The sequence below is a fragment of the Lathyrus oleraceus genome, chromosome 5 (genome assembly GCF_024323335.1).
Source record: "Lathyrus oleraceus cultivar Zhongwan6 chromosome 5, CAAS_Psat_ZW6_1.0, whole genome shotgun sequence".
Classification (NCBI taxonomy): Eukaryota; Viridiplantae; Streptophyta; class Magnoliopsida; order Fabales; family Fabaceae; genus Lathyrus; species Lathyrus oleraceus.
Genome location: NC_066583.1, coordinates 196,490,914 through 196,635,092, shown reverse-complemented (window position 1 = coordinate 196,635,092; position 144,179 = coordinate 196,490,914). Strand labels below are relative to the sequence as shown.

Here is a 144,179-nt window from a genome sequence, read left to right as displayed (position 1 = left end):
GCTGAGGGCGATCAGGCCAAGTTGGTGCGGGTGTCTGGGGCATGGCGTAACATCCAGAGGAAAGGAAAGGTTCCTTTTGGCAAGGTCAACAGCCGATCTTTTCCTCCATTTGATGATTGGCTTCGGAAGAGAATTGAGATCACACATCTACCGTTTCCGGGAGGTGATCCTTGGTGTCCTATGATTGAGGGTCCGACTTTTTCTGTCAGTATGGAAGAGTTCCTTGAGATGAAGAGAACCAGGGATCAGTTGCTTGTAGAGAAAGCGGAATTGGAGATGACTGTTGCTCGGTTTCAGACGGCCAACCAGGAGATCAAAGTGAAGATGGAAGACCAAGACAAGCGACATGCCATGGAAGCAAAGCGCTTTGAGATAGACACTGCCTACTATGGGAAAATTAACCAAGCCTTAGCATCATCTACCAGAGAGCACGACATCACCAAAGAGAGATTGGCTAGAGCTTCAAAGGTCATTGAAGATGAGAAGAGAAGGCAAATCTTGGTGAGAGATCAGAGAGATGCTAGAGCCAGAGTCCTTGCTGCAGAGTGGGAAGCAGAGAAAGCAAAGATCATCGTCGAGAGAGATCATTACATTGCTGAGAGAGATCACTACTTCAGGCAGATGAAGATTCACCAGAAGGAAGTGGGGAGACTACAGCAGGAGAACATCGAGCTCCGGTTCGCCGCAGAGTTTGCTAGGATGGTTGATGATGTAGGGCCGTCTGTGGGACCCTCATCAGGCTAGCTCTTCTCATTTGTGTGGATTACCGTCAGGCTTGTTGACGGAATTCATTTGCTTGTATTTCTTTCCCGATTCTGGAGATTTGTATCTGATGTGATGTATGACTATAGCACTGTTTGTGCACTTTTTGCTATGTGATGGTGATTTTCATTCAGTGATTGATCTTCAAGCTTTATTTGCTTTTCCGTATGCTCTCACACTGCACACACATGGTTGGGGTATTTTGCTAAATCATATATCTCTGATATGTATGATGAAATCAAATGCTGAATATCAGAATATTGCGGCCGAATTATTATTTGTCTCGATGAAGCCAGGATCAAGAGACAAAGTGTTCCTCATGTGGATAAACACTGCATTCATGCATAATCATAATAACTTGTGTTTTATTTTGCAGGTATTGGTTCCTGACATGCTTGATTGTTTCAGGAATCATTGCTCGTGAGCGTAGAGTTATTCCCCTGCACGCAACACGTCCTCCCAGATACTTCCCCAGGCTCAACGAACTCAGGCCAATGGAGCCACATCACGCCGACATCTTCGAACTGAAAGAGATGATGAGAGAGGTGTTCAAAGTCGTGCAGGGGATCGCCTTGGGGCAGAAGGCAATTGCTGAGAGGGTGGGGAAGATTGAGAAATGGCTGGTGACGGGGAAGATTCAGGAAGAGGCTCTGTTATCTGCAGTAAAGAAGACCCCTGACAATGGTCCTCTCAAGAAGGAAGTTGAAGCAGGTGGTGTGAAGGCCAAAAGAGAACGCGGTAAGGATCGTTATCACCCATATGCTGATACGGCAACGATCCCTACTAGTGGTCAATCTGTACCACAACAGCAACCACCACCTCTACAGAGGACACAAAGAATTGGGGGCCAAGTGAGAAGGAGGACGACAGACCGTCATTTTGATAAGCCGCCCGTGACTTATGCCTCTCTGTTTAAAAGGTTGAAGGATCTTGGATTGGTGCAGCCAAGGATGTTGACTCTGTTGAAACCTGATAAGAGGCCAGCCGGTTATGATGAGGATGCCAAATGTTAGTTTCACTCTGATGCACCCGGACATCACATTGAGGATTGCAAACTTTTTAAGCATGTGGTCCAGGACTTGGTGGATTCTAAAGCCATCAATTTGACGCTGATGTTGGATGTTAATGCTAACCCCATGCCGATGCATGGCCCTATGGGGATGAATGTGATGTCCAAAGACAAGAGGAAAATGGATGAGGCGAATGGGGACCAGTTGAAGATTCCAATGTCTGTGGTTCAGAAGCCTCCGATGAAGAGTGGGGCTTTCCCTGGTGTTGATAACTGTCGTGCGACTGTCGCCACAAAGGGGCGTGCAATGATGATGGAAACAACTCGAGTTGAAGTAGAAATGGACGATGTAAGATGTGGAGCACCCAGGCTGGCAGTTGAAACCGTCCGGGTGGAGAATGCCATTATTGCTGGGAAAGAGAAAAAGCCGTCCATTTCTTCTTATAAGCAGGCTGTGGAAGTGGTTAGAAATGGAGGGATCCCAGGCTGGGGACAGATCATAGGCATCGTGGTAAAGGCAGATATGTTTGGAATTGGCTATCAGCCAGATCAAGACTCGTCTGAGCAAAACAGAGGACGTCGTCCGATGTTTACATTCATCAGTGCGGGAATGCTAGATTCAGGTCACCCAGGTGCGGTGAGTAAAGAAACTGACAGGGACTGGGAGATTGATCAATGGATAAGATCGTGCGTACCAGGCAACTGGAAGGCCTAAAGATCATCACTGACACTCGTCCGGAAGAGTAATATTTCTTGTTCTCAGTCTTTATCTGCATGAAAGCCATATGTGTTGCCCGACACGTAATGGTCCATTGTAAGGGCCACCTCATGTTCATAATTTGCAACATTTTTGCATCATTAATAAATGGATGTTTTTCAGTCAAAAAACGGTGTTCCCTGTTTTTCATTTATTTTTTGCAGTTTAAAAACAAATAAAAATGGCAATGTTTATTTTCATTTCTCCTTTTTGATTTGTCTCGTTCTGATATCGAAGCAAAATAATTCTCCGAATCTCGTTGATAACAATTTGGTTACACCTCATATGACTTCGACAAACCGATCTATCATGCCGAAGAAAAGGGCGAAGAAGATTGTGATCTACTGGAATTAGCCAGGTTGTCGAAACAAGAGGAGAAGGTGATTCAGCCGCATGAGGAGCGGTGCAAGATCGTTATTCCAAGCACCGCCGAGGTCAGGAAAGAAGAAAATTGGGGCCGCTTCAGAGGCAAGTCAAGAGCAGAATGGTAGTCCTGTTGAAAGAACATGTGGATACCTTCACCTGGTCGTGTCAGGATATGCCAGGGTCGAATACCGATATCATTGTGCACAAACTGCCATGGAAAGAAGACTGTCCTCTGGAGAAGCAGAACGCCAGTGCCTGTATCAGAGAGCCATGGTGACTTTGTTTCATGATATGATGCATCATGAAATTGAATGCTATGCTATGACATGATAGCAAAGTCCCAGACAGAAGAGGGGCATCTGGTAGATCTGGCCAAGCTGAATGGACCAGTGGAGACAATTCAAACTGAGGTTGAATGCGAACGAGTGCACTTTCAGAGTGCGGGCCGGTAAGCTGCTGGGGTTCATTGTAAGAGAGGAATCGAGGTTGATCCTGCTAAAAAAAAAAAAAAAAAAAAAAAAAAACAAGAAATGCCTGAACCGAGAAGAACATAAGAGAGGTTCGTGGTTTCTTAGGTCGATTGAACTACCTGTCATGGTTCACATCTCACCTAACAGCCACGTGTGGACCTATATTCGAGATGTTCAAAAGAAAATTAAACGGTCAGGTGAAATAATGATTGCCGAGGGGCATTGAAAAAATAAAAGGAAAAGTTGCAGGAACCTCTGATTCTGATACTTCCTAGGGAAGGAACAATTGTTAGTCTGTACTTGACGACCTTCGAGGGGTCTACAAGGTGTATTGGGTCAGCATGACGCGTCTTGTCGAAAAGAGCATGCAATTTACCTAAGCAAAAAGTTTATCGACTGTGAAACAATACATTCACTGTTCGAGAAAACTTGATGTACTTTGGCATAGGCTGCTCGCCGACTGAGACAGTATATGCTGGTTCATACCACTTTGTGGATTTCCGAGATGGATTTGATCAAGTACATTTCTGAGAAGCCAGCAGTGACCGGACGGGTTGTGAGAGTGCCAAAGAATGTTGACTGATTTGTGATACTCGCTGAAAGCAATCAAGGGGTGTATTGTCTGATTACATCGCCCCACAACCCGTAGAGGATTATCAACCGATGAAGTTTGAGTTCCCTGATGAGGACATCTCGAGGTACTCTAATCGAAAGATTGAGAGTAACCGATCCCGGAGGAGGGGCCTGACCCTGAATCCGAACGGATTCTGATGTCTGATGGGGTTAATGTGAAGGAATTAGTACTGTTTTGGTCATACTGAAAGGATCCCACATTCCTTGTGCTGCCTGACTAGCATTTGAATGCGCCAACCATGGTGGTTGAGTACGAAGCTGGTATCCTGGGTATTGAAACCCGGTGCGTCCACTGGGGCAAAGCCTTTCTCATTGGTGTATGGGATGGAAGTCGTGTTACCGGTTGAGGTTCAGATTCCCTCTTTGAGAGTCCGGATGGACGTGAAGTGGCAAGAGGCTGAATAGGCGGAAACCCGGTACGAAGAGTTAAGCCTAATTGAAGAAAAGAGGCTGGCAGCCATCTGTCATGGGCAGTCATACCAGCAAAGGATGAAACGTGCTTTTGACAAGAAGGTACGACCTCGGGTGTATCACGTGGGTGGTATGGTGCTGAAAAGGATCCTTCCTCCTCAAAACGATCGAAGGGGCAAATGGACACCGAATTATGAAGGTCCGTTCGTGGTCAAGAAGGTTTTCTCTGGTGGAGCCTTGTTGCTAACGACCATGGATGGTGAGGATTTTCCATCCCCTGTGAATGCGGACGCAGTTAAAAAATACTTCGTATAAGAGACCCGCTGGACGAAAAGAATAAAATAGTCCAGGCAAAAAAGGGCATCCCGGCGAACCAAAAACAGAAAAAGGTTCGGGCAAAAATTAGGGATAAAATGAAAAAGTGTACACCCGGCAAGTCGAAAACCTGAAAAGGCGACTTGGGCAAAAATGGGTATCCCGGTGGACTGAAAACCCGAAAGGGCGGTCCAGGCAGAAGAGGGATCGAAACGAACAACTGCGTCTGGCATGATCGTTTGTGCTTTGGTTAAAGCACCATGGATAATACCCGGTGGGGATCAGTCGGAAATGTCTTGTTCAGAAGGCAGAAAGCGGAGAGTCTGAGGACATATGGGGTGTAACCGAGTTGGAACTCGATGAGATTACGGGTTTCACATTGCCATTAGGATAGATTTTTCCTTTTGTGCGCAGTTACCTCTTTTCAGGAATTGCTTCCTTTGTATTGCTCCTTTGAGCCACACTCTTTTCAATCAATAAAATGCATATTCAGTCAAATAATTTTGTTTTTGTTTTTCATTACCGCTTTGATTGCAAAAACATCCAGATATTTTTGATAAAGGATCTTTGCATTTTAAGACATCCAGGTCCCTTCCAATGCATGTTTATAAGATTGAAAGTTTGAAATCTTATTCGGAAGGTTGGGTGACCCAAGTGTTGAAATCTTGACACGCCTGGGGCACGGTTTTATCTGACGATCTGTTTTGCAGGTACTGTTAGATATGTTCGCTCACTTGCAGGTTGTGATGTGGAAGCTTTGACAAAACAATCCCCATGGAGTCCAGTCAGGGACGGGTGAATGTGAACGACGACGAAGACGTTGAGACGTACGACGATCCTTGATGGTAATCAAGAAGACTCTTCAAAATCGGAAAATTGGAAAGTCTGTAGAAATTCCCCGCAGAGTCCGATCAGGGACAAGCAAGACCAGAGATGAATGAAGGACAGAGACGACGTCGCGGCGTACGTCGATCTTTGGAATTAATCAAGAAGACTCTTCAAAGTCTGAAGATTGGAAAGTCTGTATAAGTCCCCGGAGTTCACGTTCCATTGAGCGCGACGCGACTTGGAATACAAGATGATGGAGCAGAAAAGTCCAGATAAGTCTGGGAGTTCTCAAAAGTGGAAAGATGATACGAGATTGGGAGGTGGATACCATGGTTCGACGAGTCGACGGGCGTTCTGTACCAACTTTTCTCATTTCCTCAGTGAGGTCCCCAAGCAGAGTTAGAGGACCAATTCCCCAGCAGATTCCAGATCTGAGACTTTCCCTAGCCGAGTCAGGAGGGTTATCCAGGCAGGTTCAAAACGGTGTTTCCTCAGCAACTAGACCCGAAGGTTGCTATTCCCCGAGTGGAGCGGGTTTCAATGAAATATATCTCCAGCAGTGTTCATCCTACCAGTGGATTGGACGAGTTTCCGTAGCAGACGGATATCTGTATCCCCAGCCGAGTGTATCCTACATGTGGATTGGATGGGTCTTCCCCAGCGGAGTAGCATTCGTTTCCCCTAGCAGGGTCAGGATGGTATTCCCCAGCAGGTGTCAGATCAATGCTTCCCCAGTCGCCGGTGGCAATTTCCCCAGCGGAAGTATCTGTGTGCGGTGGTTTCCCAAGCGGAGTCGGGATTTATATCCCCAGCAAGTCAAAGACTATTGTATCCCCACAGAGGGTTGGTGGTTCTTATCCCTAACAATTTCCCGAGCGGATTGGGTGCAAAGGAGTTTCTTCCCCAGCAAGGGTTACTTTTCCCCAGCAGCAGTGCAATTCCCCAGCAGGGTGAAATCGGAGTATTGACGAGTTCCTAAGCAGAGTGTCTCGAACTCCTCAGAAGAGTCCCTTGAGGGGGATGTTTTTTTTATGCATTCATCATGTAGAATAGCATAGCATATTGCATAGAAAAAATAAATAATCGCGTAGCATTTCCATAATTATGGAGCATTACGCAGAAAAAGTCATGCATCATATTGCAAGCATAGGCTAGTCTCAAGCTGTGGTTATCGTTTGAGAGGTGGTTTTGCCCGAAAGCGAAGGTGTTGCTCTGAGGAGTTTGGCGCCATATTTTTATCAACAGTACTCCAGCAGCAGTGCAATACTGGAGGAAGAGTTTCCGTCGGACAGAGATGGAGGTGAAGATCGCGATCAACGCGACTCAAGCAGTGGTTACCATCCAAGAATGGGTTTTGCCGGTCAGTGAAGATGTTACTCCGAGGAGTTCAGCATTGTGACGGTTGGTCAGTGGTATTTCCCCCAGTAGCGCGATATTGGAGGAAGATTTCTGTCGTGTGAGATGGAAGTTTGAAGGTGTTACTCTGAGGGGTTCAGCATCGGGATTTTGGAGCAACAGTTTTCTCCCAGTCATCAGTAAGTGTCTGGTCGAGCCTTCTTTGATGCCTGTCAACATCATTGTTTGATGTCCTGTCAACATCATTGTTCGATGTCCTGTCAACATCATTGTTCGATGTTCTGTCAACATCATTGTTCGATGTCCTGTCAACATCATTATTTGATGCCTGTAAACATCATTGTTGATGTCCTGTTAACATCATTGTACGATGTCCTGTCAACATCATTGTTCGATGTCCTGTCAACATCATTGTTGATGTCCTGTCAACATCATTGTTCGATGTCCTGTCAACATCATTGTTCGATGTCCTGTCAACATCATTGTTCGATGTCCTGTCAACATCGTTGTTCGATGTCCTGTCAACATCGTTGTTCGATGTCCTGTAAACGTCGCGTTTTCTCCCAGTCATTATTTAATGTTTGGTCGAGTTTTCTTTGGTGTCTGTTAAACATCATCGTTCGATGTCCAGTAAACGTCGAATTTCCTCCCAGTCATCAGTTAATGTCTGGTCGAGCTTTCTTTGGTGTCAGGTAAACATCATTGTTCGATGTCCAGTAAACGTCGAGTTTCTTCCCAGTCATCAGTCAGTGTCTGGTTGAAGGTGGTACTCTGAGGAGTTTAGCATCATGACGTCAGATCAGCAATGTTCCCCAGTAGTGCGATATTGGAGGAAATGTTTCCGTCGGACAGAGATGGAAATAAAATCAAAAGACGTTACGCGATCAGCGCGATTTTCTGGGGTTCAAATGAAGATTGGAGTTGAAGATTATATCCAGGATGAGGTCCGCATGATTATCTTCTGTTCATGTGTCACCTTAGACTCTGGCTGAGGCCGATGGAGGTCGTTAAGGGTGTCTTCTGAGGAAGAATTACACATGTTACATTCCTTAGTGAAGGTATACCCTCTGACATGTCGCTCTCAGAGTGGTGTTTGGTGTTATTTCCGACGTTGCCAGCGGAATTATCACAAGAAAGTGGAGAACGGGGTTCAAATGGAGAAAAGGAAATGTTGAGGCATTTTCTGGAGAACGGGGTTCACATTGGCGATCACAAGTTATCGTCAGGCGACTGGGGTTCAAATGCAATGATCCGAGGATCATTCGCGCAGAAGAAAATTGCGGGGTTCAAGAAAATGAAAAAGAGAAGTCATCAGAAAATTTCGGGGTTCAAGAAAAGAAAACAAAAAAAAGGATGATAATCCCGAGCGGATGTGTGGTGTTCAGGCCATAGTTATCCCTGTGTTACCATTTATTTTGGTATCCAGGTTGACTTTGTTTCGGTGATCAGGCCGACTTTCTCCGTTCCCAACGGATGTTGTTTCAGAAGATTGTTTCTTCGCCGATGCTGACAGGCGTTGTTAATTATTTCCCGGTCAGAGTGCAAATTGTTCGTCTGTTCTTGGTATTCAATCACTCTTCATCCTGATCATCTGAAAGCCGAGGCTGTTCATATCGACAGGTTCACAGTGGATTGAATAGGGGCAGCTGTAACACCTCAAAACTTGCCCTCCTCTCTTGGGACTAGCATAACATATTACATATCATTTTTAGGTCATTAGGCATTGCATATTGCATATCATGTGGTTACATTGTGCAAATCATCCTCACAAGTCTTGATCAGAAGATGAAGAGGTCATGGTGCAAGCCTAGGGTTTTATTGACTGATCATTAGCCATCTGAGGATTGGGCTATGAATTAGGGTTTCATAATTCTCAAGGAGATTGGTCTTCATCTTGATTAAAATGATACATCATCATCATCATGGTTGGTCATCATCAAGTGTTGGAGCATATTCCTTGAGATTAGGGTTTTGACCACTGGTCAACCCTAATCATCTGCATTGGGCCAATCAGGGCACGATAAGGAGGTGGGGTCTACAATGGATATGGGGATCATCATGAGGTTATATGAAGCTTATTGAGGTTAGGGTTTCACCCTTGGGCCATTTCATCAGAGAATTGGGGCTCAGCTTGATCAGTGCATTGCCAAATTCATCTATCAAGTTGAAAAAGTCAACTGTGGTCAACTGTGCTTGATTTTATGGATTTGGAGGTGGGAGAGATTTGGATACACTTCATTCATGTTGGAACAAGTGTTATTTGACATACCAAAGTTCAAGAATGAATAAAATAAAGTCAGACAAAAAGTTGCCAAAAATGGAAAGTGACTTGTAATGGAAGTTTCCAAAAATGGAAAGTTTTTCACCTCAAGACCACGTGTCCAAAAAAGCTTCAAATGAAAATTTGTTCAACATGAAAGTTGTAGATCTTGTTCTTACCTTTCCAAAAAGTCCAAGAACTTGAAATTCCCATGTATGGTTGGCAAGTTATGGTCCATTCAATTTCAAAAAAGACCCATAATCAAAGTGACATAACTTTCACATGGAGTGTCCAAATTGAGTGATCTTTTTATGTGAAAACTCCATTTGACATGTACTTTCATGGTGCATAATTGGAATTCATCAAAAATGGTCAATGCAAAAAGTCAATTTTCAAGTGTACAATTAAAAAGTCAAGGGCAAAATGGTCCAAGTTGAGAAATAATTGGAATTTTGGCATGGGAGTTTTTGCAACACACCACATATGCCAATTAGAGATGGTTTGAATTGTCATAACATTTCAAGGTCCAATACTTGACTAAGTCATTTTGGAACTTGCACTTAAAATGCAATTTTGGCATGGCATAGTGAAAATGAATTGTACAAGGCCAATTGACATGAGACCACTTCCAACACACTCCAAATGAAAAATAGAACTTGTGTGAACATTCATTTTACTGTTTCATTGGCTATTTGCAAAGGCATTTTTTGGACTTTCATGTAAAATGCACTTAACACTAATTCATGTCAATTTGCTAATTGTGATTAGCAAGATGGATTAAGAATGGGATTAAAGTGGAGTATAAATCATTAATCATAACAGAATTGGTTAACCATAATCACATTTCTCAAGAGTCTAACAAACTTTTTCTCCAAAACCACAAATTCTCTCCAAATTCATCAAAAACTTCATCACTACTTTTCAAGATTTCTCCACGAATTCTTCATCATTTCACGAAATTCTTGTTGCTTCACCTTCCTTGGATCAAGATCTCCATCTGTTTTGACTTCTCCATTGCCAAAAGCTTCCAAAATCGCAGCTGTCCAAAGTATGTGCATCAATGGCATTTGAAGATTTCTTTCACTTGGATCAACTTTGAGCTTAGCTACGAGTTCCAGTCATCTTCCTAAAGCTTCTTCTTCATCTGTTTTGCATCATTGGAGCCAAATACATCACGAATCACAACTGCCATTGCAAGGTGCATAAATCTCGAATTTCATCATTCTTTAAATTGTTACATGCTTATTGTAGTTCATCCGATGTAGATTAACATGATGTGCGTGTTTTGTGAAATGATTGATTGTGGAATGAGATATCTCGATTCAAAGCTTTGATGTCATTTCTTTAATTGTTCGATCCGGATTGTACAGTTAGAATTAGGATGAATTGGTTACATATTTGGAATCCTCTTGCTTAGACCTTTCCAATGGTTACCTGCTTGTAAATTTTCATGGAGGTTTGATGTTCATGTGTTCTTGAGATTTTCTGGAAAATGGATGAAGAACGAGGAAGATTTCTGGAAATTTGTGGCGTTTGATCCATTTTAATCGCGTGCCAATTTGAATTTTTGTTTCCCTCCGCTCCTAGCCAATCAGCGCGTGACATTGAATAAATGAGGGACGCGGTCGTTTTGGCCAAGGCGTGATATTTACAATTGTGCCACTGAAGCTTAATAAATCAATTTAATTCATATCCAAATTCAATAATTATTCAATAATTCATTTAACTTATAAAAATCATAAAAAATTCATTTCTAGTCCAAAAATAGTGAGATTTTTTTTTATAGATCCCAAATTCTCTCTAGTTTTTTATAGGCATAGTACCATAAGTTGTGCATGGAGAAATTTTGACCTGGCCTATTGATCTTTGACTTGTGTACAATTTTTGCATGTTTTGCCATTTTTAACATGAAATGCTCATACTTGTAAAGAAATGATTGAAAATTTTTGTGCTCATTCTGGACATGTTGATGGTGATTTCCATGTAGAGTTTGTGATTTTTGGATACTTGATGATGTAGATATGATTTTTTGAATCTAGGTGTGACAATTTGTGTCACACCTAGCTAGGTCAACTTCATGAATTTATTTGCATGACCTAGGATTGTTTGATTGGGTTGAAATTTTGCATGAGTGATCATTGATATGTCAAGATAACATGTGATTTTTGCTGGATTTATTGGTTGAATTTTCCATTTGATTGATAATTTTCTTCACTGTTGGTTTATTTTGCAACATTGTGTGACACATGTTTGTATATCTTTTGTGAAATTCTCATATGGTATTGGATGAGTGTGAAATTTAATATGTGGATTGTGGACACATTGTAGGACACTATGCTTTTGATCCCATTCATTTCTAATATGTTCTCCCTGTTTTATGAATTATTGAAGTGAATGCTTGTTTAAATGTCTTGAATTGGCTTGAATAATTGTGTCTGGACTTTTTGATTTTCATTGACCTAGTTCCTTTTGTCCAATTGAGCTGAAAATTGACATGCTATACATTGAATGAGTCCTGTTTAGGTGTGAATTATTTGAGGATTTTTGGAATTGTTTTGGTATGCCTTTGAGTGAGATACTTCTGTTTGGTCATTTGAAGTTGCAAATTGCATGATTGATGTTATATTGTGCATGAATTGATACTGGTGAATGATATGAGAGTGAGACCAATTGCATTTGCTTTCTATTTGTTTAAATGTGATTTTGGATTGGTTTTGCTTGCTGTTTAGATTTTTTTTATCCTTTTGGACCCTAGGCTTGGCCTAGTGGTCTAGTTTCTCACATTTGGTGTGGATTTTCAGGTTAAAAGGCAAAAAGGCTTAAAGGAAAAATGCAAGTTGCACATTGAACTTGTTTGATGTTGTCTACTAACATTACTTTGTTTTGTAGGGATTGATGCTTGAGTATTGAGCTCATGGCTTGCACTTATGTGCATTAACTTGTGTTGTCTGTATAGATTAACATTTGTTGTTTACTGTTGGTTTGTCTGGTATACTGACTGTGCTTGATTGATTCCAGGTACCTTAGCCGCTTCAGTTCATTTTGAACTTGTGCTTGCTGTGCTTGGTTTTTAAACCAATAGAGGTAGACTTCCTTAAACTTCATGTAGTCTGGAAGACCTGGCCTGTTACTTGGCCAGGCACCTGTCTGAAGTCCCCCTTTCGGGGCAATGTTTGTGATTGTTTAACTTTGTCCCAAGCAGGTGAAAGACCTTCATAAAGGCAATTGGTGGATCATAGAGATATGCAATCTATCTCCCACTCTTCTGTTGAGTCGTCCCTCTGCTCACACTGCTTGTGTTTGATGCATTGGGACACAAACCCAAGATCTTGTACCGTGTACAGTCGAGTCTATGTCTTGAGCGTAGAAGGGTCCCTCCATTCTGGACCCACGCTCCCTTGTCTGATGCTCTCTCTGACCAGAGATAGAAGCAATGAGGCACACCCCTCATATCCTTTCATCTGCTTCACCTTAGCCTCTCAATGGCAAGGTTAAGAGCAACTCTCACCCGATTACAGAGTCTGTTTGTTGAGGTTGATATGACCCCTCGACTAAGACTTCACCTTTGCTTGAGCCCCACTTGTTGTGTATATAGTGTGTGCTTTGTGAATATTGGTTTGCTCTGTTTTGATTGTATGCTTGTATGCTTGCTTCTTTCCTGGATAGGATTAGCTTGCTGTTGTGCAAGTAGGTAGAAACCTGAACGTAGGGTCAATGATGCATGATAACACTAGGCTCGAGTACATCTCCCTGGTAGTGCGTCTTCCCCTTGGTTTCTGGCTAGAATTTGTGTCCCTTTAAGGGGAACTACGTCGCCCTGATCCTCATGCCAGATGAGGTACGTAGGCAGGTGGTCGTGCGAGACCTCTCCGGGCAAACTTTTTGTTTTTGTGTGTGCATGCTGTGTGCTTTTGACTGATTGCTTGTGCTTTCTAGTCAGGTTGGTGTGGCTTGCTTCCTGTGCAAGTCATGCTTAGGTTTAGCTCACTTCCTGTGTGAGATAGGTAGCAACCTTAACTTAGGGATGATTTTGCATGATAACACTAGGCTCGAGTCGTAGTCTCCCTAGTTGTGTCTCCCTCTGTTATCCGGTTAGGCTAGCCTTGTGTCCCTTCGTAGGGGAACTACATCGCCCTGATCCTTGTTCCAGACGAGGTATGTAGGCAGGAGGTCGTGCGAGACCTCTCCGGGCAACCTTTTTGTTTTTTGCGTGTGTTGTTTGACGATGGTTAGGCTCGAGTCCCCGACTCCTTAGCCATTTGTTGTTTGTTTGTTCGGTTTTGTGTTTGTTGGTCCGGATGCCGACGTAAGTCCAGTAATTGGCTGTCGGGCTCCACGTTTGCCATTTTGTGTTTGTTGGTTCGGATGCCGACGTAAGTCCAGTAATTGGCTGTCGGGCTCCAAGTTTGCCATTTTGTGTTTGTTGGTTCGGATGCCGACGTAAGTCCAGTAATTGGCTGTCGGGCTCCAAGTTTGCCGTTTTGTGTGCGTTTTGGTTCGGATGCTGATGTAAGCCCAGTGATTGGCATTCAGGCTCCATGTTTGCCGGTGTGTGTCTTGTGTTGTTTGGCGTGCGTGAGCCGAACTACGGTAGCTCTGATTCTCGTTCCAAACGAGATACGTAGGCATAGGACGCGACGTCCTATCGAGCCCCCTTCTCTCTAACCCCACATGTGTTGTTTTAGCGTGTGTGTATGATGTTTGTTTTCTGTTTTAGCAACCTATTCTTTCTTCTAGAGCGTGGATCCCGTCGAGTACGACGGACGTGAGGGGTGCTAATACCTTCCCCTCGCGTAACCGACTCCCGAACCCATACTCTTTGGTCGCGAGACCATGTCTTTCCAGGTTTACTCTGAGCGTTTCCTTTCCCTCTTTGGGATAAATAACGCACGGTGGCGGCTCTGTGTTGTTTTTGTATCAACCCGCCGGTTGTTTTTTCACGGATGCGACAATATGGTCAACAAATAGTCAACAAAAAAAAACATATAACAATATATGGTAGGTACCTGTATCTCCGACCATATTTTATCTTTGCCAACCTTCAAGTCCGGACTTCTCCAATTATCACATGTAATCGGAATATGTTGTCGAACAAGGAAACCAATGTAACTTGCCAACATTGAACCGTTAGGCTCAATTAGTTGGTCTTCAGCACTCCAATGCACTTCAAATTTTACACCCTTGTCTCTTGCACGAATGATTGACTTCATAACAGTCAATCCTCGTTTGATTTCTTTTTCAACATTGTTACGTGATCCATTCGCGTCATGGGTATCGTCTTGGTTAGCCATTTTATCTGTAATATAGAAATGATTCAATAAGACCCAAGTAAGATAATGATTCAATACGTGAACACATTCATATACCTTCCATTTCTCTCATGTTACAACAATCTAAACTCTTTTTTTTATATCATTATTGAATACAAACTCACACACACCTACTGCATGCAAAAGACCAATGCAAACTTATGGTGTTTGGAACATGAACAAACTTGCATCCATAATCATCAAACTTCCAAGCACAAGCTCAAACAGACTTCAAATGATATCAGTTTTCAATCAGAAATAAAAAACTCAGTTTGCCCTAAACAACATTAATCAACATAATGCACAAAATGTAAAACTAAGTTTAGAAAATGCCCTAATCAAACACATGAAAAAAGTGAACGGTAACGATGGAGAAGAGAAATACCTTGAAGGTGACGGTAACGATGGAGAAGAAAGTGAACAGTGATGGTGGACAAAGATAACGCAGTGAACGTGAACGCAGCAGCAGAAAAAGGCGACGGCGACGACGACGGTGAGGGAGGGAGAACGAACGGAGGATGAGAGTAATCGCAGTAGACGGTGGACGCAGTAGAGAGAAAAAGACGTAAACGAAATAGCTTGTAGAGAGGGAAAATAAAGAGACATGCAGTATATGTTATAATTTTAATGTTTACTAAAGGGGACCTTAGAGGGCGCTTTTGTGAAAAAAGCGCCCTCTAAAGGGGGCCTAAGAGGGCGCTTCTGAAAGCGCTCTCTAAGGCTTTCCAAAAGCGCCTTCTAAACTGGAAATGTACATGGACTTAGAGAGCGCTTTTTTAAAAGCGCACTCTAAGGGTAACCTTAGAGGGCGCTTTCATTAAAGCGCCCTCTATTGGTGTCCCTCCATTTCCTCATTACTTTTTTTTTGCTTCACTTTAGAGGGCGCTTTTGTGAAAAAAGCGCCCTCTAAAGGGGGCCTAAGAGGGCGCTTCTAAAAGCGCTCTCTAAGGCTTTCCAAAAGCGCCTTATAAACTGGAAATGTACATGGACATAGAGAGCGCTTTTTAACAAGCGCCCTCTAAGGGTAACCTTAGAGGGCGCTTTCATTAAAGCGCCCTCTATTGGTGTCCCTCCATTTTCATTACTTTTTTTGGCTTCACTTTAGAGGGCGCTTTGTTACAAAAGCGCCCTCTAAAGGGGGCCTAAGAGGGCGCTTCTAAAAGCGCTCTCTAAGGCTTTCCAAAAGCGCCTTATAAACTGGAAATGTACATGGACATAGAGAGCGCTTTTTAACAAGCGCCCTCTAAGGTTACCCTTAGAGGGAGCTTTCAATAAAGCGTCCTCTATTGGTGTCCCTCCATTTCCTCATTATTTTTTCGCTTCATTTTAGAGTGCGCTTTGTTACAAAAGCGCCCTCTAAAGTGCGCTGTCTATTCCAATAGTATGCTCCTTATTTTTTCTCTTCACTTTAGAGTGCGCTTTTGTAATAAAGCGCCCTCTAAGGGGCGCTGTCTATTCCAGTTTTTGGCGTAGTGCTTGTGTGTCACGTTGTTGGTAACAAGGTGTTAGAGAGAAAGTAGGATTCTTTCTCTTTGTGATTGTAATATTACAAGGCAAGGGGTGCATGTATGATTGTGTTAGAAAGTTAAGAGAATCATGTGTATCAGATGTAACATTTCTAACATATTGAAATCTCTCACTAAGTGTAAGGGGACTATGGTGCTCTTGTTTGGAAGGGGGGACCAAGATATATCTTGTGTTCTTTACATTTCAACATTTATTTTTCGACACTTTACTTTCCAAATTCATAAAAAATTTAAGAAAAATAAGAACAAACGAATTATCGCATAAAATCGAGAAAATATTATTAAACTTAATTCATCCCCCCCCCCTCCTCTTAGGTTGCAATATAAACTTACATTTGGTATCATAGCAAGTTATATGCAACTTGATCCTTAGATCCAAAATATGGCTTCCGAAAATTCAGTTTTTAGAGACGGTGGTAGCAACAACAAGCCCCATTTGTTTTATGGTGAATATTATGATTCTTGAAAGATCAGTATGCAAGCACATCTTGAAGCACATGGAGAAGAAGTTTGTGATGTTGTTAGAAATGCTATGTTCGTTCTCACAAGTGTTGTCAATTGCGTTGGTACACCCAAGATCAAAATTTTGTGGGATGAAAATTATAAGATAAAAGTTCTCTACGACAAGAAAGCAAAAAAACTTGCTTCAAACAGCCTTAGGCATGGATGAAACCTTATGTGTCTCTCAATGCAAAACAGCAAAGGAAATATGGGATACATTAGAAGTCACTCATGAAGGAACCTTGGAAATAAAAATATCAAAATTAAACACATTATCTCAAGAGTATGAAATATTCAGGATGCAACCCCAAGAATCAATTTTTGACTTGCAAAAAAGATTCTCACACTTGACAAACCACTTAACGGCGCTTGGTAAGACTTTTTATAATGATAAACTTAATCTTAAAATTCGTAGATTTTTAACCAGGGCATGGCAACTGAAAGTGACGATTATATCTGAAAAGAAAAGCCTATCCAAAATGACGTTTGCAATATTGTACGAAAAACTTCAAAAGCATGAGATTGAACTTGGAAGACTAGAGAAGCATAAAACTCAAGAGAAGAAACACAAGAGTATTGCTTTAAAAGTCTATTCAAATAAAAAATGAAAGAAGACATTCCGGATGAAGATGGGAACATCATTCTTCTTGTAAAAAGGTTTAGAAAATTTCTTCAAAATGATAAAACTTTAAGTTTCGGTAAAAGGAGGAAAATTTTCAAGAAGAAGGAAACATTTACATCAAACCAGAATTTCACATGCTTTGAATGTGGAAAGCAACGACACATGAAGGCGGATTGCCCCAAGCTCTCTAAGAAAAGAATTCACCAAGGGAAAAAGGAATCAAACTCCAAGAAGGCCTACATAGCATGGGATGAAAACGAAGTAAGTTCATAATTTGATTGAGAGAGTGAAGAATGTGCAAACTTTGCACTAATGGCATCGCACCATTCTGATGATGAAGAAGTTGAGGTTAGTAACGAAAAACTCTCTTATGGTAATGATGCACATGAAGTAATAAAATAATTATTCAATGAATGTAAGATTCTATACAAAACAGTGTCAACACAAAAGAAGCAATTTTTCATCTGAATCTTTCGACAGTTGTAATCTGGGCTCAGCTGGAGTCGAAGTTGGGTTGCAATCTTGCATCTCAAATCTCTTGAGTATTTCGCTTGCATGCCTTTTTTGGTGCATCATCAAACCTCTACCACTCTTGTAGAATTCGATGTCAAGGAAATATGGAATGTCACCCAGATCTGACATTTCAAATTCCTTGTTGGGATCACCTTTGAAGTCTTCGATCTCCTTCTTGCAGCTACCTGTTATCAACAAGTCATCAACATAGAGACATAGTATAAGAAATTCTCTCTTGCTTCTATTTACATATACTCCATGTTCAGATTTGCACTTTACAAATTCCTTCTCCCTTAGAAAGCCATCTATCTTCTTGTTCCAAGCCTTTGGAGCTTGTTTAAGTTCGTATAAGCCATCTATCTTCTTCTACTAAGGGGCCATTTAGGAATGCATATTTCACATCCATCTGACACATATTCCAGTTGTTCATGTTTGCTAGACCAACAAGCAACCTGATTGTTTCGATCCTAGCAACAGGTGCAAAAACTTCATCGAAGTCGATTCCTTCTTTCTAAAGAAATCCTTTGGCCACAAGTCTCGCCTTGTGTCGAGTCACTTCTCCTTTGGGATTAAACTTCACCTTGCATACCCACTTCACATATATTTCCTTCTTGTCTTGGGGTAATTCGACAAGTGACCAAGTATTATTGACTTCGATTGACTTCAGTTCTTCGTCCATTGCTTTCATCCACTTCGAAGCTTTCAGTGCCTCAACTGCATTGACAGGTTTGACATCTACGTAGAAAGTATAATGTACCAGCTCACCTTCTTCATCGACCATATCATCTGATGTAATCACACATTCTTACAACCTTACAGACATGTGTTTTGCTCTTTGAGGTCTGCTTGGGCATGCTTCACCTCTGACTTCTTCCTATCGAACTTCTCTTTCGACTTCACTAGCTGGTTCATCACAAAACATTCGCACTGAATCTTTCTTAACATTCTAAGTCCAATCCAATTCTTTAAGCTCATCTATGATCACGTCCCTGCTGATCACCACTTGCTTATTCATCGGGTCGAACAACTTGTATCCTCCAGTCGAATAATATCCTATCAGGATCATCTTATTCGACTTGTCATCAAGTTTTATTCTCAACTGATCTGGCACATGTCTATGTGCTATAGATCCAAACACCTTCAGATGACTCAAGCTAGGCTTGACACCAGACCAATATTCTTCTGGCGTGATTCCTTCTAGCTTCTTCGTCGGATATCTGTTCAGGATATATGTCGTAGTCGACACAACTTCTCCCCATAATTATTTGGGTAGATGCTTGACTTTCAACATACTTCTAACCATATTCATAATGGTTCTATTCTTCCTTTCTACGACTCCATTCTGTTGTGGAGTGTAGGGTGGCACCACCTCATACACAATCCCTTCTTTCACACATAATGCATCGAAATCTTTCGACACATATTCTCCACCACCATCAATCCTCAAAATATTAATCTTTCGATCGCTTTGTCTTTCGACCATAAATTTAAACTTGGCAAATACCTCGATCACTTCATTTTTCTTCTTGATTAGGTAAGACCGCAGTTTTCAACTGAAATCATCTATGAATGTAACAAAGTATTTGTTACCTCCAATCGAATCCACCTGGAGAGGGCCACATACATCAGAGTATATAACTTCAAGAATTGCCTTCGACCTACTTCCTGTATACTTATTGAAGTTGTTCTTATGTTGCTTCGCCTACACGCATTCTTCATACACTTCGTTTGGAATGTTGATTTCTGGTAATCCTGAAACCATATTTTTTTCTCTTCAAATATCTGATGTCTTTGAAATTGAGATCGCCAAGTCTATAATGCCATGTACATTCATCTCTGTTGGCTGCTGTTGCAGGGCACTTATGCTCCATCACATTAAGCTCAATCTTGAAGGTTTTGTTCTAAGACATTGGAGCCTTCAAGATCAACCTTCAATTTGAGTCGAGAACTCTCATCATCTTGTCTTTGATCGACACCTTGTAGTTCTTTTCGACTAACTTCCATATGATGAGAAAATTTCTCTTCATGCCTAGTATGTATAACACATTTGAAATTAATGACCTCTTGCCATCTTCCCTCATAATCAGAACATCACTAACACCTTCAGCTGCTAGAGTGTTGTCATTTTCAAATTTCACCATGTTCTTCATTGAGGGTTTTATGTTGACAAACCAATCTTTCCTTCCAGACATGTGTGATGAAGATCTTAAGTCCAAGTACCACTGGTCCTTGAATCTCTCTTCACCTCTTGTTGTAACCATCAATAACGTATCTTCTTCTTCATGTTTCGCCATCTTTTCATAAGTTTCTTGATTCTTCTACTTTTCTGGAAAATCACTAGAATAGTGATCATACCTTTGACAATTGTAACACTGAATGTGACTCTTGTCTGGTTGTTGACCATCACCTCTTCCTCTACCTGCAACACCACCTATTTGGTTACCTTGGTTCTAGGGTTTTCTCTAATTCAACCAGTTTCCTTCTTGCTGATTTCGACCAGTCAAATTGTTGTAACCTCCTCTTCCTTTGTTGTCATTCCAGCTACCTTTGCATTTTCTTTCTTTTGTTGATTGAGCCTGCAAAGCCATATCACTCTTTGACTTTTCTGCAGCTCTTTTAGCCATTTTTTGTTCATGAGATTCAAGCATCCCTTGAAGTTTTTCCTTTGTCAGTTTTGACAAATATTTCGACTCTTCTATGACTACTACCATGTGGTCTAACTTTAGAGCCAACGACCTCAAGATCTTTCTAACAAGAGATCTTGATGTCAACACTTCTCAACATACCTTGATTTGATTCACCAGTTTCGTAACTTTGGTGAAGAAATCAATTATGCTTTCATTATCGTTCATCTGAAGCAATTCATACGTTCTTTTGTGAGTTTGTAACCTCACATCTTTCACCTTCTCCGCGCCTCCAAACTATTTCTCCAGAATTTCCCATGCTTCTTTCGCTGACTCTGCATTACTAACTTTTTCAAAGTTATCTGCATCAACATATTGATGGATTATAAAGAGAGCTTTATAATTTTTCTTCTTCAATTCTTTATGTGCAGCCTTTTCTTGATCTGTCGCGGCTTCTGCAAGCGTTGTTACTCCTTCCTTCACAAGATCCCAAAGATCTTGATAACAGAACACAACCTTTATCTTCTTGCATCAATTCTCATAATTGTTGTTCTTGAGAATCGAAAGATTTGCTGGAAAATATCTATTTGGATGATTCGTTGCCATGATGATTTTCTTTCCAAGAATCGTTTCAACCAGAGCTCTTGATACCAGATGTTGAAAATCCCCCAAAATTTATGGAGAATTTCAATCAATCTTGATGAACAAGATTGTTATTACCCACACAATAGCAATGAAAAGAGAAGAACAATAGTGAAAGAAAGTAAAGAACGATGAAGGAGAAGAGTAATAAAATCTTGCAGAGTTTCTCTCTGCCCACAAACTGTGCAAAACTTCTAATTCACTCTACAACTGCAAAATAATGTGAGTATAATGTTATGAATATTCTATTCACTTTATTACAAAAATAAGGGTTACTCCCTCTATTTATAGGTTTAGGTTAACTTGGACCTCAAGTCAAAGCCCAAAATAGCTAACACTACTAAAATAGCCCTAAGTCGAAATTATGTGTGAAGCAACATGCTTCGACACTTCGACATACTAACACAACTCAACACACTAGGTGGTTCGACACTTCCTTGTTCTGTCGAGCAACCTCATTCGACACAAAAAAAAATACAATTTAACACCAACTAATTAAATAATATAATTTCATGTCACATCACTTTTTTAAAATTTATTTTAAAATAAATTTAATTTTTAAAACAATTTGTATTAAATGTATTAATACTCAATTTAAATGTATTAATGATTTGCAGGTTTTCAAAATGCCCCTGTGTGGGTATTGGAAGATAAGGTTCTTTCCAGAAAGGCTTTTGTCTGTCAAGTTATTTTATGGGGTGGTAGCATGATTCCCCGACACTCATCTTGAATTCTGCATTTGCTGACTTGCGAAAAAGCTTTTGCTTGAACTGCTTGAAACATGGAGAGGACTCGCTCCTGTATGGCTCATCTTGCCCCAATGTGATGGGTCTATGCAAAATGTTTACCTCGAAAGGATTTTGAAAGCAATTGTACCATAATTTGGAGATGGATTGCCCCAAAATTTTGATCCATGAAAGGATTTATCCTTGGTTAACCGACTCTTGGAATGGTTGACTTTCTGTGCTCTTAAGGTAGCTTGCCCCTGTAAGAGCGTTGAAGCGACTTAACTCACCCTAACTGAATATTTAAGGGGTTTGCCCCTGGCCAACAGAACCTCTAGGTGATCTGCCCCTAGTTAATAGAGTCCTGAGATGATTTACTCTAGATCAACTGATTCTTGAAATGATTTGCACATTTATTAACACATGTTAGAGACTGTTTAAGACTGACCAATTCTTGGAGCAATTTTCCTATGATCAACTTGATGTTTTGGGTGGCATGCCCCACATTCATAGGTTCGGAGGTAGTCTTGATTCTGATAAATGGTCAAGCTTCTCTGATTGCTCTTTGTTGAAATTTCCCTGACGTCAAGTACTGACTTGCAGTTAAAATTGTTTATTCAGAAATGGTAATTTTAATGTGATACTCATGCAGGTTTGAAAAGAATTATTATTGAAATTATGTGATAATGTGTGGCGAATGAACCATTTTAATCCAAACGCAATGATGATTTAACAATGCGAAGGATACAATAAGAAGATTGTACCAAAGTAAAAGATTAGCAAAATTTTAGGAGTCAGTTTACGCAACCTTGTTGTAGTATGCTTTCAGAATAAACCCTGCTTCAATTAGGTCTTTTAAGGGTTGCAACATGGCCTGGTTCACGGTTATCGAAACAAAGGATATGAGGCTCAAAATTGTTTCTGTACCCACCATTCTTCTTGATAAACTCCAGTCCTATGCTCAGTTAATTCACCATACACATTCAACTTTTAAGAGAGTTTGCAGGTGTAAGATCTCTTGAAATGACGGACACTTTATTTTGCTCTTCATGGATATTGGTGACCCTTTGATTCTTGATTTGGTGGTCACTAAATCTTGTTTTTATTTTGTTGAGGGTTTTCGTGACCTCCTTTGATTTTTGTTTTGATCCCTAACTTTTGCATGGACCGCTTTTTGAAGCTTTAGTCCATCGGGATTGCCCCGGTTTTTGCCTAAGTCTCCTTTTGGGGTATCGGCTTAGCGGGCTTTTTTATTGATTCCTTTTTTTAGAATGTGACTGCCAAGTCATTGGTCATTGAAGAACAACCTTCATAACTTTTTGATTTTTCAAGGTTCCTTCGACACTTTAGGATGTGCGAAGAATGGCATGTAGTTGATCCACATACTGGATATTTCATCTTGTAACTTGAATGCATAGTCAGATTAACTGAACACTACCCTGCCCCGGGTTAAACATAAGGGTTTGTATATCCTAAAGAAACACCTACTTCTAGGCTCGAATTGTTTGACTAAGGATTAACTCCTTATCTCTCCAGTGTTTGGGAATTTGAAACAATGTTTGTACATCATCAGCAGGATTTTATCCGAAAGTATATAATCAGCAATTATGGGTATCTTGTTTTTGTCATCCTCCCTTAAAGCTTTGCCAAAACAAAAGTTATGGTAAAGAAAAGTGAATGGGAGAAACACTGATGTATTTTTGTTTTTGATATAAGAGAAGAAAAATGAGCGAATGCGAGATAATTAATTCAAAACATGCATCATTACTTCATCAATATTACCATTAAAAACAATAATGTTTAAACACAAGCAGCTTTTAACAATAAAGAAACTACAAATGCAAAAATAGAAACAAATCAGTCCAACGATTGCCAGTGTTGAGGATGTCTTCCTGTTTGAACTACTGGCATTAGGAGATACTCTGTGAAATCTTTGAACTCATTCTGACGAGAGGTTAACGTGCACCAACAGGCTTCCTTCTGAAAAGGATATGTACCTTTTGTCGATCAATTGTTGCACTTTAGCCTTGAAAGCATTGCAGTCTTCAGTTGAATGCCCTATTGTTCCGGCATGATATCCTCATTGCACATCAGGATCATATCCAGGTGGGTATGGTTCTGACAATGGCCTGAGAGACTTGGGCTCCACTGGCGAGCTTTGAATCAAACATGGCAAAAGTTGACTGTATGACATAGGGATTGGATCGAGAGGAGCATTCCTTCTTTCCAGATTGTTTCGAGGCCTATGCTGGTTTTGATGTTGATTTTGATATCCTTGACCACAAGATATTTGATTTGTATGAGGGACAGTCCATGGTTGCTTGAATGGTGCTCTAGACCTTGCGGGTTGCTTATAAGGATAACGTGGTGTTGGAAATGGTGATCGCTGAGAAGGTGAAGAACCATAAGGTATGGCTGGTGCATCGTGAGAATACCCCACATCTGCCATGACTGCATTTATTTCATTATCCTCTTCCTTTTGGGAATCGCTGAGGGATTCTGTCTCGCTAGCTTGGTTGCTCGAGGCACCTTGGATTCTTCCACTTTTTAGGGCACTCTCGATGCGTCCCCCAATTGTCACTAAGTGAGCGAAGTCTGATGCTGCGCTGCTAATCATCCTTTCGAAGTATGGACTTTGCAGGGTGTCCCTGAATAATTCCATCAATTCTTTGTCTAAGAGTGATGGCTCAACGCAAGCCGCTAAGTCTCTCCATCTTTGGGAATACCCTCTGAAGGATTCATTACTCACTTTAGATAAGGCTCTCAGTTGCATGCGATCAAGAGCTATGTCCAAATTATATTTGTAGTGCTTCAAGAAGCCGTTAGCTAGGTCCAACCATGATTGAATACGACTCCTTTCTAACTTCATGTACCAACTCAATAATGCCCCAGTCAAACTATCCTGAAAACAGTGAATCATTAGCTTATTATCATGCGCATGAGAGGTCACTTTCCGGCAAAACATCACCAAATGGTGCTTTGGACAGCTATCCCCTTTGTACTTCTCAAATTCTGGTACTTTGAATTTTGGGGGTATAACCAGGCTAGGTACCAAACACATGTATAAAGCATTCAGTTCAAGAGTATCTTGTCCTTTTATGGCCTTGAGTCTTTTCTCTAACACGCAACATCTTTTAGCAATCTCATCATCTTATGGTTGTTCAGCATTAACCACTAGGCTTGTTCCATGGGAATCTGGCACGGAGAATGCAAAGCTGTGATACTCAACAACATCATGACGTGAGGAATCTTGAATAACATGACATTCTTATACAGTAGAGTTATCAACTGGGGTTTGCACAAGCTGAGGTTGGGTAAGACCATTTACTATAGCTAGCATAACATTCTCAACAACTGCAGTCTGCTGAATGTTGTCTTCCTTCTTTGCTAAAACTATCATAGCTTCCATAAGTTGGTCTAGCTGATTTTTCATCGAGTCCACATCTCCTCTCAATGCAATATGACCTGGCTCCAACGGATCCATGATCTTTCAAGAGCTACTTCAAGTCTGATATGAGTATCGGGAAATCAACTGCAGGTTATGGACGAAGGATGGATGAGTTTTTTTGTATTTATTTTTTGGTGAAAAATGATATGAAATGTATGATGATGAATGCAAATGCAATGATATGTGTATGAATGTAGTGACATATTTAGGTCACAGGTTCAAGGTGTTCTCAGTCGGATCAGAATAACGGATAAATGACGGGTATCTCTGATTAATGTAACCCCATGGGTAGGCTCTATAGTTGGTAGGTTCCCAGAGTCATGGATCTTTCTTGAGGACGTCATTGCCGTGACGAAGACTCGTCGAACAATAATGTCATTAAGAAGATCTCGTCTAGGTGAGGTCTTCGTATTGTCCCAACAAGGAAGGCTCTATGGGGATTCTACTACATGACTCTCGAGTCCAAGGTTCTAACAAGGTTCTCAGAGTCATAGATCGAGGTTGGAGATATTACTGTAAGATAGTAATACGTCCAAGGGATCTCATCTGATTGGGGCTTTCGTATTAACCCAACAAGTCTGAAACTTCGTAGGTTAATACTACATAATTGCCGGATAGAGTGGGTTAAAAGGTCCCTAGAGTCATTGGTCCAACTTGAAAATACTATCGTCATGACGAAGACTCGTCGGATAATAATATCTCAAGAGAATCTCCTCTAGGCGGGGTCTTCGTATCTTCCCAACAAGGAAGACTCCTTGTGGGCGTCCACTAGGCAACCACCAACTTAAACTTAGGGTTTTTCTCAAACTCGGGTAGAGAGTCTATCTCATAAAGCACCATTAATAGAAAGCCCTAAATAAGACATAGTCAATAAATCATAATACAATAATTATGACAGAATAATAATAACAGAACAAAAATAACAATCAAATAAACAAAATTAACACACAATACATCAACTGGACTAAATTAGGCTTCACTCTCTTTTGCATGGAGCTAGTCCCCAGCAGAGTCGCCATCTGTTGCATCTCGAAAAATACGATTCCTCGCGATGGTCGCGAAAAAAATTACGTTCGAACAAAGTCGCCACCGAACTTTATTTATCCTAATGAAAGAATAGGAAAATATCGATAAAACCTTAAGGAAATAGAATAATGGTCGTCGCAACCATATTCAGGTTCGGGAGTCGATTACGTAAGGGGAAGGTATTAACACCCCTTACGTTCGTTGTACTCAACGGGAACCTTTTAGTTCTAATGTGCGTTTCGAGTGTTAATTTATGTTTGTTTGTTATCTTTGGGTTATAAAATTATTAAAAATAGAAATGGATGAGAACCTCAGAAAGGGAAAGGGGAGGTTTTTTATTAGTGTGCTCGCGAAGATACAGCAATCTCCTGCCTATGTATCCTTATGGTAATAAGAAAATCAGAGCATTCGTAGTTCGGAGACTACGGTTGGTTGGTGTCTCTTAGTGAACGACTGTTTTAGATCGAGTCCTAAAGGCTAAACGATGGCTTGTCTACTCTCGACGGAGGCTTAAGCACTGGTTTGTTATGCGCATCAGAAGGATTAACAGTGTTCTTTCTGAAAAGAGTTTTGGTCACACGGGGGTGACAAGTTATATTGATGTTTTGATTGGTTGAGATGTTTTTGGTTGGATGACGATTACTCAGATAGTCGAGTAAGACAACTCGTATCCTAACAGTCGGGAAAGGGCGTAGAAGACTCTAGACCACTTTCTTTTTCATCCCTAATTATAAAAAGGATTTGATAGTAGTTAAAGTGTTTCGAAAGGATGACGAATACTCGAATAATCGAGTGAGACAACTCGTATCCTAATAATCGAGAAAGGGAATAGAAGACTCTAGACCACTTTCTTTTTCATCTCTACATGTAAAAGGAGTTTGATAAAATTAAGGTGTTTTAAATGGATGACGAATACTCGGATAGTCGAGTAAGACAACTCGTATCCTAATAATCGGGAAAGGGAATAGAAGACTCTAGACCGCTTTCTGTTTCATTTGAGTAATCATGAAAATAAGGTTGTGTATGGTTGATGTACTTTAGAACGACAAGTACTTGAATGACTAAGTAAGACAACTCATATCCAAGCATTTAAAAAGAGGAATTGAAAACTCAAGACCATCTCCTTCTTTCATATAGTTTATTATGAAATGATTTGATTAATTTATTAATTTATGGAAAAATGACAATTGTTCGACTGACCGAGTAAGAAAACTCGTATTCAAACAATTGAGGAGAGAAGTTGAAAACTCAAAGCCATCTCCCTTTTTATTTTGTTATTATGAAAATAATTTGATTTAATCTTGGTTTGGAAGTTTGTAGAGAAACTACAATTATTTGACTAACCAAGTAAGAGAACTTGTATTCAAATAATCGAAGAGAAAAAATTGAAAACTCAAAGTCATCTCCCTTTTCATTTCTTATTATTGTAAGAATGTTTTGATTTGCTTAAGTGGATTTAAAAATGATTATGAAACAATAGTGGAAGATGATGATGAAATAAGCAGGTCAATTTTTAATTAACAAAATTAATTGGTTAAGGCTTGATTAAAATGATTAATCAAAGTTAATTAAGATTAATTACCAAAATTATTTAATTGAATCAAATAACCAAGTTAATTAAAATTAATTAGTCGTAATTAACTAATTAAACAAAATTTAATTAATTAATTAATTATAATTAAAAGAGAAAGAAGTAGGTGACGATGTCGATTTAAAAAGGTTGAATTGGATTGGTGGTATTGTGCTCAAACCGATTTGTGCGAAATGACAACATTATCAAATGTCATCCGCAAAGTCATAACGCGGTGAAATATCGTATTGATGTATTGAAGGTTTAGTGGCACAACGACATATAAATGTCGAATCCCCGAATTTTAAACGCCATGAAATTAACAAAAATATCACAACCTCACCATACAATAATATAAATATTTATAGCATTATTCATTGAGAGGTAAATCAAAAAAACCTTATAATATTAAACTGAAATCCATGTAACTGTCAAAATAAAGCTTAACAAGCATAACGACGACTTAAAAGAACCTGAACAAAAGTGTTTATCCAAACAATATTTGATAGAACACCAAGTCCCACTGAAAATTGATTTATGATAACATTGGTGTTTTTTTTATAAAAAGAAACCATTGAGCAACAAAATATTGTATATTAGCAGCAAAGTCCTTAAATGCATGTGGTTGCCATTGGTAAATCATATGCCTTTAATGAATTATTCAAGAAAGAGAACAACATCAAAGCATAAGCCCATTATTAAGAGTAGAAATTAATGACTGCAATATCCAATATTAGGAACACATGAGACCATAATATTAACAGGAAATTAATATGCTATTCTAAAGCTTGTGATTACAAGCGGAAGCTCGCTTCTTCAATCCTTTTCTAGGCAATCAAAATGGTTGTTCAAACATAACCCACACCAAGCTAGTAAGCAAGCAATGTTGCTTCAAAGTAACGAAAAGAATACAATAACCCAATCACAAAGATCAACTATATACCATTCGATAATTTTAATTCAAACACAACGTGATATAAAATAACCTAAACACAACTTGGTATAAAGTAATCTAAGCAGAACCTGGTATAAAATTGAAAGAGATAAAAAAAACTAAACCTTTTGCAACAAATCGAACCGAGAAAGCACATATAAACAAACTATGTATAGCAAAGTGCAGTAGAAAATTCAACTTTAAATTGTTACCGCGCCGTCGAACCACCACTGTTGTTGTCACTAGAGTGAATCAAACTCATTCCCGTGACTTGGTTCAACACTTCAACTTGCTCAACCAAGTCGCAAAGTGACCTTGAACTTCACCGCGGATGGAATATGTGGTGGAAGTGATTTTCGGAAGATTATAGATCCGGTAATGGATTTGCTTGAGGTGATTGAAAAGTCGAAATGGAGGCGTCAGAAATCATAAGTGGTGGAGGCCATATTGAGCAGTTTGGAAGGTGATGATCCGCTGCCAGTGTTGATGAAGGAAGAAGGGGTCGTCAGTGGTATGTTGGTGAGCGGTGGTTGATGGAAGGGTTTCGTGCGGCGGTAGGAAGAAGAAGAAGGGTTCGCCGACATTTGGTGGTATCGGCGTAGAGGAAGGTGAAATCGCCGGCGAGGTGAAGGGTTTGCCGACAGAGATTGAAGAAGGAGAATGGAGAATCAAGGTGTTTTCGACGAGATTGAGGGGTTCCGGCGTATGTCGGAGTTGTTTTGAGGGTTTTGAAGGTGGCGTTAGAGGTTAATGCGGACAGAGGGTCAGACTTGTGGTTCGAAGGAAAAAGAAAGGAGGTTTCGGCAGAGGGTGATGCGTTGTGGGTTGAGGTTGACGAATGTGTATGGTATGGAGAGTTATCATGGGGTTGTGACGGAGGAATACAGAGGAAATGTTTTGATGGTGGTGGACGAGTGGAGTTGCAGAGGAAGACGGAGAAACACTTCTCCTTTTCCTCTTTTCTTTTTTCGTGTTTTCTCCTTTTTTCTATTTATTGTTGGGAGAGTAGGGTTGTTAAAAGCAGAGAGACGTTGGTGATGACTCCTGTCACCGTCCCTTTTTTTATTTATTTTTTTTATATCCGTTGGAGGCAATGTACTAGAGAGAGAGAGTTTTTTTTAATTTTATTTATTTTCATATTTTCTTAAATAGTATTGATTAAATCCTAATTTTTGATTGGATAAATGAGATAAATGTGGATTGCTAATAATAGCCACTGATTAATTTGAATTGATGGCCTGGATCGAATCAAAGAAACACACCAAGAAGCACACACTGTTTAAATAAATTAAAATGCCTATAATGTTATTTTTTAGATAACTTAATCAATTTAAAACAATTTTAATCAATTAAATCAAATAAAGTTCACAACTTTTGAATAATCATGATAAAATTAAAATAATAACATGGAAAATTTTATTTATTCAATCCGACTATTTTGACAAAAAACCAAAATTAAAACGACTAAAAATGAATAAAAGTCGGGTAAAATTTTACTCGAAAAATTAAATCGGATGCATGAAAATGATCAGTTCAAAATATAATTATTGAAAAAATACAGTGTTTCTTCAAATTCTGAAATAAGTTTGCACCGGTTAAAAGGCTCAGACAGGTCAAAACGCAACTGAAACAGCCGCTAAAATAAACAACGAGCACACCAGGTTTAACTACGTGAACTGTAGATTAATAATACTGGTGTCTGTAATTTAAATTTTGAAAATCTTTTTACCTGCTGATTTGTGTACGTTCTTGAGAAATGATTCAACCGATTTGTCTGTATTTTCAATAAATTTATTCTGACTGATATTTTAGTTATTATTCATGATGGAATACATGTCATGCTGTGCATATGATGCAAATTAAAAATGAAATCGATTTTACAAAAATTTAAATATGCCCGGACAAAATTGGGGTATGACAATCGAAAGAAAGAGAAAATCAATTTCTATAATTGATTCCAGAGAAAGAACTTCTAATTACATTATTCAAATAGTTTTAAGTGATCATTATTTGACATAGAAAGTGATGTGCTTTATGTTCAAGTGCAAAAGAAAGTGGTATGTTTTCTTGTTTATGTTAGAAGAGTGTATGAGTGACTATGGTGTGAGGTTTGTACAGATTGTAACATAGTGAAATCTCCCTTGGGGTGTGAGATAATTAGATGTACCATTGGATGAAAATGGGAACTAGTATACATCTTTGTGTCATTTACTTTATGCATTTTAATTTTTTGTTATTTATGATTCAAAACAACCCTTACATCTTATTCTAAAGCAGAAAATTAAGAAAAAAGGTACTTGCTTAAATATCAAGTAAAATCCAGCAAGTCTAGTTCACCCCCTCCTCTTTGATTTAGCATTCTAAAACTTATATAATGAAGTATCTCAAAGGAAAAACCAATGCCGGGTTATGGTACCCCCAAAGGTAGTGTATGTAATCTTGTTGGTTTTTCTAATTCAGACTATGCAGGATGTAAGACGAATAGGAAAATCACCATTGGAACTTGCCATATTCTAGGAAATGCTCTAGTGTCTTGGTCATGCAAAATACAAGTATGCATAGAACTTAGTAGCGCATAAGCAAAATATATTGATGCTGGAAGTTATTGTGCACATATACATTGGCTAAAGCAACAACTTTGTGACTACGTTGTTAATCTAGGGAGCCTCTCATTGAAATGTGACAACACTAGTGAAATCTACATATAAAAAATTATGATCATGTATTCAAGAATCAAGCATATTGATAATATTAGCAGAATCGAGATCTTACATAAGACCGGGAGGGGACATTAAAATTGCAAAATATAAAATCACAATTAAGATCGGAAGATCTTACGCAATTAATTGTATAAGATAAAGAGGGAATAACTAGATCATAAAACATAAGACCCTAACCAAAATCGTAAGATTTTACTAAAAAAACAACCCTTCAAATATTTTATATTATATATATTAAATAGTGCATAAGTTTGCATTTTAAATATAAAACTATCAAGTCTAAAATCTTAACCATAAAATTAAAAATCTTAAATCTTAACTTAAAATAACAAAGTCCATAAAATAAAATACTCAAAATCATATAAGATAGTACAAATCACAAATGCACCAATAATTTGGATCATCCCCCATAATGTCAATTCCTTCATCTTCATTAATCTCATCATCTCTTTCACCATAATCATCATCATCTCCTCCATCATATTCATCTGCATTTCCTTCTTCATTGTCACTTTCTATAGTTTCAAGGACATCAAATTCATCTAGATGTCCAGTTGATCTATCACAAGTACTTTACATCAAATCTTCCTCTAAATCAGCCATATTTACATAATTAGCACCTGCATTTTCCTCCTCAGCAACATACCACCAATCGTCATCATCTTAGAAATCATCAATTGTTAGATCTTGCTTTTTCCTTTCAGCCTTATTCTTTTTCAATCTTATATTTACCCTCACATACACAAGATCCTTCATAGTCTTTTGTTTCAACATATTTATTTTCTTCGTATAAACCTAAAAAGGGGAAATATTAAATTAAAATGCATAACATATAGTAACTATAAAATATATATATGATAAATTTGAAAACATACAATTTCAAAAGCACTCCAATTTCTATCAAAACCAGAAGAACTGCAGATCAAACTCAACACACGAATACCAAAGTTTTGCAACTTTGGGTGTGCATCACCGTAAGATTCCCATCGTTGAGTTTGTGTCTTGTTTTCTAGTCCATGTTGAGCTATTTCACTCTCAAAGAACCCGTTTTTACTCTTAAAAACCTCAAGTTGACCATCAATTTTATTCACCATATACATGTCTCCTCCCGATATCCTTTCTAAACATACATACATTCCTTGTTTCACTTCACTACTAGCTTTGAAATTAGGTTTGTAATGCAACATTGAGATTAAGATAATAGCCTACGACATGCAAAGACCTATGTAATTGGTTGTCCCATTTGCTATCTAGAATTTTCCATAAAGGTTGGTAGATAAATAAATAAGAGACTAAATTAGTTCATAAATAAATATTAATATACTTTTTATATCAAATAAATAAATCTAAGACATTTTAAAATTATAATTTTTTTCTCTTATTTCTATAGATAATCTGTATTTCCTCGTTTACCTGATCCATTGCTTCATAGATATAGACCATGGTTGCTTCTCATCAGAATCCACCATAATCAAGACTTTAAGTAATGGAAAAGCATCCTTAAGCAAAATAATCAAATTATTCTAAAAGTCCTTGTTTGTGACTATTATTTTCAACCAATTTTCCATCTTTTGTCTTGGAAAATTGGCTATCATACCATTGCTTTGAAGTGAACATCCTATATAATCATCCCCTGTTATCATTCAAGCAACCCAAACAAAAATATGATGTTGCAAAGCGAATGATTCCATGTCTTATCAACCCACCTCCTTCAGTGTAATGATGCAACAAAGTTATAAGACCAGCCCTAGCATAAATGTAAGTTGTGATCTTTTTACCGAAACAAATAATCTCCTTATGCATATGTATCTTGATCTAAAAATCCTCTAACATTATATTAATGCAATGAGCTAAACAAGTGTCCAATAAGGCTTATTTCTTTTATCCATCAATGTTTTTCCAGCCAACTTATAGTTTGCAGCATTGTCTATTACAATTTGGACAACATTTTCCCCCGCTTCCTCAATAATATTATCCATCATTTTGAAAACTTTATCATATGACTTTGAAATACCAGATGCATAAATTGATTTTAAAGAGAAAGTACCCATATGACTATTGACTAAAAAGTTTATGATAGTTCTCCTCTTTTGGTCAGTCCATCCATCTGTCATTATTGTACATTCAAACTTTTTCCAAGCAGCTTTATTCTCCACCATATGTTATTTATAACCTCAATTTTTTTCTTTAAATGTTTACCTCGAATGTCATGGTAAGATGGTGGCTTATATCCTTTACCATATTGGGCAATCATTTCACATATCTTTATAAATTCTTCATCTTTTACAATGTTAAAAGAGATAACATTGTTGTAAAAATAAGTTGCAACTTGTAAGTCAGTGTCCTCCTTCTATTTTTTCTTAAAAACATCATGGATTGTTAATTGAGAAGTTATCCCCCTCTTGAAAATATTTTCAAGACCTGAAGATTCAACTTTTTTTCTTTTACCATCTTCCACATCAACCTCTACTACATTTTCACTTAGAGTTCTCTTCTCGATGAGTTTGGTTTGCAATTTATGAATAATGATCCATGTTTATTTACGAACTTCATCTAGAATAGATACACAGGGTTCAACATTACTATTTGTACCTGCTAAATGAAGCTTAAATCGAAAAGCATCACCGCTATACTCATGATGACAATAGTTGCACTTGATCTTTCTTGATCCATTATTTAAGCAATTAAAAATTAAACCAGTCTAAAAAATGCAGAAGATGAACTCCAAATGGAGAAGATGAAAAACTCGAAACGCTGAAGATGAACGATAAATCCTAATAAGGTTTCAGTTCAAATGTCTTAAAAACTCGGGGTTTTCTTTACTTTTATAATATTCGGGTTGCAAACCGGGTCAATATTACAACCAGGTAACAAATCTCAAAATGGTATGATTTTCACAATGATTTCGTGAAAAATAATGTTGGCCGAAATTTTCTCAATGAATTTCGGTTAGTTACGGTTATGCTTATGATCTAGATTGGTGGAGGGGATAGAGATCCCAAAATCCTGCGATTCCATGATATGGATCACGATTATAACAACATTGATATTGACATAAGACATCACTTCCTAAGGGATCATGTACTCAAAGGGGATGTGAAGTTATCGTTTATAGACACACAAAATCAATTGACTGATATCTTTACCAAGCCTTTACCAAAAGATTAATTCTTCAAAATATGGCTTGAACTTAGGATTCTAAACAAAAGTGATATCTAGAGGTATTCTTACTTAAGTAAATTCGCAATTCCATTTTGTGAATTAACCTAAGTATTTTCTTCATAATCATCTTAACTTGAGTTGGAATATTATGTTATAGATGTTTATGTATTATGATATATGTTTACTTATGCTTAAAATTGGAAAATTTCATGAATTTTCAAAATTTTATGCATGCAATCGATTGTTTCAAACTTTTAATCGATTGTCATTTAGAAATTGCAATTTTTTTCTCAAACAGAAGCAAATGACAATTGATTTTCATATGGTCTTAATCAATTGTCATGTGTATTTGTCCATTTTTTTTAAGAAGATTGGTGTGACAATCGATTGTAGGGGATGTGCAATCGATTTTCACTAAGCAATTTTTCAATATTTTTTAAAATTTTTATTCAAAATTCTAGTCCAATCAACTTGTTTCTCTCTCCACTATAAAAGCTAAAGTTTCCAAAGCTATTAAAGGAACCCTAACAACCTCAAAATTTTCAGAATTCTCTCTCCCTCAAGAACAAAAGTTGCACCCCTCTTTCTCCACTCTCTCTCCAACTTTATATTCTTAAAGTGTGAAAAACTCCATTGTTGAACCTTCATCTTCTCCAACCGAATTTCAAACTTCAACAAAGGTTAATGTTTTTCTCTTCTTCAACAACTATGTCTCAGTCAAAGAAGGGAAAAGAGAAAGATTCCTCCTCCAACTCAAGGTCAAAGTTATCTTGGGGACTTTCAAGACTTATTTCTACTCCTCAACAATAACAACAAATGTTTGGAGAGTTCTTTCAAGACAAGACCATTATTGCTTCAAGGTTCATCGATCTTGTCTCCTTTCCTTTTCTGTTTTTTAAGTTTCCTCTATAATTAAGATATCAAGAAATTATGGATTTGGTTGAAGGCTATGGAACTTATTATCCGAAATTAGTAAAGGTTTTTTACTGCAATATGACTAAGAAGAAAAATTGGATAAGTTTATTTGTGAAATGGGTTATGATCTCTTTCTCTATGGAAGAGTTGGGAGAATGGTAAGGTATTCCATATGAAGGTGCGACAAACGAGTTGAGTCGAGATACTCTATTACCTGGATATGTGAAAAAGGAGTTCTATTATGGGATTGCTAGAATATCTTGAAGCTGTATTTTTTTAAAAGAGGAAGAAGATTGTTGGCAAGAATACAAAGTGAAATTCATGTTCAACTAGAGTTTTGACAATATATGATATGATGTATATGACAATATATGGTTAACTGAAGTTCTAGCAATATACTATTGATCAGTATGTCACTTTTCTTAGGGGAGAGAGACTAGAGGACATGGGTCGGGATTAAGATTGGACTTAGTTTTTTTATTCTCTAAATTGTTTTTTATCTTCAAAGTCATATGGTTTTCTGTTTTTATGTTTAATTTTCATCATCTCAAGTACTTTGTTTTAATGGCGTTGTATCATCGTAACTATATCCTGTTTAGACTTCATTAAATTTTATGGTGCTTGAATGCTATACTTGATGTCATTATGCATGGATATCTTTATACTCTTGAAATTTCACTAATCTTTCCCCTCTTTTTGATAATGTCAAATGGGGTAGAATGATCCATATATTGTTCGTGTTCCACTATTTCCCTTACAGGTTCATAACATTAAAGATTCACTAACTCTTGGATTAAAGGAGAGTTAATAATCCTAGGGGGAGTTTTTCGGAAATTACACAAATATCATATGTGGATTTGTCATCATCAAAAAGGGGGAGATTATGAAGACAAGCTTCTACCTTGTTCTTTGTTTTGATAAAGACAAATGTGTGGAAAGAAGATCAAGATGTTTGTTCAAGTCAAGATTAAAAGATTTCAAGCTTTATTGGACAATTTAATCAAGATCAAGGATTGCTTGTATATCAAGGTACAAATATGTTATTCATTGTCTATAGGCTAAGTGCTCAAGCATACTTCATCTCAAATCATTCTTTAACCATATTGCACAAGTCTTCTTAAATTGAATTTGAACTTAATAAAATTTTAAAATACTTTTTGTGACAATCGATTGAATGAGATGTGCAATCGATTGTCATTCCAGCTTTCAAAGAAAATTTCAAATTCAAACTTGTGACAATTGATTGAATAGGATGTGCAATTGATTATCATAATGCAGTTTTTGAACATTATATTTGAAGCAATTGACGGTGAGGATAGTGAAATCGATTGTCACCGATAAAACTTTGAAAAAAAATTATTGTTCTCAATACCTTTTCATAACACTTGTACATTGTATCTTATCCAAAACAATGCAAGATTATTCTAGTTATTTTCTAAAATATTGCCATAATTTCCTTTTGGTAATATAAAATGCATAATTTTTCTTAGTTCAAATTACCTCTTTCAAATGTTTTCTAAATAATTCAATTCATTGTTACAACATTATTTTCAAAGAACTTTCTGCATAATTTTCCATATTAATTAGAGTTAAGTTCTTGAGCACTTAGAGTGAATATTTGAATTGTCATATTTGAAATGGAAGAACCACCTTTTTAAAATTTTGTCGTGTTATCAAAATTCTACTGTACTTATATTTTCAATTCAAAACTGTTGTAACATTGTATTAGTATTATCTAACTTATGTGCCAGGTTGTTAGTAACAAGAGTGTTAGAGAGAAAGTAGGGTTCTTTCTCTTTGTGTTTGTAATATCATAAGGTGTGGTGCATTTGCGATTGTGTTATAAAGTTAAGAAAGTCTTGTGGATCGACTGTAACATTTCTACCATAGTGAAATCTCTCACGGAGTGTGACGGGACTAGAGTGCCCTTGCTTGAAAAGGGAAACCATGATATATCTTGTGTTCTTTACATTTCAACATTTATTTTTCTACACTTTATTTTCCAAGTTCATAAAAACGTTTTAAAAAATAAGAACATGAGAATCATTGTCTAAAATCGAAAAAAAAATACTGTTAAACTTAACCTCGAGGTTCAATATCATTTTTGGTCCTATATTTTAACCTCGAGGTTCATTTTGGTCCCTTAATTTAAAAAATGTTCATATTAATGCCTCAACTCTTCAAAATATACCATATTAATCCTTTTTGTCTAATTAGCACGAAAAAACTAAAAAATCAGTTGTTAAATTCATCGCTAGTTAGACGAAAATGACTAAAATGGTATTTTTGAAGAATTAAGGAACCAATATGAAATTTTTAAAGTCAGGGTGTTGGTGTAAGCCCTATAGGATAATACTTTTGGTACTTGTATCGAATTATTTATTAATAATAAAAGGCTTTTTCTTCATTATGTTTGTCTAATAAAGTCCCTGTAATAGATAATCTGTTTAATGTATAAAGTGTAACTTAATCATGAGATCACATTAAACATAAGGACACTATTCTTAAAGTATTCATAGTCGAGCTTTATTGTGAAGTGGGATAACATTAAAGCATTAAGACTATTATGTATATAGACTGATGATCACATCGCATGGAACATGGATAAGGAGTTATCAAGTCTTAAACATAGGTATTAATATTAAGAGTAATATTTATACTGGATTGACCCGCTATGAGAATACTATATAGAATGTTATGCAAAGTGTCATAAGTTATTCTCATGGTGATAATGGTGTATACCACCCTTCGACCTGAAACCACTATATGGACCCTAGATGTAGAGTCGAATGCCTTATTGCTGATCAAACATTGTCCGTAACTGGATGACCATAAAGACAGTTGATGGGTACTCCATGAAGCATGCTAAGGGACACGAGTGACCTAGATGGAATTTGCCCATCCTGTGTAATAGGATAAATGTCTATGGGTCCAATATTGAACTGGACAATGATGACACGGTCTATGCCTTGTGTTCAATATAGACATAAGGGCAAAAGGATAATTGTACACATAAGTATTATCACAAAAGAATTTGTCAGATCACATGACATTTTCGTGTCTTGGATAGCAGTGATGTGTTGCTAGATACTACTCACTATTTATTATGTTAAATATGTTATTTAATATAATTGTCAATGTCGCGAAAACCTACAGGGTCACACACAAAAGGACAGATTGATGAGAGATAGAGTAACTAAGGAATACCGTAATGTATGGTGCACTTAAGTGAATTGTAGAACATCGTAAGGTACTGTGTACTTAAGTAGAATACGAAATATGGTAAGGTACCACACACTTAAGTGATTTTGGCATATTATAAGATATGGGCCACATACACTTGAGTGGGCTTTTTAGCTTGCAGTCCACATAAGTGGTTCTATAAATAGAACCCTTGTGTAGAAGCAATTGGGCAGTTGCAATTTCGTTTCTCTCTCTCTCTCTCTCTCTCTCACTCAAAGCCTTCATTCGTAGCAGCTAGCACTGAGATTGAAGGAATTTGTTCGTGTGGACTGAGTAGAGGCGTTGTCATCGTTCAACATTCGTGATCGCTCCGTAGATCTGCATCAAAGGTTACAATCACCATAAGAGGTAACGATTCTATCACTGATCATGCCCATTCGTAAGGATCACTAAAGGAGAAATTTTAAATTCCACTGCATTTTGGATCGCTATTCTCCTTCAGTGGTATCAAAGCCATTTACGAAACCATGCATCTGATAACTATTTATTTTCTGTATTTTTTGTATTAATACGATTGAAAGACAGAATGAATCAAAGAATAAACGAGTAATTAAATTTGGCATCATGTGTGTACGATTTGGATGATTGATATTGACTATGCTTCGAAATCCGACATTAGTATGGTGAAGCAGCGATACATCGGTCGTCCATAGGTTATGCAATTGAGATCGATCAAGTTATATATATGATATAAGTAATCCTGATGCAAAATACGGTATATATGATATATTGTTTCTGTTTCGTTCATTCAAACACTTAATGATTGTTTTCCTTTGAGCGATCAATGGTCGTTTGCTTCTTGATCCGACATTAGTATGGTGAAGTAATGACTTATTGATTAATCATACTGAATCAACAATCGAGGTGTGTTTGACGGTCTGAAATTGGTGCATTAGGGTTAATGACGGCACAAAGGTTGTGTTGTCAAAGAGTTATGCGATTAGGGTTGTGACTGCACAAGAGTTGTGCTTTAAAGTATCAAGTGTTGATGCGAAAAACAATGTCAATTTCAAATGAATTGTTCATTAAAAATTTCGGCGCGGAACCCCCGTCCGCTGACCGGGCAGTGGACCCCCGGCTAACTCTTCGTAGTGTGATCGGTCGTCGAAATTTAATTTTGTTTTAATTAATTAAAAGAATTAAAGTTAATAATAATGTGTTTATTATTATTGTCTTGTGGTGATCGGTTACGGCCTTAGTTTTCCTTTATTTTGTTTTGGGTTTTTAAAATACGACCTGCGTGTCGTGCCTCTCTTTTAATCTCTTAATATAACTTCTTTTCTCATCTCACTCCCTTGTATGTAAAACGAGTTTCTTTTATGTAATGTAATGTTATGAAGAAAGAGAAGAATTTAATATCAAAGGAGGATAACCCTGAAGATCTTGCTTGGAGAAGCTTAAATCGTTATTAGGTTAGCTTAGGTTCTCTCATTGGCTTGGGAGAACAATTGTGCTAGGGGCCATAACTGTTTCATTATGTATGTTGATGCATGTGAATGTATGTTGATGCATGTGAGAGACGATTTATATGATAAATAAGCCGGTGAGATCAGAATAATTGCAAATTCCCTCAAATTAAATATTAAGTTTATGCTTTCCAAGTTTTAGCACTCATCAAGACTAGTATCGGATAATGTAGGTTTCGCCTACGCGAGGTGCATGTTCTATATTAGTAAGGTGATTGTAATATCAAATTGCTAAAACAATGGGTCAAACTTAACTAAACAAATTATAATAAGATTATATATGTTTAGAAGCAAGAGTTGGAAATGATCCATGTGATGGATTGGAATAAGGAGTTATTCACACAACTAAAATATTCGAGAGTTGTATTAGATACAATTGGAAGGAGTTCCAACATAAATAACCTAGTTTTGTGTAATCCGCCTACGCGGACTTAAAATAAAGTGAAATGTAGATCTAGACCCACTAGAAAATCTTCCAACTGGATTTTCCGAATCAAATGGTGAGGGTCATTTGTTTTGAGTAAAATAGTGGGAGCATATTTAATTAAAGGCCTAATTAAATATGTTATTGATACTTATATTTTCATTATTTTCATGTAGATTACCATGACAACAAACACCTCTAACAACATTTTGCAATCAATCCTTGACAAGGAAAAATTGTCTGGGACAAATTTTCTGGATTGACACCGAAATCTGAGGATTGTCCTCAAACATGATAGAAAGCTGTATGTCTTGGAGAAACCTGTTCCTGAAGAGGAACCTCCTAGTTCTGCACCTAAGGCAGAAAGAGAAAGCAATGCATGAAAGGTTTGAAGTTTCAAAAGCCCTTTTTGAAGGCAAGTTAGCTGAGGGAGCCCTTGTAGGTCCCCATGTGCTCAAGATGATTGGGTATATGGAAAACCTTGAGAGGTTGGGTTTTCCCCTCAGAAAGGAACTTGCGACTAATTTGATCTTGCAATCGTTGCCAGATAGATTCAGTCAATTTTTCCTAAATTTCAATATGAATGATATGGACAAATCTCTTCTTGAACTGCTTGCCATGTTAAGAACTGCTGAGCAGAATCAGAAGTCAAAAGGGAAGTCCATTCTGATGATCAGAAATGGAAAGAGACAGAACAAAAGACCCACCAATCAGGGTGATAAAGGGAAAGCCAAGGAAGTTGCCAAACCCAAACCCATTGTTGCTGATTTGAAGCCTAGTGGAGGCATAGCAAAGGAAGGCACCTGCTTCCATTGCGGTAAGACCGAACACTGGAAGAGAAACTGCCCAAAGTACCTGGAAGATAAGAAGAATGGAGTAGAGACTTCAACTTCAGGTATTTTTGTTATTGAAATTAATTTATCTACTTTTGCATCATGGGTATTAGATACTGGATGCGGTTCTCACATTTGTACCAATGTGCAAGGGCTAAAAAGGAGTAGAGATTTGGCAAAAGGTGAAGTTGACCTACAAGTTGGCAATGGAGCAAAGGTTGCTGCTTTAGCCGTAGGAACTTATGTATTGACTTTACCTAGTGATTTAATAATTCAGTTAGAGAGCTGTTATTATGTACCTGCAATTAGCAGGAATATTATTTCCGTTTCTTGTTTGGACAAGTTTGGTTTTTCATTTATAATAAAGAACAATTGTTGCTCAATTTATTTGAATGATATATTCTATGCTACTGCACAAATGAACAATGGGTTATATGTCATTGATCTTGAAATTCCTATTTATAACATTAATACTAAAAGGATGAAACCTAATGAGTTAAATCCAACTTACCTTTGGCATTGTCGATTAGGCCACATAAATGAGAAACGCATTTCCGAACTCCATAAAGATGGACTCTTTGACTCTTTTGATTATGAATCATATGAGACATGCAAATCTTGTTTAATTGGAAAGATGACAAAGTCTCCATTCACAGGAAAAGGTGAAAGAGCTAATGATCTTTTGGCCCTCATACATACTGATGTATGTGGACCACTAAACATACCAGCCAGAGGAGGTTTTCAGTACTTCATCATATTTACTGATGATTTCAGTAGATATGGTTATGTGTATTTAGTGAAACATAAATCAGAGTCCTTTGAAAAGTACAAGGAATTCAAGAATGAAGTACAAAACCAACTAGGTAAGAATATTAAAACTCTTCGATCAGATCGAGGTGGTGATATTTAAGCCTAGAGTTTGATGACCATCTGAAAGAGTGTGGGATCCTATCCCAACTTACTCCTCCTGGAACACCCCAATGGAATGGTGTATCTGAGAGAAGAAATCGAACCATGTTAGACATGGTCCGATCCATAATGAGTCACGCCGATCTTCCAAACTCCTTTTGGGGACATGCATTATTGTCAGCAGCTTACACGCTTAACCGTGTTCCATCCAAAAAGGTAGGGAAGACACCATATGAGATATGGAGTGGTAAGAAACCACATATGTCTTACATGAAGAATTGGGGTTGCAAAGTTTATGTGAAACGACAAATTTCAACTAAGCTTGAGCCCAAATCTGACAAATGCTTATTTATGGGGTATCCTAAAGAAACAAGAGGGTATTACTTCTACAATCCTTCCGAGGGAAAAGTGTTTGTCACTCGAACTGGAGTTTTCCTATAAAAGGATTTTATTTCCAAAGGAATCAGTGGGAGGAAAGTAGAACTTGAAGAAATTAAAGAATCACAAAGCATTGATACACCTATGGAGGAATTAGAGCAGGAAACACAAGTAGTTGTGGAAGAGCAACCTGCTCAAGTAGAATAAGACCAGCGTAGGTCAAGCAGGATACGTCACCTACCTGAAAGATATGGATACCTCATAACTGATCAAGGTGATGTATTACTCATGGATCAAGATGAGCATGTGACATACCAAGAGGCCATAACTGGTCCCGAGTCTGAGAAGTGGCTAGAAGCCATGAAATCTGAAATAGATTCCATGTACACAAACCAAGTTTGGACCTTGGTCGAGCCTCATGTATGAGTTAACCCTATAGGATGCAAGTCGGTCTTCAAAAATAAGAATGACATGGATGTTAAGGTACATATCTATAAGGCAAGACTGGTTGCAAAAGGATATAAACAAATTCATGGGGTTGACTATGATGAAACCTTTTCACCAGTTGCAATGCTTAAATATGTTCGGATTTTACTTGCTATCACTGCATATCATGATTATGAAATATGGCAGATAGATGTTAAAACTACTTTCCTTAATGGGAATCTTCTTGAGGATGTGTACATGACACTGCCTGAAGGATTTGACATACCAGAAGAAGCCCAAAAGATATGTAAGTTACAAAGATCAATCTATGGATTGAAGCAAGCTTCCAGAAGCTGGAATCTTTGTTTTGATGAAATAGTAAAACAATATGGATTCATCAAGAACGAAGATGAGTCTTGTGCCTACAATAAGGTTAGTGGGAGCATGACCATTTTCTTGGTATTATATGTAGATGACATATTACTCATTGGAAACGATGTCCCTGCCCTGAAACAAGTAAAGTCTTGGTTGGGGAAATGCTTTTCTATGAAGGACCTAGGTGAAGCAGCCTATATATTAGGAATCAGAATCTATAGAGATAGATCACAAAAACTGATTCGCCTAAGTCAGAGTACGTACATAGACAAAGTGTTGAGACGCTTTAATATGCATGATTCCAAGAAAGGATTCATACCTATGCAACATGACATGTGTCTATCAAAAACACAATCCCCTTCAACTAAAGAAGAAAGGAATCGCATGAATAAGATTCCATATGCATCTGCAATAGGATCTATCATATATGCCATATTATGTACTCGACCAGATGTCTCATATGTTTTAAGTGCAACGAGTAGGTACCAATCTGATCCTGGTGATGCTCATTGGGTAATTGTCAAGAATATCCTTAAGTATTTGAGAAGGACTAAGGACTCATTCTTGATATATGGAGGTCAGGAAGAGATGGCTGTAATTGGATACACCGATGCTAGCTTCCAGACAGATAAGGATGACTTTAGATCGCAATCTGGTTATGTGTTTTGCTTAAAAGGTGGCGCTGTGAGTTAGAAAAGTTCAAAGCAAGATACAGTTGCTGATTCTACAACCGAGACCGAGTATATTGTTTTCTCAAGTGCAGCAAAGGAAGCTGTTTGGATCAAAAAGTTCATTAGTGAACTTGGCATAATTCCTAGGACTGTGGATCCCATTGGTCTCTATTGTGATAACAATGGTGCTATCGCACAAGCTAAGGAACCTATATCTCACCAACGATCCAAACACATACTTAGGCGTTATCACCTCATTCGAGAGATAATAGATAGAGGAGATGTGAAAATATGCAGAGTAACTACACTTGACAATATTGCTGACCCACTGACAAAGCCTCTTGCGCAGCAGAAGCATGATGGCCATACTAGATCTATGGACATTAGGGGTATGCTTGATTGGCTCTAGTGCTAGTGGGAGATTGTTGGTGTAAGCCCTAGAGGCCAATACTTTTGGTACTTGTATCGAATTATTTATTAATAATAAAAGGCCTTTTCTTTATTATGTTTGTCTAATAAAGTCCCTAAAATAGATAGTCCGTTTAATGTATCAAGTGTGAAACATAAGGATATTATTCTTAAAGTATCCATAGTCGAGCTTTATTGTGAAGTGGGATAACATTAAAGCATTAAGACTATTATGTATATAGATTGATGATCACATCTCATGGATCGTGGATAAGGAGTTATCAAGTCTTAAACATAGATATGAATATTAAGAGTAATACTTATACTGGATTGACCCGCTATGAGAATACTATATAGAATGTTATGCAAAGTGTCATAAGTTATTCTCATGGTGATAATGGTGTATACCACCCTTCGACCTGAAACCACTATGGACCCTAGATGTAGAGTCTAGTGCCTTATTGCTGATCAAACATTGTCCGTAACTGGATGACCATAAAGACAGTTGATGGGTACTTCACGAAGCATGCTAAGGGACATGAGTGACCTAGATGAAATTTTCCCATCATGCGTAACAGTATAAATGTCTATGGGCCCAATATTGAACTGGGCAAGGATGACACAGTTTATGCCTTGTGTTCAATATAGACATAAGGGCAAAAAGATAGTTGTACACATAAGTATTATCGTAAAAGGATTTGTCAGATCACATGACATTTTCGTGTCTTGGATAGCAGTGATATGTTGCTAGATGCCACTCACTGTTTATTATGTTAAATACGTGATTTAATATAATTGCCAATGCCGCAAAAACCTATAGGGTCACACACAAAAGGACGGATTGATGAGAGATAGAGTAACTAAGGAATACCGTAATGTACGATGCACATAAGTGAATTATAGAACATCGTAAGGTACAGTGTAATTAAGTAGAATACGAAATATGGTAAGGTACCACGCGCTTAAGTGATTTTGGCATATTATAAGATATGGGCCACATACACTTGAGTGGGCTTTTTAGCTTGCAGCCCATACAAGTGGTTCTATAAATAGAACCCTTGTGTAGAAGAAATTGTGTAGTTGCAATTTCGTTTCTCTATCTCTTTCTCTCACTCAAAGCCTTCATTCGTAGCAGCTAGCACTGAGATTGAAGGAATCTGTTCGTGTGGACTGAGTAGAGGTGTTGTCATCTTTCAACGTTCGTGATCGCTCCGTAGATCTGCATCAAAGGTTATAATCGCCACAAGAGGTAACGATTCTATCACTGATCATGCCCATTCGTAAGGATCACTAAAGGAGAAATTTTAAATTCTGCTGCGTTTTGGATCGCTATTCTCCTTCACATGGGACCATAATGAACCATGAGATTAAAATACAACATTAAAAATTATATTAAACCTTAAAAATAAAAGAAAGAAGCAATAATTCGAAAATACAAACCAACACAAAGAGCACCAGAAGTGCTAAAAGTGGTTGCCCTAGCTAGTAGCTAGAGTAAATAGAAATTGACAAGAAAAGAAAAAACCCAAAAGCTACCACCGAAGAAAACCCAAAAATCCACCACCCACTAACTCCCCACCAAATCATTAGGTCAGACGAACTAGAGACATTCGTCGCAGACGAATCTCTAAAGAGAGAAAGTTGAAAGAAAGTAGACTGAATAACATGCATAAAACAAAAGGAGGGAAGTTGGCCTCCCATGCCTTCCCTAAATGCCCATCCATTTGAGAGGGTATCGCTCATAGTCAACCAGAGAAATGGAAAGGCCTAACTTATGGGCTTAAACCCACTTTCAAGACAAGCTAATAATAATTGATATCTAATGATTCACCGTGATGTTTTCCCTGCAAAATATAACTTTGTTCCCCATTTTCTAAATAATCATTACCATAAGATGTCAGATCGAGATCAAGCATAAAGACGCACATTTTTTAAAATCGAAACCTTGAAACAACTCAAAAAACCCAATAATGGAGTGTGAAAAAGGCTCGGCCGCCCAATCTACCTAAAAACTCTATACCAAATAACATAAGCAACCTCACACAATGAAATAAGGTGGTATGTCGACTCCTCCTACCTATCACACTATGAACAACCCTAAAAAAAAACTAAATTCGACAGGACTTTGCAGCGTCAGAGGTTCCATCTAATAGGTAACATATCCTAAAGCAATTGGAAAGAGAGCATGATGACTTCAGAAGGATCCCAACTTTTCCAAAACCAAGAAAATCCCCCCCCCCCCCCCCTCAAGACCCTCTTAGGTCTGACTTACCTTGTCCCAATAAAAGCCATTAGACTTTCTTACGTATAAATGAGAAAAAATCTCTTAGTTGGAGTTTCCTTCCAAAACAACTCATCTTCTTGCCCAAGCCTAACCACTCCCAAAATCATGACAATCAAAGAATCAAAGAGCTCTTCCTCATAAACAAGGTAGTTACGCTGCCACCTAAAGCTCTAAACCCAAACATCCCAATCCCAAACCCCCATAGACCCCACTACTCGAGACTTCTACTTAGAGACCCGAAATAAACTCTTAAAATAAATGCACAAAGGTGTAGTCCCAACCCATACATAATACCTAAAATCTAGTTTTATGACCATCCCCAACCCTGTTCTTGCAAGAAAAGACGAACCAGTCAGACTTCTTATCTGAAAGGTCCCCGAGAAGAGATACTCCTCTCCACAAATGAGACACTCTCCTTATATCTCATATTATTCATCCTAAAGGGGAACCAAAACTCCCAGTATTATACCTCGCCTTACAAATGTCACTCCAAAGTGAAGGTGAGTTTGAAAGAATCCTCCATGTCCATTTACTCAACAAGGCAACATTCACAAGTCTAAGATCCTTAACCCCTAAATCGCCCACGCTTTTGGATGTACACACATCTTCCCACTTAACCCACATGACTTTGATACCACCTTTAGAAACTCCCCAAAGAAAACGCCTCATCATACCAACAAGCTTTTTCTAAACGTAAACATACATTTTCATTAAGGACAAAAAGAACACGGGAGTAAAGTTCAAGACCGGATTCGAAAGAACTACCCTGCCATATAAACTAGTAAAGTTATTCCTCCAAGAAGATAACCTTTGCGAGACAAGATTAACAAGAAGGCCATAAATCCCTTTCTTCTTAGGATTTTCACCCACCGAAATCCTGAGATACTTAAAGAGAAGTAAATCTACCTTACAGTGCAAAAAGTCTGCTGCCAAATCCAAAAAAGTCCTACCCATAGTCACCGTGAACAAAATACTCTTAGAAAAATTCACTTTGAGACCCGGGGCAAGCTCAAGACTTTTTAGCACCGCCTTGATAGTCAAAAGGTTGTCCACCGATAACACTGCCACCAACATAGTTTCATTAGCATACTAGAAATTGGACACCTCCAACCCAACCGAATCCACCTTAAATCCATGGAGCACACCCATCGAGTCCACCTAATTTAGAGAAGCATTAAGACAATCTCCCACAAGAAGAAAAAGAAAGGGGACCAAAGGGTCACCCTGTTTCAAACCCTTATGAATACAAATCTCATTAGTTGGGCACCCATCACCAACACAAAAAGGCTACCTGAAAAAACACAAGCAAGGATCCAGGCCCTTCACCTATCATCAAAACCAAATCTTTGTAGCATATGATCCAGTAAAGACTAGTTGACAGAATCATAAGCCTTCTCGAAATCCATTTTAAATATAAAAAGACTCTCGTTTAGACCTCTTAGCTAAGTCTAATACTTTATTGAGAGCTACCACAAAACCCACCAGATGTCTCCCTCTAATGAAGGCCAATTGTTCTAGGGAGATAAGATTCCCTGTGACCCTAGCAAGCTTGGCAACCAACACTTTATCCACCAACTTAAAAAGAGAAGCTAAAATGAAAATAGGTCTTAAATATCTCATCTCCAAAGGACATTCTATTTTAGAATGATAGCAATGGAAAAGGACGTCAACCTCTTAGGCAACACAACATTCAAATAGAACTGGCCAAACATCACAAAAACCTCCTCCTTAAGCATCCCACATAACCTCTTATAAAAGGAGAAATTAAACCATATGGGCATGGGCTATTTGATTCATCAATCTTCACAATCACGACGTCTATTTCTGAAGGCAAGAACTAAACAAAAAGAGGCGCAACCTCATTCGAGGAGATATAAGGAAGAGGGACCCAATTAATGTTAGGCCTATTAACATCTGAATCAGAAAATTGCTACTTGAAGTACCTTGAGATCTCCCTTCTAACCCAAAAACCTTCTCCGCCCAAATATCCCCCACACGATGAACCATCAAGTTATTCCTCCTGCTATTCTTCCTAACACAAGCATGAATAAAACCTGAATTAACATCCCTCTCCTTCAGCCACACCTGCCTAGACTTCTGTATAATTTGAGCATCCCAACTCTAGATAAATTCCACCAAGTCTTGACACACTTACAATCTATAATCCAACTCATAATGAGAAAGAGACTCGGATTCTGCTTTCAGCTCTAGAAGTTGAACCTTATTCGAGCAAACATTAATCTTAAAATCTAGATTTTCAAAAAGCTCTTTGTTTCGGACCTTAAGACTTTGTTTGAGAGTTTGGAGGGGATATGAAGGGAGGGTTTGGGAAAATGATTTTTTAAAAAATATAGAGAAATTTTAAACATTTTTTATTTATTTTTTATTTATTTAAAATGATAAAATAATGCTTATCATTAATATATTTTTACTTTTTGAAATATTATAACAAAAAAAAATTATATTTAAACAATTTATCAAAGTCTTCCAAAATCCTCCTCCAATACAAATTTTGAATTCCTTCAAATTAAGGGATTTTAGGTGTTATGAATAAAAATCAACCCTAAAAAACTCTTCTGACCAAAATTCTTATATTATTTTCACTCAATCTTTCTTAATTTTCAAAGTCCTCCCCCTCTATTCCCCTAAAAACTCATAAACAAAGCCTAAAAGTCCCTTTGAGAGTTTTTGACTTATCCTTCAACATGCATACCATCCATCCCGCCCAAACCTCCATCCTTAAAGACCCACAAACCACTATCTCAAAATCAACATCCCTTAATTAGAAATTGTTAAATCGTAAAGGCTTCGGTCTCCAAAACTAAGAATGATAGAGTTGATTATGTTTTTTATAATTGATTCTACTTAAAATGTAACTTTTGAGTCTAAACGTAATTATATATTTAAATATACTATTGAAATCATTTTTTAAGAATTTATCCAAACATAAATCAATCTACATTCAACTAAGTTTTAGACATAATTAATTAATTTAAAATCAAATTTTCTCCTCATAATCAAACATGTAGTGATTATTTTTTTTAAAAATAATTATAAACTACTCACATTTAAAGTGTGTTTGATTCTGCCGTGAATAAAATTTACTTTAATTAAAAGAGAATTAAAATTAAAGTAATTTATATTTAAATAAATTTTATAGTAAAAATAATATTTAGATTCAAAAATTACAAATTTTAAATTTAAGTAAAATAAATTCTAAATTCTAAAATAAAATAAAATATGGATGGAGAGTATAAAATATTTTAGATGTCGGAAGAAATATGTATTCAACCAAAACACACTTTTATTTATATGAGGTGGCAAATTAAAATATTTTGAATGGATGTGTGTAAAATTGCATCTCAATTTTTTTGTGTGCTTGTGAAACAATATAGATACTTGTATGAAAACTTATTTAAATTCATCTTCTTAAAAATATTCAATAAGAAGAGAGAAAATTTTAAATTTTTTTAAAATTTATTTTATTTTTTAAATGGATTTATGTGATGATCGTGATTATGAAGGACCGAGAAAAATTTATTTTTATTTTTTAATTAATAAAAAAATTATAATATGTAAACTATTTATTAGTGTTATTTACATGTAAGAATTTTCCGTGAAACCATACATAAAGTTGTGAAAGCAGACATTATATTCCATTTTACAAAATTAATTTTCATTCTAAACAACCTTGGCATCTGATCGCGATTCGCAAAGTTGTGTTGCAGTGTAAGCACTTTTGTTTTGACTTCTTCAGTCCATAACAGGTGCGTTAGGGTTTGCAAATTTTCAATTCCCTCATACTCACAACCTCCAAATGTCGCAACTTCCAATTCCAATCCTAATTTAACCATTTCCAAGCAATACTACATTGTCTCACAGTTCCACCGTAGCGCAATGATTAAGATTTCCAACCATAGAAATTTTCTACTACTCAAATGCGCATCGTTCGCCAAAATGTTAAGCACAAGCGAACCGATTCCGGATTTTGCAGAAGTAACAGAAACTGTGTGCAAGGTTATGATGTCCTCTCCTGCGGTCACACTTGACACTGCTCTTAACCAAACAGGGGTTAGGGTTTCTCCTGAATTAGTGGAAACTGTTCTCAAGAGGTTCGAGAATGCGGGGATGTCGGCGTTTCGGTTCTTCGAATGGGCTGAGAATCAGCGAAACTACTCGCATTCGGTGAGGGCTTATCACTTGATGATTGAGTCTTTGGCAAAGATTAGGCAGTATCAGATTGTGTGGGACCTTGTTAATTCAATGAGGAAAAAGGGTATGGTAAATGTTGAAACTTTTTGTATTATCATGAGAAAATATGCTAGGGCTCATAAGGTTGATGAAGCTGTTTATACTTTTAATGTAATGGATAAATATGATACGCCGCAGAATCTGGCTGCTTTTAATGGGTTGTTGAGTGCTTTGTGTAAGTCTAGGAATGTGAGGAAGGCTCAGGAGATTTTTGATAGTATGAAGGGACGGTTTGAACCGGATTCGAAGACTTATAGTATATTGCTTGAAGGGTGGGGAAAGGAACCGAATCTTCCGAAAGCAAGAGAGGTTTTTGGGGAGATGGTTTCTGCAGGGTGTAATCCTGATATTGTTACTTATGGTATAATGGTTGATGTTCTTTGCAAGGCAGGACGGGTTGATGAAGCGGTCGAGGTTGTCAAGGATATGGATGATAATAATTGCAGGCCGACGTCGTTTATTTATAGTGTGCTTGTTCATACTTATGGAGTGGAGAATCGGATTGAGGATGCTATTGATACATTCATGGAGATGGAAAGGAATGGAATCAAGGCAGATGTTGTGGTGTATAATGCACTGATTGGTGCTTTTTGCAAGGCAAACAAATTAAAAAATGTGCATAGGGTGTTACGAGAGATGGAAAGTAATGGTATTGCTCCAAATTCAAGGACCTGCAATGTTATCATGAGCAGTTTGATTAGCCAAGGAGAGACTGATAAAGCTTTTAGTGTTTTTCGCCGGATGATCAAGCTGTGTGAACCTGATGCGGATACGTATACAATGCTGATAAAGATGTTTTGTGAGAAGAATGAAGTGGATATGGCTTTGAAAATATGGAGGTATATGAAGTCGAAACAGTTTGTCCCAAGCTTGCACACTTTTTCAGCCCTTATCAATGGACTGTGTCAAAAGGGCAATGTTGTGAAAGCGTGTGTTTTGCTGGAAGAGATGATAGAGAAAGGAATTCGACCGTCACGAATTACGTTTGCGAAGTTAAGACAGTTACTTATAAAGGAAGGGAGAGAAGATGTGCTCAAATTTTTGCATGAGAAAATTAATCTTCTAGTTAAGGAACCTTTGTATGATTAAACCATGGAAGGCTGCTCGCAATTGGAGTGCAGAAAAATCTACGAGCACTAGCTGTGTCTCTTAAGTAAGAACTGCATCTCTGGAGGCATATCGGATGTTTAAAGCAGGTGCTGTTGGAGAGATACAAAGTCTATGCACTCAGAGAGCTGGTGTGATAGTGGTTGTTGGGGATAACAACTTACAAGATGTATGTGTAATTTTTCTCCAGGTAACAAGAGGAAAAAAGACCAAGTTTTTTTAATCATTTTTTTGTTGCATTGCAAGAATCATAAGGTCATTGTAAGATGATCATGTTCCTGAGTTTCGGTCGAATTTTTGTGATCGACAAACACAAGGAGGAACCCATGATAGAACTCCATTAAATGCATGCTCAGATTCTTTTTGTTGTTTGTAATCACATCAATTACCGGCTGTTTGATTTCCTATGGGGTGGATTCAGTGACTTGCAATACGATAGAAGGCAAAAATGCACATGTAGAGAGTGACATGGCCATTGGTATGTTTTTTTAGGGGATTGCTTGTTACACACCTTTTAGGGGATTTCCTATGAATTTTTAAAATTACCCCTTTTGCTTCATCTAGATATTACTATCTGGATATTAAAATCCAGACATACTTATCTGGTCATTTTCTGTTTGAGTTAATGTATTGGGTACATTCGGATTTTACTATCCGAACGAAGCGAAAGAGATAATTTTAGTAATTCACAAGGTTTGGAAGAAACATTAAAGGTGTAATGAGTTATCCCATTTTTGTTAACAAATTGATATGCCTAACTTACTTTTGCATAAGAGAAACTAGAAAAGGGAGGGATTAGGAAAGGAAACTATTGGACTTGAGGCTCAAAGCAGGAAAGGAAGAAGAGGGACAAGGGCAGGAAAGGAAGAAGAGCAAAGAAGATAGAGGAGCACACATAACTGAATGGACACAAAGTCCAAGGAGAGTGAAGCAAAGTACAAGGGTGTGGAGAATTTCCACGTGGTCAAAGGTTTAGGGCTGAATGAGGATGCTGTTCTCTACCAGTTTATTGTTGATTTTCATCTTTTCATTTGTTCATCTTGCAAGGAACCAAACTCCATCCATACCATTGTCATACTTTTTCTCCTTTTACTTGTATACATTTCTTTTTTGAGATACTTTACTTGTATGCATTACATATTGTAAGAAAGGGAATCATCCTCTGTTCTAAAATAAATTCAATACAATTTTATATCCATTGCTTTTTGAGTTTCAAGTTCATTGTCAAATTAGTATCAACATGATATAGTGTCAGCAACAATCGATAGACTTAACAAAGGAGGAAATGCAGAATTGAGTTTTTGCAGAGCGTTGAATTTTTTGAAATGAAAGGGGTTAAGGCTTAAAGCAAGATGGTTAAGGTGGATTAGGAGATGGGGGAGAAGATAAATTATAGAGGGAAAATGAAGGGTTTTATGTAAAAAGGATGGATATAGACGTTCAAACCGATATAAATAAAAATTTGTTCGAATAAATTGATATGTAAAAATTGCATACATAATTTTTATTAGTAAATGTTGGTGAAGAATGTTGGAATTTAAGTGTTAGTGGCTAAATTTTACATGATTTTTTTTTTCCAAAAGCCATAATTAGGCTTGGTGGGGAGTAGAAGTGGGTTACATGTGGGTGAGATTCATATTCCCGTCACCGTTGAGCCAAATCAAACAAACTCATAAATTATCTGAACCCATTCATATACGGATATATGCAACCCAATCCATTATAATCCGTATATTTTTGGTTCGGATATTGAGTTTGAATTTTACGACCCACAGATCCGTTGATCCAACTCATTAATATGATTTTAATAATTTTTTATTATTTTTATTATTATTTTAAATAAAAGTATAAAATTAATATCTCACTATTAATCCTAATTTTTCCAAAAAAAAATATTCTTCACATATAATTCTATTAGACTAATGAATTTATATAATTCTAAAATTAAATATTATTTCTTATTTTCTTTTGAATCATTTACAACTTCGTGAATTTTATATTATTTTCGAATTTATGTCATGTTGATGAATTTTATTAGATATTATATGACGTGTTTCATTGAATTTAAATGTTATAAATGAGTATGATTGTATTGAAATATAATATTTTTTTTTAAACAAAAAAAAATCATAAAAAATATATTTTTTTTATTTGAAACATAACCTACGAACCCAACTCACAAATGGACGGGTCAGTTTTGACAATGAAATTACAAATTGAACAATAAATCCAACTCATTAAAGCTTGAACGGGTTGGATAACGGATTAAGTGTAACCCAATCCAATCCAACCCGAATTCACTCCTAGACAATGGTTAGGCTTGGTGGGATATCAGAAATGGATCAGGGATCCATGTGAATGGCTCACAATGATGAGGGAGTTTGAGAAATAGGTGAGAAAGGAAGTCGAAGAAAGCCGGGATTTTGGAATTAAGCTATCAGATCATAAAGCAAGAGGAATATGCCTCGGAAAGCTAGGATTTTGGAATTGAGGGGTTAGAATTGCAATAATTGATGGTGGCAATTGGATACCTAAGCTAGGAACATTCCCATCATCAAATAACTCGCCATGGGCAATCTATGCTATGTAACTACTCATGCGAACCCATATGTCTGGTGTGGAAGGTACATGATATGCGTGTGACCTCATACTTATCACCACCTACTACATATATTTTTGCAAATTCAAAGAATATATCAACATGGATTCAAATGTTACAAATGCTATTTCAGACTTCAGAGTTGTAAGAGATAAAAAATAAGTGAGATTCATGAGTTGCAAGACCCATACGGACTATGAATCACTGAAAGCAAAGGGGCTCAAGTCCTAAGTGTCAAAGGTTTCCTTAGGCAGAACTAATCCTGAACATTCACTTTACATGAAAGTTTGATCATTAGTAGTTCAGATCCCTTGTAACCCAGTTTAGCATTCACTATTTGGCGGAAGTAAACAAGCTCACTTGTGATAAAAAATGACTGATTGAATTTTAGTTAAATGCACATCTTTCAAATCATACCATTATACCATTGTAATTGTAAAATGAAGTGTCAAGATAAATCATAAAATGCTCATCTTATAAGTTCTGATACTAGGGCTGTAAGACTATCGCGCGACTAGGGAAAATTCTCTATATATGCCCTGACAGTAATCATACAAAATGATTAAGCTCTCCCACTTTGCTTTTTTGTTCTGGAGTCGGTTGTTGAAACCGCTGATCCAGAGAGCTTGTTAACCTCATAGAGCAATACAGCCGAGAACAGAAAACTGCATTCATGCAACAAACATTAGAAGAACATCAACAATGGTTTCATAAAAAATAACAATTGATACAATTTTATAGTTTTTAAATAATAAAGTATCCACAGATAAGACCCTGTTACTCTGCTATAATAAGACCCTATCTTTAAATACTGGACTATGACAATGCCAAAATACTCTGCTAGTTAGTTGCTATACTTGACTATTTTGTTTTTTCACTTTACAAGGCCCTTTTGATTCCATTTTTAAAATGTGCTTTAGGAACAGAAACATCCTTCTGATTTTCAGCAATTTGCAAAATCAGAAATAGGCTGCAATCTGCAATTTACAAAATCAGAAATAGGCTGCAATCTGCAATTTACAAAAGCTTTAAGTCGTCTATTACTTTATTTACCTAAAAGGATATGATATCATGATATCATGATATCATGATATCATGATGTTGCCTGTTCTTCTTTTACAATGTATTGTACTATTGGTTACACCACAAAGAAAAGCTAGAATTCAATGTAGAGGGATAAAAATCTACAATAGTTTATTTAATTATATAATGAGGGGAGGTGAAACATGAATGCCAGAATCAATAAGAACATGTTCCAAAGGGTAACCAGCCCATTACATGTATTACTTAAGATGCCAAATATCAAACCTCACCATTTCTATTACAAGCTGATTGTCATATATTTTGTTATGTAATGAGTGGAGGTGAAACATGAAAGCCAGAATCAATAAGAACATGTTCCAAAGGTTAACCAACCCATTGCATGTAGTCATTAAGATGTCAAATATCAAACTTCACCACTTCTATTATAAGCTGATAGTCATACATTTGGTATCACAGTGAGTTTGTCAGAATTCTGATGAGCCACCGTGATTTTTCAAAAGAAGGTAAGATGTGTTATTTTTCAAAAGAAGTTGGTATCAATGCCCTTTTTCAATTAAAAGAAGGTATGATGTGTTCTTTAATATAAAAAAATGCATCATTTCATCATAAGTTGATGGTGATTTAAAAACAGTCATTGAGAAGGCTTGGCTAGAATATCCACTTAATTAATTGTCACTCTGCACAAATTACATCAGAGGGGAGATTGACATTTAATGTGTTCCTTACTTCTCCCTCACACATTTTATTTATTTATTTATTTTTAAAGAAATACTACTACACTTCCTAGTGAGTTTCTTCTTATTGTTCATTAGAATATGGGAGAGAGGGGTATTTCAGGGAGCATACCATGTAGTAGTGCATACTCGGTGGACAGTGCTTGCAGCAATCAAAGCAACTACTTCTGCTACTATGACTGCAAAATAAAAAGACATTCTTTTAAAAATTTTGAATATATAAAACACAACTGGAAGCTCAGCATGCATGACTTATGCATAGTGACACCAGAAGGAGCAAAAGAATTGAATGTCCCATGTCTCTCCCATATTTCATGCAATTCTCAAGTATAAAAATGCAGATGTTTTGCAAAGTACCACTTAATATTCATTCTGTTTCTTGAATTCTGAATTTGATTAATGTAAAATTTAACTATTTGTCATCAACATTCATTATCGCGAACTTACCAGCACCCCAGCCAGTTTTTGCACCTGCTGATTCCTGAAAATTTCCAATGAACTACAACCAAAATGTAACATAAGTGTGATTAACTTAAATCAACTTGAAATATTTCGCTTTAATAGATACCCTGGAAGTAATATATGTGACAGAAGATGATCTAAGGCAGACTATATGGATGAAAATAGCATTCACAAATATCTTGTTAGCATGGGCTACAACAGTCCACTTAGCACTAATATGTAAGTAAAAGATCCATTGTACACAGTAGGAATATGTCCATGATTGATAGAGACCCGGGTAGAGGCCATAAGTAAAAAACGTATAATATGTAATAAGATTGTGGTAAAAATATATGGTAAATAATGAGCGAGGTAGTAGGATGCTTAGTTGACAAGTTGTTATGTCTTAGTCGTATAAATAGTAAGGTGAGGGAATTATGTGGGTTATGCCAGACTATTGAGTGAGCCATTATGGTTAGGCAAAGAGAGTTTTCTTCACATCCGGGGTAAATTGTGATGTGACTCATTCCCTTATACATATTTTCTTTCCTCAACTACTGAATACACATACTATATTCTACTGTTTAATCTCTTTCTTTACTTAATTTTGGATAACTTAATTTGGGGGGTCCAATCAATGAGTGACCAAGGAACCAATGTATACAAAGATCAACCTATGGACTATGAAGTGATAAAAGTAGTAATTTTATCGGTCTTCTAACAATCTCCTAACTTCAATTAACAAAATGGTAAATGGAACTTCTCATAGGAACTGGAAAGAATTATGCAGTACATATTTTGATATTGTCCCTATAGATATAATAGAAATGTAGTAAATGATCTGATTACTCGAGAAAAAAAAGAATCATAAGCAAACTATAAGTAAAACTCAAAAGATAAGAAAATCCTCATGCAAGATTTGATTATGCCTCGTGCAAGAAATATGGCTTCAGAACTCACAGTTAGGAGCACAAGAAATAAGAGAGAGCTGGTGAACCCTCCAAGTATTGTGTATAGTTCAGACGATGCAAGTTTCCCACGGTACATTTCTTGAAGTGAGAGGATGACAATGAATAAAAGAAAGGAATACGTCATGGAACTCCCAGACCCTGCCATGGCCTTCTTATAGCTCAAACAAAGAAACAATTGTCAGAAAAGACATCCATAAATCAAAACACAAACACCAAATTTCGCTCTCAAGCATTCCGAAGCCAAAAAAAAAATCAACAACTAAAGCTAAATGGATCTAATAATGTTAGTAATACACATCGATCTAAAGTTCTCAAATGTAAATAACTGGAAAAAAAAACCTAATTACAGGATCGAAATTCCATCAAATCGAAAGAGAGATTCATTGTTCAAGTAAAAACAAAAGCAGCAACGAAAAGCTCCTTTCATTTCAGGATTCGCTTTGAATCTAGAATTTTCTCAGAAAAAAACTAAGGAAAAGTAGAATCCCTACCTCACTCACTCAGATCAAGAAGACGCAACTTTCAGTTCAGATCTCTCTATCACACGCGATAGTATTTTTTTAATAAAAACGCGCCCTGAGCTACACTCTACGGTGATTATACAAGGGTAATCTCGGTATTTAAAATAATCGAAGGACAAAACCGTCTAATCAGTGAAATTTCTTATGACAAAGAAACGACGCCGTTGTGGTCTGTATCGGCTGTGTTTGGATGGAGGAGTTGCCGGAGTGCCCGGTGTGTCTTCAAAACTACGACGGTGAAAACGCGATTCCACGAGTGCTACCATGCGGCCACACCGTTTGTGAAGCTTGTCTCGTGGAGCTTCAGGAGCGATTTCCGAACACTATTCGTTGCCCTGCGTGTACTCAACTCGTTAAATACTCTCCCAAACAAGGTCCTTCTTCTCTTCCCAAAAATATTGATCTTCTTAGAATCTGCCTCCAACAACACTCTTCATCTAAAAATCGGAATACGAATCATCAACGGTCCTTGATTAATTATGGCTATTCCTCTCGGTTCTGGTCTGATGAGTTTTACGTTGCTTGGAAGGAATGGATTCTTCCGAACGATGTCGTTTCGGTTGACGAGAATGGTTTTGGTAGGTTTAGTTCGGGTTCTAAGGGTAGGGTTTGCTTCGGAGTTAACCGTGCGGTGAGTCTTGCTCCTATTGTTACTTTGTTTCCGCTTAGTGATTCGAAGTTTAAGTTTAGTTATGTTGCTTGGGTTATAAAGTGCTTGGAACTGATGAATGAGGTTGTGAGGGAGGGGTTAGGTTTGATTCTAGAAGCTTCTGTGAGGCAGGGTAGGTTTTGTAGGGTTTATGGATTGTGGAGTGAGGTTGTTGGTGGTACTTTGTATCTGGTGTGTGAGAGGCACAGTGGTAGGCTTTTGGATGAGTTTGGTGGATTGAGGAATGGGTTTCTTGGTGTGAATGGGGATGGTTTGGAGTTGGATGAAGGTGGGGTTTGTCGTTTTGCAACGATTGCAAAGGGTATCGTTGAAGCTGTGATTGCTTTGAATTTGGAAGGTTTGGTTGCTGGATGTTTGGGACTTCCATGCTTCTCTTTTGATGAGCTTGGTGGTGTTTGTATTGATTTGAATGAGGTGTTGGTGATGGGAAAGAAGATTGTGGATCAGGTTTCTGGTGGCGCGGGTGATGATCATCAAGCCGTGTGTAGGGATTGTTTGAACAATGAGCTTTTTATTAGCCCAGAGGTTTTGTCTATGTTATTGCGCAAGGGGATCATCAACCCAGAGAGTGGGGATTCAAGGCATCCGGTCGGGTATGGCTCAGATGTATGGTCACTGGCTTGTGTGTTGTTGCAACTTCTTTTTAGAAATGCACTCCCTCAGATTACCTTGCAAATGAGTGAAGAAAACAGTCTTGATGTTTCGGCTAGTTACATTTCTTGGGTGGAGAAAGTTTGTTCTGTTTTGGAAGAAAAAATTGGTTCTGATAACCTATCACTTAAACAGACTCTTTGCAAATGTTTAGACATTAATCCTGGAAACCGTCCTGATGTAGTGGATGTAAGGAAATCCATTCAAGATGTGCTAGTCAAGCATCAATTTGGTTTTCTGGGAGAAACAGAGGTCATAGTAAATAGGAACAACACAGGTCACCCTGTGATTCTTGCTAAGTTGTGTCAGTTGCCTCAGGAAAGATCTAAAGAAACGAGAGATCATGAGTTGAAGGCGAAAGCAAATGGAGGTCAACCTGAGTTTCTTCAAAGTGCGGAAAATACATCTGACAAAGTCTTCCCTGCAAGCTTATCTCAGGGAATGACTGAGCTTAAAGATCTGCAAGGCCATCTTGGTTCTATCACTGGTTTAGCTGTAGGAGGTATGAATTCTGAGTTTATATTCAAACACTGCAATCACTATCAGTCATATTTCATGATATAATTTGTTGCATGTTTGGATGACAAGATACTTTAACACTATTTTTGAGGTATAAAATAAATTATATTTTCATTTTGTTATCAAAGAGGTGAAGTAGGCCGCATAAGGCCTTCAGTCAGGTGATTAATAGGTTATTGATAATTGACATTTGCCATGGATTTGGGTGGCAGATGAACCTGAGGCTTTTGAGTTGGTTCAGTCACGGTTTCTAATACCATCCACGCCTTTCCTTAAAATATTGTTACTAATGTGCAATTTGGTGTGGCACGTTTTAATGCAACCTATATGCTAGGCTCTTAATTAGCTTATGTGTTAATGTTGATTCGCCTATTTTAAGGAAAGTGTTACACTTGTGAAGTTATGATTTGTTAGTATATATGGCGATCATGCAATGGAGAATTATATTTCATTTTAACAATTGTTTGTTTAGTCTCACAGGGGGATATTTGTTTAGCTCCTCTTTTGATAAAACTGTCCGTGTATGGTCCTTGCAGGTAACACTTCTAAATTGCAATTACCTAATAACATTCTATTTGGTTTTCCAAATAGCATAATCTCATTATTCATTAATAATCTTTGCATGAGGATTTGATCATTAATCTTTCAGTAAATGTAATGAAATTAGAAATTTTCTTTTGGTGCTTACTAGTAAATAGTTATTCAGGTGTTTTTCTCCCTTGGTGACACCAGTTAGCAGATACCTTTCGATAAATGCTAATAACAACTCTTTTTAGGACACACTTTCCTATTGGTTGAAATTCACATGGATTCTACAAAGTTTTATGCAGTTCCGTGTCATTCGGTGGGACCCATTTCCAAAATAGTGGGATCCACTTTATTTCAATCAACAGGAGAGCATTTGTTGAAAAGAAAGTTTGTTGCTAGCACTTCTTATATACAAATAAATAAAAGGAAGCATAGAAAAATAGATGGACGGAATAATTCCAAATTTCCATTTGTGATACTCATGCTTCCCTTTTTCTTTCAAAAATTAAGATTTCCCTTTAAAATTAATTGTAAACAAGTGTGTTTGCTTTAGAGTTTTTTGGATTGTATATGACTTCCCAAAATTATAATTCTATGACAAATTGCGGTCAATATTTCCTTCAAATGCACATTTACTTTTCTCACCTTCAGCTATGTAGGATTGTTTACACTCTTTTCTTTACATGAATAACTGGAAAATAGAATCTTGAGTGCTAGTTAAATTGTTATGCAACCTCAAAGCATGATAGATAATAGTATGATTCTTGGAGCTACTGTCTTTTGCTACCGTGTAGTATGGATTATTCTGTTGACGAGTTTCATTGATGCAAATTTTATGCAGGACTTTTCTCATTTACATACATTTAGAGGTCATGAGAATAAAGTTATGGCTCTAGTTTATGTTGATGACGAAGAATCATTATGTATAAGTGGTGACGGTGGTGGGGGCATATTTGTGTGGGAGATTGCTGCATCTCTTAGGCAAGAACCCTTGAGGAAATGGTATGAGCAGAAGGATTGGCGCTTTAGTGGTATCCATTCGATGACTGCTTTCGGAAACCTTCTCTACACTGGAAGTGGAGATAGAACAATAAAAGCTTGGTCATTAAAGGTGAGTAACATTTTCATTGTATACACTACACATGCTACAGCCTTAGACAAAAGCTTCATTGCAAAGTGCATTCTTAGAGTTGTTATACTTGCTACATTTTTCCAGGATGGATCTTTGATCTGCACAATGGATGGCCACAAATCTGTAGTTTCCACACTTTCAGTATGTGATGATGTTCTTTACAGTGGTAGTTGGGATGGAACTATCCGATTGTGGAGTCTTAATGATTACAGCCCGTTGGCAGTACTAGGGGAAGACTTGCCTGGAGACATGAAGTCTATCCTGGCTATTACTGTCAATAGGAATTTGCTGGTTGCAGCATATGAGAATGGATGCATAAAGGTTTCTTACTTTTCTAGAACTGTGTTCCTTCCCATTAAAACATAAATATATTGTATGCCACTTGAAAATAAATATCTCTATATAATCATCTTCTTTCATTGTTGGGTAACATTAACATCTCTTTTTTATTTTATTTTATTTTTTTGCTTGTTTAGGTCTGGAGTAACGACGTGTTCATGACTTCCAAAACATTGCATAGTGGTGCAATTTTTGCTCTGAGTATGCAGGGAAAATGTCTCTATACTGGAGGTTGGGACACAAATGTTAATATACAGGTAGAAATGCAAAATCTTGTTCTATGGTTTTGGGGATTACATGGACATGAACTTAGTGAAGCCAGCGTGCTGTGTTAATCATTTAAATTTGTGAAAACTCAATTGTGGTTGTTGAATTTATAGGGTTTTTTACTTTAACTAGGAAGAGATAGTTACGGAATAAGTTATAGGGTCTTACTTTTACAATATTCTTAAGAGATAGTCAGTCTGAGATGCAATTGGGACAAAAAAATTGATGCCAAACTGCAACTAGGACAAAAATTGGTGCCAAATGTCAAATTGCAACTGGTATAAAACAACAGATGTGAAACCACAATCGAAACAAAACCAGTGCTATACAGCGACTGATGGATTCTAAACATGTCAAAAAGATGAGATGACTGAGGAGAGATTTTCAACATACTCCTAAAATGAGACAATGGAGATGAGATTCTGGACACATTGGAAAGATCACACAACAGATGAGAGCTTTGAAGCACAAACATAGAGTAGACTTGAGAGAGGGGAAAAAGTCGTGAATATGTGTATGCTGGCAAGAAGAATTGAGTTTCAATTTTAGTTGAGTTTCAGATTTTAGGGAACTTGGTGGCAAAATAGTGGCATGATCTATCATGGCGGATGGTACCGCCCCATGTTGGAGTTATCAGGTTTTACATAAATAGGAAAGAAAAAGAATAAAGATTTTAAATCAAGAATATGGTTTGATATGATTGATGATTTGATACAAAAAGACTAAACACTAACTCTAATTTACAGTAATCTTACATAGGGAAACAAATCATGATAATACCCAAGAAATGAAACTAATCTTAAGAGGTAGTATAAGATACTCTCAGATAAGAAACTAATCTTATGAGATAATCTAAGATACCTTGCGATAATAGATATTAGTAAACACATTGTTGTATCTTCGAACTGCGGTGTTTTATTTAAATATTTATTATTTGTTCAATTAGCATAGAAATTCATCAAAAAGAGTATTGAATTGTAGGAATTATCAGGAGACGAGTTAGAACTGAATGTCAACGCATTTGGATCCATTTCTTCGGGTTCTGTTGTGACAGCTATGTTATGCAGTCAAGGAAAACTTTACGTTGGATGTGGTAACAAGTCTATCAAGGTATCCTACTTTTAATATATTAGTTGTTAAACTGTGGCCTTAACAAGTACTTTCGTATCTCTACATTAGAGAGCATGCTTTGTGTCACACAAATCAAATATCGACACAGAGTAATTGAAATCGCATGCTCTGGTTACAAAAACTTTCCCATTACACCTGTTTACAACGTTATCACTCTTTTTCTGTCTCTTTTGTTTATGCTTATAAAATCCTCAAGACTCAACAGCTATTGCTAATTTGAATCCTGCAGGTTTATGGTGCTAAATAGTATGAGTTTCACCAGCTACAAGCTACAACTGTCATCAATAGTTAGATCGGTTGAATGTTTTAAATATTTCCCAGATCTTGCTTTGTATATATGATACTCGGCTTCCAGAGTACTTGGTAATACACAAATACCAAATTAATGTACATAGTATTTAACTATTGTTATTTTCTCTTTAGTTCTTGGGATTTGTATATAACATTGACAAGAAATGACTTTTTTGTAATTTTTATATTTAATATAATCAAATTGTATCCCTTTTTAGGGCTTGGTTTTCATACTCTCTTGGCTCTATATTCTCCCAAAATATGATAAAATCTCAAATGCTCCTCATTTATTTTCAAATTTTCACTTTCTTTCACATTTAAATAAATAAATAAAATAAAACCTCCTTCTGTCTCGTAATTCCGATAAGAAATAAACTGGAAATAGAAGTTATCAATCCCAATATATATTTCATTTGAATATTTAAACTGAAAATTTGAGCCCACAAAATACTCAAATTTTTGGATTGAATATTCAGATTCAGAGTTTCAAATTGAAAGCTTACCCATTTACAGTAGTTTTGGTTTTTTTTTAAACTTAAAAATCTTATTATTGTTTAAAATGCAAAAATATAGAAGAGACTCTTGCGTGAAAATTTGAATAAAGCGTTTACTATCGAATTAAAATTCTGAATTTTTTAATGTATCTTATATGTTTCTTAACCATCACGCAAAAATATTTAAATGTCCATAGATTTTGGAGATGTATTTTGAAATGTACCTAAGTATAAATGAACGTTAAAATATTTTGAAGATACGGTATAACGTTAAATCGCGCTAGAACTCTTTCTCTCATTCATTTCTCATATTTCTCAAAAAACACTCCAAAGTGTCTGAGATTCATTCTCATCAACAAATCAAATATCAAGCAACCAAGATAAAAAAAACTTCAATCAACATCATCCAACACTAAAGTAAAGTGAAAAATTGTAAGTTTTTTGATGTTTTGAAAAGTTTGAGTTTTTGTGTAAATAAGTCGAAATTGATGTACTCCCTCCGGCCTTATTATAAACAAAATTATTCTAATTTTTGTAGTCTTAAATATAAGCAAATGTCAACAAATCTACGTGCATTTAATGTCTTTATTCGAAAAGTATTTATGCATTAATTACTTAATTTTGTTAGTAGTGGTTATCTCTCTCACATGGAATCAAGAAAATTAAATGCACTTAAATATATTTTTTAATAAATGTGCAAATTTTCTTTTTTGCTTATAAATTAGGGCGAAGTAGTATACGTTAGGAAGTGAGTAGAATTTGATGATTGATAGCATAGTGTAAAATATGATAGTTGGCTGAAAATGACAATCAATTCAATATTATTTTCATTTTCAAACCTGCATTGCCTCCATTGACGCAATTTCTAAGTTGCAGAAAGTTTTCGGAGATACATCTTCAAAAAAATTCGTTTTATTTATCTAGCAACAAGAGATGCATCTCCGGAATTTACTGTGTTATTTTTTTGTTTGTTTTTGTTGTTTGTGGTGTTATATGCTTGCACTAATTGTCTGTTTTATTTTAAATTATGTACATAATGGTTGATAGACACGACCGACTGGGCATAGAAGGGTTGCACAATACACATCAGTGCGACGGAAGGAGTGTCAGCAGGTTTTGGATGCTCCTGATCCCTCTAACAATGTAGAGTCATATACTTTTAGGGCTTGTGCTTCTCCTCATGCTTCCCCATCTTCTTCTTTCTGTAGGAGACAGGTTTTATTTACCGACACATTTGTCTCTCCATCCTCGCGCAGACGCCAAGTTTCACCTATTCAGGCGCCTAAGACACCTGAGCCACAAGTGGTATCAGTGGTACTATATGCACCAATGTCACCTCTTATTGATGTTGTTAAACCAATGCCACCTCCAGAGTGTGAGGCTGTTGCGGCTACTTAGCCAGAGGCATTTGAAAGAGGCCCTGCAGATTTGTCACTACTGTCTTTGTACCCAAACCATATTGGCAGACATATATGGGATGAAGAGGTAGCATTAGTTAAATTCATTCTTTTCAATTTATGTTTATTTTAATTGAAAAAATTTGTGACATTGTTTTTTATTTTTTAGGACCGTGATTTGCTGAAGCCTATTAACCACGGGGCGCAAGATTACAAGCTTGCCTCAGTCGGATGAGGAATGGTTTCAAGTTATTTTGTCCTTATCTGGCATGAAGGACTTGTGCATGACCGGTTATACTATGGTCAACCATGGGATGCTTAATGCATTCCTGGAGAGATGCACTTTGAGACCTCGTCATTTCACCTCTCGTTTGGTGAGATATTTATCACGCTTGATGATGTTTCGTGTTTGCTACATCTTTCGATCAGGGGAGACTCCTATATCATATGAGGATTACCAAAGAAGAGACACTCGTGATGATGGTAAACTATCTAGGGGATGACACACCGGAGAGGAATGAGGAGTTGGATATGGTCAGGGGGCATGCTAGGTTTGAATACCTGAAGTAGATATATACAGATGAGATCCAGGCAACACGTTAGGCTACAAGTAATGCCGAAGAAGTGGGACTTAACAGAGCACATGTTATGAGAGCATACATGCTATATTTGGTTAACACTGCAATCTTTATGGATAAAAGTGTCACTTATACATATGTCATCTACCTACAGTACTTCGATCACCGTGAGACGCGACCATTTGACGAGATAATGTTATACTATGGATGGTTGGTATGTGGATTACGTCTCATTGCTCCCCATCTGCCTGAGCGTGTCATGCGGAAATTCAGCTACACTCAGACCATTCTTAGACACCTTGTTGCCTATGGTCCTCCTGTTTTGACACGTAGATAGATGAATTCCATGTTTGATGATTATGAGTGTTATCTGGTACTAGAGGAGACACAAAGTATAATAGCCTCGAGCGATTGCAGCTACGTGGATGAGTAAGGTGGTTCTTTACGGTGTCATATCAGTGTATGGTGCATGCTGCTCCAGGAGACCCATATAGGCCAACTCATCAGGTGATACTAGAGGAGGAGGAGCCACAATTAGATAATATTGGTGGTCTCGACTTTTTTGCAATTTATTGGTCTTTTATTTATATATGACATTTTTGGACCATCTGAATTTATGTACGTCATTATTTTTATATTGATTATATTGTTTATATCTCGTCACATAATATGGTACATAACGCCAATAAATTTTTATCTGAATACACATAAATAAAATATAACTTATGATTCATTATGTCCTGATACATTACGAGATGTATCTCCTATATTATTCCAATGCATCTCTAGAATATTATAATATTCAATCAGGATTGGGTGCGTTCGGAGATGAATCTCCGAAATCTGAGAACATTTTAGAATTTTTGCATGGTGGTTATGAAATATATGGGATACATTAAAATATTCCCTAAAACTTTGGCATGACAGAAACTCAATTGATATGAACTAGAGAGGTGGGCATGCAATACAAAGTAATGATGATTACTACAAGATTATATGTCAAGATGAAAAAAAATATGGAAAAAATAAAGAAATACAAATAGATTTTGGATGTGGGAGTGAAGAAAAATAAGAAATTAGATGAGTTAAAATATGCTATTCTATTTTATCATCGTATAGTTTATGTTTTCTTATATCATTCTTTAATTAAGAGTTAAATAATTGTGTTATTTATCTATTACTATCTATAAAGGGGATATGGGATTTTGGTATGACTTATTTTTCTTCCAAGTTTGCCCTTTATATAATTTATATTTACTAAAAAACCACAACAACAATAACTACCCACACTTTAGAATTAGGATAAGAAGAAACCGTTAGAGCAATAATGGAATCATATTATTATATCTCGGTATTAACAATTTCCTTATACTTTAAATAATTTATATTTACTAATCTATAATCTATAACTGTATATATAAAGGGATTCCAACTTTTTGATTCCTATTATATCCTCTATCTTTTAGGTAATTACAATAAGTAAATAATTATTTGATATACTTTTTAATAAATAAAAAATAATTCAATAACCGAAAAAAAACATTTTCAAGTTATGGATGGTTTTTTTCATCACATTTATAGCAAAAAAAATTCTCATGAATTCGTATAATTAAATAGCAATTTCTAATTTCTTTTGTGTACTACCATTATGGGCAAATTTCGACCGTAATTGGCATTGCTTATAACTACTGAGTTTTATACTCCAATAGCAATTGGTATCATGTCGTATAATTGCTTTCTGCATATATCACACAATCAAATTTCTAATTAATACCATACAATTTTTCTCACAAATCCACAATTTCAATCTCTTCTTTTTCAAAGTATTGATTTGTGATTGAGAATGGTATTCCGACAAGACGACGATATGCGTAGACAACACTACAACACAATTGTAAACAAAATAGCATAACGACCTAACAATGGTACGACGAGTAGTGACGGCGCCAATTAATCGGCCTGATAGCGGTTAAGAATGCAATCAATGGTGACAATCATGTGGCCGGAAGAAGAAGGAACTACAAGGCAATGAAAAGTGGTTTGAGTTTTTATTTTATTTTATTAATTTCATATATTTTATTTAATTACAACCATTAGAGTTTGATTTATCAACATGTTAAAAAATCATTATATAAATCATTTAATTTAATTTAATTACAATCATTAAATTAAATTTATTTTATGTAATTACAATCATTATAGTATAAACCTTTTTTGTATGCATGAATTGCAGAAAAATACTTAATAATTATTGATCGGATAATGATGATTATTTTTGATCATGTGGTGATTTTCGATCATGCGGGTTTATTTATATTTTATGATGGTTTATATATTTTTTGAACGTGTATTCTATGATGATTTATATATTTTTGTGTCTATTTTAGGATACTTTCTAAATTTGTATGGAAATGATGGTGATAATTTATATTTCAATGAACAAAAATGGTGACAATTAATTTTGTTCTTATATTTAAAATCACCATGATAATTATTGTTTATATCTAAATGGTGTATATATTTAAATCACTGTCATTATTGGTCAGCCAAAGAAAAACGTGTTAACATCATTTAGTATATTTGTTTTTCATATTTTTCAAGAAAAATACCCGGGAATTCTTTAATAGTGTAAAAATATATATTTTATTTTAAGAAAATATTCATGTTATACAAGATTAGTAAAAGTTGCTATCATAAAAGAAGAAAGATAAAGAAGATCTATATTAAATTAATATCTTTAAAGAAGAACATTATGTAAATTATTCTACTTATAATTTATATTTTTTAATTTTGTTTTCTAATTTCAACTCTCTTATGTTTTATTGTTTAATTTTTCAAAAGAATGTTAGATTAAAACCTATTGAAAAAGAAATGTCCTAAAAAAATGACATAGGCTACTCAAATCTTTTAAAATAATTGTTGTCAAAATGTTGTTATTATTTGAAATAGAATAAACCTTAAAAAAAACATTATTATTTAAAATAGAATAAACCTTAAAAAAACTGATGAAGAGCAACATTTTAGTTTTAGTTTGTGTTAAATGTTTTATCATTTATTATATTTGTTGTTGTTTTCTTAAATATTTATCTTTGATTTAAATTAACGTTTACATGATGATATGTTCCTAGATATTATAACATGTATTAAAATAAAATATTAGATCATATAATCAATGAAATATTACACTCCACTTTCCCGAGGTCCATTAAAAAAATACACACGTAATTAGATCATGAGCACATCTAAGATCAATAACAATAACATGAAAATGAGACAAAGACTTTGATGAAACACTTATTAAAATCTTTTATGAAGTAAATTAAAATAAAAAATACTCATTTATATTTTGACGCGTGTGCACACTAAAAAAAATGGACAAACGGGCACGTAGTGTTATATAAAAACAGTAGGCTATCTATACCTATAGATAAAGGGGATACATCCTTTTAGCATGACCTATTTATTTTCCATATTTACCCTTGAGGCAAATTGTTTTTATCTCACACATAAATATAGCAATTTTAACTCAGTTACAATATAATTGGTAGTCGTTGTTAACTAACTCCCAAGCATACCACGTTTCGATTCTTTGCATACACTTGAGATAATCAATTTCTGTTCATTTTCAATTGAGATTATTTGACGACTCACTGCCAGGATACCCAAGGATAACCACTAAACACACTTAAATATGGAAAATATAGCTATCATTTTTTTCATGAAGTAACTGCACATGTAATTAAAGCATCGGAAAATCATCTCCCTTTTTTAAGTTTTGTTTTCTAAACATGTAAATGACCATTTCTTTTTTATTGCATATCTTTTTTAAGGTTTTATCTTTGTTAGTTAATTTATATCATGTAAATGATCATTTCTTTTTTATTGCATGTCATGTAAATATCCAAAAACTAATGAAAGAAAGAAGCAAATTTTTATAATTATATATTTACATGAAGTTTCTATATAAGGAACATGTCTTGAAGAATTATCATCTTATCATTTATGGTGTTATTTAACATATTAGAAAATAACAATAATATTACTACAAGTGTATAGTTTTCTCATTTTTTGCTAACCTCAACTCTTAATTATAATGTCAAGAAAATAAGTGGCAGGTGAAATATATCTATTTGTGTAAAAAAGACTGTATATATCTATTTGTGTTTGTTTCAGAATGTGTTTTTGCAAAATTATAACTTAATTGTTCTATTCATGTTCAACTTTTTTAATAATGTTTATCATAGCCTAATTTATAGCATAACTTTTTTGGAGTAATTATCAATATGCTCGGATCATTCTTTGGGTAATTAGCATAATTCCATGCCTATAAGTTGGAGTAATTACTAATGTTTATGATGGCATGATTCTTTTGAATAATGTTTATGATAATTTTTAATAAAATAATTATGACTCCATAATTCTCAAAAAGTTGGAATCTAAATAATTATGTCATCATAAACATTAGCCAACATGTAAGATGAAACATTAGCATAATGTTCCAACCCAATATTATTGCTCGGTGATAGGACTACACATTCTCAATTTAAGATACCTATTGATATACAACCGAGTTTCATTTGTAGTATTCAAAAGTAAAAAGATCTTGCAAATCTCATTAGAGTTGTTGCCGCAATAATTTGGGATGAAGCACCAATGACAAACAAAAATTGTTTGGAAGCCTTAGATCTATCATTACAAGACATTTATAGCAACAATGCTCCATTTGGTGGAAAAGTTCTGATCATGGGGGGAATTTTTTGTCAAGTTCTTCCTGTTGTAAGAAAAGGTACTAAGGCACAAATGATTTCAGCGTGTATTGTTCAGTCTCATTTATGGGATCATACCAAGGTTTTGCGTTTGCATCAAAATATGCGATCATTGCATGATCAAGAGTTTGCAAAATTTCTTATTCGCATTGGTGATGGTGTTGAACCTACCAAAGCAGATGATATGGTGAGATTACATTCACAGATTGCAATCCCATGGGACAGTGAACATTTCATACAAGTGTTTATCCAACATCTTTTTCCTAATTTAGAATTGCATGGTTGGCATGCCCCATATATGGTACAAATAGCTATTTTGACACCAACAAATGATGATGTCCAAAAATTGAATGATATGATTATCGACCAGTTTCCAGGAGAAGAACATATTCTAAAGATGTGATAATCATAATTTATACCAGCAAGAATTCTTAAACTCAATTACACAAGGTAGTTTTCCACCACATATTCTAAAGATAAAAAAGGGTGCACCATTGATGTTGTTACGAAATCTAGATCCTAGATATGGATTATGTAATGAGACACGATTATTATATCGTGGTTTATTTATGAATATGTTGGATGTGGAAATCTTGGCAGGAAACAATGCAAGAAAATGAGCTTTTTTGCCCAGAATTAAAATAAAAACATCTACAAGTGATGAGTTGTCTTTTGTCCTTAGTAGAAAGCAGTTTCCCGTGGTACTAAGTTTTGCTATTACAATAAATAAATCACAAGGACGAACCATTCCAATTGTTGGAATATATCTTCCACGACATGTTTTTAGTCATGGACAGTTGTATGTGATTTTATCCAGGGGTGTTTCACAGACTACGACAAGAGTTTTAACTAGGGAAAAAAAATTGAACGAAGAAGATGGTGACTACACAAAAAATATAGTCTTCAAACAAATTCTTTTATCGCACTCGAAGTTATTTATTAAGTACATTAAAAATATTGCTCACACTTTGATTCTCATTTTAGTTACACGACATACCAAGATTATATTGTATTCTTTATATCATAACTAAATATAATTTTATTTTGCTTTAATTTACAGGCAAACTAGAACACAGTGAAATTTTTCAATTATGTAAGGAGTTGAGTAGAATGAATATTGAAACTTGCTTTGACATAAAAGTAAGTTATACTTAATCATTTATTTTATGTTTTTATGTTAGATATCAATTGGGTCATACTTATTATCACTATTGATTTGCTTGAAAAAAAAACGGTTAAATAAAGTCACGTCACACTGCAATTTTCTCAATTCAAACAAAATTTAATGCGTAAATATTATATATTATAAATAAAATTTAATATGCATCTGAATAAATATCATATAAGTAATTTATATTAAAATCAAACTTATAAAAAAAGACGTTGTTAATATTTTCACGCGTTAGCGTAATAAAAAAAACGGACAAACGTGCCCGTGTTCTAAAATCCAAGTAATTCATAAGTCATAGTTGTTGTTCTACCAAATCTAGATTAAAACAAAGTATCTTCATTCTCCAGGTATACATTTTTTTTGTCACAATAACCCATATTATATTCAAGCGAGTCAAATGTTTTAAATGTATTTCTTTGATGATATGACATTCCGTCATGTATTTGTAGTTTTTTAAATCTCAATAGCACATTGATAAAGGGATGTACGAAGAATTGATTCAAATCTTTATAAGGTAAAAAGAATTAGATTACACTACTTACTATTAGTTTTACTATCTTTTTCTCTAAAAAAAAATTCTAATTTGAGAATCTTACATTTTTTCTTTACTACGGAAAACAATTGTAGGGAAAAAGAAAATACTTCGAATAAAGATTTCATGTTCGGCATTTCTCTTAAAGAACGTCATTGATTACATAGTATCAATAGTATTTTGCATGCTTTAATATAATTTTGAATATCTTTGTTTACCATTTTCAAAATGTAATAATATTATTTTTAATGCGATATACAATAGAAACCTCATAAAAAGAAAAACTGACACTTATTTTTCTCTGCTGTGCGCATTAAAAGAAGCGGGCAGATGGGCACGGGAGTGCCCGTCTGAACGCTAGTACCTATATAAAGGGAAATCTTAAATTTGGGGTAGTTTTTTTTTTTCCTTTCAAATTTACCTTTTTCAGTTTTTATTTTAAATCATTAACTTCTTTTTTTTATTAACTATATTTCATTCCATTATTTTTTTCTATTTTACATATTATTTAAAATAAAATCAAAATTTAATAAAAATAATAATACAATTATATTTTCACACGCGTGAACATTAGAAAAAACACTATCACATTCTCCATATTAGTTAAACATATATCATTTGTATGCCATTCTCCACAAAAAATGCATCAAAAGATTTTGATTTGGTTAACATTGGCTTGGGTCGGTTGAGATGTCGCTAAATGCTTAGTAAGTTCCTTCAACCGGATTAGTAGAGTTGTGTGCGTATCAACTGCAATAAAACTTTTTGCTTTCATACCTCGGTTGCTCGAGTGGTACTCGTCCTGACACATGTTCTCAATAAGTGTTTTTACTTCCTCATTTGTCTTATCTCTCAATGTACATCCCACTGATGCATCAAGAAACATACAAGCGGGTGTTGTAAGCCTGCTCATGAAGTGAGTCATTTGTTCCATTGAACCCATGTTATGGTTTGGACACTCGGAATAACAATTTAAACCTTTCCCACACATCTGACACTGATTCATATTCTTCTTGATTGAAATTTGAGATTGCAATTCTTCTTTCTACAAAGTGTTCATTTGAGTAATACCTCTCCAGGAACTGGTCTTCTAATTCCTGCCAAGTTTGTATGGTACCACTTGATAAATATTGCAACCATTCTTTTGCTCTGCCTATCAGCGAGAAACCAAATAACTACAATTTCAGTTAATCTACTGTAACTTCATTCATGTTTCACATTGAACACGTCTCATTGAACATGGTCAAATGTTCCTACGAGTCTCTGTTAGTTTGCCCATGAAACCGTTTGTCCCTCCATCTTGGCAACATCGAATTCTTTATGTCAAATGTCACTAGATTCGTCGGTTGGTATCCTCGTGAGATCTAACTTGCATCGGTCCTTTTATACACTACTACAAAAAAACATTTAATTTCAGATACAAAAGAAATTAAACCTCGGTTGCAGAGACGAGGTAACGAAGGACGTCGTGAAAAATTGCCACTTTAACTCTCGGTTAATGCAAAATTGAGGGGTAAAGTGTTCTTTACATGGGTTCGATCCTCAACTTCTGCATTTTTATTATTTTTAGAATGGATGGCGTGCCCCATGTTTCCTCTCACTTATTTGAGAAATTAAGGTAATATAGAAGTATTATTACCTCATTTTACAATAATAACCGAGGGGAAAACATTGTTATTTGTTTTTTTCTTCTACATTTTGGTTTGAACGTGTATTATAGAACCATATTTTGGCCATTTCTAAAACAGATCTACATTATTACATAATCATATTTTGACCATTTCTAAAATATATACTTTGTACATTTTACTCATTTCTCAAACATAATCATTGTACCAAAAATATTTATTGTTTACACCATCTGCAAAGCCAAATGGCACATGTACACCTTATAATTTTACAAAAAATTAAAGATAAAACAAATGATTAACCAACAAAAACAATAACCAAAATGCAAAGTCCTGTAGGTCATTCAAAAGTTCTCTTATGTTATTTGTCACCGATCATTAAACACTTATAATTTGAACCACATTTGAAACCAATTAAGATTATCAACAACAACATCAATCTTTAGTAAAAAGAATATAAAAAGATAAATGAGTAAATATATTTTACTAAGTGTTTACTAGTTTTCCCATATCCCCTTTTGATGATCACGACAAATAGCATGTACATCATCATCGTACTCATTTTCTTTTGATGAGAGATGTACATGTGTTACGAAAGTGAGGGTATCAAAATTAAAATATTGATTTTCATCACTATTAGGAATATATTTTTCTTGAAGAACAATTGATCATATTGTGTTAGAAGGATCAATGACATCAAATACTTGTTTCGCTTGGGATGCTGATAAGTGATATTTGCACCGTTATTTCTAGTCGTTTTCCTTTAGTATTTTACTATATTTCATTCAATTTACTTTCAATTATCATAGTTTATGCTTTTGTTTCTACTTTCTTGTTAATTTATTATTTTATGCTTTTGTTTGTACTTTCTTGTTAATTTCAGGGTCTAATGAGCATCCAAGACAAAGAGGTATCAGAGACAAGTAAAATGAGGCAAAACGGCAAAAAGACAATTTGTCTCATACAAAAACCAAGGGGTTTCTACAACCACCCGTAACAGCTTCTATGGGATGTAATAGCCAAAAAACCTATGCACCTCCTTGAAGCCCTCATGGTACAAAATGTAGAGACCTGCAACAATCACCCGTAGCAGTTGCTACGGGCCGTAGGAGGGAGGCGAGAGAAAGTTGGCTTGTTCCCATTGTTTCCAATATTTAGATTGATCCTCTTCTACTGTGACTTTTAGGCAATATTTGACATGTTTCCAATCTGAATAATTTTCATTAAGCCAAGGATTTTATGCACTTTTACTTTTTAGTATAAAACTCATAGCCTGTTATGAATTTTGGGATCCCAACTTTTGTCACAATTTTATTCCAAATTTCTACATGTTATATGTTCTTTTTTCTCTGTAACTCAAGTCTCCAAGGGAGCAATCATGAAATAAAGGTTTAATCATAACTCAAGTCTTGTTATCCAATCTATTTCAATTATTCATTTATTGTGATTGTTAGATATGAATTTGATAATGAACATCGTTGCGATTATGTTTGGCATCACCATGAGTGAGTAGTTCTTTAGGGATTAGGGGTTATGAGAATTATTTCATGACCTATTTAATGATATGTTACTATCGATTGCGATAATTTTAATTAAACTTATTTTATAATTTGAGTTCATGCATTCCATCTTCTTTATGAAAGTAAGTGGTTCTCAGGTATCAACTGTAATCTGAAAGGATGTGTGTCGATACCGAAGTGCAAATTTTAAACAACCTAGTCCAAAACAGCTAAAGCGCTTAGACGAATTTGAGAAAACATAGAGCTAGGCAAAAGTGATGACTCGTCGAAGAATAATTATGTTGTGCGAAAGCAGATGGATTATTCGTCATTGATAAGCAAAATGCGCTGGCGAAAGCAGGTTGTGCCCAATTTTATCTATTTTCTATAATTTATGCAAAGTTCTCGTAATAGATATAATAAGGATCATGTGATTGTGTCAGAGTATGAACCGTGACCCCATGTCCTATTTGCCCCAATTGAGATTTAAGTGATTTTTCAATTAAGTTGCTTACCAAAATCCATATTTTAAATTTCTCTAGATATACACCGACAAGACAAGAATTTAATACTCCTTAGTGGTTATATATTTATTTTATTACTTTACACAATCGTGCACTTGCGGCTGCATCAAGTTTTTCGTGTTGTTGTCGGGGACCAATTGCGTTTAATATTGAATTTTTGTTTGATCATCGTATAAACTAAGCTTATTTTTCTGTTTATTTTAGTGTTCGTTTGTTATTGTTCTCGTTGCTCTTGTATGTGAAGAACTCGTTCTGTTGATAGCTTAGTTGAGCCCATAGACGAAGTCGAGGGTTTCATACTCGAGAGACACCGAAACCTTATATTACAAACTATGGCTGATTTGGTTGATACTAAGCCCCCTTAAGGATTATGGTATTCCCACCGAAGAGGAAACAAATTGTAGTGTTATGAACCCGCCAATTTTGGTTAATAATTTTGAACTAAAACTTTCCTTGATCGATATGGTGCAACAAAACCAATTTATCGGTTTACCTTTGGAAAATCTGAACCTTCACCTTTCTATTTTTGTTGATAATTGTATTATCGTTAAGGCCAGTGATGTTGACCAAAGTTCCATCCTCTTTTGTTTATTACCTTTTTCTTTAAGAAATTGTGTATGGTATTGGCTTCAATCCCTGTCCACTAATTTTATTACTTCCTATACCGAATTGAAATCAGACTTTCTTGCGCGGTACTTTTTGCCAAGCAAAACAGACTAAGTTAGGATTGACATAAACAACTTTAGGCAAGGAGATGGTTAATTCTTGTTTGACACCTGAGATATTTATAAATACTTGTTAAGACAATGCCATTTACATTGGCTTGAGAAGCAAATGATTATTCATACCTTTTACAATAGTCTTCTTTACTCCATAAGGATGACCTTAGATGCGACTTCTGGTGGAGCCCTTATGAATAGTCCTCAAGATGTAGCTTATAACTTGATAGAAAAGATGTCCAAAAACCGCCACTCATGGGGAAGTATGCGACAAGTTACCGCTAAGTCTACCCCTAAGACCAGTGGTCTTTATGAGTTTAATGTGTTTGATCATATGAATGCTAAGGTGGATGCTTTTTACCAAAAGATGAATAGTCTACGCATCACACCTTACACCCCTACTATTCCAACCCCTGTTACTTATGTTGTCCCCACTATTATCTACTATGAGATATGTGGAGTTAATGGTCATACCGATGGAGATTGTCAAATGATCCCCACGGGATCATCCACCCAAGAAAATGCAAACTTTGTGAACAATAGCCAAATGAATAAATCATACTCCAACACCTATAGTTCGGGGTGGCATGATCACCCCAACTTCTCTTATAGGAACAACAACCCCCAACAATCCATGAGACCTTCGGGGTTCCAAAAAGATACACCATTCAAGCCTAAGAAATCTAACCTTGAACTTTTGATGGAAATTTTCATTTTGACACAAACCCATCAAAACGATGAGTTTAGAAATCAAAACCTCATCACGAATGAGACACTTAGGAAATTGAACACCAAGGTTGATAATATTGTCATTCATACCAATATATTGGAGACTCAAATCTCCTAAGTAGCACAACAACAAGTTTCTTCTTCCGTCCCTCCCGAATCGTTCCCGGAGTAACCCGAACAAAATCCCAAGGCACATTCGAATTCCGTGATAACCTGTAGTGGTAAGTAAGTGGGTAGTTCTCTCTCTCTCTCTCTCTCTCTCTATATATATATATATATATATATATATATATATATATATATATATATATATATATATATATATATATATATATATATATATATATATATATATATATATATATAGAGATGGAGAGATATATATTATATATATGAGAGAGAGAGAGAGAGAGAGAGGAGAGAGAGAGAGAGACGAGAGAGAGAGAGACGAGAGAGAGAGAGAGAGAGAGAGAGAGAGAGACGAGAGAGAGAGAGAGAGACGAGAGAGAGAGAGGAGAGAGAGAGAGAGAGATGTCCCTCCAGGATACATGATAAATTATGAGACTAAGTTGGTGCGTAAGTTGCAACGTAGTTTGTACGACTTAAAGAAATCTCCTAAAGTGTGGTTTGGAAGGGTAAACTTGGCAATGGAAAAATATGGCTTCCAACAAAGCAACACATACCATACTATGTTCTTGAAATATTGACAAGGTAAGATGACAACTTTGATTGTGTATGCAAACAATATGATTATTACATGAGATGACTCTTAAGAAATAGAAAAACTTCAAAAACATCTGGTAATAAAATTTGAGATGAAAAATCTAGGTGGACTAAAATATTTTCTAGGTATTGAGGTTGCTTAGTCGAAGAAAGGCATATTTTTATCTTAATGGAAATATATCCTGAATCTTTTGTCAGAGGTTGGGCTAGTAAACTGTAAACTTGTAGATACTCAAATTATCTATAATCACCAATTTGGAGAATATCCAGACCAAGTGTCAACAGATAAAGGAAGGTGTCAGATATTAGTTGGCAAAGTTATTTACTTATCTCATATACAACCTGATATAGCGTATGCGGTAAGTGTAGTAAGCCAATTTACGTATAACCCTAATAAAGATCACATGGAAGCAGTGATTCGAATCACGCGGAACTTGAAGTCCTTGCTTGGAAAAAGCTTAACGTTGACAAATTATAATCATGTACAAGTTGAATGCTATATAGACGCCGACTGGGCAGGGGATATTAATAATAATAGATCTACCTGAGGCTATTTTACGTTTATTGGAGGAAATTTGGTTACATGAAAAAGTAAGAAACAAAAGGTTGTAGCATTACCAAGTGCTGAAGCAGAATTTTGAGGGATGGCTAATGGTATTTTTGATGTTCTTTATCTTTGAAGATTGTTAATTGAAATTGGCTTTGATCTGAATAGTGCGATGAACCTTTTTTGGTGACAACAAGTGTGCAATTGAAATTGCTCATAATCTGGTTCAACATGATTAAATAAGACACGTGGAAGTAGATCGACACTTTAACAAGCAAAATTTGGAGACAAGATGATTCAGTTTCTGTTTGTTACATCTGAAGATCAATTGTCAAATATACTGATAAAAACTGAATGTAGCAGAAACTTCTTCAACACACTTGACAAGTTAGGCATTCAAGATCTCTATACATCAACTTGAAGAGGAGTGTTGGCGTGAGTTGTCCATTAATATCATAGAAGCTATAATAGAGAATATTACTATTATTTATTAATTACCCTGGTTTGATTATAATAAGAAGTATGGTGTTGTAAAATATGTACATAAATAATATAAAACTATCGTATCCGTTTAACAACCATATGGGTCATAAAGTCAAATTGGAAGATGTTTGTAGGAGCACTTCAGAATAACTTGAAAGTAAAGCATTTCAACGAGTCATTGAGTTTAGAGTCAACCAAAAATATGTAGGAGATCATGAGGCAGACATAATTCTACATCAATGGAGAAGCGAAAAACAAATAAAAATTGAGTAAGTAAAAAAAGAAAGAAGAACACTAAAACAAAGTGAGAACTACCCTCCGATGAGCCACAAAGGAAACCAAAACCATCACCACTCATATTCAGAAAAATATACCTGCTAAGAAACTTATGCCCAAACCCTTACACTTTATTTGAAATGCCTTTATGAAGGTCTAATTATTAGTATGGAGTTGCGAAGGTGCAACCTTTAATAACCTAAGTATGTCACTTTTGAAATTATTAAAAGGAACTTTGTGATGGAGTTCATCAAAGATACATGCACAAATATAGACATCATTTGAAACACCAAAAAGGAGACATATGCTCATACACCCCCACCCTTAATAGGGCTCTAGAACCATATATCTCCCATTTCTGGTAGAAGAAATGAAAACAGTGACACGAAAAATCGAGACTTTTTCATCAAAAGAATATTCAAAAGGGCGCTCTATCACCTCGGGGTGCACCTAACCCAACTTGAAACCACTTAAATCCATAAACATATTGACATAACCCCACTTAAGATATGCGAAAGAGGAAATGACAATGTCGTTATAGCAGTCACTTGAAGAATCACTGAAGTCACTTGAGAAACAAGTATAATCCTTAGAAAACCAGTGGATCTATGTGCTCGTAGGTATGAAGTTGACGTTCCTGATACTGACAACCGTTATGATGTTTTGATGAAGACAATGATGCACCGTAATCCTAGTGATGTATTCCCAACTTCTTGTCTGTTTGAGTAAGCAGAGTCTTGTGAAAGCAGAAGAGAAACTCTTGACTACTTAACCACATACAAAGTTGTCATTAATATAACATGACATATGACACTACTTGGACTTGAAAAGACCAACAATAAACACTAAATGAATTATAAGAGATTCATTTAGAAAGGATAAAACAAATGTTAAACATAAAACATCTAAGGCACAAACACATTATTTCAATATAAGGGTCTATACGTATCGAGTTCACAAAGGCCATTTTTAATACGATTCAGACACTTCAACCATCTAAACCTCATGCTCGGGGGTGTATACCACCGTAATCTTTTAGAGCATCACATGTCATGCCCATTCAACCCCTTTCAACCTTTTAAGCTCATACTTGGGCTTGTGGACCGTTTTAAACTTTTTGGACCATCAAATGTCATAGTCATTCAAACACTTTAACCTTTCAGGTCTTGCTTGCCCAATTAATGAAGGGGTCTTATCAAATTGAACCAATAATGATCTCTCTATAATAATGTGCATCAATATCAATTACATTTTTTTTTTAAATTCCTGTCGACATTCTCTCTAATACCACATCAGTTGCAAACTCTTTGAGATACCATTCAGGAGGCAACACGATTGGTAAAAGAATCAACGTCTTATCGATAACCAACCAATTATAGCATGTTTAGTTTGATATTTGGAAGAGTAGAAAATAATTGTAAAAATGTAGAATTGATTCTGAAGTGATTTTGAGATATTTAAATCTTTTTAAAGTAGAATTCATTCAACCTTAAAAAATAATTATACTTAAAACTAGAACTTTAATCTTGAATTTAAATTTGATTTTTATACTAGTATATAACTCACTTTTACACATATCAATCCAAACACAAATTTATTCTATGAAACTCAATTATATCAAAATTAATTATATTCAACCCAAGTCCAAATAGAAACAAAATTAATTTCAGTGTTCGGAGACAACAAACCGCTTCTTTTTTATTCCGTCCAACAACTCTGACACCAGAATCAACTCCACTCCTTCCTCACGCAACATCATCCTTACCCAACTTCTACTGAATGTTCAACTTCTAATCACAACACAACCGCACCTTTTTCTAATGGCAACACTCTCACACCCATTCACACACTTCTTCACCGTTCAGAGAACCACTCCATCTCACCCCAATGCCTTCTTCATTCGACCCTCTCATTCCCTCCCACGCCTCCCACGACGTCGTTTCTCTCCCGTATTCGTTGCCGCCACATCTATTAAGGTCCGTTCGCTCTCCGTGCACATCAACTGTTCGACGAAATGCCATAACTGACTGCGTTTGACTTATATTATATCCTCTTCGTTTCAGGAAAATCTTGGTCGCATTCATAAGACTTTCACTGACTTCACTAGCTTAAACCACTGGGTAGTTAACGACTACTTCCGTCTGGTGGACTCCGTCAATGCTTTCGAGCCTCGGATTCAGGCTCTCTCCGATGAGCAGTTGGCCGCCAAAACGGAGGAGTTTCGCCTCAGGCTCGCACGAGGGGAAACACTGGCAGATATTCAAGCTGGTTCACTTTACTATTTCTTTTACTTTGTTTTTCATTGCTTAATTTGATTAACCTTAGAACCTCCTTTTGAATGTAATTTTGATGAATGAATGTTTCAGAGGCCTTCGCAGTTGTTCGTGAGGCTGCCATAAGAAAACTTGGAATGCGCCATTTTGATGTTCAGGTCTCACTCTCTTGCACCCGTTTTTCTGTTGTATTCAATAATAAAGTATGGAGTTAACAATGTGAAAATCGACTATCCAAAATTTGACAATCTTATAATGTTTTTTGTTATAGTTTTCCTTATATTTTTATTATAATTTCAATTGTTAGAGTTCACTTCTTCTTAGTTGTAGACGAGCTAAATCCACTATATTCCATGCATATTTAATTTATAGAAGACTAGAAGAAGGTAACTGAGTTGTTCTTCATGAAAATTTCATTTTGTTAGATTATCGGTGGAGCTGTGCTGCATGATGGGTCAATTGCTGAGATGAAAACAGGAGAGGGGAAAACCTTAGTCTCCACGCTAGCCGCATATCTTAACGCCTTGACCGCTGAGGGTGTCCATGGTTTGTGTTAATGCCAACAATTTAAAGCTTTGATAGATTGTTGGATGATTTCTTCAGATGCTGCAGGCACTTGGTTTTACAAAAATGACTTGCTCTGATCTTAATGTCTTTGCAGTTGTAACTGTCAATGATTATTTAGCTCAGCGTGATGCTGAATGGATGGGGCGTGTTCATCGTTTCTTAGGTCTTTCTGTTGGTCTTATTCAGGTAAGTTCTCCCTGCCAATGGTAAAGTTTGTTTTTTATCAATGAGGTGTTTGATGGTGGGATGTACGAGCACATGTTTTGATGACATAATGTACAAATGGCCGACTCTGGTTTTCAACAATTTTTGTAACAGTAACTGCATAATACGATTTAAGATTTTTATATGTTAATTAATAATAGCTCACAACAGCACTTTCTGTTAAACTTATTATTTAATGTTTGCATGCACAGAGGGGGATGAACTCTGCAGAGCGGAGATTCAACTATAGATGTGATATAACATACACGAATAATTCGGTAATTACAATTTTCAGCTTCGATTGTTATCTTCTTAGTTGTGCATTTATTTCTTGACAGTGCATGGTTTCTTGTGTACCTTTTCTTTCCCTTCTTATATTAGGAGCTTGGCTTTGATTACTTGAGAGATAATCTTGCTGGAAATAGCGAACAGCTTGTGATGAGATGGTAGTGTGTATTACTTAACTAAAACTTAGATGTTGTGTTTTTTTATGTGGTATGGAATACAATTGGATTACTGACGATTCTTCTCCATGACTACAGGCCAAAGCCATTTCATTTTGCTATTGTTGATGAGGTGGATTCAGTACTGATAGATGAGGGAAGAAATCCGCTGTTAATCAGTGGTGAGGTCAGCTCAAGAGTCATTTTATTGTTTGTTTTCCTCTTGTGGTCCAGTCTGTCATCACCTTATTCATTTTTTCTTCTTTTTACGCTTCTGTCTGTCATCATTTTAAAGTCTCATGCTGTTTTTTGCTTCTCCTTATGAATCACAGGCTAATCAAGATGCTGCACGGTACCCTGTTGCTGCAAAAGTGGCTGAATTGCTGATACAGGGCATTGTGAGTACATTTTTTTTTTCACTTATCGATTCATTTGCTCCTTTTCTCTCTCTTCATCCATTCTGTGAACTTTTTTTTATTGGATAATTTAAGAAAATAGTTTCATATATTTTATTTTGTTAACAGCATTACAAAGTGGAACTCAAAAATAATTCGGTGGAGTTGACCGAGGAAGGAATTACTCTTGCTGAAATGGCTCTTGAAACAAATGACCTTTGGGATGAAAATGATCCCTGGGCGAGGTGAATTTTCTTCTGCCTTAAATATTTATTGAACAAAAAAGTTTATCATTCACTTTGGTTGCTGTGTAGTTATTTTGAAATTCAATGGCAGCTTGAGAAAAAGTGGGTGGGAATTAACATAAGCATATCTTTTTATATTTTTTTCCATTATGTTATTTTTGGACAAATGAAATAACAGTAATACCGCAATGCAGGATTACATTTTTCTTTTTTTTACTCAGTAAAATAAGAAATAAGATACAATTAAACACTGCAAAGAGAAAAGATGAAAAAATAATACAATTTGACATGTGTAAAGGGCAATCCTTCGAAAGGCGATTCATTTTTCTCTACTTTTTTTTGAAATGGCCAATATTAGTATTTATTTGGTATTTTGTTAGAGGAGTGGATTTGAACCTACAACTTCCTTATCACTCTAATCCCTACTTTACTCCCCAAAACCACCTTATGTTTCCCTCATTTTCTCTATTTGACATCTCATTTGTTATCACGATTATTTTTGGTGCTTACTTTGATGGAGACTTACATTAGTTATTGTAATCATTGTTATCCTTATACTTATCAAATACCTGCTACTTTATGGGGAATTTGGGCTAACATGTTGGGATTGGAATATATGTTCAATCAGTTAAACATGAGTAGTAAGAGTTGAGTTACTGCAGATTTGTGATGAATGCTTTAAAAGCTAAAGAATTCTATCGCCGAGATGTGCAATACATTGTTAGAGATGGAAAGGCTATAATTATAAATGAGGTAATATTATCAAAGTTTCTTTATGATTTTAATATTACACAGTTTTTTATTTATCTGAGCATACCATTGACATGGTTACATGAACATGCTACACATATACTCCCTCCATTCCTTTTTAAGTGTCATTTTTTGACTTTTTACACATACCAAGAATGCTAATCATTATTGTTACTTTTCAAACAATAATTTTTCTTTTACCTATAATACCCTTAATTATTTATTACATTCATTTTACTCTCTCTCTCTCTCTCTCATAATTACTTAGAGGTAATTTTGACAAAAATGCAATTAATACTATCTTGAATTTTGCAAGTGACAATAAAAAAGAAACAATTTTTTTTCAAGAAAGTGACACTTATAAAGGAACGGAGGGAGTATAAGATTAAAAAAGGGTATACCAAAAGGGTTAGGTCCCTTGTGCATATATTGTAGACTGCCCTACCTAAATATATCACCAGAAAATTTAAGGGAAATAGCGCATAATTGATAGCATCACATTATATAAGTTTCAAGGATTACTCTATTGGGTCATGAGAGGAGCCTGGGAGTCGGGGGATCATCACGTTGGACTTTGACCAACCAGATAAGTGAACTAGACACCACATCTTCACCAAAAATCTCAAGGCATTAGGTATATGTGTCTTCTCTCTTATATGTTGCCCAACATTCACTTTTCTATCCAATGTGAGACTTCTAACTCACACTTTTGACACAAACAATCTCCCCTGAAGTGTGAGTCTATCCATTCGTCTGGGTATGATCCCCCCAAATAGAAGCTTTTTCATCCACAATCACCTGCGTTGCCGTTGGCTCAACATCAATTGGACTCGCCGCCTGACCACTACATTGCCAGGAAGATTTTCTATACAAGGAACCAGACCTTTGGTAAACCATCGGCTCTGCGTGTTCCTCCTAAGACAAGGTAAACCATCGGCTCTGCGCGTTCCTCCTAAGACCAGAGAGAACTAACCATTTACAAGTGCATGTACAACCAAAGAATATAACTAGATCAAGTATCTATTTATTATTGATAGTTTTCTCTCCACCATTTTTGTATCCATTGGTGAAGAGGACACTTTTACTCTGGTATAGGTGACGGGAAAATAAAATGACAAAGTTGGGGGCAAATGAAATTGATATGGGATGTAAGTACTCTGGTTTATTTAGCCGTTTGCTTATTTTTTTCTTCTCATGCTATCTGCCTTTTTCGGATCTATGCAGATTAACAATTAGAGTAAAGAGGTGATGAATAAATTTTAGATGAGTAAGCTGCTAACCTGGACATCACTTCGAGAGTTTCATTGCATTCATACTATGAAGGAAAAAAGCATTCTTTCTTACATATTCTTGTTGGTGTTGTCAAGCTTTTAAGTCATTATACTTTGATGGCTAGATACGGAACTTACGTTGTATTAATCAGAGCATGGGAACTAATTGTTTAGAACTCGAGATTCAAGCTTAATTACTAGTAAGTAGTAACTAGTAAGTGATAAAATAACCAGCCATATTGTGGGGCCTCTATACCTAGATTGGTAGGTGATACACTGAGTTGCTTTTCTATTACTAACACTCTCATGCTAGAGCACATTAGGCTTGAAATTTGAACAATCCACTCTACATTGTACTATATTTATTTTAACTATGAAAAATGGGGATGACAAGGACTGAATTATTGACAAATTAATTAAAGAGGCTTTGGTAGATTGTCAAGGACTAACTATGCAAGAAGCAATTAGGGTTGAGTTGCATAAGTGGTTTTTATATCTCTAAAATTACTGTTTTCCAGTAATTCCCTGCAGCATTATATGACTTCCATTTTCATTTAATAATTACACAAATACCTTTTGCTGATACTTTTCTAAGAATTTGATTATATGATAAACAACATTTCTCAGTTGACAGGAAGAGTTGAAGAGAAAAGGAGATGGTCTGAGGGGATTCACCAGGCTGTGGAGGCAAAGGAATGTTTGAAGATTCAGGTATATATGGAGGTTCCTTGATGCTATTATTTTGTTGATGACACTAATTTGTTCTTAATTATTTGATTCTAAGTTTCAATGTTTTGAATCTGCACAGGCAGATTCTGTTGTCGTGGCACAAATCACATACCAGTCATTATTCAAGCTTTATCCAAAATTGTCAGGAATGACTGGAACTGCAAAAACAGAAGTAAATATTTAATAGATCTGACAAATTTAAGTTGTCATTACTAGTACAAGTTGCGCATTTATGAGTTCTTGATAATCAATTATATCATTGTAGGAGAAGGAGTTCTTAAAAATGTTTCAGACGCCAGTCATTGAAGTGCCCACAAATCTTCCTAATATTCGTAAAGACTTGCCTATTCAAGCATTTGCTGTAGGACATCTAATAATTATTATTATGGATTCTTCTTAAGTATCATTAATTGTTACAACCTTGGTAGTTCATTGTTATTTTTTCCGTGTATATGATTTTCCATTAATACATTATTCAAGACTGCTCGTGGGAAATGGGAGCAAGTTCGCCGAGAAGTTGAAGATATGTTTAGACAAGGGCGTCCTGTCTTGGTTGGGACAACTAGGTAAAATTCTGGCTATTTTAATGAATTTTTTTTTATATTACTTCATTATGTTTAGCATTCTGTTTTCATAACAAGTTTGGCTACAAATACTTCTTTCTGTTGGACTTTCCACCTTAATTGCGGTCCGCCCCTAGTCGCTTTAATTGCGGCACTTTGGCTTGTCTTAATTGCAGTCCGCCCCTAGTCGTCTTAATTGTGGCACTTTGGCTTGCCTTCATTGCAGCCCCTAGCACCTTCATTGTGTTGGCTTTGAAGGGGTGAAATTAGTCCCACATTGCTTAAAGATATGACATGTGTTGTGTTTATAAGTGGGGGCAATCCTCACCTTACAAGCCGGTTTTGTAGGGATGAGTTAGGCCCAACCCAAATTCCAAGGCAAGGACCTATACATATTGCTCACCATTTCTTCACTGAAATATTGTGGTCAGATGTGCATAGGGATTGAAGGGTTTTATTGTGTTTTGGATTTGCTTCTTATGTATTTTATTTTATACCTTTTAAGAGGGATGCATTGTAGTTTGTACTTTTAAACTTTTATATATATATATATATATATATATATATATATAATATATATAATTATATATATATATATAATATATATATATAATATAAATGTTTATTAGTATAAAAAAGTAGTTAAATACTACCATCTATTACTGTTGGCCAGGTTATACACTATCTTCACCTGTTAGTTTCCATATTTTATAGGAGTAACCGTGAAGAAAAACCCTGCTCTAAGTCCCTTACTGGAAATTTGTTTTTCAATTGAGGCCTATAATGATCCCGTCAATTGGAAGAAAGCTTGGTTGTTGTTGCTGTTGTCGTCGTTGTGCGTCTGTGTATTGTTAACCAATATTTAGTAGGTTAACATTTATATTTCTGCGGTCTGAATTTCAAGTTACCAATAATCAATTGAAAGAGTATACTTTTGAAGTTATTAATGAGGGCACAGTCTTGAGAGAAATTATTATTTCCAGGACTATAAACCATTACTAGGTCTACAGTCCACTGCAGACACCTTAAACTTTTTAGGGATTTTAGTTGTTGAAACAGGACACATCAGTAAAAGGTTGAACTTTGTCCATGTTTCAACACAAAAGGACTTTAATTCTGAGGAAGTAAGTCCAAAAGGTCTTCATCGCATGTTTAGCATCTTTGAAGAATAATTATTTTCACTCTTATGCAGTGTAGAAAATTCTGAGCTTTTGGCTGGTCTGCTTAGGGAATGGGAGATTCCTCATAATGTTCTGAATGCTCGACCCAAGGTTCGTGAAAATTTAATGCGCTGTACTGTCTTTCTTACCTATAACTTAGATAGGCCCTCATTTTCTCCTCCATGTTTTGCCTTCCTCACCAATTTTCCTTACTACCCCTCATTTAACTCACAGTATGCTGGGAGAGAAGCTGAAATTGTTGCACAGGCAGGACGGAAACATGCCATTACAATATCTACAAATATGGCAGGCAGGGGCACAGATATAATCCTTGGAGGAAATCCAAAAGTATATGTTCCAATATGGATCCCAGTGTGTTTGTTTAATGATGTATTTTTAATGTCTGGAAAAATAATCATTTGAATTTTCTACCTCTTCTATAATTGTATGGTGTCCTTTTTTTATTTGACACGTCCCTTCAGAATGAGTTGGATCTTAGATACATTTTTTTCTGGGTATAGATGCTTGCCAGAGAAATTATAGAGGACACTGTAGTTCCTTTTTTGTCACGGGAGGATCCAAACAGTAAACTTGCTAGTGAGACCATTTCAGAAAAGGTAATTTTTTAGAACTGATAGATACTTTGGAACTTTTTTAATTTTTATTTTATTTGTTAAAAAAACACAGTTTCTGGATGAATCTTTTTGATATAGATGCTTCCGAAGATAAAGGTGGGATCATCATCATTAGCCTTACTGGCTAAAACAGCCTTAATGGGTATGTGATTTTAGCTGATTTTTTTAATATATATATATATATATATATATATATATATATTTTTTTTTTTTTTTTTTTTTTTAAATTTCAGATCAAATTTGTTTGTTTTACTTAGTTGCAATTACTATACGTGCTTTTAACCTGAAGGTATTATATTCTTTGCAACATGAAAATTTTCAGCAAAATATGTATCGAAAAGTGAGGGTAAAAGTTGGACATATCAGAAGGCTATATCTTTTATCTCAGAGTCTGTTGAAATGAGTCTTTCACATGGTTTGAAAGAGCTGGAGAAGCTTGCCAATGAAGAATCTGAGATATACCCACTTGGTCCAACAGTAGCACTTGCGTATCTGTCAGTTTTAAAGGATTGTGAAGAACACTGTTTGCAAGAAGGGTCTGAGGTAAAAAGGCTTGGGGGCCTTCATGTGATTGGTACATCTTTACACGAGTCCCGAAGAATAGACAACCAGGTGGGTAATTAAGCATTGCAACAGTTAAAGTGATAGTATGTTAGATCTTGCAATTATCTCGTTGTAGCATTTCCCTTGGATGATTAATAACTAGGGAAAGATGTTAACTAGCACTCGTTTAGTTAGGGAGAAAAATGTTGAATTGTGGATGAAAATAAGGAGGGAAAGATTTTAACAAACATTTCAATTATTTAGGGAACAAAACTAATTTTAATTTGTTAAAAGATAAGGGAAAAGCTGTTTCCCCTTGATCTCCCCCACTTAAATGTGCGAGAGAAAGAGGGTATGGTTCCACTCCTCTATGTCATTAAGTCAAAGATATTTAAATTTATACATGTCAATGGGATTGCAGCTGCTTTTTGTATACATGTTACTAATTTGAGATCCATCTTTTAGATTTGACTCCGACTGGTTTTGCTATCTATATACAAATAATATTTTCATTTTTGCATTCAACTCTGCGCGAACTTGAAATTATATGAATTTGATATCGAAATGTTTACTTTTTTATACAATACTTATGGGGTAGTCAAGTCTCAATTCCAACATTTAATAAATATTTGTCATGCTTCTAATAGGGTATTCTTTTGGCTTATTTTGACTTTTGGGCATAATAGCATAATAAATTGCAGTTCTACTTTGCCATTATAATTTTGCTACAATCATATAAAGCTTACACTCTTCTCCATCTAACATGCACTAGCCTGCCCAAACACGGGCTGAAATTTAATTTGTATTTAGAAGAATAGGGGAAACGGAATCATACTCTTGATCACTTAGTCATAAAGAGTCTACTGTGTTATGAACCAACTACCCTAAAAGCTCAAATTATGAGGCAAAAGCAAATTAATGGTTTTATATCTAACAATTACTATCAACATCTGAGACCATTGTTTTGCTCATATTTCGTTTTTCATATTCTTTTTGTCTAGCTTCGTGGCAGAGCAGGGAGGCAGGGGGATCCGGGGTCAACAAGATTTATGATCAGGTAGAAATAGTATATTGTTGCTGCTGTTAATATTACATGTTTTTTATATGCATAAACCAAAAAGGGTGATGCTCAGTCTTACTCATAGACAGAGTTTTGTTTTCATTATTGGGTGCCAACTTTCATCCTTGTATTGGGCTGATGTTTACTCAATATTAAAAATACTAGTATATTTACATAAACCTAAAAGGGTGATGCTCAGTCTTGCTCATTGACAAAGTATTGTTTTCATTATTGGGTACAAACTTTCATTCTTGTATTGGATTGTCTGATGTTTATTCAATATTAAAAATAGAAGACAGAATTCAATAATTTTCTTGTCTCGGTATTTGTGGATCCATGCTAGGTTTTAGTTTTCGTGTTTTACACGGGCATGCTAACGGACCTTCAACTCATGTATAACTTATAAGAGAACAGAAATAGAGTGGGCTGGATAGTGTTAGGCCAAGGAAAATCATGTTGAGGTAGAAGAAACAGGAATGGGAGTAAAGGGGTAACGCTAGTGGGAGAATGTAAATAACAGAATGTACAAGCAGCAAGGTATTGCAGAAGAGATTGTGCAGTGATGATGAACAAAGAAAGAGAATGTAAGCAAGGGATGGGAAATAGTGGAGAGGATAACATTCTATTATGATTTTACACTAGGTCTAACTCATTCTTAAAAAACCGACTTGTAAGATATGACTGTTCAAGCTTTATAAACACTACGCATATCATATCTTTAGACAATGTGAGATTAAATCCACTCTTTCACACCCAACACAATGAAGATGTTAGAGGCGGGATGGAAAACTTTTGGAGATGATAAGTAAAATGCTGTTATATTTTATTCCTCAGTCAAAAGCTGATTTATATAGTGAGAATAAAATCAATACACTTAATTCTATCCTTAATGGAGAATAAAAGAAAATAAATGAAAATAAACGGAAACAATCAAATAGAGAAGTAAATTATTTTCCAACACCCCCCTCAAGTTGGTGCATAGATATCTATCATGCCCAACTTGTCTATCAAATGCTCAAAGGTAGGCCTTTCCAAATTTTTGGTCAGGATATCTACAGTTTGTTGACTTGAAGTCACGAAAGGTAGTAATATGATTCCAGCATCTAATTTCTCCTTTATGAAGTGTCGATCAATCTCAATATGCTTGGTTCTGTCATATTGAACTGGATTATGAGCTATGCTAATAGTAGCTTTACTGTCAGAGTAGAATTTCAATGGAAGCTCAATTTTCATCTTAAGTTCTTCTAGGACTGTAAGGATCCATAATCCTTCATAAATACCTTGAGACATAGCTCTAAACTCGGCTTCTGCACTATTCCTTGCTTTAACTCCTTGTTTCTTGCTCCCCCATGTCACAAGATTATCCCAAACATAGGTATAGTATCCAGAGGTTGATCTTCTATATGTGACTGAATCTGCCCAATCAACATCGGTGAAAATAGACACATTTCTTTCATTAGTCTTCTTAAAAAATAATCCTTTTCTAGGTCTTTCTTTCAAATATCTCAGTATCCTATAGACCGCCTCAAGATATTTCTCAAAAGGAGAATGCATAAACTGACTCACTACATTAACTGAGAAAGCAATATCAGGCCGGATGTGTGACAAATAAATTAGTTTCCCAACCAATCTCTGATATCTTCCGGTATCAACAAGAACATTACCTTCTCCCAAAAGTTTAGCATTAGGATCTATAGGGATATCTGCAGAACGACATCCACTCATTCTTATTTCTTTCAATAAGTCTAGAATGTATTTCTGCTATGAAACCACAATACCATTCTGTTGAGATATTGTTTTATTATTATTCTGTATTTATTGTTTTTATTAGTAGTATCAATTAGGATATTATTGTATTAAATCTTTCCTCTGTTAGTAGGGTTGATTAGGAGGCTTAGACCTATATATATGTGTATTTTTCTCCACATAATAATACAAGAAATTTAGATTCAAGATGATATTAGTGTTTGATCCAAATTCCTATTTTTTCTTGGTTCACAACCCTATTTTTCTTGTGTTGTTTCTGAGATCTAGAGTTCTTTAGTTGGTGGTGTTGAAATCATGATTGATCCAAATTCCAAGTCCAAAGAATGGTGTTGTTGTGAAGAATCCTCTCTAAAAGAGTCTTATTTCGTTTGTGTTTCAAGGGACACCGACCCGTTATTACCACAACTAAATTAAATGGTGATAAGAACTATTTAAATTGGTATGCTTTGGTTGAGTTATGGTTTTTAGGACAATGTCTGTCAGACCATCTTACTAAAAATGTTTCTGAAATTGATAAAGAGATAAAAGACCATTGGGAAGCAGTTATTCAAATCCTTAAGTATATCAAAGGATCACCTGGAAAAGAGTTTGTCTTTTGTGATAAAGGCAACACTGATATCATTGGATATTCAGATGCTGATTGGGCAGGAGATGCAAGTGATAGATGGTCTACATCGAGTTATTGTGTTTTTATTGAGGAGAATTTGATCTCATGCAAAAGCAAAAAGCAAAGGGTCGTTGCTCGATCAAGTACAGAAGTTGAGTATCGAGCCATGGTCCATGCCACATGTGAGCTATTGTGGTTAAAGCATTTACTACAGGAACTTCACTTTTGTGAAGTCGACCCTATGGAACTTGTATGTGACAACCAGTCAGCTTTGCACCTCTCCACCAATCCAGTTTTTCATGAAAGATTGAAGCATATAGAAGTCAATTGTCACTTTCTTAGAAGACTGAGGATTGCCCTCACTTAGTAAGGTTGATTAGGATATATAATACAAGAAATTCAGATTCAAGACCGAGCAATCTCCATACCTAGAAAATATCTCATGAATCCCAAGTCCTTAATTTCAAAGTCTATTGCAAATTTCTCTTTTATCCTTGCCATTTCCACTGTATTGTATCGTCTCTAGTAAGAAAAATATCATCAACATAAACACTTAGGGCAACATCTTTCCCATCGTCGGAGAACTTTGTGAACAAGGTGTGGTCAGTCTGTCCTTGGATGTACCCTTGTTTCTTCATGGACTAAGTGGATTTTTCAAACCAAGCTCCGGGGGACTGCTTTGTACCCTTGTTTCTTCATGGACTAAGTGGATTTTTCAAACCAAGCTCTAGGGTATACAAAGACTTATTTAGTTTGCATACATTTGATCCAAATTTGTTTTCAAAATCAAGTCAGGAGGAATGTCCATATATACTTCTTCTAGATTGCCATTAAGAAAGACATTCTTAACATCTAACTGATGTAGGGGCCAATCCAGGTTTGCAGCAAGTGATAAAAAAATATTTACAGTGTTCAATTTTGCAACAGGAACAAATATCTCTGAGTAGTCTATACCATAGGTCTGAGTAAAACCTTTAGCCACCAAGCGAGTCTTGTACCTTTCAATTGACTTATCTGAATTATACTTCACAGTAAACACCCGTTTGCATCCAACTGTCTTCTTGCCATCTGATAGTGACGTAACACTCCAAGTTTTGTTCTTTTCAAGAGCTTTCATCTCCTTAAGTACAACTTCCCTCCACTTTGGAATATCTAGAGCAACCTGTACTCTTTTTGGAGTATCTACACTAAACAGTTTTGAGGTGAAGACAGACATAGATGAAGACAAATTTGAATATGATATCAAATTGGACATGGGGTGCTTAGTGCAAGATCTGACAGGTTTTCTAATGGCAATGGGATCATCTATATCATGATACAAGATGACCATTTAGTGGCTTATCTTGGGATTTAATGCATGAAGGAACCTTATAGTTTTGACGGATCCATGTAGCCGACCTACCCAATGGAAAAAAAGATTGGTCTTTGATTGTTGTTGTTACTTTTGTGATGAATCAAATTTTTCATTGAAGTATAAATTTGGATTTCTCTGTCTTGTATTTTTTCTTAAAAACTAAAGAATGAGTTTAACAGCTGAATGTTTTTAACACCATTTGATTGTTTGATATTTTGTTTTCTTCTGTGTTTTCTGAGGTTAGCAAGACGACTGGGTGTGTTGAGTACTTATAAGTTATAAGTGCTGTCAATCGGTTCTCACACTATTCCACGTTGTTATAGCTTGCAGGATGAGATGTTTCAAAAGTTCAATTTTGATACTGAATGGGCTGTTAGACTTATATCAAAGATTACCAATGATGAGGATCTTCCCATTGAAGGTGGTGCCATTGTGAAACAGGTTGTATTCTACTTATTTACATATGATTGGCTTGGTCTTGGCATTTGCTTTTCTTTTCTTCTCTTTCTCTTCTGAAACAGAATTTCTTATTTTATAACAGATACAGTAAACTATTTTGGTTTGTATCTTTAATTCTATCTATATTTATCTTGTCCATGTGACCTGTGTTTTCATAATTTTATTCATTTATAAATATTTTGGATGATTGCTCGATGAATGTCACCTTCCCACTACTAACTGGAATTATCACATATTTATAGCTATTGGTATTGCAAATCAATGCAGAAAAGTTCTTCTTCGGCATAAGAAAGAACCTCGTTGAGTTTGATGAAGTATTGGAGGTATGTTTTATGTTTCCAAAATATTGATAATAGTGCTATTTCCAAAATAAACTCCGGCATGATTATGTAGTTGGGTTAGATGTTTTCTACCAAAACCACACCTTTTGTAATGTTGGCTTGGAAAGCATATTAGAGTCTTTTTTGTAGTTGTATTAACAATCAAGCTATTTTCTTATTGTAGTCGTTCAATTTGATGTTTGGAGTCCTAGTCGTGTTCCTCCTGTCTTGGGGTATAATTATTATAATACCTTTTTGAGGATTTCTCAAGATGTACTTGGATGTTATTTACTGAAAATTCAGTTGAAGCTGTTCAATATATTCTAGAATTTCTGTTTAGAAATAAAAAATGATTGCAGAGAACAATTCAGTGATTCACCACAATTTGGATAGTGACAATGCTAAATAACTTTTTGATTGTTTTAACTCTTCCATGACTTAAGATGGCATTATTCCTTCATCTAGTTGTCTTTTAAAAATGGAACTTTTGGACTTTGTCTTCAATTATGCAAATAGTCTCTATCAACCATTTGCTCGTGTTTTTTGTTTAATCAGGTGCAGCGAAAACATGTCTATGATCTAAGGCAGTTAATCTTAACCGGAGACGATGAAAGTTGTTCTCAACACATATTACAGTGAGTGCCTTTGAATTCTAATGCTGTTGGAGTTAATCGTTAATTTTTTGCATGTGTATTTGAGTAATATTAGCTGACAGTTACTGCTTCTCAGGTGATTAGTACCAATTAAGTCTAAACTAGGAGATGTTTCCTCGCATAATTTGTTTTAAACAAAAGGTTAAAATGAAGCAAAGGATGAAGGCACAAACATCTTAACTAGGTTGGCACCTCGACACAGATCCAAATTTCTCAATTCTAACTAAATATTATTAAAATAAAAATAAAAAAGAAAAAGTTTGGGGGGACTAGACCAAAACTCAAGGTAACAACAATGCAGACCAAAGTGATTAGCCAACTGCCTCATTAAAAACCCAAGGAAAAATCCGATGGGATAAAACCTTGATGAAGGGAAAAAAGGTGCAGTTTGAATACATGAAATAATCATTGCTTAAATCTAAACTCCGGAAGACCAAGCCTATTACGATTGTAAATTTCAAAAACATTATTAGGAATATGGTCCCACCAAGTGAAACTAGAGCCATTCAGACCAAGGGAGACAATTTTGTCTGCACACTGGTTGTCTTCCCTATAAATATGAGAAACCAAGATTTACATATGCTTGAGAGCTCGAATCAGTCAAGCCATCTAGTAAGGAGATTCTATGGAACAATTGCCTCGTGCTTAAATGCCAAATTTACAAGTTGAAAATCAGATTCTAGCCAAAGGAATTTCCAGCCTTTCTTATGAGCCAACTCAATAGCTAGCATAGCACCAACCAAATCTGCATGAAGTGATGTTAAAATGCCAATAAAAGATGGAAAGCAACCTAAAGCCTCCACATTATTATTTCTGAAAGTTCCACCGCCACATGCATTTCCTCTCATAATTAATACTGTACGTTACTGGACGTTGTATAAATTTTAACATGTGTGGATTGATTGGACACTATAATATGCTTATGCTGTACCTTAGGTTGATTTATCTAGAACTGTGTGCTGAATATGCTAGGTTTACTGTCAAGAACTAGACCAGAAGTGGTTAGTGGTCGTGGTACCTCTCTTGGGAGTCTCTGTTCTGTTGACTGTGGCACTAGTGGTGTGATATCTAGCTTATTTCTCTGTTGAATTGGAGTTTTGATTTGAGATGTTTGGGTTTGTTTCGTTGTCTATTCAGCTTTTGGGTGTTTTTGTTGTATCATGTGTTATCTTCGTTTTAGTGAGCTCAATCTAGTACATCTTTGTGCTTTCTGATATCACTATTATTGTACAATACTGAGATCTTTATTCCCAAATTTTTTTAATATATTATTTTGCCATTAAAAAAAAAGAACTAGACCAAAAGGTGCACGGTTATACAATGAAGTTCATATGGATGGATTTTTTAAGATATGCAGCTAAATGATGTCTTTGTTGCCACATATTCTTTTCCCACAGAGGCTTAAGAATAAAATATGACGTGCTTAGCATGTAGAAGTGTAAATGCTTTATTTCACTCTCAGTCATTTTTCTTTACATGGGTCAGTCTTTAGTGGTTTAGCATAAAAGAATGCACACCAGCCTGTTGCAAATGCGTGCAAGACAAGGTTGCCTGCAACATATCTCCAATGGTCCAATTCTTTTTGGATCTTACCACGGCGGAAGCCTTATTAAGTTATTATGGCACTGGGTTGCCATTTGTTCTATATCTACATCTAGACAGTACACTATACCTAGATGCTTACATAGTAATACAGATGATACAGATTTCTAACATAAATTTGCCATTACCTATATGCAATTTTGGTGATAGTAAATGGTTTTTGTCCATTTTTAATAATCAAGGTGTATTATTTAGTTGTATATCCTCTAATACTTTTCTTTTGTTTGTTTATTTATCTCTTATATATTTACTTGTACTGCTCATAGGTACATGCAAGCCGTGGTGGATGAGATTGTCTTTAATAACATTTATCCATTGAAGGTGGCTCATTCCCACCTGCAATGCTTTTTTATTTATTTATTATTTATTTTTATTTTTATTTTTAAATTTAAAATATCTATGCACCAGTTCCTCCTATTTATTGTTTTGAATGGGTTTTTGTAGCATCCTCATAGTTGGGATTTGAGTAATCTCTTGAAAGAATTCAAGACAATTGGTGGAAAGCTGTTGCATGGTAGGCTTATATCAACTGTGGTCCTTAGGTTCTATCTGCACAAATGTTTTATTATTGTCTTCATTTTCTCCTTTTGGCTACTCATCTTATATTATCATTATTAATATGCTTAAATGGATTCTAGCAGAGTCATTTGGAGGGATTAATGATGACACTTTACTAAATTCACTTGGGCTATTGAATGAAGTGAATTCAGTTGATGTTGTCAATGTATGCCTTCCAAATTTGCCAGCACCTCCAAACGCTTTCAGGGGAATTCGCAGGAAGAGCTCCTCATTAAAACGATGGCTTGCTATTTGCTCCGATGATTTAATTGAGTTAGTTGACTGAGTCATTGTTTTACTGAAATATATTAGAAATTTGATGACCTTCTAAAACTCATTGACTGAACGTGCAATGTAGGAACGGGAAGTATCAGACAACTTCTAATCTCCTTCGCAAGTATCTTGGAGATTTTCTTATTGCTTCGTATTTAGATGTTGTTGAAGAGTCTGGTTATGATGAGGGACATGTAAAAGAGATTGAGGTCAGACATTCTCTTGAACTGCTTTTTTCTTAATGGCTGCCACATCTAGATTTACAGATGTGAAGGAAAGCTTCAAACCTACTAAACTAATGCTCTTGAACTGCTTTTTTCTTAATGGCTGCCACTTCTAGATTTACAGATGTGAAGGAAAGCTTCAAACCTACAAAACTAATGCTAGTATCAGATGTTAATACTTAATAACTTAATCTGACATTATAATTGCACCCAAGAATTTCAAATCGAGTACAAACAAAAAGGTATTGCCATGTCTAGAGCTAAGAGGACCATATTTTATCTGAAGATAAGAGGAAATATGTGTGCTTTAGGTTTTATACCATTTGAGGCTTCAATGTAGGCATGGCAACAAAATCTGAACCCGACCGAACCCGACTAAACCTGCCCCGAATTTAGCGGGGGAACACCAGTTTAACTGGCGGCAGGTGCGGGTGCGGGGTGGGTATCAACACCCTGGCTCCTCCCCAACCCCCATTTATGAAATTCGGGTTTTTCCTGCCCCGCCCCCACCCAGTTTACTCAAAACTGCCAAGTTACCATTGTATTTATTAATCTTATTACACATTTACTCATTAAAATAATATGTTGTTTTAATGATTAAAAATATTTAGAATTTTTATTTTTAAAAATATAAGTTGTATGATTAATTTATGTTAAATGCTGCTATTAATGCTATGAAAAATGAAATGCAAAGATTTGAAAACACAAACACGTTATGTACAGATCTTCCAGTTCCACAGAATTTCCACACTCGAACACAATGAGATCTCGTTAGTACTTGACAATCACTGGGTGATAGTAATCTCTAAAATTATGATCCAAATTTTTAACTGTGGCAAAATGATTCTATGATCTATTTCTACTGGGCTGCGCAATAATGAATATAACTAGATTAAGACCCGCGTGATGCGCGGTTTTAAATTATTTTATTCGTTTTATATTAAATTTTAAATATGTTAAGAATTTAATTTGACAAAGTATGAATACTAAATTTATATTATAATAATCTATTGTGAATTGCAATTGAGACAATGAAATGAATCAATCACATATAAAAAGATACATTTAATTTGAAAGGAAAATACATCCTTATAAATTAAGAGTGACATTTGTAATTTAATTTTGCAAACTTAAATAACTATAAAGTGGTTTTTTGTTTTATTTTGATATTAGTTGAAAAATAGGTGTTATTTTTTTAAACATTATTATTTTGTTTTTTATTGTACTCTCTATGATCACTATTATAAAAGAAAAGACAAAAAAAAGATATTTTATTGTGTAATTCCCACATCTCTTTTAATTTTGGAAATTTGAGAGTATATTCTTAGGTGAAGTAACTAGTAGGAAATATAGATAGTTTGAGTAATGATTAGCTTGTTAGACCATTTTATTTAAAATGAATTTTTTTTCAGTCTTTGCAAGAGTTCGAACCCGCGACCTCCAGTAGAGTAAAATTATTGTGTTTGGCATTCTGAAAAATGAAAATGAGTTTTTGGAGGTGACACATGATTATGAACATGGCGCTCTTTTCACTGTGGAGAACTTTTGATGTACATTGTACAAATGAGAAATTATGCATTGATACCATGCATATGTATTGATTTTTTGGCTTACTGTATTCTAATTGCATCGTATTTACTCATTTCTTCTTTACATTCAGCTTCGCTTTTTTATTTATTTATAAAATTGAGTATTTATTATTTTTAATATTTGTTAACAACAGAGAGCTGTTCTTTTGAAAACTCTGGACTGTTTCTGGAGAGATCATCTTGTAAACATGAATAGGCTCAGCTCTGCGGTAATATTTCCTTTTGCTCTGATGAATCCTTTTGGCTTTGTTAACCACTAAAGGCTTATATGACTTGTGGCAGGTGAATGTTCGGAGCTTTGGCCACAGGAATCCTCTGGAAGAATATAAAATTGATGGTTGTCGGTTTTTCATCTCAATGCTCAGTGCAACTCGAAGGTTGACTGTAGAAGCACTCTTACGCCATTGGACATCTCCATTGGAATCTCAAGAATTATTTTTATAATAAACATTTGAATGCTTTGTGCATTTAAGTCAGATAATTGAGTTTTCAACTTAGATCACGTTCTATTTCGCCCCCAAGGATTTATATGAAGAGGTAAATTTGGGGCCAATGTTTTGTACAATGTTGTTGATGTTTCACTTAGTCGGTTTGCATGGTCTAGATAGCGTAAAAGGCGGCCTGTAGAATAGTTACAAGACTCAGTAATGTTTATCATTTTTCCTGGTTTGTCAAGTTACGGAGAAGATACATATAGATGCTCAGAAAAATGATTTGTATATTTGCTTCCTTTTACAGGTATTGCACTACAATTTTCAGCGTTTCCTTTGATTGAGGCCTGGAGAATGGTTCTAACTTTTGATTTCTTCTTTATAACAGGTCAATCAAAGGAGCTGAACCTGTTTATTCTGGGGTTTTGCTTAGATTGCATGTTTTTTTGGCTCACATATTGATAGTGCTTAGTGCCTAGAAGAGGTTTAGTAAGAGCTACACCAAACACATTCAAGTAAATATCCTTTCCGCCCTCTTTGTTCTACTGAAAGAATAAGTAGCCAATTTAGATGACATTGATCTCTCGAAAGAGTTAAGAGAGTTAAGGCCAATTTAGATGTACATGTAACATATGAAACATGTTTCCATAATATATAATGAGATGTGATTGCTATCTTCCTATTTCCAAATTTATTGCTCTTTTATGCATAATAGAGTACATTTGATCTCCTTTGTATGATTGTAATTTGTATCCCTATGTGAATCATTCTTTGGACTGTTTGATCAAAGGAAAAGTAAAAAGGTTGATACCTTTCTTGTTCACTCTGCATTAGATTAGACAATAGCGATGCACTTTTTCAGTCAGAGAGATCTAGCAATAGTGCATAATTCTTCTACAATATTATGCGCTTGTTTTATCCTCCAAAGTTACCAAAAACTTGTCTAATGACTGTAACCCTGGAACTTGTATAAAATTTCTCAAACATTTGCCTTCCCCTTTGTTTGTTCTGTGTCTGCTGGTGGTGTGTTTTTGCAGTAATCTGCATTGAAGTTGTTTAAAAAGTTTCCATGGTCTGGTTGGTGTTTGTTGACATGTGTAAATCGCCATGTGGGTCTAGTTTATTTTGTGGGAGGGTCATGAGAAGAGAATGGAGTTATGTAAGTTTGATTTGGTGCTCTTTGTCATAGTTTATTTGACGAGGAGAGGAATAATAAATTTGACCAGTTACAACTTTTTGTATCTGACCACTTTTATAGTTAATGTCGTGGTGTTGCAATAAGGTTGTTATGACCTCATTAAGAATTTCATTCCTGAAAGGATTAGGTCCTATACTTAGGGATTTTAACAAGTTACAGATGGATTCAAATTCAAAGTGAAACACTTTGTTCATAGAGGCACCAAACAAAATGAAGTTCAAATCATCAGTAGCAAAGATTTTCATCAAGCTGACACCAGCCAATAGAATTGTGTTGCCACACCGTTTCAGCAAACGCTACTGTTTCGGTACATCCACAAATTGATCAAATTCTTGCTCTTAATGCTGTCATCATTGAGGATCCGAAGGATTCACGTCATTCAATGGGATTTGAGATTAAAAGTGCTAATTTGATCAATTGAAGACCCTATCGACACTCTTCTATTTGGAAGGATATCATTAATGGTTTAGTGGATGACAAGTTGGAAAAAGGATGGATTTAACATAACAATAATCCATTTTTTTCACGTTTTATATTAGTGAGAAAAAAGGGGAGATAAATGGAAGAGAATTTTTTAATATACTTATATATTACTTAGGTATCACGTGAAAATACTAAAATGCTCACATATTTTAGATATGTATCCCTAGACACAATTTCAAATCTTTTCATCTTTTATCGTTAAAATATTTTGGGGATTCATTTTCAAATTTATTTCGAAGATGCATCTTCAGAAGGTATCGGAGCTTAAATCGTGTCAGAACCATTCTCGTTCCTTATTTCTTGCTCAAACTCTCTCAAAAGTGTTTTCCATCAACTAACTCCTAAATCAAATAACCAAGCTTAGAGATTCTTCAATCAAAATTAAGTACATTAGAGACATCATCAAAGTGTGAGGTAAATGATAACACTGAAATTTACCGTATTTTCGACTCCGATTTCACATGCATTCTAGTTGTTTTATTGTTATTTTGTTATGTTATTACTATGTTTTTCTTTGTTTTCAGGTTTTTCCTTTAATCGGAGCCCCGATCGAGAAAAGTAGCGAAAAATAGCTAAAACCCCTAAAATTCAACATTTTGTACTTGTGGCTTCCCCCATGACTGGCGCCATAGACCCTGCCATGACGTGTCCAAGCTCAACTTCCCTCAACTGCCACGTTCCCCACTACTTCCACTAAGGCGCCTCAGATTGGCCTTGTGGCGGGCGCCATGGCCTTGTGGCGGGCGCCACAAGAGGAAAAGTTTTCCCTCCCATTTTCAAGTTGAAGGGCATCCTTGTCATTTCCATCTTTTTACTTGCTTATAAATAGAAACTCGAAATCACTTTTACAATCATCCAAACTTAGAACAGAGGCAAAGTCAGAGCAACTTTGTTTCACTTAGGCATATATTCAGTATTTTAAAGTGGTAATCGCTTCGCATTGAGGTGTTACCACAATTGTGTAATCAAGTATGTGATCGAGTCTGTAATCGAGTTTGAAGCACTTTGGAAGGAAGTTAATCCTGCCGCCATTTTCATTTCCGCATTCCAATTTATTCAACCCTCCGATTGGAGCAGGTTTTTATTACTTGTCTTTATCTTATTTATTTTTCCGCACTCACTTTACTTTATTTATTTTCCCGCACTCGCTTTACTTTTATTTATTTCTTGCACCCGTTTTAAATTATTTATTTTCCGCACTCGCACTATTTTTATTTATTTCTTGCACTTGCTTTAAATTATTTATTTTCCGCACTCACACTAATTTTATTTACTTTCTGCACTTACACTACTTTTATTTACTTTCCGCACTCGCACTACTTTTATTTAAATTAATGCACTTTTACTTTACCATGTCTAACTAAATCTATAAGGTTAGAATGTAAGGATCGTAATTGAACCGATAATCCGTACAATTGTTCGTAGAAGCACTTAAGGGCTATTTTAACTTTCAACTTAAGTTTTCCCGCACTTCAATTCCGTTGGGTAAGATCGAAAGCCGTCCAACGTCTATCTAAACTTAATTGTTTTTAACTATCTCAAAAACAGCGAAAGCACTTTGTTTAGTTCATTAAGAGTTTTTAACTTAAGAAGAAAAGAGATTTTAAAACTATTTTCGGACGCGTTTATAAGTTTAGAGTCTGGTTCGTGAGAACCTCTTTCGGTTAAGAAATCCAGTTTATAATACTTTTCAACTTAGTCAAGATACTATATTTCTTAAAAATAAGTTTACTTCTCTAACGCAATGCGTGCCTTTTTATAAGTGACAATAAGAGGGTTTAATTAGGGAGTACAACTCGGTTCTGAATACGCGAAAGCGACAGTTCTTGTTAAATTAGTTCTTTTCAAAGTAGGAAACATTGCCAATAAGTAGTTCTATTAGCAAGTACTTGGATTATTGATTGATTATGTGAATTACATTCGACCCTGTCTTTATTAATTGAACTTTATTTAATACTTTACTTTTCATTGCACACTCTAAAAACACCTATTTTGACTGCCTTTGATAAACACCATAACAATAGATAACGATAGATTGACATTTGGTCTCTGTGTATTCGACAATCTTTTATATTACTCTGACGCGTTCGTATACTTGCGAAAAGCACCGCATCAAGTTTTTGGCGCCGTTGCCGGGGACCAATTTTGTCAAATTTCATTTGCCTGTTGTTATATCGTTTAGACTTAGGCTATTTCCTGTCGGTCAATGCAAAGAACTCGCAGCACCGGAAGTTTAAGCTTAGTATACCCTCTGGCGGAACCTGAACGTTACGCTCGCGCACGTTTATTCTTTCATAGAATTAAGAGAGCTATGGCCGAAGATCAAAACCAAAGACCTCTTAAAGATTTCGCTCAACCATCAAATGAAGAACCTAGTTCTAGTATAGTAAACCCAACCATTCCAGCTAATAATTTTGAACTTAAACCATCCCTGTTGCAACTAGTGCAACAAAGACAATTCGCAGGTCTCGCTACTGAGAACCCAAACCAACATTTAAAAATATTTCTCCAATTAGCAGACACTTTTAAAACCAATAGAGCTTCTTCTGAGGCAATACGTTTAAGATTATTCCCTTTTCCCCTAAGAGATAAAGCCCTATCATGGTTAGATTTCCTTCCACCCAATTCCATTACGACTTGGGATAACCTTAGAAGAGTATTTCTTGCTAGATATTTCCCCCCGAGTAAGACCGCCGTTCTTCGAAACCATATAACTAGATTTACCCAAAACCAAGGAGAATCGCTGTTCGAAGCTTGGGAGAGATATAAAGAGTTGTTACGAGCATGCCCACATCATGGTTTAGAAAATTGTTTAATCATTCAAACCTTCTATAATGGACTTCACTATAACACGAAGATGACCATCGACGTTGCCGTAGGCGGTGCTCTGATGAACAAACCTTATCCTGAAGCTAGTGCCCTCATCGAAGATATGGCTCAAAACCATCAATCATGGGGAGTCGAACGAGCGACAGTTGAGAAGAAGGAACCCCAAGGAGGAGTGCATGAACTAAGCTATATAGACATGATGCAAGCGAAAATGGACGGATTAGCCCTTAAAGTCGAGCATATGTGCATAAACCCGAATACTATAGCCGCAGTTTCGTCGGATTGTGAGATATGTTGAACCAAAGAACACCAACCTGCAGAATGCAGTCTATTAAACGAAACCCATTATGAGCAAGTGAACTACACCCAAGGGAACCCATACTCGAATACCTATAACCCTGGATGGAGGAATCACCCGAACTTCTCCTATAAAAACAATAACCCTATCCAAAATAACGCACCTCCGAGACCTAATTATCAAGCCCCTAGATCAAATCAACCTATGCAACCTGTGCCACCAAAGCCGAGCCTTGAGAAAATTATGGAAAATTTTATCACCGCTCAAACCCAACAAAACAAGGAGTTCATGAACCAGAACATTCATGTTAACGAATTGATTACTCAGTTAGGAACCAAGGTTGACCAAATAGTTACTCATACTAAGATGCTTGAAACCCAGATCTCTCAGGTAGCTTTAAACCAAGCCCCTCAGACTACACCTAGAGGACAATTCCCTAGACAACCTCAACAAAATCCGAGAGGACAAGCCAATGCCATTACCCTACGAAATGGGAACGCTTATGATGAGCCACCAAACCCTAGATTGAGTGAACCCGAAACTTCTAAGGAATATACCAAGCCCCCGGACGAAGTAAAGGAACCAGAGGAACCTGAAAACCAGGAAGGTCGAGAAAAAGGAGAAGAACCTAAAGACAAAACTTACGTACCACCCCCGCCATATAAACCACCTATACCATATCCGCAAAGACTCAAACAAACCCAGATCAATAAACAGTATCAAAAATTTATTAAAGTTATAGAAAAACTTCATGTAGAAATCCCTTTCACAGAAGCCATCACCCAAATACCTTCTTATGCAAAGTTTCTCAAAAACATCCTTACCAACAAACGTAGACTTGACGATCCGAAGTCTTTGGAATGTAATGCTATTTCCGAGGACAAATTAGCAAAGAAAGATAAAGATCCTGGAAATTTCTCCATTCCTTGCCTTTTGGGTAATCATGTCATCGAAAAAGCTTTTCTAGACTTAGGAGCTAGTGTGAGCCTAATGCCTTTAGCAGTTTGTGAGAGGTTAAACTTAGGAGAATTACAGCCCACTAAGATGTCACTTCAGTTAGCCGATAGATCTGTTAAATATCCGATAGGCATTTTAGAAGATGTCCCTGTTGTATCACCTTAAAATTTCACCTCCCATTTCGTATATACATTTTCATTTTAGGTCATTAACATTGCATTGTCATTGCATAGTACATCACATGTCATCAGTCAAGACTGGTCAGGAGATTCAACTGTGCAAGGCAACAAGTGCATTCTTCCATGAGATCAAAGCCTTAGGATTGGTACAATGAGTTTACATGATTCAAGGATCATTTTGAAGTGGTTTGGCCAAGTGTTGAAGGCTCAGAATTCATCAGTCCATGTACAAATCATCTGAGACCTTGAAAAGTCAACAAAAGTCAACTGTCAATTCAACTATGGATTTGGAGGTGGGAAGTGGTTAGAGATGCTTCATTCATGTTCAAACAAGTCTCATTTGACATTTCAAACATCAACATTGAAGAATTTGAAGTCAGATCAAGACTTTCCGAAAATAGCAAGTGACCTATAATGTGAAGTTTCCAAAAATGGAAAGGTTTTGGACCAACTTCAACTCAAGATTACATCATCAAGAAAGCTTCAAATGAAATTTTGTTCAACATGAAAGTTGTATATCTTTCTCTCCCCTTTCCAAAAAGTCCAAGATCATGGATTTCTCATGTGTGGTTGAAGAGATATGGTCCAATCATGGCAAAGTGTGGTTCAAACTTCAAATGAGCATAACTTTCAAACCAAAACTCCAATTTGAGTGGTTCTTTTGGCATGTTGATCCTTGTAACATTAATTTTCCAAGCATACCATCACTTGACATAAAATCTCATTTGCATGGCATTGGTTCACTCATGAAGATTTTGGGAAGAAAGTGCATAAACTCATTTTTGTGGAACATATGCATACCAAATCAATTTCAAACCATGCATGGAATGTTTTTAAGGCATTTTGGACCAAGAACATGCACTGTTCACGTGCATGAAGGTGCATGAAGTAGAAAATTCATTTTTTGCATTTACACCACAAACTCACTAATCATATTTGCATTTGCCCTAAACACTTCTTAAACATGATTAGCATGGGGTATATATGCTTAATCATAACTGTTTTCATCACAATTAACATTTCAGATCTAGATTCAACCAAATTCTCAAAAATTTTCTCTCACTTTTTTTTTCCAAAAATTCTTCAAACCTAAACACTTTCTCTTGCTCAATTCATCATCATGAAGCATATTTGAGCACTTTTGGACGTGGAAACAGAGGAAATTGTGGCTGTTTGAGCTAGGTGCAAAGAGTGAAGCATCCATGGTAGTTGAAGCTTGAGCTGATTTCATGCATTGTTAAGCTTCCATTTCATCATCATTCACTTCCCTAAGCATATTGGAGAAGATTTGAAGCGTGGCAAGGCTTGAAGCAGGCTAAATCCAATTCTGTTCATCAAGAGGTTGGTTTTTCGACCTCTTTAATTTTGCAATTCATTATGCCTATCGTGTAGATCATTGAATAGTGGTAAATCTGAGCTTTGAATGGAGTGATTTGGTGCTGATTTGAGTTAGTTACATGCATTTGAAGTTTTGATGATGATTCTTAATTCCTTCGATCCAAGCACATTGTGATGTTTTTGCATGAATGATTTGTGGATTCTTGATGTATGATGCATAATGATTCCAATGCTGTGCTCATTTTTCATTTCTGGATGTTTTGATTTTTTCTGGAAAATTCTGGATGAAGATCTTCATGATCTTCATCGTGTTCATACCGTTTCCAGATTTCCTGCGAATTTTGTTAGGAAACGCATGAGCTTTCCTACGGATTTAGCCACGAGTTCATGTGGTTTTGCTGCGGATTTTGAATGCCATGCATAGCGCGCCATGTTAGGGTTAGGTCAAAACTACGTCGTTTTGTGTGGCGCGCGCGTTTGGATTTGAAAATCTACCTGGTTCGAGACCGGGCGAGGGAACTTTTACCAATTGCCTTGTATTTTCTCACTATTTCCATCATCATTTCATGCCTTGGCTTCATGCTTCACTTTCAAATTTTCTCAACTTCAAAAATTCACTATAAATTGAAAATTCATCCAAATGACTTCCAATTTTTTGCGTTATGTTCCTCATTCTATCTAGTTTTTTATTATTATCAAAATGCAAGTTGTGCCTGGCCTGGAAAATATTTTGTCTAAGGAGTTTGAACATGTGTCCATACTTGACCTTGCCTTGGTTATCATGTTGTGAAATGCTGGTCTTTGATCCAATGAATGTGAAATTTTGCATGCTATAACTAGACATATTGCTTGACATTTTGGTGTTGATTTGGTATTTTTATCACTTGCCATTTCAGGTTTATGATCATGCTAAGTTGGTGTGACAATTTGTGTCACACTTTGTGATGTTCAACTTACATGATGTGTTTGCCATTCCAAATGATCTCCAATTGCCCTGATTTTTTATGTGATGCATGTTATAGATATTGTGATTGATCATGATTTTTGTTGGAATTATTTGAGTCATTTCTGATTTAATTGAGATTTTTCATTCTGGTTGATCATATTTGAGCTTTAAAATTGCCTTGAACTTCATTTGATCATAAAATGCTTGTTTCTTATCCAATGCTTCTGAAATTTTGCATGCTATTTCTAGACATGTTGCGTGATGTTTTGGACTTGGTTTGAGTTTTTTACCATGATCTATCTCTGTTTTATGCCTATGCTAACTTGGTGTGACATTTGTGTCACACATGTGCTTGTCTTGACTTATGGTATGTGATTGCCATGCCTAATGATGTCCAATGCCTCTAATTTTTTGTGTGATGATCATGTTGTATGTCCTATTTACTCATGATTTTTGCCAAGATTTTTTGAATCATTTTTGATTTAATGTGCATTTGTTTCTTCTGATGTCTCAATGGGATCACCATTTGCATACCTTGCCATGTTTGGTTCATGAAATGCTTTTGGTTAATGATATTGATGTGAGACATTTTGGAATGTGTCAAGATGTGATTGAAGTTGATTCAAGTTAAATTTCATGTTCTGTTTTGAATGTTTGACCCTCTTTTGACCTTAGGCTTTGACCTAGTGGTTTGGACTCACTGTTTGGATTGTGGATTTCAGGTTAAGAAGCACATTACTAGGGTTGAAGTGGTTCACTCATTTGAGTTGATTAATTGATTGATGTTGGCTAATATTGAGTTGTTTTGTAGGCTTTGAGAACAAGTTGCCTAATGGCTTGTGCCTTGCACATGGTTGCCTGATGCTTTGACTATCTGTCTGATTGTATGATTGACTGTTGTCTGCTGTTTGATTGAACTGTAAACTTTTTGGTTTAGATTTTTTCAGGTACTTAAGTTGCTTTGAGTTCTTTTGAACTTGCTTTGCTAGCTTGTGGGTTGCTTAACCTTGGTATAACACTCTGACTTCATGTAGTCTGGAAGACCTGTCTTGTTATGTGGGCAGGCACCTGTCTAAAGCCCTCCTTAAGAGGCAATGCTTGTGTTTGTTTATCTTTGTGCCCTGTATGTATCAAAGACCTCCTAAGTGAAGAGGCATTGGCAGATACAAGGGATGTGCAATCCATCCCCTACTATTCAGTTGAGTCATTCATCTTGCTCACACCACTGTGTTGATGCACTTTGAATCAAAACCCAAGATCTTTGTTGTGTCAGTCATGTGGAGTAGAGTCCCACATTCTGGACTCCCACACTTTCATTTGTCTGAAGCTCTCCCAGGCCAAGGATAAGAGCTGTGAGGTCTTACCCTCACTTCCTATTTCATCTGCTTCACCCTAACTCTCAATGTTAGGGTTAAGAGCTAACACCGCCTTGTTATAGTGGCTTATTTGTTGAGGTTGACATGACCCTTTGACTAAAGCCTAGCCTTGTGTGAACCCATTTGTTTGTATATAGTGTGTGTGCTTGCTTTGTACTTGTGAATGTCTGTGCTGTTTAGGATAGCTTGCTCCCTGTGCAAATTAGATAGAAACCTTAACATAGGGATCGTATGCATGACAACTTCTAGGCTCGAGTCGTAGTCTCCCTAGTAGTTTGTGTCTCCCTTTGTATCTGGGTAGGCTAGTCCTTTTTCCCTGTGTAGGGGAACTACGTCACCCTGATCCTCATACCAGATGAGGTACGTAGGCAGGAGATGAGCTGATCTCTCCGGGCAACCTTTTTCTTTTGTTCTTTATTGTCGGTGTTTGGAGCCCGATGTAAGTCCAGCGATTGGCAGTCGGTTTCCTGTGTGTGTCTGTTTGTTGTGTGCTTGGAGTCCGATGTAAGTCCAGCGATTGGCAGTCGGTTTCCTGTGTGTGTGTTTGTTGGTTCGGAGTCTGATGTAAGTCCAGCGATTGACATTCGGTTTCCATGTTTGCCTGTTTGTGTGGAGTCTGACATAAGTCCAGCGATTGGCAGTCGGTTTCCTGTGTGGTTTTGTTTGGCGTGCGTTAGCCGAGCTACGAGTGCTCTGATTCTTCTCCGGTCAGAGAAGATACGTATGCATAGAATGCGACATCCTAGCGAGCACGTTTCCCCTGTCCCGAACTACGTCGACTCGGATGTCTGTGCCTGACAGACTACGTAGGCCCAGGATGCGATATCCTGCCGAGTTAGTTTCTTTTGTCTGTCTGTGTTTCCTTCCAGCCTTGTGTGGTTTGTGAGCAGTTGTTAGCAACCTTATCCTTTCTTTTGTGCGTGGATCCCGTCGAGTACGACGGATGCGTAGGGGTGCTAATACCTTCCCTTTGCATAACCGACTCCCGATCCCATCTCTCTTTGGTCGCGAGACCATGTCTTTTCCAGGTTTACTTCGAGCGTTTCCTTTCCCTCTTTTGGGATAAATAACGCACGGTGGCGGCTCTGTTGTTTCGTTTTCCCGCCGGTTTTTCGCGTAATGCGACACCTGGCGACTCTGCTGGGGACAACCAGCTGTAACACCTCAAAATTTGCCCTCCTCTCTTGGGACTAGCATTAAAATATTATATATCATTTTAGGTCATTAGGCATTGCATATTGCATATCATGTGGTTACATTGTGCAAGTCATCTTCCCAAGTCTTGATCAGAAGATAGGAGGTCATGGTGCAAGCTAGGGTTTCATTGGACTGGTCATTGATCATCTGAGGATGTGGAGGTCCAAATTAGGGTTTTGTGATTTTCAAAGGATATTGGTCTTCATCTTGTTTGAAGTGATACATCATCATCATCATGGTTTGATTTCATCAAGTGTTTGATCAGGATTCCTTGAGATTAGGGTTTTGACCACTGGTCAACCCTAATCAGTTGCATTGGGCCAATCAGGGCATGACATGGAGATGGGGTCTATGATGTATATGGGGATCATTCTATGATTTTATTGAGCTAATTGAGGCTAGGGTTTCATCCTTGAGCCATTTCATCAGAAGATTGGAGCTCAACTGGATCGGTGCATGGCCAAATTCATCTATCAGTTGAAAAAGTCAACTGTGGTCAACTGTGCATGATTTGATGGATTTGGAGGTGGAAATGAGTTGGATACACTTCATTCATGTTGAAACAAGTGTTATTTGACATTTCAAGGCTTAAGAATGAAGAAAATAAAGTCAGACAAGAAATTGCCAAAAATAGAAAGTGACTTGTAATAGAAGTTTCCAAAAATGGAAAGTTTTTGACCTCAAAATTACATGTCCAAGGAAGCTTCAAATGAAAATTTGTTCAACATGAAAGTTGTAGATCTTGTTCTCACCTTTCCAAAAAGTCCAAGAACTTGAAATTCCCATGTATGGTTGGCAAGTTATGGTCCATTCAATTTCAAAAATGACCCATAATCAAAGTGGCATAACTTCCACATGGAGTGTCCAAATTGAGTGATCTTTTTATGTGCAAACTCCATTTGACATGTACTTTCATGGTGCATAATTGGAATTCATCAAAAATGGTCAATGCAAAAAGTCAAATTTCAAGTGTACAGTTAAAAGATCCAAGGGCAAAATGGTCCAACTTGAGAAATAATGAGAATTTTTGAGTGGGGATTTTTGCAACACCTCACAAATGCAATTTGAAAATGGTTTGAATGGTCATAACATGTTGAGGTCCATTATTTGGTTAAGTCACTTGTGAATTGCATTTGGAAATTATACAATGTGCCATGACATGGTGAAAATGAGAATTACACAACCAATGACCATGGGACAAGTTGCAACACATCACACATGGCATTTTGAGAGTGTGTGAGCTGTCATACAGCTGTCACAGGGCTTATGTGAAAAGACCATTTTGCCCTTGCTTAAGAAAATTACACTTTGCTAATCACATTACATTTTGCTAATTCATGATTAAGGATGTGATTAAATGGAAATATAAATACCTAATCATAACAAACTCTTGATCAAAAACACATTTCACAAGAAATTGCAACCAATTTTCCCTCCAATTCTCCAAAAGCTCAAGAACACACAAGAACAAAATTGAGCATAACTCCTTCAATTCTCCATCAAATCACGAATTTCTTTTTGCTGCCTTTTCCTTGGATCTCCTTCTTCAACTGTTTTGGTATAGCAGCATCAAAATCCTCACCAAACTCGACTGTCCAAGTAATGCTCAACCATGGCAAATTGGAATTCTGTCCATTAGAAGCAACTTTGAGCTGAAGCAATTGTTCTAATCACCTTCCTAAGGCTTCATCTTCAACTGTTTTTGGCAATTGGATCGAAAAGCTTCAAGAATCGTTGCTGCCTTCATCAATTGGTAAGTTTTCGAATCTTACCATTCCTTTAATTATTAGGTGCGTTTTGAAGTGCGTTTAATGTAGAATACAATGCAAGTCGTGGTTTGTGGAATGGATGATTGTGGATCGAGTTATTTCGATTTGAAGTTATGATGTTAAAACCTAATTTGCTCGATCCAAGAGATTTAGGAAGAATTAGACAAAATCATGCACATATTCGTGATCCTCTCACTCAGACCTTTCCAACGGTTATACGCATGATGATTTTCGTTGAAATTTGTTCTTCGCGTGTTCTTGAGGTTGCTGGGAATTTTCTGGGCGAAAATGATGATGAACACGTTGTTTGATCCGTTGGAATGCATTGCCACATTTGAAATCTGTTTCCCGCTAGCTTCTCACCAATCACACGCTGACAGCGAAAAAATGAAGCGCTGTCGTTTTGCCTTGGCCATGGTTAATTACAGAATTGCCATTAATTTAATTTAATTAAATAAAACACTTAATAAATATTTAACAATTCATTTAAACCTTAGAAAATTCATAAAAAAATAATGGTTAATCCAAAAATTATGGGGATTTTTTTGATAGCTCCCAAATTCCCTCTTTTTTTTATAGGCATGGTTTCAAAAGTTGTGCTTGGTAAAATGTTGACCTTGCCTAGGGATCTTTGACTTGTGTGTATTTTTTACATGTTTTACCATTTTCATTGTGAAATGCTCATACATTAAAAGAAATTCATGAAATTGTTTGAGCTCATTCTAGACATGTTGATGGTGATTTACATATAAAGTTTGTGATTTTTGGATACCTGAGGAGTTAGATATGATTTTTTGAATCTAGGTGTGATAATTTGTGTCACACCTAGCTAGGTCAACTTCATGAATATTTTTGCATGACCTATGATTGTTGGAATGGATTGAAATTTTGCATGGATGATTATTGACATGTTAAGATGTTATGTGAATGTTTCTGGATTTTTCTATGGCATTTTCGATTTGATTGATATTTTTCTTCTCTGTTGGCTCATTGTGCAAGCTTATAGGACACATGTTTGTATATCTTGTGTGAAATTCGCATATGGTTTTGGATGGAGATGAAATTTGGTATGTTGATTATAGACACATTGTAGGACATCACTGTTTTGGTCTCATTCATTTCTTAATTGATTTCATTGATTTATGAATTTTTGAAGTGAATGCATGTGTTGATGCCTTGAATTGGCTTGAATAATTGTGTCTGGATTTCTGGATTTCTTGACTTAGTTCCTTTTGTCCAATTGAGATGAAAATTGACATGCTATACCTTGAATATGTCCTGTTTAGGTGTGAATTATTTGAGGATTTTTGGAATTGTTTTGATATGCTTTTGATTGAAGTTATTCTGTTTGGACATTTGAGGTTCCATTTGACCTAGTTTGACTTGTTTTGTGCATGAAATGATATTGGTAAATGATATGAGCATGGGACCAATTGAATTTGCTTTTGAATTGCTTGAATTTGATGTTGGTTGAGAATTGCTTGCTGTTTAGAATTTTTTCTCCCTTTTGGACCCTAGGCTTGGCCTAGTGGTCTTGTTTCTCACATTTGGATTGACTTTTCAGGATGAAATGCAAAAAGCTTAAGGAGAATGATTCAAGTCAATTAAATTGATATTGTTGGATGCTTTGAACTAACATGAATTTGTTTTGTAGGTTGTGAAGCTTGAGCTTGAGCTTATAGCTTGCCTTTGTGTGCATTAATCTGTATAGTCTGACTGATTAACATTTGCTGTTTATTGACTGTCTGTCTGAGCACTGATGATACTTGATTGATTTCAGGTACATTTAGTTGCTTACAGTTCTTTAAGAACTTGCTTGCTGCTGCTTGGTTGTATAAACCAATTGAGGTAGGTTCTCTTGACTTCATGTAGTCTGGGAGACCGGGCCTGTTACCTGGCCGGGCAAATGTCTGAAGTCCTCCTTAAGAGGCGATGTTTGTGGTTGTTTACTTTTTGTGCCCAAGCAGGTAAAGACCTCTATGAGGCAATTGGTGGAAGCCAAGGGATATGCAATCTATCCCCCACTATTCTGTTGAGTCGTCCCTCTGCTCACACTGTTGTGTGTTGATGCATTGGGGCACAAACCCAAGATCTTGTACTTTGTACAGTTGTGTCAGAGTCTTTGAGCGTAGAAGGGTTCCATCTTTCTGAACCCACGCTCCTTTGTCTGAAGCTCTCCCTGGCCAGGGATAAGAGCTGTGAAGTCTAATCTTCACTTCACATTTCATCTGCTTCACCTTAGCCCCTCAATGGCAAGGTTAAGAGCGAATAATACCCATGTACAGATGAATTGCTTCGGCAGTTAAACCCATTGTGTGAGCCCACTTGATTGGTTATAGTGTGTGCTTTGTGAATATTTGTTTGACATGTTTGCTTGAAATGCTTGAATTGATTGTATGCTTGTATGCTTGCTTCTTTCCTGGATAGGATTAGCTTGCAGTTGTGCAAGTAGGTAGAAACCTGAACATAGGGCAATGATGCATGATAACACTAGGCTCGAGTACAGCTCCCTGGTAGTGTGTCTCCCTTTGTTTCTGGCTAGAATTTCTTTCCCTTTCAGGGGAACTACATCGCCCTGATCCTTGTTCCAGACGAGGTATGTAGGCAGGAGGTCGTGCGAGACCTCTCCGGGCGCTTTTTTTTTCTTTTTGTGTGTGTTGTTTGGCAAATGCTAGGCTCGAGTCCCCGACTCCTTAGCAAGTTGTTGTTTGTTTGTTTGTGCTTGTAGTGTGCTTGGAAGCTGGTGTAAGTCCATCAAGTGGCATCTGGGTTCCAGTGTTGTGTTTTGGGTTCGGATGCTGACGTAAGCCCAGTGATTGGCTGTCGGGCTCCACGTTTGCCCTTTTGAGTGTGTTTTGGTTCGGATGCTGACGTAATTCCATCAAGTGGTTGTCGGGCTCCATGTTTGCCACCCTTGTTTGTTTGTATGTTTTGTGTTGTTTGGCGTGCGTAAGCCGAACTACAGTAGCTCTGATTCTCATTCCAGACGAGATATGTAGGCATAAGATGCGATGTCCTATCGAGCTCCCTTCCTCTTAACCCCACCTGCGTTCCCTGTGTGTGTGTGTGTGATGTTTTAGCAACCTTTTCTTTATTTTAGAACGTGGATCCCGTCGAGTACGACGGACGTGAGGGGTGCTAATACCTTCCCCTTGCGTAACCGACTCCCTTACCCTTTCTCTTTGGTCGCGAGACCATGCTTTTTCCAGGTTTCTCTGAGCGTTTCCTTTCCCTATCTTGGGATAAATAACGCGCAGTGGCGGCTCTGTGTTGTTTTTGTTTTAGCTCGCCGGTTGTTTTTTTCGCAGGATGCGACAGCTGGCGACTCTGCTGGGGAATTGTGATGTTGACCTGTGCTGGTCCATTGTCCCTAAGCGAGTCCTTCCTAGCGTTCTAGGATAGTTTAGGTTGCTTGTTATGCTTTATTTATTGCATTTATTATTCTAACCAGTGTATATATTTGCATAAATTTTTGCATGCATCATACTGTCATGTTGTTGCCGTCCTCTGTGCAGGTGGATCCTCTGTTTGGGGTGAGTGTTCTGAGTGGGGCTAAAACCCAGGCCCGAGTATACACCTAGGATTAGTGTGGTCTCACGTTCCTCATTTGTTGTATCAGCATATTGTTGTAACGTGACATACCACAAGCCGGACGAGGTTCATTTGATAGTGCTTTCCTCTGTGGGGTACCCCACTTTGGCATAGTTACTTCATCTGAACTATTGACTCTGGTGACCGATCATTTCCCGGATCTCTGGTTTAGACGATCTTAAGAGAGTTACAATGGCACACCCGAAAGGGCAAACCCATTGAGTATCTCCGCCCGATTGTCGAGACTATTGTCCGCCTTAGGATGACCTGTTTAGAATTTACCTGTGAGGGGAGGGTGATTCTTTCAGATGCATGATCAGATGGTGACTCAGGTGGTGAATTTTTGTTCTGTGGATCAGAGTCCTATTTATAAGTCGGATTTATGGTCATTTATTGCCGTGACGCCGGAGTGCTGTCCGTGATTTATCAGTGGGGATCCGTTTATTTCAGGATTCCCCGGGCCGAGATATTTATCAGTGGGGATCCGTTTATTTCAGGATTCCCCGGGCCGATTTATATGGTTGTGAGTGTCTGCTCAGAGACTGATGATGATGATGATGTATCTGTCTTCCGTTTATTTCGGAACCCGTGGGTCAGATTTGTGGTTACATATTTCTCAGATGGTTATGATCAGTTCAGAAACCAGGCTTCAGTACAGATGATCAGATGGCTTGGAGGATGGCAACGCATTGCATTCATTCATCAGCATCATTACATTTTGCATTAATTACATCTAACACATGTTTACCCATATGCAGGGACATTTTTGATCGAGATCCTGGTTGAGAGACTTTCTGCTCAGATATGAGACCCGGTTTGAAGCGTGATGTTGCTTACAGTTTCTTCAACCCTGAGATTGACGAGTTAAGGGGTATGATAGCATTGATTACACCCGACCATGTGGGGATGTTCAGAGAGGCATACGGTAGTATTCTGAAGATGGTTTTCAGACTCAGTGACAGTGACAGAAGCACCATTCATACCCTTCTCCAGTTCTATGACCCGGGGCTGAGATGCTTTGTGCTTCCAGATTATCTGTTGGGACCTCTGATGGAGGACTATGCTAGCATCCTGGGTATCCCGATTCGAGATCAGATTCCTTTCTGCGTTATTAGGGGAGAGCCTGACGTCCTTGGGATTTCCCGTGCTCTTTATTTGAGTCCGGAAGTGACCAAGGAGGGTTTAAAGGAGAAAGGAAAATTACCGGGTTTTCACTTGGGTTTCTTGGAATCTAAAGCCAAGGAACATGTTGCTGTGGGTGATTGGAAGACGGTTTGTGCTTTGATTGCTGTGAGCATTTATGGAGTTATCTTGTTCCCTAATCAGAAGAATTTTGTAGACCATAATGCTATCAGATTATTCATGCAGAGAAATCCTATTCCTACTCTGACTGGAGATGTTTACTACTCGGTCCATAATCGGAATGAGAAGCTGCGTGGGGGTTTGATCAGGTGCTGTGCTCAGTTGCTCTTCAGGTGGTTTATGGGGTATTTGCCTTCTCGGGGTGCTTTCGCTCATCTTGATCCTTCTGTCAAGTGGTCATTCAGGTTGATGGGTTTGCGGGCTGACGATATAGCATGGACTCATAATGGTTTGGCTGGACGGGATTTTATATACAGTTGTGGGAGTCTACCCAATGTGCCTCTTATAGGAGTTCAGGGTTGCATTAATTACAACCCGACGCTTCTTAGGAGACAGATGGGGTTCGCTATGGAGGTTCCTCCCCTTGAGCGTGAGACTCAGGAGTCCTTTTATTTTCCTGTGGAGGGCAATCAGGCCAAGTTGCTGCAGGTGTCTGGGGCATGGCGCAACATTCAGAGGAAGGGTAAGGTTCCGTTTGGCAAAGTCAACTGCCGGTATTTTCCTCTATTTGACGACTGGTTGCGGAAGAGGGTTGAAGTTACATTCCTACCATTTCCTGGAGGTGATCCTGTGTGTCCTATGATTGAGGGTCCAAGTTCTTCTGTCAGTATGGAAGAATTCCTCGAGATGAAGAGGGCCAGAGATCAGTTACTTGCAGAGAAAGCTGAATTAGAGAGAAGTGTTGCTCGATTTCAGACAGCTAATCAGGAGATCAAAGTGAAGATGGAAGATCAAGACAAACGACATGCCTTGGAAGCAAAGCGCTTTGAGATGGATACTGCCTATTATAGGAAGATTAGTCAAGCCTTAGCATCGTCCAACAGGGAGCATGACATTACCAAAGAGAGATTGGCTAGAGCTTCAAAGGTCATTGAAGATGAGAAGAGAAGGCAAATCTTGGTGAGGGATCAGAGGGATGACAGAGTCCGAGTTCTTATTGCTGAGTGGGAGACCAAGCTGAAGGTCAAGGAAGCAGAGAATTTGAAGATCATCGCCGAGAGAGATCACTATATGGCAGAGAGAGACCACTACTTCAGGCAGATGAAGATTCATCAGAAGGGAGTGGGGAGATTACAGCAGGAGAACACCGAGCTCAGGTTCGCCGCAGAGTTCGCGAAGATGGTTGATGATATAGGGCCATCTGTGGGACCCTCATCGAGCTAGATCTTTCATTTGTGTGGATTACCGTCAGGCTTGTTGACGGAATTCACTTGCTTGTATTTCTTTCCCTATTCTGGAGGATTGTATTTGAATTTTATCTGGTTTGATGTATGACTATGGCACTGTTTGTGCACTTTTGGTTATGAGATGGTTATTTGTCATTCAGTGATTGATCTTCAAGCTTTATTTGCTTTACCGTATGCACTCACACAAGCACACACATGGTTGGGGGTATCATGCTAAATCACATGTCTCCGATCTGCACGATGAAATCAAATGCTAAATATCAGAATATTGATGCCGGATTATTATATGTCTCAATGAAGCCAGGATCAAGAGACAAAATGTCCTTCATATGGATAGACGTTGCATTCATGCATATTAACTGTGTTTTGTTTTGCAGGTATCTGTTGCTAACACGCTTGATTGTTTCAGGAATCATTGCTCGTGCTCGTAGAGTCATACCTTTGCACTCAACCCGACCTCACAGATACTTCACCAGGCGCAATAATCCGAACTGATGAATCTTCCCAACGCCGACATCCTTGAGCTGAAAGAGATGGTGAGGGATTTGTTCAGTGTTGTGCAAGGGCTTGCCCAGGGGCAGAAAGCCATGGCCGAGAGATTGGAAAGGATTGAGGGTTGGACGATCAAGGAGAAAGTTCAGGGGAAAGCTCCGTCATTCGTAGTGAAGAAATCCCTTGACGATAGTCAGTCTAAGAAGAAGGTTGAATCAGGTGGTGCGCAGACTAAAAGAGAATGCGGTAAGGATCGTTACCACCCTTATGCTGCCACTGTAACCATCCCTGTTGGTGATTCACCTGCACCACAGCGACAACAGTCACCTCGACAGAGGACACAAAAAGCTGGGGGCCAAGTGAGAAGAAGGTCGGCAAACCGTCATTTCAATCAGCCGCCCATGACTTACGCCTCTTTGTTTAAAAGGTTGAAGGATATTGGGTTGGTGCAGCCGAGGACATTGATTCCAGGGAAGCCGGATCAGAGGATTGCCAGTTATGATGAGAATGTCAGGTGTGAGTTCCATGCTGGGGCACCCGGACATCATGTTGAGGATTGTAAAGCTTTTAAGCATGTGATCCAAGACTTGGTGGATTCTAAGACAATCACCTTTGCACTGACGACAGATGATAGTGCTAACCCCGTGACAAGGCATGATCCTGTAAAAGTAAAAGTGATGTCGAAGGACAAGAAAGGGATAGAGGTGACTGAGAATGGTCAGTTAGAAGTACCAATGTCTGGGGTCCCAAAAAGTCTGATGAAAAATGGAGCTTTCCTTCGTGTTGACGATTGTTGTGCAGCCATCACCACAAAGGAGGGTGTAATGAATGGGAAAACGATCCAGAGAAAGATGAAAGTAGAAATGGACGATGTAAGGTGTAAAGCACCCAATCTGGCAGTTAAAACCATCAAGGTGGGAAATGCCGTTGGTGTTGAGAAAGAGGAAAAGCCTTCCATTTCTTCTTACAAGCAGGCCGTAGAAGTAGTGAGAAATGGAGGGATCCCAGGCTGGGGACAAATCATAGGCATTGTGGTAAAGGCGGATATGTTTGGGGTTGGATATCAGCCAGATCAAGACCCGTCTGAGCAGAGTAGGGGACGACGTCCGTCGTTCACCTTCGTTAGTGCCGGAATGCTGGATCCAGGTCACGCCTATGCAGGGGATAAAGAGATCAACAGTGACTGTGAATTTGAGTCATGGATAAAATCGTGCGTACCAGGAAGCTGGAAGGCCTAAACAAGATCATCACTGACACTTGTCCGGAAGAGTAATATTTCTTGTTTTCAGTTTGTTTGCATGAAAGCCATATGTGTTGCCCGACACGTAATGGTCCATTGTAAGGGCCACCTCATGTTTACATTTGCAATGTTTCTGCATCATTAATAAATGGATGTTTTTCAGTCAAAAAGCGGTGTTCCCTGTTTTTCATTTATTTTTGCAGTTTAAAAAAAACAAATAAAAATGGCAATGTTTATTTTCATTTTTTCATTCTTGCGTTTTGTCTCGTTCCGACTTCAAGAATAATCCTCCGGATCTCATTGATAACAATCCTATTACACCCTCATATGACTTCGACAATCTGATCGATCTTGCTGAAGAAGAAGACGAAGAAGATTGGGATCTGCTGGAATTAGCCAGGTTGAGAAACGAGAGGAGAAGGTGATTCAGCCGCATGAGGAGCGGATTGAGATTGTTATTCCAAGCACCGCCGAGGTCAGAAAGGAAATGAAAATCCGAGCCGCTTCAGAGTCAAGTCAAGAGCAGGATGGTAGGCTTGTTGGAAGAGCATGGGGATGTTTCTACCTGTTCATGTCAGGATATGCCAGGGCGGATACCGATGTCATTATGCACAAGCTATCATGGAGAGAAGACAGTTCTTTGGAGAGGTAGAACGTCGGTGCCATGCATCAGAGAGTCATGGTGACTTTGTTTCGTGATATGATTCATCATGAAAGTGAATGCTATGTTGATGGCATGATAGCGAAGTCCCAAACAGGAGTGGGGCATCTGGCAGATCGGGGCAAGTCGTTTGACCAGTGGAGATAATTCAGACTGAGGTTGAATTCGGGTAAGTGCGCTATCAGGGTGCGGTCCGGTAAATTGTTGGGGTTCATATTAAGTAAGAAAGAGGAATCGAGGTTGATCCTGCAAAAAAAAAAAAGGAGAAAAGAACAATAAGAGAAGTGCCTGAACCGAGAAAGAGAAAAAGGGAGGTTCGTGGTTTCTTAGAAAGATTGAACTACCTGTCCTGGTTCACATCTCATCTAATAGCCACGGGTGAACCTATATTCAAGATGTTGAAAAAAAAAGGGAGATCGAACGGTCAGGCGAATTAATGATTGCCAAAGAGCATTGGAGAAATAAAAGAATGAGCTGCAGGAGCCTCTGATTCTGATACCTCCTAAGGAAGGAACAATTGTTCGTCTGTACTTGACAGCCTTTGAGGGGTCTACGAGGTGTATTGGGTCAGCATGACGAGCCTTGTCGAAAAGAGCATGCAATTTACCTTAGCAAAAAGTTTATTGACTGTGAAGCAGTACATTCACTGTTCGAGAAAACTTGCTGTACTTTGGCATAGGCTGCTCGCCGACTGAGACAGTGTATGCTGGTTCATGCCACTTTGTGAATTTCCAAGACGGATCCGATCAAGTATGTGCCTGAGAATCCAACATTGACCGGACGGGTTGCGAGAGTGCAGAAGAATGTTGACTGATTTGTGATACTCCCGGAAGGCGATCAAGGGGTGTATTGTCTGATTACATCGCTCCGCAACCCATTGAGGGTTATCAACCAATGAAGTTTGAGTTCCCTGATGAGGACATCTCGAGGTGCTCTAATCGAAAGATTGAGAGTGACCGATCCCGGAGGAGGGGCCTGACCCTGAATCCGAACGGATTCTGATGTCTGATGGGGAGAATAAGGTGAATGAGTTAGTGCTTCCCGAATCACAGTTGAATGCACCAATGATGGTGGCCAAGTACGAAGCTGGTATCCTGAGTACTGAACTTCGGTGCGTACGTCTACTGGGGCAAACGCCTTTCTCATTCGGAGAGCCTAATTGAAGATAAGAGGCTGGCGGCCATCTGTCATGGGCAATTATACCAGCAACGTATGAAGTGTGCTCTTGACAAAAAGGTGCGACCTCGGGTATATCACGTGGGTGATATGGTGCTGAAAAGGATCCTTCCTCCTCAAAACGATCGGAGGGGCAAATGGACATAAAATTATGAAGGTCCGTTCGTGGTCAAGAAGGTTTTCTCTGGCGGAGCCTTGTTGTTAACGACCATGGATGGCGAGGGTTTTCCATCCCCTGTGAATGCGGACGCAGTTAAAAAATACTTCGTGTAAAGAGACCCGCTGGACAAAAAGAAAAATAGTCCAGGCAAAAATGGGCATCCCGGCGAACCAAAAACAAAGAAAGGTTCGGGCAAAAATTAGGGATCAAAAGAAAGAATGCACACCCGGCAAGTCGAAAACCTGAAAAGGCGACTTGGGCAAAAAAGGGTATCCCGGTGGACTGAAAACCCGAAAGGGCGGTCCAGGCAAAAGAGGGATTGAAACGAACAACTGCGTCTAGCATGATCGTTTGCGCTTTGGTTAAAACATCATGGATAATACCCGGTAGGGATCAATCAGAAGCGTCTTATTCAGAAGGCAGAAAGCACGGAGAGTCTGAGGACATATGGGGTGTAACCGAGTTGGAACTCGATGAGATCGCGGTTTCACATTGCCATTAGGATAGATTTTTCCTTTTGAGTGCAATTACCTCTTTTCAGGAATTGCTTCCTTTTGTATTGCTCATTTGAGCCACACTTTTTCAATCAATAAAATGCATATTCAGTCAAATAATTTTGTTTTTTGTCTTTCATTACCGCTCTGATTGCAAAAACATCCAAATATTTTTGATAAAGAATCTTTGCATTTTAATACATACAGGTCCCTTCCAATGCATGTTTATAAGATTGAAAGCTTGAAATCTTATTTGGAAGGGTTGAGTGACCCAAGTGTTGAAATCTTGACACGCCTGGGGCACGGTTTTATCTGACGATCTGTTTTGCAGGTACTGTTAGGTATTTTCACTCACCTGCAGGTTGTGATGTGGAGGATGTTGACAAAACAAATCCCCGTGGAGTTCACTCAGGAACGAATGAAGATGAAGGGATGAAGAGACGTTGAGACATCCGACGACCTTTGAAATTAATCAAGAAGACTCTTCAAAGTCTGAAAATTGAAAAGTCTGTATTGTCCCCAGGAGTTTGCCCTCCGTCGAGTACGGAGCGATTGGGAATGCAAGATGATGGAGCAGAAAAGGTCCAGACGAGTCTGGGAAGTCTCAAAAGTGGAAAGTCGATGCGAGAGGGGAGGTGGATACCATGGTTCGACAAGTCGACGGGTGTTCTGTGCCAGCTTTTCTCATTTCCCCGGCGAGGTTCCCGAGCAGAATTAGAGGACCAACTCCCCAGCGGATCCAAGGTCTATGGATCCCTTAGCCGAGTCGAGATGGTTATCCCCGGCGGGTTTAAAACGGTGTTTCCTTGGCAGCCAGGCCTGAAGGTTGCTATTTCCCCGAGTGGAGCGGGTTTCAATGAAATATATCTCCAACAGTGTTCATCCTACCAGGAGATTGGACAAGTTCCCGGAGCGGACAGATATTTGTATCCCCAGCTGAGTTGATTCTACCTATGGATTGCATGGGTTGTCCACAGCGGAGTAGCATTCGTTTCCCTAGCAGGGTCAGGATGGTTATCCCCAGTAGGTGGTAGATTGATGCTTCCCCAGTCAATGGGCATGGAGATTGCTACTTCCCCAGCGGAGCTCTCTGTGAGCATTTCCCCAATGGAGTCGACAGGTATCTGTGAGGGTTTCCCGAAGCAGAGTCGGGATTGATATCCCCAGTAAGTCAAAGGTTGGTGTATCCCTACAGAGCGTTGGTGGTGTTTATTCCCAGCATTTTCTCGAGTAAAGTGGGTGCAAGGGAGGTTTTTTCCCAGCAAGGGTTGCAGTTTTCCTAACAGCAGTGTTATTCCCCAGCAGGGTGGAGTTGGAGCATTGACGAGTTCCTCGGCAGAGTGTATCGTGTTCCTCAGAAGAGCCCCTTGAGGGGGATATTTTTTGTGCATTCATCATGTAGAAATAAGCATAGCATATTGCATAGAAAATAATAATAAATCGCGTAGCATTTCCATAATTATGGAGCATTACGCAGAAAAATCGATCATGCATCATTGCAAGCATAGGCTAGTCTCAGGATGTGGTTACCGATTGGGATATGGTTCTGCCAGTGGGTGAAGACGCTAATCGAGCCGTGGATACCGCTTGATATTTGGTTTCACCGGATGGTGAAGATGTTACTTGGATAAGTTCAACATCATTATGCGATCAGCGCGATTCAAGCCGTGGATACCGCTTGATATTTGGTTTCACCGGATGGTGAAGATGTTACTTGGATAAGTTCAACATCATGACGCGATCAGCGCGATTCAAGCCGTGGATACCGCTTGATATTTGGTTTCACCGGATGGTGAAGATGTTACTTGGATAAGTTCAACATCATGACGCGACCAGCGCGATTCAAGCCGTGGATACCGCTTGATATTTGGTTTCACCGGATGGTGAAGATGTTACTTGGATAAGTTCAACATCATGACGCGATCAGCACGATTCAAGCCGTGGATACCGCTTGATATTTGGTTTCACCGGATGGTGAAGATGTTACTTGGATAAGTTCAACATCATGACGCGATCAGCGCGATTCAAGCCGTGGATACCGCTTGAAGGTTTGGTTTCACCGGATGGTGAAGATGTTACTCTGAGGAGTTCGGCATCAGGACGTCAGATCAGCAATGTTCCCCAGTAGTGCGATATTGGAGGAATTTTTTCTATCGAGCAGAGATGGAAATAAAATCAGAAGACGTTACGCGATCAGCGCGATTTTCTGGGGGTTCAAATGGAGAAGAGGATATGCTGAGGCATTTTCTGGGGTTCAAATGGAGATTGGAGTTGAAGATTATATCCGGGATGAGGTCCTTAGGATTATCTTCTGTTCATGTGTCACCTTAGACTCGGGCTGAGGCCAATGGAGGTCGTTATAGGTGTCTTCTGAGGAAGAGATACACATGTTACCTTCCTTAGTGAAGGTATACCCTCTGACATGTCGCCCTCAGAGTGGTTTGGTGTTATTTCCGGCGTTGCCAGCGGAATTATCACGGAGAAAAGAAGATGTTGAGGCATTTTCTGGAGACGGGGTTCAAATGGAGAAAGGGAGATGTTGCGACATTTTCTGGAGAACGGGGTTCACATTGGCGATCGTGAGTTATCGTCAAGCGACTGGGGTTCAAACCGGAGAATGGGGTTCATTATTTGGCAAACAGGAGAGTGGGGTTCAAATGCAGTGATCTGAGGATCATTTGCGCAAAAGAAAATTTCGAGGTTCAAGAAAATGAAAAAAAGAAAAGAAAATTTCGGGGTTCAAGAAAAAAAAAGAAAAAGAATGAAAATCCCCAGCGGATATGTGGTGTTCAGGCCGTGGTTATCCCTGTGTTACCATTTATTTTGGTATCCAGGTCGACGTTGCTTTTTCGGTGATCAGGCCTATTTTCTCCGTTCCAGACGGATTTTGGTTTCAAGATTGTGTTCTTCGCCAATTCTGACAGGCGTTGTTAATTATATCCCATCAGAGTGCAAATTGTTCGTCTGTTCTTGGTATTCAATCACTCTTCATCCTGATCATCTGAAAGCCGAGGCTGTTCATATCGACAGGTTCACAGTGGATTGAATAGGGGCAGCTGTAACACCTCAAAATTTGCCCTCCTCTCTTGGGACTAGCATTAACATATTATATATCATTTTAGGTCATTAGGCATTGCATATTGCATATCATGTGGTTACATTGTGCAAGTCATCTTCCCAAGTCTTGATCAGAAGATAGGAGGTCATGGTGCAAGCTAGGGTTTCATTGGACTGGTCATTGATCATCTGAGGATGTGGAGGTCCAAATTAGGGTTTTGTGATTTTCAAAGGATATTGTTCTTCATCTTGTTTGAAGTGATACATCATCATCATCATGGTTTGATTTCATCAAGTGTTTGATCAGGATTCCTTGAGATTAGGGTTTTGACCACTGGTCAATCCTAATCAGTTGCATTGGGCCAATCAGGGCATGACATGGAGATGGGGTCTATGATGTATATGGGGATCATTCTATGATTTTATTGAGCTAATTGAGGCTAGGGTTTCATCCTTGAGCCATTTCATCAGAAGATTGGAGCTCAATTGGATCAGTGCATGGCCAAATTCATCTATCAGTTGAAAAAGTCAACTGTGGTCAACTGTGCATGATTTGATGGATTTGGAGGTGGAAATGAGTTGGATACACTTCATTCATGTTGAAACAAGTGTTATTTGACATTTCAAGGCTTAAGAATGAAGAAAATAAAGTCAGACAAGAAATTGCCAAAAATAGAAAGTGACTTGTAATAGAAGTTTCCAAAAATGGAAAGTTTTTGACCTCAAAATTACATGTCCAAGGAAGCTTCAAATGAAACTTTGTTCAACATGAAAGTTGTAGATCTTGTTCTCACCTTTCCAAAAAGTCCAAGAACTTGAAATTCCCATGTATGGTTGGAAAGTTATGGTCCATTCAATTTAAAAAATGACCCATAATCAAAGTGGCATAACTTCCACATGGAGTGTCCAAATTGAGTGATCTTTTTATGTGCAAACTCCATTTGACATGTACTTTCATGGTGCATAATTGGAATTCATCAAAAATGGTCAATGCAAAAAGTCAAATTTCAAGTGTACAATTAAAAGATCCAAGGGCAAAATGGTCCAACTTGAGAAATAATGAGAATTTTTGAGTGGGGATTTTTGCAACACCTCACAAATGCAATTTGAAAATGGTTTGAATGGTCATAACATGTTGAGGTCCATTATTTGGTTAAGTCACTTGTGAATTGCATTTGGAAATTATACAATGTGCCATGACATGGTGAAAATGAGAATTACACAACCAATGACCATGGGACAAGTTGCAACATATCACACATGGCATTTTGAGAGTGTGTGAGCTGTCATACAGCTGTCACAGGGCTTATGTGAAAAGACCATTTTGCCCTTGCTTAAGAAAATTACACTTTGCTAATCACATTACATTTTGCTAATTCATGATTAAGGATGTGATTAAATGGAAATATAAATACCTAATCATAACAAACTCTTGATCAGAAACACATTTCACAAGAAATTGCAACCAATTTTCCCTCCAATTCTCCAAAAGCTCAAGAACACACAAGAACAAAATTGAGCATAACTCCTTCAATTCTCCAAAAGCTCAAGAACACACAAGAACAAAATTGAGCATAACTCCTTCAATTCTCCATCAAATCACGAATTTCTTTTTGCTGCCTTTTCCTTGGATCTCCTTCTTCAACTGTTTTGGTATAGCAGCATCAAAATCCTCACCAAACTCGACTGTCCAAGTAATGCTCAACCATGGCAAATTGGAATTCTGTCCATTAGAAGCAACTTTGAGCTGAAGCAATTGTTCTAATCACCTTCCTAAGGCTTCATCTTCAACTGTTTTTGGCAATTGGATCGAAAAGCTTCAAGAATCGTTGCTGCCTTCATCAATTGGTAAGTTTTCGAATCTTACCATTCCTTTAATTATTAGGTGCGTTTTGAAGTGCGTTTAATGTAGAATACAATGCAAGTCGTGGTTTGTGGAATGGATGATTGTTGATCGAGTTATTTCGATTTGAAGTTATGATGTTAAAACCTAATTTGCTCGATCCAAGAGATTTAGGAAGAATTAGACAAAATCATGCACATATTCGTGATCCTCTCACTCAGACCTTTCCAACGGTTATACGCATGATGATTTTTGTTGAAATTTGTTCTTCGCGTGTTCTTGAGGTTGCTGGGAATTTTCTGGGCGAAAATGATGATGAACACGTTGTTTGATCCGTTGGAATGCATTGCCACATTTGAAATCTGTTTCCCGCTAGCTTCTCACCAATCACACGCTGACAGCGAAAAAATGAAGCGCTGTCGTTTTGCCTTGGCCATGGTTAATTACAGAATTGCCATTAATTTAATTTAATTAAATAAAACACTTAATAAATATTTAACAATTCATTTAAACCTTAGAAAATTCATAAAAAAATATTGGTTAATCCAAAAATTATGGGGATTTTTTTGATAGCTCCCAAATTCCCTCTTTTTTTTTATAGGCATGGTTTCAAAAGTTGTGCTTGGTAAAATGTTGACCTTGCCTAGGGATCTTTGACTTGTGTGTATTTTTTACATGTTTTACCATTTTCATTGTGAAATGCTCATACATTAAAAGAAATTCATGAAATTTTTTGAGCTAATTCTAGACATGTTGATGGTGATTTACATATAAAGTTTGTGATTTTTGGATACCTGAGGAGTGAGATATGATTTTTTGAATCTAGGTGTGACAATTTGTGTCACACCTAGCTAGGTCAACTTCATGAATATTTTTGCATGACCTATGATTGTTGGAATGGATTGAAATTTTGCATGGATGATTATTGACATGTTGAGATGTTATGTGAATGTTTCTGGATTTTTCTATGGCATTTTCAATTTGATTGATATTTTTATTCTCTGTTGGCTCATTGTGCAAGCTTATAGGACACATGTTTGTATATCTTGTGTGAAATTCGCATATGGTTTTGGATGGAGATGAAATTTGGTATGTTGATTATAGACACATTGTAGGACATCACTGTTTTGGTCTCATTCATTTCTTAATTGATTTCATTGATTTATGAATTTTTGAAGTGAATGCATGTGTTGATGCCTTGAATTGGCTTGAATAGTTGTGTCTGGATTTCTTGATTTTCATTGACTTAGTTCCTTTTGTCCAATTGAGATGAAAATTGACATGCTATACCTTGAATATGTCCTGTTTAGGTGTGAATTATTTGAGGATTTTTGGAATTGTTTTGATATGCTTTTGATTGAAGTTATTCTGTTTGGACATTTGAGGTTCCATTTGACCTAGTTTGACTTGTTTTGTGCATGAAATGATATTGGTAAATGATATGAGCATGGGACCAATTGCATTTGCTTTTGAATTGCTTGAATTTGATGTTGGTTGAGAATTGCTTGTTGTTTAGAATTTTTTCTCCCTTTTGGACCCTAGGCTTGGCCTAGTGGTCTTGTTTCTCACATTTGGATTGACTTTTCAGGATGAAATGCAAAAAGCTTAAGGAGAATGATTCAAGTCAATTAAATTGATATTGTTGGATGCTTTGAACTAACATGAATTTGTTTTGTAGGTTGTGAAGCTTGAGCTTGAGCTTATAGCTTGCCTTTGTGTGCATTAATCTGTATAGTCTGACTGATTAACATTTGCTGTTTATTGACTGTCTGTCTGAGCACTGATGATACTTGATTGATTTCAGGTACATTTAGTTGCTTACAGTTCTTTAAGAACTTGCTTGCTGCTGCTTGGTTGTATAAACCAATTGAGGTAGGTTCTCTTGACTTCATGTAGTCTGGGAGACCGGGCCTGTTACCTGGCTGGGCAAATGTCTGAAGTCCTCCTTAAGAGGCGATGTTTGTGGTTGTTTACTTTTTGTGCCCAAGCAGGTAAAGACCTCTATGAGGCAATTGGTGGAAGCCAAGGGATATGCAATCTATCCCCCACTATTCTGTTGAGTCGTCCCTCTGCTCACACTGTTGTGTGTTGATGCATTGGGGCACAAACCCAAGATCTTGTACTTTGTACAGTTGTGTCAGAGTCTTTGAGCGTAGAAGGGTTCCATCTTTCTGAACCCACGCTCCTTTGTCTGAAGCTCTCCCTGGCCAGGGATAAGAGCTATGAAGTCTAATCTTCACTTCACCTTTCATCTGCTTCACCTTAGCCCCTCAATGGCAAGGTTAAGAGCGAATAATACCCATGTACAGATGAATTGCTTCGGCAGTTAAACCCATTGTGTGAGCCCACTTGATTGGTTATAATGTGTGCTTTGTGAATATTTGTTTGACATGTTTGCTTGAAATGCTTGAATTGATTGTATGCTTGTATGCTTGCTTCTTTCTTGGATAGGATTAGCTTGCAGTTGTGCAAGTAGGTAGAAACCTGAACATAGGGCAATGATGCATGATAACACTAGGCTCGAGTACAGCTCCCTGGTAGTGTGTCTCCCTTTGTTTCTGGCTAGAATTTCTTTCCCTTTCAGGGGAACTACATCGCCCTGATCCTTGTTCCAGACGAGGTATGTAGGCAGGAGGTCGTGCGAGACCTCTCCGGGCGCTTTTTTTTCTTTTTGTGTGTGTTGTTTGGCAAATGCTAGGCTCGAGTCCCCGACTCCTTAGCAAGTTGTTGTTTGTTTGTTTGTGCTTGTAGTGTGCTTGGAAGCTGGTGTAAGTCCATCAAGTGGCATCTGGGTTCCAGTGTTGTGTTTTGGGTTCGGATGCTGACGTAAGCCCAGTGATTGGCTGTCGGGCTCCACGTTTGCCCTTTTGAGTGTGTTTTGGTTCGGATGCTGACGTAATTCCATCAAGTGGTTGTCGGGCTCCATGTTTGCCACCCTTGTTTGTTTGTATGTTTTGTGTTGTTTGGCGTGCGTAAGCCGAACTACAGTAGCTCTGATTCTCATTCCAGACGAGATATGTAGGCATAAGATGCGATGTCCTATCGAGCTCCCTTCCTCTTAACCCCACCTGCGTTCCCTGTGTGTGTGTGTGATGTTTTAGCAACCTTTTCTTTATTTTAGAACGTGGATCCCGTCGAGTACGACGGACGTGAGGGGTGCTAATACCTTCCCCTTGCGTAACCGACTCCCTTACCCTTTCTCTTTGGTCGCGAGACCATGCTTTTTCCAGGTTTCTCTGAGCGTTTCCTTTCCCTATCTTGGGATAAGTAACGCGCAGTGGCGGCTCTGTGTTTTTTTTTAGCTCGCCGGTTGTTTTTTTCGCAGGATGCGACACCAACGAAGTTGACCTCTTGCTGGTCCATCTTCCCTAAGCGAGTCTCTCCTAGCGCTCTCTAGTATAGGGTTTGGTTGCTTTTGCTGTTTCATTTATTGCATTTATTTGTTTATATTTGCATTTATGTTTGCATTTATGTTTGCATTCATCATTTATTCATCTGTGCTGGTTGTGTTGTCTCTTTGTTGGAGTGGGAGTTACATGAGATAAAAGGCCCAATAACCAGGCTATGAGTGAGACCTAGGGCACCTAGGAATAGAGTGATTCATGGGAAGCGGGTGGTATTGCGCCACTTAGCGGAACTTGATATCACGAGCAGTTCAGACTCTGATGGGGTATTATCGTTACATACTTCGGGTGTGTATATGGTGATATTCTATGAAAGGGTTATTTATGCTGCGTTTCTTTCGACCTTACCCTGGCCTAGATGACACCCGTGAGTGGGGAGGGAATGATCATTATTACAGGTACAGTTGGTGACTTGTTGGTGACTTGTGGTCCTGTTGGTGATTTGGTTCTTTAGATTGGGTCTCAGATGACTTTGTGGTTCTGAGTTCAAGCCGAAGCTTCGATCCTGTGCTCCGAGATACACAACCAGCCAGTCTTGTCTGCATCATTTGCATCATAGCATGTTTATTTTCAAAAAAAAATAATGCAAATAAAAAAAAATGAAAAAAAAGAAAAGAAAGAAAGAAAAGAAAAAAGCTAATCTCTGCATGCATATCATTTCTCAGGTTCATTCAAGAGTCTATTCATTGTGAGAGATGGCAACTGGTCCAGAGTTGAAGAGGAAGACTTGCTCCTACAGCTTTCACCGTGAGCCTTTGACGTCTTTGATAGAGTTGGGCAACCTTGTGACCGGCGGTAGTCAGAAGGTGTTTGTTGATCAGTATGGGGATTTGTTGACACTATTGAAGATGGTGGTAGATCTAGTTCCGTTGCAGACTCTTCTACAGTTTTATGATCTAGAGCTCCGTTGCTTCACTTTCCAGGACTATCAGTTGGCGCCCACTCTTGAAGAGTATTCCATTCTGATGAATGTTCCGATCAGATATCAGGTGCCTTTCTTGGATGTGTCTAAGGAGGTTGATTTCAGAGTTGTCTCCAGAGCCCTTCATCTGAGTATCAAAGAAGTGAGTGATAATTGGAAGTCCAGTGGGGATGTTGTAGGGTTGCCTTTGAAGTTCCTGTTGAGGATGGCTAAAGAAGAAGCAGAGAAGGGAAATTGGGAAGCTTTTCATGCTCAGTTGGCTATCTTGATCTATGGGATTGTCTTGTTCCCAAGTATGCCCAACTTCGTGGACTATGCTGCAGTCACTGTCTTCATTGGAGGAAACCCGGTTCCTACTTTGTTAGCTAACACTTACTATGCTATTCACAGTAGGCATGGTAAGGGTGAAGCTATCAGATGCTGTCTCCCACTTTTGCTCAGATGGTTCTTGTCTCTCCTGCCAGTCAGTGGACCTTTTGTGGATGCTCAGAGCACTCATAAGTGGACTCAGAGGGTTATGTCTCTTACATCTTATGATATCAGGTGGCAGTCTTACCGGATGAATGTACGTAATGTCATCATGAGTTGTGTAGAGTTTCGTAATGTGCCACTTATAGGAACTAAGGGTTGCATCAATTATAACTCGGTTCTTTCTCTTCGTCAGTTGGGGTTTGTGATGAATGGAAGACCACTTGATGCTGAGATAACTAAGAGTGTGTATTTTGAGAAGCGAAGTGACCCTGTTAGTTTGGAGCGAGTGGGAAGAGCTTGGAAGACCTTTGGTGTCAAGGATGGAGCTGTTCTAGGGAAGAAGTTTGCCATTGCTATGCCTGCTTACACTGAGTGGATCAAGAAGAGAGTGGAAACTTTGTTGTTGCCCTATGATAGGATGGAGCCATTTCAAGAGCAACCGCCTTTGATCCTTGTTGAGAGTGTACCTACTGAGCAGTACAAGCAAGCCCTGATGGAGAATCGCCGGTTGAAAGAGAAGGAGCAAGATGCCCAGGTGGAGCTCTACAAAGCCAAAGCTGATAAGTTGAACTTGGATCATCAACTCAAAGACATACAGGGCGAAGATGTTGCTAGATTGAAGAGCAAGAAGAGATCCTATGAAGAGATGGAGACCGTGTTGAATGCAGAACACCGGGAGTGCTTGAGGTTGTAGAGAGTTGAAGCCAGTTATCAGAAGAAGATAAGAGACTTGGAGAAGCAACTTAGAGACAGAGATATCCAGTTGAAGAAGGAAGTAGACTTGAGACATGCGTCAGAGATCCAACTTGGAGGAGAAGTTGTAGAGCTCAGAAGACAACTAAAGGAGAAGCTCACTCCCTTTCCAGAATGTTCAGAGTGCGTCCTGTTGATAGACCAGTGTCAGTACCTGAAGACTCTCATTCCGGGAGAACATTTGTCTTAGCTTGTATCTCTGTTGTGTATGTTGAGAATCACCTCCAGGCTTGTTGGATGGGATTCATTGTTGTACTCCGATCGTTTGGATCTTTGTCTGAATATTGTTGTATGATCCTTGTTGCTCATGTCTATAGATGAGGTTGTTGGTGTTTCACCTTGTGCTCAGTATTCTTGTGTTGCTTCCTTGTTGTGTATTGCAGGTTGCCATCTTTTGAAGATGAATTGGGCTCTTGAATGCCTGAGAAATGAATATATCACGTGCATCATACGCATCACTAGCATCATACCCATATCATTTTGCATAACAGGTGCTCTTGTTCGAGACTTCTCACTCTGGTTCCTGTGTCAGGCAGGATAGCTGATCAACGACCGCACCGTTACGTAACCAGACTAAATCATCAGAGGAATATGGACCAGGTTCAAGCAGAGTTGGCTGAGATGAGGGCTAACATGGACCAATTCATGACAATAATGCAAGGGGTCGTTCAGGGGCAAGAGGAGCTGCGTGCCTTAGCCCAGAGACAAGAAGCTGTACTCCCACCTCCCCGCCGTGCTTCACCAGTGGGTGTCCCGGTTCATGATAATGTTGCTGCTGCTGCTCCCTTCAATGACTACGCTGTAGGGGATGAATTGAGGGGTATCAGAATCAACGGACAACCTCTTGCTGCAGAGACTGTGAATGCTAGAGCTACCTGGGCTCCGATTCGCCATCCTGCTCCGTTGGTTGACAGGCAGGAGGATATGTTTACACTCCTCAGTGAAGACGATGATGTTGGGAGAGTCGAAGAGAGGGATCGGAAAGTTGATGCCCTTGCTGAGAAGATCAGAGCTATGGAATGTCAAAACTCCATGGGTTTTGATGTTACAAATATGGGGTTGGTAGAAGGATTGAGAATCCCCTACAAGTTCAAGGCGCCATCTTTTGATAAATATAACGGTACTTCTTGTCCTTGCATCCATGTGCAGGCGTATTACCGGAAGATCTTTGCTTACACAGACGACGAGAAGATGTGGATGTATTTTTTCCAGGATAGCTTGTCTGGGGCTTCCTTGGATTGGTACATGGAGTTAAAGAGAGAGTCTACCCGAAATTGGAGGGATCTAGGTGAAGCCTTCTTGAGGAAATACAAACATAATATGGACATGGCGCCGAGCCGGACTCAGTTGCAGAGTCTTTGTCAGAAATCAGGTGAGAGTTTTAAGGAGTACGCCCAGAGGTGGCGTGAGTTGGCCGCAAGAGTACAACCCCCTATGCTGGAGAGGGAACTGACTGATATGTTCATCGGTACTTTACAGGGTGTGTTCATGGACCGGATGGGAAGCTGCCCATTCGGTAGTTTCTCAGATGTGGTGATCTGTGGAGAGAGGACTGAGAGCCTGATCAAAGCTGGAAAAATTCAAGATGTTGGTTCCTCATCTTCCAAAAAACCATTTGCTGGGGCACCTCGCAGAAGAGAGGGTGAAACCAATGCTGTGCAACACAGGAGAAGTGCAAATAGAGGGCAATATCGTCAGGTTGCTGCTGTAACCATCCCAGCGCCTCAACCATGACAACAACAACAACAGAGAGTTCAACAACCGCCGCCACAACAACAACAACAACAGCAACGTCCGTATCAGCCCAGACAGAGGATGCCTGATCGACGTTTTGACCCGTTGCCAATGACATATGCTGAACTGCTGCCCAAATTGCTCAGACTGGGGTTCGTTGAGTTGCGTACCATGGCTCCGTTGACAAAGATACCACCTGGGTATGATGCCAACGTACGTTGTGATTTCCATTCTGGTGCACCAGGGCACCATATTGAGAACTGCCGGGCTTTTCATCATAAGGTCCAGGACTTAATTGACGCCAAAACTATCAATTTTGCTCCTGTGCCGAATGTTGTGAACAACCCTATGCCTCAGCATGGTGCACATAGGGTAAACAATTTGGAAGACGGTAAAGCTGAAGATTTGGTGGTTGGTGTTGATGAGATTCAGACTCCGTTGGTTGTTGTGAAGGATCATTTGTTGAATGGGGGAGTATACCCGGGCTGTGATCAGGGCTGTGCAGAGTCAGAAAATGGTCGCATACAGTTGAGGGCTGGTATCCAGAGACTGATGGACGAGGGCTGTTTGCAGTTTAGTCGGGCCGTGCAAGATCGTGGGGTGGTGTCAACCATCACCATTTATTTCAAACCGTCCGAGGGACGTGGCCAGAGGACTGTTAGTGCGCCTACAACTGTTGGCACACCTGTTACCATTTCTGCTCCCGTAACCGTCAATACTCCCACTACCATTGCTGTGTCTGGTAGGGCTGTTGATAGTAGGGTCGTGCCGTGGAAATATGACAATGCTTACTGCAGCAACCGAAGGGATGAAAGTTAGATTAGGCCGGTGAATCAGTCTCCTGTGACTATTGGGTTGCCTAGTAGAACTCTGGTGATTGCAAGTCCAGTTGTGGACAATGTTGGAGGACCAGGAGGGTTTACCAGAAGCGGTTGTCTGTTTGCTCCGCAACCTTTGAGGGACAACAATGCCGAGGCTCTCGCCAAAGCTAAGGGTAAACAAGCTGCTGTTGAGGAAGAACCTGCTCAGAAGGAGTCGCCTGAGGGTACATTCGAGAAAGATGTGGAGAAGTTCATGAATATAATCAAGAAGAGTGACTACAAGATTGTAGATCAGTTGAACCAGACTCCGTCCAAGATTTCCATACTCTCATTGCTCCTGTGCTCTGAGGCACACCGTAATGCCTTGTTGAAGATGCTGAATCTGGCTTACGTGCCTCAGGAGATCTCCGTCAACCAATTGGAGGGTGTGATTGCTAATGTGAGCACCAAGCATGGTTTGGGCTTCACAGATTTAGATCTGACACCTGAGGGTCGTAACGATAACAAGGCCCTGCATATCACTATGGAGTGTAAGGGTGCAGTGTTGTCGCACGTGTTGGTGGGCACTGGGTCGTCTTTGAATGTGATGCCTAAGAAGATTCTGAGCAAGATAAATGTGAAAGGGGTTGTCCTCACTCCAAGTGATCTGATTGTTCGTGCCTTTGATGGATCCAAACGGTATGTTTTTGGTGAAGTCACGTTGCCGGTGAAGATTGGTCCGGAGGTGTTCGATATTATCTTCTATGTGATGGACATTCAGCCAGCATATAGTTGTTTATTGGGGCGTCCTTGGATTCACGCAACTGGGGCAGTTTCGTCAACTCTCCACCAGAAGCTGAAGTATGTCTGGAACGATCAGATTGTGACTGTATGCGGCGAATAGGACATTCTGGTGAGTCATTTATCCTCTTTCAAGTATGTGGAGGTGGATGGCGAGATCCATGAAACTTTATGCCAGGCATTCAAGACTGTTGCTCTTGAGAGGGTGGCTTTTGCTGAGCAGAAGAAGCCAAGTGCCTCAATTGCATCGTATAAGCAGGCAGTAGAGGTTGTCAATTCTGGTAAGGCAGAAGGCTGGGGAAAGATGGTGGATTTGCCAGTTAAAGAAGACAAGTTCGGAATTGGTTATCAACCTCTGCAGGCGGAGCAGGGTGTGCAGACAGGTCCGAGTACCTTTACCAGCGCTGGGCTGTTGAATCACGGTGACGCCTTTGATGGATCCAAACGGTATGTTTTTGGTGAAGTCACGTTGCCGGTGAAGATTGGTCCGGAGGTGTTCGATATTATCTTCTATGTGATGGACATTCAGCCAGCATATAGTTGTTTATTGGGGCATCCTTGGATTCACGCAACTGGGGCAGTTTCGTCAACTCTCCACCAGAAGCTGAAGTATGTCTGGAACGATCAGATTGTGACTGTATGCGGCGAATAGGACATTCTGGTGAGTCATTTATCCTCTTTCAAGTATGTGGAGGTGGATGGCGAGATCCATGAAACTTTATGCCAGGCATTCAAGACTGTTGCTCTTGAGAGGGTGGCTTTTGCTGAGCAGAAGAAGCTAAGTGCCTCAATTGCATCGTATAAGCAGGCAGTAGAGGTTGTCAATTCTGGTAAGGCAGAAGGCTGGGGAAAGATGGTGGATTTGCCAGTTAAAGAAGACAAGTTCGGAATTGGTTATCAACCTCTGCAGGCGGAGCAGGGTGTGCAGACAGGTCCGAGTACCTTTACCAGCGCTGGGCTGTTGAATCACGGTGACGCCTTTGCAATCGGTAGTGAAGATGGAGACAGTGATTGTGATCTGAACAACTGGGTTCGCCCGTGTGCACCAGGGGAGACAATCAACAATTGGAGGGCAGAAGATGTGGTCCAAGTTACTCTTCAAACAAAGTAATTTTCTTTTGTTTTTTTCATTCTGCACAAAACCCTACGTTTTGCCCAAGGCGTAGTGGTTCATTGTAGGGCCTCATCATGTTTTTCAATGATATCATTAATAAAGGACGTTTTGCAAACAATTTTGTGATCCCTGTCTTTCTATTTTTGTTTTTCATTTTTCAAAAAATAAAAATGGCAATATTTTTGTTTTTGTGACTTTCTTGAACTCTTTTTTCTAAAATAAAGCATTAAACATGCAGAATCGATCTTACGGATCCCACTATGGACAGTTCTGTTATGACTCAGTATGATTTCGATAATCCCATCTACCAAGCTGAAGAGGAGAGTGAGGAAGACTGTGAACTCCCTAAAGAATTGGTCAGATTGTTGAAGCAAGAGGAAAGGGTCATCCAACCTCATCAGGAGGAGTTGGAGATTATTAATCTTGGTACTGAGGATGCCAGAAAGGAGATCAAGATCGGGGTTGCTTTGAAGGCAGATGTCAAGAGAAGGTTGATTGAGATGCTGAGAGAGTATGTGGAGATATTCGCCTGGTCGTATCAAGATATGCCTGGGTTGGATACTGATATTGTGGTGCATAGGCTACCTCTCAGAGAAGATTGTCCTTCAGTCAAGCAGAAGCTTCGGAGAACTAGTCCTGATATGGCTGTTAAGATTAAGGAAGAGGTTCAGAAGCAGTTTGATGCGGGTTTTCTGTCAGTGATTACTTATCCCCCGTGGGTGGCCAACATTGTTCCCGTGCCGAAGAAGGACGGTAAAGTCAGAATGTGTGTCGATTACCGGGATTTGAACAGAGCGAGTCCAAAAGATGATTTCCCATTACCTCACATTGATGTATTGGTTGATAATACGGCTCAATCCTCGGTCTTCTCTTTCATGGACGGTTTTTCTGGTTATAATCAGATCAAGATGGCGCCAGAGGACATGGAAAAGACGACATTCATTACACCTTGGGGCACGTTCTGTTATAAGGTGATGCTGTTTGGGCTAAAGAATGCCGGTGCTACCTATCAGAGGGCTATGACGACTCTCTTTCATGACATGATGCACAAAGAGATTGAAGTGTATGTGGATGATATGATTACGAAGTCGCAGACAGAAGAGGAGCACCTGGTAAACTTGCAGAAGTTGTTTGACAGACTGAGAAAGTTCAAATTGAGGCTGAATCCGAACAAGTGTACGTTTGGTGTGAGATCCGGGAAGCTGTTGGGCTTCATTGTCAGTGAGAAAGGGATTGAGGTTGATCCAGCAAAAGTAAAAGCTATTCAAGAAATGCCTGAACCGAAAACTGAAAAGGTTCGTGGGTTTTTAGGGAGATTGAACTACATTGCAAGGTTTGTATCTCACCTAACTGCCACGTGTGAACCGATATTCAAATTGCTAAGAAAGAATCAAGCAATTAGGTGGAATGATGATTGTCAGAAAGCTTTTGACAAGATAAAAGAGTATTTGCAGAAACCTCCAATCCTTATACCTCCAGTTCCTGGGAGACCTCTGATAATGTACCTGTCAGTGACTGAGAACTCGATGGGGTGTGTATTGGGACAGCATGACGGGTCTGGTCGAAAAGAGCATGCCATATACTACCTTAGCAAAAAGTTTACCGACTGTGAAATCAAATATTCACAGCTTGAGAAAACTTGTTGTGCTTTGGCCTGGGCAGCTCGCCGACTGAGGCAGTATATGTTGAACCATACTACCTTGTTGATTTCTAAGATGGATCCAGTGAAGTACATCTTTGAGAAGCCGGCTCTCACCAGACGTGTTTCCCGTTGGCATATGATTTTAACAGAATATGATATCCAGTACACGTCGCAGAAGGCCATCAAAGGTAGTATTCTGTCAGACTAACTTGCCGAGAAACCGATTGACGATTATCAGCCTATGGTGTTTGAATTCCCTGATGAAGAAATCATGTATCTTAAGATGAAAGATTGTGAAGAGCCTCTTGTCGAGGAAGGACCGGATCCTGATGACAAGTGGACATTGATGTTTGATGGGGCTGTGAATGTAAATGGTAACGGTGTTGGGGCTGTGCTTATCAACCCTAAAGGTGCTCATATACCTTTTTCTGCCAGACTGACTTTTGACGTCACCAACAACGAGGCTGAGTATGAGGCTTGTATCATGGGGATAGAAGAAGCCATCGATCTGAGGATCAAAACTCTTGACATATATGGAGACTCCGCTCTAGTGATTAACCAGGTTAATGGAGATTGGAATACCAATCATCCGCATTTGATTCCTTACAGAGATTACACCAGAAGAATACTGACGTTCTTCAAGAAGGTGAAGCTGTATCATGTCCCCCGAGACGAGAATCAGATGGCTGTGGTCGTGAACGCTTTTCCCCGGCAGGGTCGTGGATGTCTATCCCCAGCGCGGTCTGGTCTATTATTTCCCCACCAGGGTTATGAAGGCTTTATCCTAGCAGATCTCCTCAGCAGAGGTTTTGTGTTGATTGGTTTTCCCCAGCAAGTTCCCCGAGTGGATCATGTTTGGTGGGAATTATCTCCAGCATGGTTTATCCTACCCGTGGATGGGTCGTCCCCAGTAAGTCGCCATTGGTTGTTTCCCTAGCAGAGTCCCCGAGTGGATTGGGTACGGTGAAGTTTGTCCCCGGTGGGATCCTTTCTCCAGCAGCAAGGCTATTCTCCAGCATGAGTGAGAAGTCGGTGCTACTCCCCGCAGAGCATTCCTCAGGCAGAGTATCTCCGCAGAGTTGGAGAATCTAATCAGTTTGCTTCCCAGCAAGGGTTTCTATCATTTGCATCTTGCATGTAGTGACCATTGCATCCTCAAAACGCGTAGCATTTCCATTTCATATGGAGCATTACGCCATAGAAAAATTCAAACATATGCATTCATGTGTTGAAACCTAATCAGACCATATCCCCGGCAGAGGCGGATCATTGTTCGACATCTGTACGACACATTTGCTACAGTTGTTCCTGATAGCATGCAGGATTGATTCCCCAGAGAGGTTTATTTCCTCACTCGTCCGTGAAAGGAAAGCTTGATTCTCCCCAGTGAGATCCCCATCAAGTGTTAGCCTTGCCCTGACGTATGCAGATGTCATCCCTGTGATACCGGTAAGTGTCGTGTCAGCACCCGCGTGTGTTCTTCCTTGGTGTCGGTAAACACCATTATTTTGGTGTCGGTAAACATCGAGTCCTATTCCCCAGTCATCGGTAAATGTCTGGTCCTCTTTGTTGATGTCGGTAAACATCATCTTCCGATGTTCGTAACATCTTCTCCTTCCCTCGTGGAGTGTTCACCTCTCCGTTGGTGTCGATAAACGTTGAGTTTTTCCTATTCGTCCGTTGACGTATAGTTGTACCCTTCCCCAGGAGTCACCTCTCCGTTGGTGTCGATAAATGATGAGTTTTTCCCGATCGTCCGTTGACGTTTGGTTGTGTTAGCTTTTTCCCCAGTGTTCACCTCTCCGTTGGTGTCGATAAACGTTGAGTTTTTCCCATTCGTCCGTTGACGTCTGGTTGTACATTCTATTCCCCAGTCATCAGTAAATGTCTGGTCACTTTTCTTTGATGTCGGTAAACATCATCTTTCGATGTCGATAAACATCGAGTCTCATCCCAGTCATTCATTAATGTCTGGTCGTTCCCGAGCTAGAAATCCCTAGTAGAGTCGTCGGTAAACGTCTTATCTGGTTTCCAGTTGCAAGTATTTGTTTTCCTTCCCCAGTGAAGTGTTCACCTCTCCGTTGGTGTCGATAAACGTCGAGCTTCTCCCATTCGTCCGTTGACGTCCGGTCGAGTCTTCCCATTCATTCGTTAATGTCTGGTCACCTCTCCGTTGGTGTCGATAAACGTCGAGCTTCTCCCGTTCGTTCGTTGACGTCTGGTCGAGTCTTCCCATTCATTCGTTAATGTCTGGTCACCTCTCCGTTGGTGTCGATAAACGTCGAGCTTCTCCCATTCGTCCGTTGACGTCTGGTCGAGTCCCTTCCCATTCATTCGTTAATGTCTGGTCACCTCTCCGTTGGTGTCGATAAACGCCGAGCTTCTCCCGTTCGTCCGTTGACGTCTGGTCGAGTCTTCCCTGTCATTCGTTAATGTCTGGCCACCCCTCCGTTGGTGTCGATAAACGTTGAGCTTCTCCCATTCGTCCGTTGACGTCTGGTCGAGTCCCTTCCCAGTCATTCGTTAATGTCTGGTCACCTCTCCGTTGGTGTCGATAAACGTTGAGTTTTTCCCATTCGTCCGTTGACGTCTGGCTGTACCTTTCCTTTGATAAAAATCAAAATCCCCAGTAGAGTCGTCGGTAAACGTCTTGTCTGGTTACTGTTGCAGATGTCCTATATCATATCCCGCAGAGTGCAAATTTCTACGGTTCTTTGGTATTCAATCCCTGTTTACCCTGAAGGTCTGACAGCCGTTGCTCTCATCCGTTCGGGTTCCCAGTTTATTGAATAGGGGCAGCTGTAGCACCTCAAATTTGCACCTCCCATTTTGTATATACATTTTCATTTTAGGTCATTAACATTGCATTGTCATTGCATAGTACATCACATGTCATCAGTCAAGACTGGTCAGGAGATTCAACTATGCAAGGCAACAAGTGCATTCTTCCATGAGATCAAAGCCCTAGGATTGGTACAATGAGTTTACATGATTCAAGGATCATTTTGAAGTGGTTTGGCCAAGTGTTGAAGGCTCAGAATTCATCAGTCCATGTACAAATCATCTGAGACCTTGAAAAGTCAACAAAAGTCAACTGTCAATTCAACTATGGATTTGGAGGTGGGAAGTGGTTAGAGATGCTTCATTCATGTTCAAACAAGTCTCATTTGACATTTCAAACATCAACATTGAAGAATTTGAAGTCAGATCAAGACTTTCCAAAAATAGCAAGTGACCTATAATGTGAAGTTTCCAAAAATGGAAAGGTTTTGGACCAACTTCAACTTAAGATTACATCATCAAGAAAGCTTCAAATGAAATTTTGTCCAACATGAAAGTTGTATATCTTTCTCTCCCCTTTCCGAAAAGTCCAAGATCATGGATTTCTCATGTGTGGTTGAGGAGATATGGTCCAATCATGGCAAAGTGTGGTTCAAACTTCAAATGAGCATAACTTTCAAACCAAAACTCCAATTTGAGTGGTTCTTTTGGCATATTGATCCTTGTAACATGAATTTTCCAAGCATACCATCACTTGACATAAAATCTCATTTGCATGACATTGGTTCATTCATGAAGATTTTGGGAAGAAAGTGCATAAACTCATTTTTGTGGAACATATGCATACCAAATCAATTTCAAACCATGCATGGAATGTTTTTAAGGCATTTTGGACCAAGAACATGCACTGTTCACGTGCATGAAGGTGCATGAAGTAGAAAATTCATTTTTTGCATTTACACCACAAACTCACTAATCATATTTGCATTTGCCCTAAACACTTCTTAAACATGATTAGCATGGGGTATATATGCTTAATCATAACTGTTTTCATCACAATTAACATTTCAGATCTAGATTCAACCAAATTCTCAAAATTTTTCTCACTTTTTTTCCAAAAATTCTTCAAACCTAAACACTTTCTCTTGCTCAATTCATCATCATGA

The 144,179-nt window shown here is 37.7% G+C and overlaps 6 protein-coding genes and 1 non-coding gene across 11 annotated transcripts; 4 read left to right on the top strand and 3 right to left on the bottom strand.

Annotated features, from left to right (window-relative positions):
• Positions 1-21,098: 21,098 nt before the first annotated feature.
• Positions 21,099-25,113, bottom strand: LOC127079668 (uncharacterized). The gene is made up of 3 exons (XM_051020050.1): positions 24,904-25,113; positions 23,969-24,531; positions 21,099-21,114 (listed from the first exon to the last, which is right to left on the bottom strand). Exons 1-3 carry the CDS (start codon positions 25,111-25,113, stop codon positions 21,099-21,101), a joined length of 789 nt encoding a protein of 262 aa, XP_050876007.1.
• Positions 25,114-50,457: 25,344 nt separating this feature from the next.
• On the top strand, positions 50,458-53,373 carry LOC127082769 (pentatricopeptide repeat-containing protein At1g77360, mitochondrial). Its single transcript, XM_051023006.1, has one exon. The coding sequence runs from the start codon at positions 50,719-50,721 to the stop codon at positions 52,159-52,161; it is 1,443 nt and encodes a 480-aa protein (XP_050878963.1). The 5' UTR covers positions 50,458-50,718; the 3' UTR covers positions 52,162-53,373.
• A 1,765-nt stretch (positions 53,374-55,138) lies between these two features.
• Positions 55,139-58,603, bottom strand: LOC127082768 (uncharacterized). 2 transcript variants are annotated; one of them, XM_051023005.1, is made up of 5 exons: positions 58,460-58,603; positions 57,958-58,116; positions 57,004-57,055; positions 56,669-56,735; positions 55,139-55,443 (listed from the first exon to the last, which is right to left on the bottom strand). In XM_051023005.1, the coding sequence occupies exons 2-5, from the start codon at positions 58,111-58,113 to the stop codon at positions 55,341-55,343; spliced, it is 378 nt and encodes a 125-aa protein (XP_050878962.1). In that variant the 5' UTR covers positions 58,114-58,116; positions 58,460-58,603; the 3' UTR covers positions 55,139-55,340. The 2 variants fall into 2 exon arrangements, with proteins under 2 accessions (XP_050878962.1, XP_050878961.1); XM_051023004.1 differs by having other exon boundaries at positions 57,958-58,119; positions 58,460-58,593.
• Positions 58,604-58,679: 76 nt separating this feature from the next.
• On the top strand, positions 58,680-64,248 carry LOC127082767 (uncharacterized). Of its 3 annotated transcripts, XM_051023003.1 has the most exons (8): positions 58,680-59,765; positions 60,129-60,312; positions 60,810-60,865; positions 61,699-61,968; positions 62,074-62,310; positions 62,466-62,585; positions 63,577-63,705; positions 63,956-64,248. In XM_051023003.1, the coding sequence occupies exons 1-8, from the start codon at positions 58,680-58,682 to the stop codon at positions 63,971-63,973; spliced, it is 2,100 nt and encodes a 699-aa protein (XP_050878960.1). In that variant the 3' UTR covers positions 63,974-64,248. The 3 variants fall into 3 exon arrangements, with proteins under 3 accessions (XP_050878960.1, XP_050878958.1, XP_050878959.1); XM_051023001.1 differs by having other exon boundaries at positions 58,680-60,312; XM_051023002.1 differs by lacking the exon at positions 63,956-64,248 and having other exon boundaries at positions 58,680-60,312; positions 63,577-63,735.
• Positions 64,249-71,139: 6,891 nt separating this feature from the next.
• Positions 71,140-71,655, top strand: LOC127079667 (uncharacterized). Its single transcript, XM_051020049.1, has one exon. The coding sequence runs from the start codon at positions 71,140-71,142 to the stop codon at positions 71,653-71,655; it is 516 nt and encodes a 171-aa protein (XP_050876006.1).
• A 10,056-nt stretch (positions 71,656-81,711) lies between these two features.
• Positions 81,712-101,434, top strand: LOC127082766 (protein translocase subunit SECA2, chloroplastic). Of its 2 annotated transcripts, none has more exons than XM_051022998.1 (31): positions 81,712-82,059; positions 82,147-82,351; positions 82,450-82,514; positions 82,782-82,902; positions 83,018-83,109; positions 83,340-83,405; positions 83,509-83,573; positions 83,670-83,757; positions 83,903-83,968; positions 84,095-84,210; positions 84,873-84,963; positions 86,859-86,942; positions 87,040-87,132; positions 87,226-87,321; positions 87,441-87,526; positions 88,716-88,794; positions 88,918-89,031; positions 89,205-89,300; positions 89,397-89,460; positions 89,641-89,930; positions 90,863-90,918; positions 94,973-95,090; positions 95,351-95,431; positions 95,984-96,063; positions 97,950-98,004; positions 98,128-98,197; positions 98,322-98,514; positions 98,600-98,723; positions 100,462-100,536; positions 100,610-101,065; positions 101,147-101,434. In XM_051022998.1, the coding sequence occupies exons 1-30, from the start codon at positions 81,904-81,906 to the stop codon at positions 100,769-100,771; spliced, it is 3,147 nt and encodes a 1,048-aa protein (XP_050878955.1). In that variant the 5' UTR covers positions 81,712-81,903; the 3' UTR covers positions 100,772-101,065; positions 101,147-101,434. The 2 variants fall into 2 exon arrangements, with proteins under 2 accessions (XP_050878955.1, XP_050878956.1); XM_051022999.1 differs by having other exon boundaries at positions 81,713-82,059; positions 98,325-98,514.
• Positions 101,435-105,134: 3,700 nt separating this feature from the next.
• Positions 105,135-105,241, bottom strand: LOC127088792 (small nucleolar RNA R71). Its single transcript, XR_007790608.1, has one exon. It is a non-coding gene; the product is annotated as a small nucleolar RNA R71 (small nucleolar RNA).
• Positions 105,242-144,179: the final 38,938 nt, after the last annotated feature.

Bases quoted from the DNA above. Each gene is read 5' to 3' on its own strand.
- LOC127079667 (XM_051020049.1), top strand. From the start codon at position 71,140: ATGACAAACAAAAATTGTTTGGAAGCCTTAGATCTATCATTACAAGAC.
- LOC127082766 (XM_051022998.1), top strand. From the start codon at position 81,904: ATGGCAACACTCTCACACCCATTCACACACTTCTTCACCGTTCAGAGA. The intron at 88,795-88,917 runs GTTCGTGAAAAT...TTTAACTCACAG, and splicing joins TTCTGAATGCTCGACCCAAG to TATGCTGGGAGAGAAGCTGA. The intron at 98,005-98,127 runs GTGGCTCATTCC...GGGTTTTTGTAG, and splicing joins ATAACATTTATCCATTGAAG to CATCCTCATAGTTGGGATTT.
- LOC127082767 (XM_051023001.1), top strand. From the start codon at position 58,680: ATGGAGGAGTTGCCGGAGTGCCCGGTGTGTCTTCAAAACTACGACGGT. The intron at 60,866-61,698 runs GTAACACTTCTA...AATTTTATGCAG, and splicing joins TCCGTGTATGGTCCTTGCAG to GACTTTTCTCATTTACATAC. The intron at 61,969-62,073 runs GTGAGTAACATT...ACATTTTTCCAG, and splicing joins TAAAAGCTTGGTCATTAAAG to GATGGATCTTTGATCTGCAC.
- LOC127082768 (XM_051023005.1), bottom strand. From the start codon at position 58,113: ATGGCAGGGTCTGGGAGTTCCATGACGTATTCCTTTCTTTTATTCATT. The intron at 56,736-57,003 runs GTAAGTTCGCGA...TTTATTTTGCAG, and splicing joins AAAAACTGGCTGGGGTGCTG to TCATAGTAGCAGAAGTAGTT. The intron at 55,444-56,668 runs GTATGCTCCCTG...GCATGAATGCAG, and splicing joins CGAGTATGCACTACTACATG to TTTTCTGTTCTCGGCTGTAT.
- LOC127079668 (XM_051020050.1), bottom strand. From the start codon at position 25,113: ATGGATCCGTTGGAGCCAGGTCATATTGCATTGAGAGGAGATGTGGAC. The intron at 24,532-24,903 runs GTATAAGAATGT...CACTGTTTTCAG, and splicing joins CCCCAGTTGATAACTCTACT to GATAGTTTGACTGGGGCATT.
- LOC127082769 (XM_051023006.1), top strand. From the start codon at position 50,719: ATGATTAAGATTTCCAACCATAGAAATTTTCTACTACTCAAATGCGCA.